General features: G+C 38.1%; 2 protein-coding genes across 4 annotated transcripts in view; both read left to right on the forward strand.

The window, feature by feature from the left end:
- LOC139687950 (leucine-rich repeat neuronal protein 1-like) overlaps positions 1-925 on the forward strand; it is a 778,766-nt gene extending 777,841 nt beyond the window's left edge. For both annotated transcript variants that reach the window (XM_071585318.1, XM_071585319.1), the window contains one exon: positions 1-925. This exon is cut by the window's left edge and continues 2,819 nt beyond it. The gene's annotated coding sequence lies outside the window, so the exon portion shown is untranslated.
- Positions 926-22,503: 21,578 nt separating this feature from the next.
- LOC139688376 (insulin-like growth factor-binding protein complex acid labile subunit) lies at positions 22,504-95,386 on the forward strand. 2 transcript variants are annotated; one of them, XM_071585915.1, is made up of 4 exons: positions 22,504-23,642; positions 85,782-86,408; positions 91,258-91,647; positions 92,475-95,386. In XM_071585915.1, exons 2-4 carry the CDS (start codon positions 85,949-85,951, stop codon positions 94,313-94,315), a joined length of 2,691 nt encoding a protein of 896 aa, XP_071442016.1. In that variant the 5' UTR covers positions 22,504-23,642; positions 85,782-85,948; the 3' UTR covers positions 94,316-95,386. The 2 variants fall into 2 exon arrangements, with proteins under 2 accessions (XP_071442016.1, XP_071442017.1); XM_071585916.1 differs by lacking the exon at positions 22,504-23,642 and adding an exon at positions 23,707-24,068.
- Positions 95,387-144,179: the final 48,793 nt, after the last annotated feature.

Consider the following 144,179-nt stretch of genomic DNA (forward strand, 5'->3'; position numbering starts at 1 on the left):
GCATTGGTAAGACTGCTTCCGGAATTTTAAAAACGATCCTTGTTTAAAGGCTGTCGTTAGTAATAAGATGCTAATACAAAATTAAGTACAGTTTTGAGCCAAAAATCAAGAAGATGTCTGATTTTTGTAGACGTGCTCAGCGGGCGAAACCGCTTATTGTGCCTAACAGTGTTATATGTAGAATCTCCTTTTGGCACTGAGAAGGAAGTGTGTGATCTGTGAAAAAACGTGTAACAAATTGAAAAACTAAGCTGAAGCTTGACGACAACATTTCTCAAGCGGGATATAAAAAAGAATCAGTTTTCCTTAACTTGTCAACGTTGATGGAAATATTTAAACCTCAGGCTTGTATCTACATGGGCATTCATGTGCGATAATATTTAATCAGTTTCAGCAAGGCACCTCGTAAAACGTCCATATACTTTATTGAATTATTATAGAGTATTACTCGAGTTAGATGTTTTTACTCCAAAAAAAGGTTTGGATGAAAAATGATATGATTTTTTAAATGATCATGCCCATTCATGTTCTACCCAATGGACAAAGGTTTTTTGTAAACAACCTCATAGCAAGAACTGTGGTCAAAAATTAAAAAAAGTGATTACATGCCATGATAAAAGTTCATGAACTTCCTCTCACGTGTGAGAAGATGAAATTTTGTAAATACAAAGTAATTTTGAAGGTAATTGGGAGACTGATTTAAAACATTTTTGCTAATATGCTATGGGAATGAATGTATGCAATCTTACAAAGTGTGAATTGAACTGCAATACTATGATAAAGACTAAAATTAGCTACCTATATTGGACTGTAAATATTAAACCGGTGAAAGGGTGTAGAGTATTTGTATTGTAAATTAATGAACAAATTATTTGGTTCGCGTCTTCCGTTTTCACATGTGCAATCGCCAAGAAGTGAGGCAATATCGATGACCAATTCCTTTGATTAAAGTAAATAAAGACTTTATTTGCTAAAGTGTACTTTTATAATTATTTATGTTCCTTTGTCTCCATAATTAGTAAAACATTTTAAAATGCTACTTTGAGTGGATACACCTCGTACCGCCATTAATAGTGAAAAAAATTGTAAAAGCCAACCAAATTAAAAAGGATACAATTTTGGTGCTTTATCAAACCGTACTTCAATTTAATGTACAACGGAAACTTCACAAACTTCATAGTTGTAGATGCCACCATGAATAAAGGTAAATGCCGCTTTATTACTTTGCTCCGCAATTAACTGGTTCCATCAAAATATTTCTCGTAAGTGCAGTTAAAAAAATAAAGTGTTATGTGTGTATGTATACTGTATAATAATAATTATTATCATTGGTTTGTATTGGATTTCGATGGACAAAAGCAACACAATGGTTAACGATAACTACCTCTCCCACAAAACACGCCCAGATATCTTGCAGTGCATTAAATCCCTCATCATACTTTCTACGTCTATACATTATTTCAAATATTCCTATTCTTCTATATATATATATATATATATATATATATATATATATATATATATATATATATATATTGTATTAAATAAAGAGGTAGGAAGAAGCGTAGTCAAGATAGAGCAGGTAACGGATAGAATACTACTAGTAGAGAAAAAAGCAGAACCGACGAGCTTGGTTATTATTCAGGTATACATGCCACCGAGTAACCATAAGGAAGAAGAGGTAGATACGATATACGATCAGTTAGAGGACACTTAATGCGTGTGTTCCTGCAGGGAAACATTTGATAGTGATGGGGGACTGGAATGCGACGGTAGGCGAAGGAAGAGATGGTGACGAGGTCGGGGACTACGGTTTAGGCACGAGGAACGACCGCGGGGAGAAAGCAGTTGAGTTCTGCAGGAGACAGGGGCTAGTCATCACCAACACTTGGTTTAGACACCACAAAAGACGCAGGTATACATGAAAAATGCCAGGTGACTCAGAAAGGTATCAGCTAGATTATATCCTGATTAGACACAGGTTTAGGAACAGTATGATAAATTCGCACAGCTTCCCGGGAGCGGATGCGGACTCTGACCACAATTTAGTTGTTATGAAATGAAGCGTCCGTTTCAAAAAGATAAGGCAGGGGAGGCGAGTTAGAAAATGGAATGTTGAAGCATTAAATGGTTTGAAAAGGAAGGAATACAAACAGGCGGTAGAGGAAATCATGGAGGATATAAAGAGATAAGTACCAACGAACAATGGGAAAGGATCAAGAAAGGCTTGTCTAAAGCCGCAAAAGACTCTATTGGAACCGTTAACGCTAAAAGGACTAGGAAACCATGGATCACGGATGAGATGATTACAAAGATGGATGAGCGGCGAAAATGGAAGAATGTATGTACAGAATTAGGCAAAAGGAAGTACAAAGAATTAAACAATTAATTGAGGCGGGCCACAAATAAAGCAAAAGAAGCATGGTGGAAGACGCAGTTCGAGGATATGGAATGTCTACAGAGGAAGGGTGAAATCGGTGCGCTGTACAGCAAAGTTAAATCGTTATCGGGAAGTAAGAAAGGAGGATCTATGCTAACAGTTAGAGATAAGGCGGGTAAGGTAATAGTTGACGCAGGAAATATCCAAGAGAGATGGAAGGAATATATAGAAGAACTGTATAGTAAAGAGCTTAGACCGACAAAGTTAGACATAGAAAAGGAACATGGCATAGAGGAAGATAGCTTAGGTCCAGGCATACTAGACAATGAGATAGAAAGGGCATTAAGGGAAATGAAGCTAAATAAGGCCATGGGGGTGGATAACATTCCCGTGGAACTTTTAAAATGCTTGGGAAAATGTGGGAGGAAGAGGCTATATGGGCTGATCCGTAGTATTTATGAGGAAGGAATCTGGCCGGAAGACTGTGTGAGATCAGTTTTAGTTCCTATTCCGAAAAAGGTAAAGGCTACATCATGTTAGGACAATAGGACAATTAGTTTGATATCCCACGCAGCTAAAGTAGTTCTTAGGATCATAAACAAAAGGATAGAGAGTAGGGCAAATGATTAATTAGGAGATGATCAGTTTGGGTTTAGGAAGGGGAGAGGTACGCGTGATGCCATTGCAGTAATGAGATTACTAATCGAGAGGAATAGAGAACACAACCAGGAGGTATTTGCCTGTTTCGTAGATTTTGAAAAAGCGTTTGATAGAGTGAATTGGGGAAAACTAATGAGTTTTCTGCAGAAAATAGAAATAGATTGGAGGGAAAGGAGGCTAATCCGCAACCAGTACATGTCTCAGACTGCTCAGGTACGAGTGGGGAACGGGGAGTCCGGTTGGGCAGTGCTAGGAAGAGGTGTAAGGCAGGGTTGCCCATTATCACCGTTGCTGTTCAACCTTTATGCAGAGGACATGATTAAAGAGGCATGGGAAGAACTGGAGGTAGGAATGAAAGTGGGCGGGGATTCCATAAAATCAGTTAGGTTTGCTGATGACCAAGCTTTAGTTTGTCAGTCAGCCAAGGGGCTGCAAGCATTGCTGATTGAATTGGAAATTCAGTGCGACAGGTATGGGATGAGAATCAATATTAATAAAACAAAGGTTATGCGATTTTCTAGAAAGAAAAAGGCTAAGCTTAACATTATAATAGGAGGGCAAAAACTAGAGCAGGTAGAACAGTGTACGTATATTGGTAGTGTTTTGGACCAACACGGTCAAAGTAGTAGGGACGTAAGGAGAAGAATTGCGCTAGGCAAAGAGGCTTTCACAAGGAGGAGGGAGTTGATGACAGGGACTTTTAGTAAGGATGTTAAGAAAAGACTCGTAAAAACTTTGACATGGAGCGTAGCTATGTACGGCGCGGAAACGTGGTCATTGAAGCAGGAGGATAGACGTAAACTGGAGTTTTTTGAAACGTGGGTGTGGAGAAGAATGGAGAAGGTGAAATGGACAGAGATGAAAACAAACGAGGAAGTACTTGGTATGGTGGGTGAAGAGAGGGGTTTGTTGGGAGCAATACTATGGAGGCAGGAAAAGTGGCTGAAGGTGTTATTGACCGGCAGCGGGATGTTGAAGACTGTAATTGAGGGGAGAATGTTAGGCAAACGAGGAAAGGGAAGGAACAGGATAGGGATGTTGGACGGGATGAAGGGAGGAAGAAAGTACTCAGAGCTGAAGAGGGACCTGATGTAAAGTAGGATGATGTGTTATGCTAGGGGTCACAAATTATTTAATTAGTAATTATGTCCATCCAAATACCTATCTAAACCGGTAGATTACCTAATTATATATATATATATATATATATATATATATATATATATGTATATAATATATATATATGTATGTATATTTTGTATGTATATATATATGTGTATGTAATTTTATATATATATATATATATATATATATATATATATATATATATATATATATATATATATATATATATATTATATACATACATATATATATATATTATATACATATATATATATATATATGTACATATATATATATATATATATATGTACATATATATATATATGTATATAATATATATATATGTATGTATATTTTGTATGTATATATATATGTGTATGTAATTATATATATATATATATATATATATATATATATATATATATATATATATATATATATATATATATATATATATATATATATATATATATATATATATATATATATTATATACATACATATATATGTATATTTTGTATGTATATATATATGTGTATGTAATTATATATATATATATATATATATATATATATATATATATATATATTATATACATATATTATATACATACATATATATATATATTATATACATATATATATATATATATATATATGTACATATATATATATGTAAATATATATACATTCATACATATTCTATACCTCTTTCTCGTTTGACGAATACTCTCTCCTTTATCATTCTTTAACATCCCAATTACAGTCATAACGCTCTGAATCCATCCTCCTGGCTCCTGTGGATCTGACAAAAATTCTCTATCCTCCCCTCAGAACCCGAAAGCAGTATAGAGGTGAAAACATGCCCTAAGAAACTCATATCAGACCTTTCAAAGGTCCATCTACGAGGTGCTCAAGGGCTTGGACCATTCTCACCCATATTAAGACGATTATTTACGTGGGTCGTTCAAGAAACCCCTCTATAAAATATTTCTCTTCTCTCATTTTAACAGTCATTTGCTGTCCAAAATGAATTGAATAAGTGACAAATATTTTTTTCCTTTATATATATTCAAGAGGATGCGGAAGTATAGGAGTAAAGCGTTGGGCAGCTGATGGAGACCTCTGATCCCACTCTCGATCATAACTCTTTGGTTACCCTTCCTAAAATTGGTTGAGGACAAGAAAATGTTCAAGTTTAATTTTTTCGTTTTGAATAGTCTTTTCAAAAGTAATTAAGTTCCAGGCTTTTAATATAACTATAAGCATATGTAACAAAAGAAAGATATGTATAGACGCACCATGATTTTAAGGTTAGAATTAACGAAAAATACTTGGATTAGACGAAAGAGTCAAAGGAATTCACATTCAAAATTAGCAGCTATATCAATGTTTATTAATCGTAGAATCCCAAATATTCATTGCCATTGCTGCTAAATTATTTCCGTAATTACCTTTCCTAGGGTTGTCACTTCCCTTTTGTACAATGTCGTCTTCTCTTCACTAAGAGCATTCCTAATTTCACAGTTTTTAACAATCATTATGATATTTGTTCAACTTTCTGCCAGGACGTTTTCAATTGTAAACACTAGAAATATATATCATTTCATTATTTCCGTCGGTATGATACCATGAGTTGGCGCCTCAGAGCGATACAGTTTTTGTATTTCTTTAAAGTCTTGGCTATCTTTATCTCCACCGTAAACAACACCGGGCTTTTCACACCATATGTTGTTACCTTGATGAAGTTTTCTGGGGTCTTCCACCGGGTCAGGGATTCCATGTTGGCCGACGTTTCGATGCTTGACTCCAGCATCGGAACGAGGCAGGGCATATGAGTCATCTGCCCTGAGGGCAATACACGAGGCGAGCATCGAAACGTCGTTCAATATGGAACCCCTGACCCGGTGGAAGAACTGAGAAAAATTCATCAAGCAAATGCACCGGGAAAGCACCAGATTTTACTTCACATGTTTCCTATTGCACTGTAGCCTAGCTTTCTCGCATTTATCCTTTCTTTTTAACAATACTATGCCTGTATTTATCATATAAACAAACATTCATCAGTTCTACCCCTTTACATGCATGATCCGATTCCATTTAAGAGGGCACACCTTCAAGCACTTCATTTTCTGTCATTACCACGATCTAGTGGCAGTGACGGAGTTGAGTCAATAGGGCTTGGGTTGAGGATGTGGTGCAGTCCTCACTATGGGCTCGTATTTTCTTCTCCGTAATAAGGGTAAACGTATGACCATTATCTGGGTGAACAACAAAGCTTTATTGGAACATATTAACAAACCGAACGGTATTAGGGTTAACCATGTGAAATTTATCCATGATGGAAAGGAAACAAACTATGCAAATTTCACTTGAATAGAGATTTATTCACGACCCGGGTTTCAAACACTTAATGTCATCTTCAGGTGATTCTTCAAGATCTTCAGGAACATATTAATTCATCGTATACGTTTCTTACCGTTTGCCGCAAAACATAAAAATAAATCGAGCCGTAGGGGACCTGTGTCTATGCAATAAGGGAACTCACAAGTGTGGGTAACCCTATGGCTCTATACCCGCAACAGCAACCTTTCAGGTCTCTACGGTGGCAAGAAGGAAGAAATAAGTTGAAAAACTGGTCCCCTGGGTATTCCAACGTCCGTCGTCGCCCCCCTGTAGAGGTTCCAGCATGCCCAAGTCCGCCAGCATCCTCAAGATATGCGGACGCGGGATTTAGAGGAAGGCGTCCGCCAGGTCGAGCAACTCTACGGAACTATATCCTGCTTGCTTCCCCTCGCACGGTTCATGGTGGCTTGGAGTACACAGGTGTACTCCCTGCAGCCCTCCATCGTCGGAACGATACACTTCTGGAATGTAAAGGACATCCCCTGGTCATGGTGAACCCAATACCGCACAAGTATTTATTTCATTGAAGCTATGTTCCCCTGAAAAAATGAAAATTTTATGCTTGGTAACATTTTGTCCCTCGAACAAGAGAATTATACTTTGTTAATTCGTGAGTCTGAGCAATTTTTACTCAAGCCTCGCCTACTAAAGACTTATTCCAATGAATGGCTTAGAGAAATAGCAGTAAAAGTAGCATTTCCAGGAATGGGTTCAACAAAGAGATACATGCCTTCGTATGGTTTCTTCTTCAGTCACTCGCTTGTTTCACTTACTCCTCAAAAGAACAGGTTTCCATTTTTGAACGATCATCGGCTTTGATCTCTTTCGGTGTTAATCCTTTTAAATGAAAGTGTTTATCACAACAAAAAACTAATTTCTTACCATTATTCTAAACAAAAAGGGTATGTTGCTTCAATCGACTATCATAATGAAACCACGAGATGGATATAAATTAAACTTTAACAGCAATCTAGTGAGGGATGAGACTTACTAAAGCAAACCTTTTCTATACTACAAGCGCCATCTATTGGATTTTTTATGGACTCGCGTATTGAAGGAACCAGGTTTAAGACGTCTTAATTAAATTAAGACGAAAAAATGTAACTCTTAATTTCTAAATGGCATCAATTTTCCGCATTCATCCACCTATATGCACAAATAATGCAATATCGAATCTCTCAAAACTAAGGCCATATTTACACTAATTACACTTATGCGAAGTCTACTACTTATGTAAGTGTGAATGCCAAGGTAACTTAGACATGAAATGCGTAAGATTAAATAATACGAAACGACGTTTAAAAGAAAGGAAGAAAAAGTTTTCATCCTCTTATATCGGCTATGGGATTAATTAAAATCTACACTTGATGGGAATAAACATGATATGTGAGCCTATGCAATCCATATGAATAGTTACAGCTATCTAAAAAAATCCATTTGTGAATATAAAGTTGTATGCCTTTAATCATAATTATATATATGTTTAACTTGACATATAGGTATGCCCGTTCACACTACGTATCCGGATACGCATACACCGTAGATAACACTCTTCGGGTAAGATATTAGTACCAAAAGGTGAAAAAATGGACTGCCATTAGGGAAAGGAGAGAATTTCCCTTATCATATGCCAAACAGACCGTCTCCCTCACTCTACGGACGTCCCTTAGGCCAATGGCAGAGCAGTCAATCGTCAACGTCGGCTGCTGAATACCTGCTTTTTCGGTTCCATTCCAGAAGATTTAAGTCTCGTGGAAACTGTTAACTCTTATAGGAAAACCTACGTATATATATTTACAAACATCCGTCACTAATGGTTTCTTGAGGAACTTCCCTGAGCGTTACGAATATAGAATTCAGAATGCAGATGGAACACTGGACGAAGCTAGTCAACAAAATATATTTTAGTTGAACTCCCTTGATGTAATTATATAGCAGATTTAACGCAGATACAGACCAAAACAGTAGCCAAGGATGTCTTTTATTAGCACAAACATTTTACCCGGCTAGGGTTGGTTTTAGGTAACCCAGTCACTACACACTACTGCATTTCTAAACCCGGACTAATACGACACATAATATCTCCAGACTACATAATGCAAAAACACATTCATTAGATTCGCTAATTTTTTAACTCCCTTAATATTGACTCAAAGTCGCATTCTTTTCCCCACTCAACCTTGCTTTCGCATCATTTTCTTCTTTATTACCAAAGCACATCAGTATCCCGTTGCCACTCGGCATCCTCTTACATCTGCATGTTCTACCTTTTTCGAATTATCCCAAAATCTTCTTCTTCCTCTTTACAATGCGTTTATCTTTTTCGTCGGTTTTCGATTTCGTTCATTTTAATTTTTCCATCCTGATCTACTCTCACATTTCAAAAGACTGCAATACACGCTTCTTATCTTGTATCAAATGCCTAGATTTCAGTCACATGAGATTACTCAGCATATTAAATGTTCCGTATTTTTTCTTAACGTCCATGCTTAAAGTTTTCATCATTATCTTTCGTCTCTTTGCGCAGTCTTCGGTACCTAAGGTAAACCTTTTTTTATTATCTTGTCACATTTCGCCTTCTTCCGAAATACTTAGTATTTAGTTTAATTGTTCTCTCTGCACTGGTTAAATTCCCCACTGTAATATTTATCTCAGACTTTTAATTTCTTGAGAGCTGTATTACCTTTTTACTTATGATTAATTCTTATCCCATGCTTAACACTATGACTTAGTTAAGTTCTAAGCGATGATTCCAGCACTTTGATTGACTTGATAACTATAGTTTGATCACCCTTACATCTGATTGGATGAGTTGCTCTTTCCTACCTGCCTGCTGCCTCCCCTGCCTCCAGCCCTTCCCATGCCTCAAATACTTATTAATATTTCTTTCGGCTACAAAAAGTAAGGAATGATGGGCATCACCCTCTCCCCCTCCCATTTAACAATAGCCATCCTGACTCTTTATCCAATACCCGCATCTGCGAAGTCTGACTCATGTGCAAATTCCGTTAAGTCGTCTAGCACTCTAGGCAACTCGTACTTTCTGCAAAATATTAATTCAATGCTCCCGGTCAAGTCTTTCTTGCGCCTTCTCAAAAACATGCATAAGCACACAAGTACATCCAGGTTATACTTAATTCTCCTTTCTCCTAGTGAGCTCATAATTGCTATGGCATCACGTGTAACCATTCTCTGCCTAAATCCTAACTGTTCATCCCCAAAGTAATTTTCCAATCTTTGATTTGATCTCTCTCCTCCATCTTTTACTTGGTGACACTTACGGCTACCCTTGTTGCGTTCGAGCTAGAACTTATGATCCTATAGCCCCTACCTGCATCGTACTGATGGTGTCAATATTTAGCCAACAAAGTTATCCCACCATAATTATCCCACCCCTTAAAACTCTACGAATGAGGAAGCATGAGCATTGTTTAAAACTCACTTGAGCATCTAATCCTTTGTCCCTAAACAAATCAGGTATATTATGAAGTGTTGAATATATTCTCACTGATATAGGATATGACCTTTGGCTTGAATTCAATGAACGTATTTTCCCCATCATTACACACTGAATTTTTTCACCGAAACTAATAATAATGGAATATAATTGCTACAGCAAAATAAATAATGTTTTTGCATAAATATTCTTCAAATTTTGGAGATTCCATAGTATCCTGATTACTCTTACCTAATTTTCTACGATTTATCACGATAGAAAAATGTTATACTTACAAAAGGTGCCTCAAAATGTTGATTTACTGCGTCGTATAACTGACACAATCCAATACGGATATTGCTTTTGGTGCATATAATTCTATTTCCACCCCTGTACATGCTTCCATTTGAGGAGAAGATCTAAACCACTGGACAAATGAGCGTAAAATAGCCGAGAAAAAATATTAGGGATTCACAGTGGTTTTTTACACCTCTGTCTTTCAAGAAACCTCGCCTATATAAACCTTAACGATTATCAAGTTTCTTGCATATCAGAATCATATAAAATAGATCCCGTGATGATTTGGAGATAGTATTCGATATTTGCTGAATGAAATATATTTTCGTGCCTTCGTGGGACGTTTTCAAATTTTGTATCCCTCAATGTGATTTTACTTCAACGTATGTTCAGCAAACCATGGGCAACGATATGTAACTGAGGGGTATAGCGGTAATATAAACGGGAATCGGGAAAACGATTGTTTACTTATTTGCATAAGTATTTTATTCGTGAAATAGCATTGCTGCTTTATTGACCATGTCGGAAACAGATTAAACATGGAATTTCCAATGACCGCTTATGGTAATTAGCAGACAAGGCGAAATACTGAAAATGTGTCGCAAAGGAATTTTCCCAGTTTATTTAATTGAACAGCATCAATAAAATTACATGGAAAGAACTGAATATTTTGGGGAATGATATGCTGCACATCGTTTTTCGCTAAACAAATTGGGAAACTCCGCAGGTTTTTTAGGAGTTCCGCTTGAATCAATATTCCTGTAGACATTGTGTAAATGCCGTGTGTGTTCAAAGGCTATTTTCATCCTAAATTTTTCATACCAATTAAATTTTAGTTCCGACGAGCAGAAAATGTTCAGTAAAGAGGTGAGGAGTCAATAGTTGAAGTTGAAAATATGATCTTGAAGTAAAACCAGAGAAACAAACTCTATAACATATGAAAGAGTTTTACTATTCCGGCGGAAATATCATTAGCGATGGAAAAAACAAAAGGAACACAATAACAAGAATTGGGAGCGAATAAGGCTATCAATACACATATTCTCCCTGTACATTTAAACACTTATTTTATCTCTTTACAAGTCCTCAATAGTCGGTAATGAAGAATTACTTTGTTTGCTGTCGCAGCCAACGTAACCAGGAAAATTAAAACGGCATCATCATTCTCAAAAGGTCGGCCATCGAAATGGTGTTTCAGGGGCCCCAAAAGATGAAAATCATTGGGGGTAAATACGAGGCTGTAGGGTGGATATTCCAAGTGTTCCCAATGAAATGTTCGTAACAGCTCCTGCGTTTGTCTTGCTGACGTTTACGACTTATTTATTGATTTACTCTCGTATGTTTAGTTTCCTTTTCCGCGGATAGGAGAGGTGAACCGCAGAAGCTGCACAAAAGAAAAGGTTTGAGGAAATGGGAAGATGGTCTCACAAAAAGATGATGAAAATAAAATGGAAAGACAGAATGAAAAATGTAAAAATACTTAGAAGAGCGGTTGCAAATAAGAACTGATGACGGAAATTCGCAAGAATTCGCCAGGGATGGACAAATCCTAAGGCACGACAGCTATCTAAATACCGTAATAGATGAATAAAGTGGGAGTGAATTAAGGAGAAAGGTCAAAGGCGAAATAATAGAAGCAAGTAACGTATGTCTGTGCAAGGAAATTTGAGGGAATGAAGAGATTAGCGGGGAAAAAGATAGTTTGGAGACCTACTTCAAACCAATTCTTAGATTAATTAACCGTGAAGATGAACAATGTTTTATATACGTCTTTGATTTCATCTAGAAATTTCACATATATTTGAGCTTAGACATTATCATTTACTGAGCTACCTAAATCAACGCCAATTGTATACATCTAGTAGCTCGTAACGCTCATTGTTCGTAATGTCAAAGTAATGGAATGACCAATGTGACCCTATCTCCGTGCGACAATTCCGAAAGAATTCCCAGCGGCTGAACTTGAGAGTAAGGTTGGGGTCACCCTGACGACCAAGTGAATGTGATCAGGTAGCCAATATCCTTCGCTTCGCCCCCGTGCATACACTCGCCGACTGCGCAAAGGGAGAGAGTAATGGGGGTCGAAGGCGGAAGGTGGGATAAGGGACAGGGCGTCTCCGTGGAAACAGGATGGTGTATTATCCTTTCTTGTGCTTGTGTGGTCCGCTTGCACACACGCACACTCCGGCGCTCCCGCGGCGGTTTGACTCGGTGATAGTCGCTTGGTATGCACTAGGCGTTGCCGTTCGCGGGGGATTGGGGCTCGGTCACCCCGATGGGCAAGTCGTGGAAGATTGAGCGAGGGATGACGGTTGAAGCAGAGCTCACGCAGTGACGCGACTCGGAGAGAATGTCGCAAGGGCAGACAGAAGGCAGAGATGGAATTCTTTCGGAGAGGCGACAATCCGCGTTGAGGAACCGATGGCGCAATGTGGGAGGGAACAATGGGAGACATATCGGCGTGCTCCCACTACCCGCAGCCTGAATAAGAGACGACTTTTGGGAACGCAGGCGCTATCGAGGATATTCAGAGTACGATTGACGAGTATTGACTCATCATCGGCGGCAGCGACTGCTCGCAATTGCCTTGCAGCATGGAATCAGCCCCCGAATTACGAGTATCAAAGCCAGGGATCTCTATACATACGCTTTCTCACATAGTGAACTAATCTTAATTTGCTCTCCGTTTATATTTGAGATAAATAACCTCTAAATCTCAAATTCCAAAACTAATGTAGAGTATAGGTTGCTAAATACTAAGAAACTAGTTAAACTCTATCGTAGCATACATTAGCAAGCTGCACTGGCAGATATTGATACCATTTGAGAACTGTTGTTTCAAAATAGTTTAGTTCAATCAAATATACTATTTAAGAGTAGGGTCATTATTGTCATATCAAAAGGAATTCAGAATCAGTAAAATGAAACCACTTTCCATAACCTTTGGCGGTTAGATAAGATTAAAGTTGAAGCACGTATACCTTTTGAACGCGATTAAGAGGGAAAGATAGTACTTGTTGAAGAAGCAAGTGCGAAAATAACGTGTTTAGTATTGAGAAGTTTTAAAAGCTAAAAAAGACATTTAAAAACGCTTACACCTTATTTTACAATGTGCATTAACGCCTAAATTAACGCGGTGAACTGCTAATAAAAAATTTCTATCCGACTGCCCTTTCACAAATGTATTTTACGACCGACAGAACTTTTAGCGCTTTATATTTCATCAGTTTGAAGTCTTTAAGTCTCTAATACTATTAAAAAATCAATTGGGCACGAGGTTTATTACTATTATCATAAAGTAAAAACATATTCTTTCTAGGCTGTATAACGATCAATATACACATAACTTTGGAATCTTCTCCACGACTTGGTGTGAAAATCAGCCTTTAAGAAAACATTCTGCACACAATGAACGATGTACATTTATAAGTTCAACAGATTCAGGCTTGAGGTCGTGGAAGTTCATCATAATGAAATAAGGACAATTTGCACTTTTCCACAGTTTATTTAACGTACGACGCGTTTCAACTCACAGAGTCATCAGGTCTTGTACCTGATGATGACTCTGTGAGTTGAAACGCGTCGTACGTTAAATAAACTGTGGAAAAGTGCAAATTGTCCTTATTTCATTATGTACATTTATGTTCATGAATCAAATATGCACTTCGAAACAACTGAGGTCATCGATCATTATGATTTAATTTTTCAGACTGTGCAGCCCATGAAAGCCTGAGAGCAGCACGCAGAGCGTTTTTGGAAAGGTTCCACGGCGTGGTTTTAATTTTCAAGCTGCTGGCACAAAACAAATAGCCCGATCGATATCTAAAAACTATATCCAGTCCACCAGGATTGTTAGCACTCAGGGTTAAAACTGTTATCTGTTAATGCAGAAAACGTTTTGGTAGATACGTATGTTTTTCCGATAACTGTGTACTTTACAATAGGCAACAAACACACGTTCCAAAGACGATTCCAGCTGAGGAGGCGAAACCATTCGTCGCAATCTTTCAATTTTGCCACCTAACGAAAAACAAATATTTTTGCCACTCAATTTATCATTGTGTCACGAAAAACCGTCGGAAGATCAAAACTTTTAGAAAATAGACGTCACAGACGGGAACGTCAGTAACATTAAGCATTCATTCTGCGATTGTCTGTAACTTTAGATGGTGTTTCAATGGATTATTCATAAATTAGCATATAGAGTGGAGGTGCAATAGGAAGGCAAGGAAACTTCATAAGTGTGTTGTATCTCTAAGTTAAATTTTTCAGAAATGTTTAATTTTTGATGAGGAACAAAAAATACTCAACTATCAGCACACATTATTTTGACAGGTAAGGGAGGTTAGAGCTCACCTAATACTAAGCCCAACGGCATGAAAAATCCACACAGCAGGGTAGGGTAGTTTTTTACACATCAAGGTACGGAAATTCGATACGATGGATATTGATGAGAATAAAACAAAGGTTTTGAGGTTTTCAAGAAAGAGAAAGGCTAAGTTAAACTTTAAAATAGGAGAGTAAAAATCAAAGTATTTGGGTCAGTTAACGTATCTCGGAAGTATTTCGGACCAAAATGGTCGAAGTAGTATTAGGAGAAGAATGGCGTTAGGCCAAGAATCTTTCACAAGGAAGAAATTGATGACATGGACATCAAGTAAAGATGTAAAGAAAGGCTTGTTTAAACTTTGATCTGGAGCGTAATTATGTACGGCGCGGAAACATGGTCACTAAAGACGGATGATAGACGCAGAGTGGCGGCTCTTGAAATGTGGGTGTGGATAATGATAGAGAAGGTGAAGTGGACAGAAATGAGAATTAATGAGGAAGTGCTAGGAATGGTGGGCGAAGAGAGGGGATATTTGGGAGAACTTATGGGGAGACAGAAAAAATGGACGCAAGACATATTCATTGGAATTGAAAAGTTGAAAATTTCATTAGCATGGCAATAATTGGCATAAATTTGTTGGTTTTGCAAGTGTTTATCCTCTTTTACGGGTGGTGACCTAACACCCTCCGCCACAGGCCCCTGCAGCAGCTAACGAGGCATTATATTGATGCAGATGAAAACTGTGATAGAGGGGAGAATGTTAGGCAAGCGAGGAAGGGGCAGGAGTAGGTTGGACAGAATGAAGGGAGGAAGTATACCGAGTTAAAGTGAGGCTTATTGTAGAGTATGGCGTTGGGTTATATTTTGTTTGGAGGGGCAAGAGAATTATTTGGTAGCTTGTGCCCATTGAAGACGTACCTTAACCGGTATATTATCAATAATAATATGCGTTGCCATACACAATAAAATTCCAGCATGTATCATTTGATGATGATAATCGAATATAATTCCAGAGCAGAATGAGTAACGCCGATTGGTAGATACTGTATTCCTATTTTTGTTGTTTTCGCTGCTTTAAGCCACAAACATACACAGCTTATGTACCACTAACAAGTGCCAGATAAATTATTTTATGGTCTTAGTAATTCAATTAAATAGCAGAAATAGAGAAGGTTAGCCTATGTGTGCACAAGCAATGTCTAATGGAATCCAAAGCAGACTCTTTGCGATGAGATTTTAAATTAATTGTAGCCATACAAATTTTATGATAATTCAATAGAAAATTACTTTAAAAATTATACTTGAAGAGGAAAATACATGGTGAAGAAAATTAAGGCCGTCATTGATGGGCCAAGTTTCAATACGACTCACATTAAAAGAAGTGCGCGAGGAATTGTACAAAATAATTATTAGAATCGTGAGAATTGTGTGAAATCGTTTTTTGTTAAAATTATACGTAACTACAAATCAGAAGCGAGTAGTAACGCGCGACGCCAAATGATAAATGAGCACCGCTGAGAGAAATTGCAGTGAAGTGGCAATGGAAGGCATACTACAAAAATGGGACCTCAAATTAAGATATCACGGAAGTTCAGATCCTCAAGTAGAAGGGATGCTGTCTTGTCACCAAAAAGATAAGAATAGACACAAAAAGCCTTCCAAATCGTCGTATACAATTCCCTCCGAATTTTATAATTTGAAACGACGCCAGAAAATAAAGGCAGAGGAGATAGCTTGGGAGATTTCTCGAACGAAATGTTGTACAAAAACTTGGCTCGTACAACGAGGCCTTAAAGGAGACCAATCCAAAGGTTTGTATTAAGGAAAGCTGTTAGCAGGGTCTACCGGTTTCTAGTAAACTGATGATGGACCCTGGTATTGCAAACTATTGTATTTCTAGCACCTGAATAAAACATCCTTACACTCCATGCTATATTCTACAACGACTCATTTTTTGTTAACTCTGAAAAACAAAAAGTTTTGATGCCCTCTGAATTACATTCAAATTGCTCATCCTTTTCTTCATTCTCTTTTTCAGCATCCTCTCATCTATAAATGGCTTCAGCATCCGACTTTCCCTATGTGTCTCCCACATCTACTTGGCCTATCTTCTTTTAATTTGTCCCCACAGTCGTCTCTATCCTTCTACCATGTCAACAGCTTCAATATTTGTTTTTCTTTCTGTCAATTTTATTTTTCCTATCCTCCTACGTACATACGCACCATCATCTCCAATGCCTCCAATCCTTGCTTATCCTTTTGCCTCAGCAACCAAGTTTCCGATCCGAAAAAAACTACGCTCAATATTAAAGTTTTCACTAGTCTTTTCTTTACGTCTTCGGTTATTCTTCCCGCCATCAGATTATGCCTCTTTGTGAATTCTTATTTAACGTAATTCTTCTCCTGATTTCCCCGCAAGTCAGATCTTCCTACTTGAAAATATTCCTTAAAAATTGAACTGTTCTGCTCTAGTTTATGATCCCTATGGACAAACTTCAATGTTTATCTTAGATTTCCTATTTCTTGAGGACGATTGATCCCTTAATATTAATGCTCATTTCAGAGCTATCACCTCGACTCCGTAATGCACGGAGGAATGATTGCAGCACTCTGCCTAACTGGATTACTAACTCTTGATCATCCGCAAATCTGATTTTATGAGTTCCCCATCTACTTTCCTACCATCAGCCATTCTCATGCCTCTGTTACAATCTCCTCCTGCGATAAGTTGACAAGTACGGGTGATAAAGATTACCCCTGTCTTACTCTCCTGCCCAGCACTATCCTCCCCGACTCTCTAATAACAATCCGTACTTCTTTAGTCCGACACATACATCGCTTTGGAAGGATTCGTCCATTCTTCCAGTTTACTCCTAACGTATGCAAAACGTTCATTAATTGTACCCAGTTTACTCCTTCTAACACCTTCTCAAAAACCATTAAGGCTAAAAATATAAACAGCTAGTAATTTTTGTTTCATTCAAATAGTATCCTCATTATTTCTATTGCATCACGATAACTTTCTATACCCAAACTGATCTTCTCAGAGTATCCATTTTCCGAATTCAACTGTCAATAATCCTTAGTGCCTTCACGCTTGTGAAATCCAACTTATTGTCATATAGTACTCACAAACTGATTTTTTCTCCTTTGTGGGATGGTATCAAACAATCAGTGGAGGATATTTGCGTACAAATAACCAAATCAGTGATGTTCAATCTGAGATGATTTTCAACACTTGAGAAAACACCTGAAAGACTAGAGAAAGAAATTAAAAGCGGAGAATACTATATGCATCGAAGGTAGTTACATCATCCATTTAAAGAATATGATATGCTTATAATATTGTTTACGTCAGACTATTTATTGGTACCAACAAAAAAATAAAATGGTAATGACTCATGAAATACCAACACAGCTCCAAAGAGAATGTCAGGCACATATTTTTTTCTGATATTGAAAAATCTTTACATAATGTTGGCTCAAAAAAGTATTCCCTTTCTTGGGGAGTCTGATAATGATGGCCGACCCACTAATCGTAGCTAAAAGACAGGGTAACACTAAAAACTCGAACCCGTTGAAGTTATCATTAATTAATGAGAATTATATGCATGGGAAACACCTCAAGATTCAATAACATGAATGCTCTTTCTTTATCTTTAATGTTGGCATCAAAAACATTCTATTTAAATCTTAGGATTGGAATTTTAGGATTTACATCAACGAAAACTATTAGCATGTTATGCTTTGCCGACAAAAATGATTTATTGCAAAGGGAGAAAATTCATATAAACACTTTTTTGTTAATAGGATATAGGAAAATTAGCAACCAGAGATAATGAATTGAGAATTATAGCAGAAAACAAAAATATTTAATTGGAGAAAAACAAGGAAACAGAAAATTTTGTATTGGAAAAAGAATCAATGAAGAAGAAGTTATATGGAGGAAATAATTCGAAAAATAGCCTAGAAAAAGATATCATTTAACCACAGGAAAACTCTACAGAAGCAGACAAGGAAAATACTGAAGAGCAGTAATGTCTTTGGGGACATTTTGAATCTTGGTGGCCCCATTAAGAATGTCGGAGATGGTAAAGAGAATAGATATAACTATTCTTGAGTCGAATTGGGTGAACAGATGCATCTAACAAGTCTAAATAATATGAAAGACCAGTGAAGAGGATTATGCTTTCCTGAGAGGCATTTTACTGTTTTTCACGACAGAATGTTGGAAATCTCTGGTCTACTCAATAGCTCCACGAGCCATCGTGGGCCGCATACCTACTAGTATCCTCAAATGCTCCACTCACATTTATTATACCATGGTGTTTTATCCTTCAAAAGTTTTATTTATACGGCTTGTTTATCTTATTCGAACGAGCACTTGAGATTAGTGTCCTTACATTTATACTGTACATTAATATTTTCTGATAGCATTTTGTTTTGCGAGGGAAGAGTGATCTGGTGATGTCTTCTATAGTTGGCATGTACGCTCAATTACATTTAACGGTCACTACTTATTACTGAGTAATTTGTAATCCGGCCACCTAACCTCAAATTCTAAATGATTTCTCTTCGAAAGAGTAACAAGACACCTAAAGGAAATTCATGACCGAAAACATGCATTACAATTGGTACAAGGAAAAAGGTGTGCCATAAAACTGTTTCAAAGTTTCTGCTGGATTTAGTAGCACTTAAAGCTATTGATAATACCAAAGCTTCATTGCCAATGATTGCGAACTGAAAATATAGATTTTTGGAGGCAACTATTACCATAACGGAATGCAGCTCGGCATGACGCCAATAGGACCAAATAGCGGGAGATATTTCGATGCGTTCAAAAATTTTATTGATTTCTGGGTAGTCATATTTTTTACCAATATATTTGCGGATAATCCAAAATTACGTACAAATACGCATATTAAGAAAGAGTGCCAACATTCATTAAAAGGTTCCAATGACTTTTCAGGCCAATATTGAGGGTGGACGCTCGATCAGTAATTTCAAATTTACGACAACTCACGGTATTTTTAGACCAGAAATACCCGTTTTCGAATTTTCTTTTAGAGTTAACTGCCGATCCAATTGAAATATTCGCTGCCTAACATGATGTTCGGTATTTTATTTGTGATATCAAAGAATGAAAGTGCATAAGACATTTTCCCACCATTTTGCAGACATTCCGCCAAGTTACGCCAGATACCATTAATTTTATTGCAGGCCAACTTAACTGAGATTCCATATTTAGGTCAACCCTAAGACTAGCTGAAGCCTACAGATTCGTAAACCATTCAAACCTGCCCAATGAAACTTTGATCATCATGCTAAGCAGATCATCTGCAACGTTTTACAGACGATACATGAATGTTTCGTAGATGAAGGAAAACTTCCACTTCCGCTGCAGGAAATTTTTAACGGGCACATTAAAATTCTAATTCCACTAATATCGCTATTATTTGCTTGCTAGGAAATTCAATTTGCGCAATTTTCCAAGTTGAGGGTACTGGTTCCAAACGAGGAGCAGGAGCGGAAATGTTCAACGCATCGAAGAAGTGTGGGCTCGGGGAGCTTGGAGCGAAGCTATGGCGCATGAAGGCGCCCCGCGGCGACACTGGTGTCCGCAAGCACCAATGTCATGCAAGGTCGCCTGTCTCGGGAATCGTCCGCAACTGAGACGGGAAAGAAGGAGTCACCCCCACCTCCTCCTCTACCCGCACTCTCCTTCCTTATCTCATTCACCGAGCGTAAAATTTTTAAACACACATCTGAAAAGGAATTCAGTTTCTCTGTTTACTTTTTCACTCAGCTCACAAATCTTATCTCAATCATTTAACTCAAGCATGCATTAAAGAGTTCCCTAACAAGCAACGTACCATTCCCCGCATGCGTTCTGGAAACGTTACTATGGAAAGTTTATAGTTAAGGAGAGAATAGCCGCACCATTTTCGTGGTATAAAATACCCTAAATCATATCGAATATCTTCGTTCTTTAGTAACACTTTACTTAGATTTTTCTAAAAGATTCAAGATCGCCCAAAATCTCAAAATAAAGAAGAGCTTCATAGAAGGACAAAAAAATGAATGAATGAAACATTTGCTTAATAAAGCGGGATTTAATGTGAAAGACAATGACTTGTTTCATAAAAAAGGAGGAAAATAACAAAATCATACAACAACATAATTTAGCTTGGCATTGATCCGGCCACTGATCGGAGAAAATGGCCTTTGAAGGATCGTTTCGCGAAACGATGGATTAAGAATTTTGGTATTAAGGAAAATATGGAAAAATATGTTGGAACATGTAGGACGAGAGACATCTGGTAGATGAAAAGGTGGAGCCTATATCCTCCTGGGATAATAACTTAGGTTTTGATGAGCAGGATTATTCCTCGTAGGTCCTACATTAGAGCTCCTTTTCCATATTAGAATGTGATAACAAGAGCAACTTGAAAGGGGATTGGGATATTGTGTGCTGGCCACCCACCCCAAGAGTCCAGTTTGAATCCTGGAGTAAGTGGGAGTTTTCTGCGTTATCTTACTTAGCCCTACTTAGTGCCTCCACCTGCATTAGGGTCCCAAAAGGGGTATTATTATTTGATGATGAAATTATTCCGACTCTTCATCGCCTGGAAAGCGCTCAGTAGCACTTAAGTAGAATAATGACGACGCATCAGAAAGTACTCCCTCAAAGAAGATATTTTTCCTGGGTCGTTCTTACATGGCATACCGATAATTGGCTGATCCATCATATAGAACGGAGGAAGAATCGTCCACATCTCTTTTCCAACAATTTTAGGAAGTTCCTAGTTTTACATCCTACATAAGGTGATATTCTAGCTATCATCTTGAGTCAATAAATCCTAAACAATATTAAAATTAGTAAAAAATTAAACACCTCTACAGGCTTCATTCCCGAATGATTTTCATTATTCATCGCGAGTTTTCTACGGTTTAAAAAGATCTGTAGAAACCATAGGTGCTGCCATCGATAATGAATGACATATTTTCATAAAAAGTGACCAAAAATTAATTAAAAAGTTGGGTGAACGAAAATGATGCTGTTGCGGACACAACATTTTTTTCCTGGAAAATCGATGAATACTTTTCTTAAGTTTACCAACGGAGAAATATATTCTGACTTACTATTTAATATTCTCCTTTCTTATACCCTATCAAAAAAGTTTTTGCAGGGCAAAAACATTCATTCTTACAGTTCAATTCCCCTGATCAAAGACAATTCTAGTTAAAAATTGGAGGAAATGAACCGTTTTGCGGTTGTTTCAAAGCAATTCTCAAAAAATTCGAATCCATAGTAGAACAAAAGATTTAAGTAGCTTAAGTTTCACTGATCGAAAATTCAAGTTCCCAATATACAAAAAACGCCCAACGATTAAAACCATTTTCGTAAATTTCGAATGGCGCTTATTTCGGCATCGACCTCAATTAATATCGGACGGTAGGCAATAACATAACCCTGCGATAGACCCTGATGTAAATGAGACCTACCGAAAATGAACCCTCCCCCCTTTCAGGCAACGCAGCACGACACTAACACGCATCCTTCAAACCAAAACAAAGCTCTTGATTCCAGTCGCCTTGCCCGGACGCCGGTCGGCTGGGCCGGCCATCCGGTGGGTGAGATCCGCGCCGTTGAACGCGAGCTTTTGATCGCCCCACTCACGGAACGGCGAGCGGCCAGGCGTGAGAGAGCAGGGAAAAAAGTGTGCAAAGAGGAGGAGAGCTCTGCTGTTCACGTGCTCGACGAGTGCACGGTTTCCGAGAGGAAGGAGGGGGGAGGGAGAGGAGGGTTTGGGGGGTGGAGGGGGAGAGAAGGTAGTCCGTTTGCCGTCGCGGAAAGAGGAGGAATAAGAGAGAACACAACGGGAGGCGCCTTGTGACGGTGCGGAGAAGAGAGTACCTTCTCCTTCTCAACCCCAAGATAAACGGGAGCATATACCAAAGCACGAGCAGAAGAAAGCCCGCCCTCCGGACCTCCCCTCTCTTCTTGTTTTAAGGACTGACGCGTGGGAATGAGCGCTGGCTCGTGTACAGAAATCGTTTTAAAAATACCACCTCCGCCGCCACCGCCCGTGCTTGTGTTTTTGTGAGTGGAGGGCGAGAAGAGGAAGAAGGCGAGGCGGAGGAGAGAACATCAGTCTACCGACAGTTGAGGACGGGGTGACGGCTCTGCGAAATAACTCCCTCCTCTTCCTATTCTCAAAGACGCGGGGGAACTTCAAGGTGTGTCCCAAGGAAGCGGGGCGGCTTATAGCCGTGTTTGTGCCCCGGATCTGGGTTTAACACCCCTTGTCGACGCCCATGCGAGACGACGAGAACGTTGTGCTTATAATCCCTCGTCTCTATCTATACAATAGGAAACACTAAGGAAGTGCTCCACAAAGCACGCGCGTTCGCGTGAGTTGTGCCTGGAGTGATACCGAATCGGGTGATAAAGCGTCACTCTTTTGGAAATCGTTGACCTCCCCCTCTGGACAACACCGCCCGCCCGATCGTGTTTACCTTTCTCCCGTTGAGTTCATCGCTGTCTCAGAAGGCTACCTCATATCACTTTCGGCTACTCTGCTCCGACGGTCGAGAAACTAGCGTTGCCTCTTATCTCAATTCTTCTGACCGCCTCCGCACCAACTTGGGTCCGTCGACGACCTCTCCAAGTGCCATAAATACGCACGCGCCCATGTAGTAGTCATTGGGGGGGAATGCTTTTCTTAGAACTCGACCGCTGCCGCCGTTCCAAATCGGTGGAAGAGAGTGCAAACATCGAAGGAGTTCCTCGGGGAGTGTGTTGAGCGGGAGCCGGAGTTCTGCGGTGAGTCCACTCGGCCGTACGTCGCGGAGGATACGAGCGGATATTAAGGGAAAACAACGAAGATCCCCGCGCTGCTGACCACGGAAGGCGAAGTCATCGTCCGACGCCGGAGGAATCGGAGGGCAGCCGTGTTCGAAGACGGTGGAGACGCGCCCGACGACGAAAGAAAACAAACGCAACAGGTGAGGTGGAGGGGGAGGGTCAGGGAGAGGGAAAAAGGAGGAGGCGGAGAGTGAAGGAGTGGGGACGAGCGGAAAGGCGACAGAGAGAGGAGACGCGCGAGGATTCGAGGAAAAGTCGCTAGCGGCCCACCGTTCACGTGCCAGCACCGTGTTACCGTGATTCTGTGAGACCAAAGAGAGGAAATAACAAATAAGTGGGAAGGAAGGGACTGGATTTCCCCGTCCATCTTGATATTTCCGTGTTAGGAATAATCTTAGAGTGTAACTATATGTACGAGTACTTGAGACAGGACGGTAGGTATTTGGGCATCGGTGAAGGTTAAGATACTATGTGTAAGGACCGGACAGACACTGGGTAAATCATAAATTTGGATTGGAACACCTGTTAGCAGAAGGATAAGGGGATCATCTCACACTGAGAATTCGGTAAGTTGGCATCCTTCGGGGCCGTTTTGCGTTCATTTTTATGTCCTTGTGTCATATCGGGTTTGCTCAGGGTCGACTATTTTGGCACCACCAGAAACGGCGGACGCGCGTTTCTAGCGATGGATTTCGCGAACGTTCACTTAAAAAAACCACAGTTTAGTATCTGCGTAAAAAATATCACAAGATTGAACCGATAGTTTATTTAACGAGAATTTGGTGTCATAGAGTGAACAATAGTATAAGGTTCAACTTTGAAAAAGCGAAGAAGTTGACACAATCTCATGGTTCCTGATGCAGAATTTCCATGGAAAATGGCCAGTAACAGCCCTTCGTGCATTTCAAAGCTTCTGACTCGCAAAATATTTTTCGCTTGCGTTCTATTTTCAATTGATTGGCACAAAGAAGAATTTTTGTGAAGCTTCGTATTTTCCGGGTTCCACTCACTCTTTTTCATGTGCATCGTGTATAGGACGTGAATCAAAATAGAATGTGAAAGATATTATCATCCATGTCAATAGATGTCTCATTCACCCGATTTTAACTGCCCGAGGATATATTTTTTAAAGTAAAAAATCATTTTACAGCCCTTTGTAGATTACACTGCTCTCGAAGAGTGGACAATTTGGTATAAAATTTAACTAATAAACCATGCGGTTAAGCAAACGATATAAAATTTTCTACTGTTCATGAAAACCTGTTTATTTTTTATAAGGCGTGTCTCTTACATTGGAAGAGCCAATAGTCGTAATATGATATGGTTTTTCAATGGCTTGAATTAAAGATCTTGTTTTATGCAATGCAAATTAGTTTTATATCAATTGTCGAAATTGCATGCAATTCCGATATTAATGATGACATGGCTCTGAGTTTTCTAGCTTGCTTTTTACTACCAAAAGAGCGTTCAAAAATCCTAGCAGAAAATTCCATCTGGGGGTCTTTAAGATGTTACGAGACGATATCCCTGTAGGTTTGACACACTAAGGGGGCCATGAATTGGAGCAATACCAAATGTCTCGCATGGCACTCATTCTATCCTACACAAAGAAAAAACTCATTATGACGACATTTTACAGATAATATTCGTATCAAAAATATAATTGCACTTAAGGAGGAATAATAATAGGTTGATATAATTAGCCTTATAATTACCTGTTATCTTAATAATTACGTTTCCCTTATGTTTTGCGAGAAAAAAATTGCAATGTCGCTGGGCTAAATAATTATTAATAAAAATCTTTTAGACAGACAACACTCGTAGACGATTGATTTCAACGGCAAAATAAGAAAACGACAATTATATAAATGGTCTTACGAAGGACAACCGAAATTGAAATAATTACGAGTATTTAACCCAAAAACTGAAATTATATATAGCATATGATAAGGCTAGATGACGTAAGCTTTTTTGACCCAAGAATGGAATTAATTTGGTAATACCGTCTCTCAAGAAATTCATAGCTAATTATGAACGCTATTGGTTGTTACATTAAGATGTAGCTGATTTATTTCCGTGAAAAACTTTACAATGGCGGTAAAAGTAATACTACGTTGATCTTAACAAAACATAAAACTGCGATATCATTTAAGTAATAGAATGTGTAATAGTAATGTGTACTAAGATCGTTCCATTGGATTTTTAAATATATTTCACCCTCGTAATTATGGAATCAATTGGCATTAATTGATCTCCATAATGCAATTTTGGTGATGCTAATATACGCAGCACCTCAAAACTGAATTCTGTATAAAGTGATTTGAATTATTTTTCGCTTTGTGTTGCCGTTCGTAGAATGGCGCGTAAGCTCTAAAAACGAAGCCAGAGAATGTTTCCAAACATAAAAATAATCACTTAGTCTATTTTCTATTTCCAAATCGAGTTATGTATTTGAATCCTGAAGTTATTCAGCTAACGTAAGTGATTCAACTAGCCCTGCAGAGTAGAGACAAGTCATTATAATTAAAGCGAAATCGTGGTCAACATCCCTAAATGTTAGAAACGGGAAATGAATTAAAATCGAGGTGAAATCCAAGAATTGATTCTAAAGAAAAAAAATGGTGACAAATTTCATCAAAGAGAGAAAAATTGTGAGAATGAGTGAAACTAAATTATTTCGTTTCTAGTACGTGATGCCACGCTACATGAGCGAATGTGGTAGAATGAAATACGGGAATGTGGTGGAATGCAATACGGCAGCTTTTTACCGGAGAACGAATCGACGATAACGAGCGAGGAGACGATAGATAGGAGAAAGGAGAAGTGAGATAGGAAAATTGGAGGAACGGGAGCATGAGGACGCGAGCGGGTGCTAAGTCGGAATCCGTCTTTCTGACCCTTAACAAATGGTATGGGACCACTAGACCTGCACGTAAACCCCACCTATATTAGAGGGCTAATGCGCCTCATGCTCCATCTCCTCGCTCTTTTCCCTCCCACTCCCTTTGGTATCCACCGCTTAATTACCGTTTGCTATTTCACCGCACATGGATAATCCAAAACGAACATCGGTCCTGATGAGCTGCACACTCCGCAGCAAGCCTCCCACTTACGGTCCTCCCCTCGAATTCCCGCATCAAGTCAAATCACCGATCCCCACACCATGTAACAAAAGTACAAATTAAACGCTCTTCCCGGTGTGGCAATAAAACCATTTTAGTGGTCGTTTCAAGGGCTGCGGTTTGCTATCCGCGTTGTGCGTCACCGTTCATGGAGGGGGCTGAAATAACCATCCTCCGACCATTCTTTCTAGTTATGGGCTCACAACCAACTTCACCTTTATGGAAAAACTTGATTAAATTAATTTGATTCAAATGAACACAATAGTTTGGAGTAATTGTTACGCAACACCCAAAATGCAGCAGACTTTGAAACAATTGACAACTATTTTTTCGTCCAATACTTATTTCATAATTAATAAATAATAGTAAATCGAGTTCGAATCAACTAAATATTTCTCCATCTAAATCATTTCACCACATTTATTCGAAATTTCTAGTAGGTTACGTAGTCCCTACGTAAATAGACTCACCTTCTTTACAAAATACTTTTCAAAATCTATTGATTACAAAGTTATACCAGATTCTTAGAAGTGGATAGAAATGTCTACTTTGTGATGCAATTTTGAGGCTGAAACGTCATTTAATTGCATATTACTTGACCCCTTGACTATGGGCAGTAATTCGTTGCTGCTGCCTTTCCCACCATCTAACTCTCACTCCTGTTGATGGTCACCTAGTTAACCGCAATATTGGTATAGAGCTTCACAAAAAATCTATATTGGCTATAGGTTTGGCAACTTATTAAATGACATTTTCTTTTTAAAGCTGAAAAAAAGAGAACATGAAATCACTTAGGCATTGGTTTAAAAAATATGACGAAAAAGAATTTATCGTTATACTGTACTCCCGTTTTAGAGCATTTTGAAATGTTTTCAGGATTATGACATGATTTTTCTGATATGCTTTATTCAAATTTTTCTCTTTTTAAGTTTTTATAAGTATATTCAAGGTTTTTTTGATGTAATTTAAAAATTATGTTGATGGCTTTTTCATTATCGGGAGACTTCTAATCGAAATATGAAGAAAATCTAGAACTGTTCTTAGAAACAGCTGGCATTTCAAAGCATGATGCAATCATTAAAAGTTCTCACTGTAATACTTTGGGTCGGTAAAAGAAACGAGGGACTTTTCTAACCTAAGTTTTTGCAGTGAATGCGAGCGCGCCATAAATCATCCCAGCAGCAGCTAAGGAGAGCGCGTAAAGTGGGCAGGCCGGTGAGGACAGGTGGGACGAACGGAATTCCCGCGGACGTGAATATTTGAAAAATCTCCTCTTTTAATTAACCCTCTTGCGTCCCTTGCCGAAGTGAAAAGAACCCTAAACCCCTCTCCCCTTCCCTCCCTCAAAGTCCCGAAGAATGCATAATGCAGCGCCCGGAAGGTCATTAAGCGCCGTAACTCTCCCAGAGGGAGTCGGAGACAGGTCATGGAAAGAGCTCCCTACCTCCTCCCCTATAAACCGCTCACAGTTTTGCACAATACCGCATCGACATGAGTCACGGTAGTATCCCCTCCGGCCAGATTCTTGCTTCCCACCCCTTCTATACATCCGTATTCGTTTATACAGTATGTTTAACCTTGAATGAAGTGCCTAAGAATTATTGCACGTTCATCATTTTATAAAAATCCCGTCCTTAGCTCCTTTCCCCGCAAGAGATGCCACTGGGCTTTCATTACTTCGAATAAAAAAAGGTTGGGGTGCACTGGGGTGGGTGGGCAAACCTCGGGACTTCGTCCTCCCGCCGCCGGTGCTCCTCTCCTCCGGGAATGAAACTGAGACGGAGAAGTTGTGCCTGGTAACCAACTGGCTTTTCGTGCAGTCATCACGCTTCATTAAAATTTGCCTCCGCTTTAAGGGCGGTTTTAATTTAAAAATATTTGAGTCACAACTTTTACCTGAAAGGAAACGCCTTCCTCCAACCTCGGCCTTGTTGTCTGCTGTGAAAAATAATCTTTACTCTCGATTAAAAAAAACACATTTTTTGGCTTAATTGGGATACTACATTTTTAATATGGGAATGAAAAGAGCTATTAGTTCAAATATTTAACCTTCTTATTAAATTATTAATAGTGAAATTGAAATTTAAAAACTATAGGAGTAAAAATATTTAGATAGTTATGCAAATAACAATAGAATTTCAACAATACAGCTGAAAACTGTGTGCCGCTGTGGTTAAGGTTTTCAAACTGCTCATAAAATACTTTCTCAAATTTAGTTAGATCGAAAAATCCACTATCAATATGTATCAGGCTGTTACATTGTAGTAATTGAACATGAAGCTCATTTGCATAACAGTTAATGAAGTGTAAGAAGAAGGGGCATGTTGGGTAAATGGGTAAAACGGGGCATGCTACGCACCGTTTACCCATTTAATTTAGCCAATAATTAACTTTGCCACCCATATTCCCTCATTGAAATGTATTTCCTTATTTCCTGCTTCTGTCACCAACTCTCACACCATCATCAGTGCCCCTTGAAGTCGCATACCCTGTTGGCATAAATCATTCGATTTTGACGTCGACACAGAACTACGCAGGGCACAGAATAGTTATTTTAGCAATACATTATGTTGGTTGTAAAATGTACAGTGAGAAGTCTGAGGAAAATTACTGCTGAAACGATTTATATTAGGAATGTTTTTGCCGGTCGACAATTTGAACTTACAGAAGTAGGAAATATAACTTACGACGTTATGACATTCAGAAATTTCCTGCCAAACGCTGTCGTGGCGGCTTGAAATGCAACGTGTAGATTCTGCTTTGAGAGTTTTGTAAAATAGTTTCATTTTATCCTTGCCTTAGAAAAACAAAAAAAAACTCAACTCGATAATCTAAGGAAAATTTAAACACAAAAGGGAAGAAATACATATGTACATAGGTGTTAAGCTTAAAGTTATGGAGGGAGAAAAAATTTGGAAAAGGATAAAGAAGCAGATGTGAATGGAAATGAATTGGCGAAGAAAGAGTAAATAAATTGAAAGCTAAAAATCAGAGGTCAGAGCAGTATCAGAAATAAGATCTCTCGAGGAGAATAGAGCGGCCATACACAATGTTCATTGACAAATAGGGAGGAAGAAAAAAGAGAAGAGCAAAAGAGTTTGAGTTCTGCTGAGAAACATACTCGTTGCAACAATTAATGGTAGCAGATGTTTTGCGGTATATTACTGAAAATCTCCTTTCCTCTTTTCCCTAATCCCTTACCGAACAACTTGACGAAGGGTAAATTTACACAATTACCATATCGCCAAATACATTTCCAACCGGTATGGCTGAAAACCATTGATAAGTGTTATTATGTATTATAAAAATTGATCTGCTATTCCTGTAAGTGAATTAGAGGGATAGTAGATCATGAAGCAAAATAAAATATAAGGTAAGAACCGGCTGTAAAAATGGACAAACCTACCTTGGCTCTCCTTCCTAGACAAATGGAAGAGGTTTAAGCAATTAACAATTACGGCTATGGAACCTTTCACAATTTTAAAAGTGATCCATTGAAATTTATTTTTTTAGCCATCAGAGCCATTGAGTCTATTAAAACTACAATTTTATTGAGAATCTAAAAATAAGTTATAACGAAGGAGAATTTTCTTACTGATCAGGTGGCTGCCAAATGCCTCATTGCCTCTCTTACCTTCATTAGATCCCCACAATACTCATTAAGCAGGAAACGCTTAGGAAAGCGAACAGCATCGCGTGCAGTAAGGTCAAATGGTGAATCCACACAGAGGTAATCATTCTTATAATACGTCGTGTTTTGCAATTCCACGTGTGCGATGAGTGAATGCACGGTGATCTCCTGTTCAACTCTTTGAAGGATGGCATTATCTAGCCGTGTGATTTGTATCTCGTCGCCAGCTATCATCGACATCAATATTACTGCAATGTCAATAAAGCTATAAATTGAACCTTATAGAATGAGCAAACATATTTATTTGCTTGCTTCAGTCACTGATATTGCATTGAAGGAACAAAAAGATAAAGCAAGTAGGAATCTCGGAGATTGAAATTTACGGGAAGATTATATTTATTTTATCACTGTGGTTTCACATGCACTACCATTATCATAAGAAAAAAATATGTGAATTTGTTTAAAAAAACCTTTTTTTACTTTCGATGATAAATGTATCTAAAATTGATATCAGGTTGTTGGTGTCTCTGCTCCTTCAATATGCCCATCTTATTCCAATTTGTATTATATTGAGGCGTAAAGTTTACCAGTTAGAAAAAAAAAAATTTTTAATCGTAGTTGATCTGAGGCAGGCTATATGAGTATTACCATAGGTTACCACAGGCAGGAAAAACCAATTTGAACTGAAAAAATTCACCCAGCATATTGCACATAAATCTATTACTCCAATGCAAGTTTTGAATATACGTATAAAATGCATCGATAGAGTCATTTAATGAGAACACAACCAATTAGCACCTTAAAGAACTCAATGTAGTCCTATTGACGATCTTAGTGAAATATATCCCTGTTAGCAGTACCTAGAGTATTGAATCTATTTTCTTTCAAAATATTTTTATTATACTCGAGAAATATATTTTTCAAGTCTCTAATTTAATAATTTTACGTAAGTATATAAATAAACTGAAAGAGATGATACTTCGGGATCGTAAAGTTTCACCATCCCTTTGGGAAGCAATAAAAATACCTATATATATATATATATATATATATATATATATATATATATATATATATATATATATATATATATGTGTGTGTGTGTGTGCGTGTATGCATTTCCGAAAGAACGTCGCCATCGAAAAATTCTTGAAGAAAACAAAACCTAAGCTTAAGTAATTCACACTAATCGCAATCGTTATTTTACATTTGTATTTGAATGCTATTGAATGAATTTTCATTTCTATGCTATCTAACAATAATGCATAAGAAATCGAGTATATGATCCAAGCTATGAATTAAGACGGACAGTAACTAAAAAAAATAATTAGAGACCGATAAAAAGATCGATTTCAGATTTTTTTCAACTTTTCAATGGAAAAATTCTGCAAAAATGAGAGAAACGCGGGCACATTACAGCATGTCTTCTTATCTAGAACCCCAAACCAAATCGTGACTTATGATTGGGAAAGCTCTTGCGGTAGCCTTCAGGGCGTCATATTATTCGGATGTGGAAGCAGAAGTCAATGCCTAGAGGCAGAACGTCTGAGGCTCGCTGACGGTAAGACCTTTGTCCATACCGTCTCGAAATTCATCAGAGGAGAAAGACGAAAGCGCCAAATCACCTGTTCCGTCATCATCAAACGGAATGTTTGGGGTGTGTTTCTGACGCTGCATTCGGCACGCCATAGACGACCCGGGCATGCGAAATCAAAAGCTTCCCTCACGGGAAATGTGGTGCATGGTGGTTGAAAGGACAGGTTGGGCGATTAGGTGAGGAGTCATTTATCCGCTAGAGAGTTCACTAGATCTTTGGTGAAGTGAGTGCACAACAGCTTCGTCGTCGACATAGGAGAAGACATGTCGTGCACGCTTAGAATACCATTCGTAAGAAAAGGTTTAAATTTGAAGACTTTTGGGTATCATTTCCCGTTGTAAAATGTAACTACTTTGGAATGGTTATCAATCTGGACAGAAATTAACGCATGTCAAATAAAAATATCACTGATTGAGTTAAGATATTGTTTATTTACCGGATAATGCCTGACTATATTTTCTCGTTCCTCTGGTTACTTAAAGTGTTATATCTGTAAAATAAATGCTAAATATTGAAAAAGAAACACTTGGTTTTTCCACATAAAATATTTATTCACGACCTAGGTTTCGACGCTCAGCGTCATCTTCAGGTGTCATCTCAGCGTCATCTTCAACCTAGGTCGTGAATAAATATTTTATGTGGAAAAACCAAGTGTTTCTTTTTCAATATGTATCGTTTCCACAAAGTGACGCCTGAAGTTATCTCCTTTAAAAAAAAAGGTTTCACAAAGGCATAGCAAGCCCTGTTTTAGTTATATAGGGCAATATCTGCACTCCGATACCTATAATGGGCGTTCGGCTGCCAGGAAGACGGTGGTGGTTGGAAGATAGGGGGAATTGAAAGGCAGTAGCAGTGGTGGCAGAGGCGGAGTGACGTAGGAGAAAGCGGAAATGAACGTGGGGCGTTGACGGAGGGCTTCGGGCGTGGAATCTAAAACGCAAGTTCAAATACTTTGCCATCGTAGCCAAATGGCGACTGTGAAAAAATGAAGCAAGCTCATCTAAGACATTTTTTATCAGAGAACGTGAGTTTGAAACGGCCGACCGAAATTATGGTTGTGTTAAACTATATACTGCTTCACATATTTTTTTGAAACATTGGCATATTTTACGAGGACAAATTAAATTTGAAATAACTGCCAACTTTATTTAACGGATACACAAACAACCTTGCTGAAGAAACTACGAGTAGGTATGTACATGTGAGACAAATTTTTCTCCTCTACCTGATAGGTATTCGAGGGCGGTTCAATATGTACCCGTGTTAGAAATGAAGAAACCATTTTTTTTATTTTTCAACACAGCCCCCTTTTAGAAAGATACTTGTCTCCCAACGCTCTGGCCATTTTTTAACCCCTCCAAAAAAAAAAGGATTTGTCGAACTCTCCAAAATACGCCTCTGTCTCGGCGATAACTTCCTCGTTTGAGCTAAATTTTTTCCCGCGAGCCATTTCTTCATGTAAGGGAATAAGAAAAAGTCGCAGGGAGCCAGATCTGATGAATACGGGGGGTTCGGCAGCAATTCATAACGTAGTTCATGCAGTTTCGCGGCGACAACTCCGGATGAATGTGCTGGTGTGTTATCACAATCGCGGCACCCATCGGGGCGACAATTTTTTCATCGCTAACTTATCATGTAAAACATTAATTGCCGTTCCGGTCAACACACCCACGGCCTCTGCTACTTCGCGCACTTTCTTTCATCGATCAGCGAGAATCATGGCGTGGACTTTGTGAATGATTTCCTCGGTAACCACGTCTGCCGGGCGTCCTGGTCCCTCCTCATCAAAAACAGATGTTCGCCCACGTTTAAATTCGTTAAACCAATATCTAACTGTAGTCACAGATGGTGAAGTGTACCCATAAACAACATCCAACTTTGCTTTTATCTCCTCGCATTTCTTCCCATCCAAAAACTAAAAGTTATTTACCGAACGATACTGCTCTTTTTCCATCTTAGCGAAAATCACGAAACACGTCTTACTCGAATGGCTGCCAAATCCAAACTAACCCTTAAATCAGTCTGAAATTTGTTTTTCCGACGTTTGATAGATGGTAGCACACGATGATAACATAAACTTCCCTCAGGAACGCCCTTTGTCGTCAAACACGGGTACTTATTGAACTGCCCCCGTACGTTGTGGTAGGGAGTGTTCGGAGAGTCATTGGCCGAATGGCAATAAAGCTATCTATCAATCGAGGATGAGTGACTATGACGAGTGTTGATCATACTTAAAATATCCTCCCTTGATTTTTCCGCTGTCAGCATGTGCTGCAACTGAATCCGTAGAACCCTCCCAAAGGGTTCAAAGTACGGTGTGTGAATGTTGGTATTTGGGTCGATTGAGATAGGATATTTTGCAACTTTTTAGCCAATAAGTTTTAGTCGATACTCTTAGCGCATACGTGTATTTACCAGATGCATCACAAAATATATACTAAAGGAATCCAAGGACAACAGAGGAAAATTAGAGGCAATATTTGATTAAGGGTACTGTCTGAGAAAAGATTCATGTAACATCTTCGGGCTTGAAGGAAAGCTCTAATTACGGCGGAAATAAAATTCTAAGTTATTATCGGACACTGGAGTGACAGATTTCTCTGAGAAAGCCTCACTACTTTTTTTAAAATAATATACATCCTACTATAGAATAATAGGAGCCGCGGCAATTCAGTAGATTGAACCCGGGGTCTGGGATAAATTTTCCTCTCACTTATTTCTTTTTATTTAAGTGTCCCAAACCAAGAATACTAAAGTTATAGGTTCCTCTAAGGCGCTCAAATAACACATTTGCACTACACAATTGCAGGAATTCCAACGTCTATGAATTTTGAAATCCTATGCTCCTAACAAAAGGCATTTTACTCCAGTTGACAGAGGGCTGAGCTATTGGGTAAAGGGTCCGAACTTGAATCCCGGGTGACGCCTCTAGACAACGGTTTCATCTTTACAAAAGCGGTGTCATTATTCGGGTTCGAAATCCGCCCGGAAAACTACAGGTGTCTCAGGGAAAGCAACCGTGAACGCCCTCTGACGAGCTAACTTCGCAGACCGATGGGCTTAGTACTAGGTGAGCTCTACTCTCACCTATCAAACCAACCTTCAGATTGATTAGTGTGGTTATCAGAGTAATGATAAAAAGTGATTATTTGATAGTTAATTTTGTCATATGTTTTGTTAAAGACGAGTTAACTTATATACGTTCACTATCTATTGCAATAATAGAAAGATGGCTCCCCTCACAACAATAGGTGGCGAGAACTTCTATACGGGTCGTTAGGTGAAACTTAATTGGAAACAATAATCAACTCAACCATTTTCAACGAATCAAAATTTTTTATGTAAGGCCAGGTTAATTTGACCTCTTCAGGTAAATAACGTAATTCATTAATGAGCATGCATTCATTTCTGTCATTTTTCCTGTACCTTGCACTTCAAATATTGGTAATCAGCCGACATGTGGAGTCATCGGACATTCATGGCTATATTTTACATTCCCTATCAATGCATAAACTAAGGTCGTTTTAATTACCAACAATAAGCTCCAAGAGAGTTTTATTATTTCTCCCCAATAATTTAATGCTACCGGAGAAACGTTATCATTTCCCAGATTTTTTCTGTCAGTATCCATCGAACTACTTTTAATCCATAAGTTTAACTAAGGGTAATGTAGTATTTCCAGTAAAATTATTTAAGCCTATTATTACGGCTACCTGTTCCTAAGGAGTTGTAAGGTAAACATTATATTAATATTTCATAGTTTTAGTCGTGTAACATTCCGTGGCCCCTTCCGCGAAATTTCTAATTGAAATAAATCAAATCCACATTCAGGAATGCATTCGTCCTGTTGAAGAGGAGCTAAAAAAGGTTAATACACTTATATCTCCGAGATATAGGATTCCACGCTCAAATTTAGAGGTGCGCTTCAACGAATTTACCGCTTCAACCTTCCCCTCTAGAATTCCCAGCGCTGTCATTGTCGGCGATATTATAAGACCGTGTCCAGGAAACTAATACTGCCCTCGACCTCGACAACCACAAACATTCCTGGAGGAACGTTCACCAACGTCCCTCTCTCCCCCGATCCCATTTATCCCGAACACTAGGCATTCGGCACACCACACGCATAACACTTTTCGCCAAAGAAGAGGGCCGGGGTCGTCGCTATCCCTTTCGTGGGAGAGAGGGAGGACGCAATGCCCTTATCATCGTCATTGCACGCGCCTATGCCCACCCGCGAACTCAAAAACACGCCGGCCAAGCCGTCCGTTTCCAACGCTCTTCTTCCCACCCCCCACCAAACCCTCTAGAGGCAGGCACCTCTACGTGGAATTTTCTGCCGTGTATCTCACCGCTCAGCACTCCGTACCCACTCCGACCTCCCCCCCCCCCCGGACGGCCATTAACACCCCCATCCCTCCCTCTAATGGCCTCGCAGAGGGGGTCGGGCGGTGCTGGAGGAGGAGGATGGGGAGGGGGTGGAGCGGAGGAGTGGGTGGAGGAGGGCAGCATCCCTGGTTGAGACCCATCGGGGCCGTCCCGGACAACCGCCCTGGAACACGCACTTTACCCTTTCGCGAGCCCAGACGATGAAGAGGAGTAGGACATTGAGCAGCGGGGCATCCGTAGAAGGGTCTCGGGTGGAGGGCTATTAAGTGTTGTGTGCGGCGGGGAGGGGGTTGGCAGAGAGGGAAAGGGCGAGGGGAAGGGTAGGGGAACAAAGGAGCGATGAGTACCTACTGGCGAAAAAGAAATATGAGGATCATGTCCCAGAGGGCGGATGGATGTGAGAAAATGGAAAGGAAGGGAAAAGAAATGTGCGAGGAGATTGTCTTTCCTCAGAGAATCTTTATCTTCCTAGGAAACTGCAAGGGGGTTAACGGAGATAAATGGAGGAAACAGAGAAAATTTTTAATATGCGACCTAAAAATTCTAACGCAGGACTAAAACTGATGGACAGAGCTATCATTCTTTAGAAACTTTTGAAATAGCGATCTTTTTGGTTTGTTTAACATATTAAACCCACCGCTAACCCATTTATCCATTTCCGAAAATAAGTTGCTGAAACTGGATTTAAAAGACATGAACATAAAATTGAATGAAAACCTTTTAGGGATCAAAAGTATTTTGCAAACTATGAGTGCATTATCTTTTTCAGAAGATCATTTTTCTTCCAGGAGTACGTTCCATTATAGCAAAAATAAGTTTTGCCATTTAGTGTAACGGAATGGTTGATTTATCATAATAAATCAACGTAGAAATATTCACGATTTTAACCGCAATTTTTTTATTCTACTTTTCTATCCAAGAATAGTGCACAAATTTTCGTTAGATGTAACTTCAAGGGATTTTGGATGAAATTGATTGGCCTAATAATTTTTAGTGCTCATATGTTGTAAACGGCTGGTTTATTTCTGTCGGCTGAAGTTATCTCAGTATCTACATATGTCTACAAGATCTATCGAATTTATAATGTAAGGATATCAAGGTATTGAGATATACCATAACATGTCATAAAAAAGTCACCTTTATTGCTTTTCTCAATTCAATATTTGCCAAAGAATGAATGCTAACTATATATGTCATGCTTGATGGTATCAGACTTTACTAAGTGGAAATTTATCTTGAGTGAAAGAAGAATTCTAGACATTTTCTATAAAAATGTATGCGTCTAGTTTAAATCCATAGGCGTCATCCTGAGATACAAGGTAAACCTATACTTGAGGATAGCGCCTATGCGTTGAAACTAGTTTTGCCGAATAAAAAGTGTGCTTAATATGCCTAGTATTTTTCTTTCATTCATTTATTCCTAAAAAGAATCCTTTTTCCGAGTAGAATTATTTGTAGTGATGTTACAGTGGAAGAAGATCAAAAACGTTATAACTAAACAAACTATACTTCACAAGGATAAACCCTGTTAGTTGAATATGAAAAAAATAGGTGCCAAGACTTAATCGAATATAAAAATGAACTTTAGACCTAAAGAGTAGTTTTGGTGAAATATAACATATGATGATTTCAAGTCAAAAAATTAGAGCACATTTTGATAATGATTTAGTAAGAGCGCATTAGTATTCCTAACGGGCTCCATTACGCTGCCTAGTTGCGACTTTAAGGATAACGAGTACCCGTTCCATCACCTCATTAAAATTTGCAAGGGAATTCATGATGCAAGGAGGAGAATGTTGAATTTCCTAGTTGTCGAGTCGTGACTTAAAGCAACATCGAAGTGCATAGCTGTTGAAATAAAGACCTTGAACTTTTTAACCCAATTCCACCATTCAATTTATAACCATTAACCCAAGAATGGTAGAGTAATTAACACATTAGGTTTAATCTGAGTGAAGGCCTCATGGTTTCTTTCTCTCGATCCAGCATCCATCATCGCTTTACATGGGTGCAAAAAGACGTTTATCCCACGCTTTCGAAATAAATGGTAGCAGAAATGATAATAGGGTAACACCTGGAGTAACAATGGATATGTAGTAATCAATTGTGTTTTCATTTCTCATATTAATTCACAGCGACAGCAGAATGTTGTCTTGAAGCTGACGGCTGAGATATTTAAAAACATAAAATTGCATAATGTAGAATAGATTGATCCCTTTTTAGATATTACTTGCGATGGGCACTGGGTTTTATAGTGATACTATATATATAAACCAAAGCAAATAAAAACGGTCGGTTTTCACGGTCTGGCATTAATATCTGGGAAAAGGTACACAAACTGAGGAGATAGCGCTTAGAAGTTCAGCATTGAAGGGATAAGAGTCAGAAGAGGGTCTTTGGCATATCTTCCTTAACACCTGGAATAACACGATAGAGATAACGATGTTACTATTTTCATTGAGTGAGATGGACAGGCCATTGTAAATGGTGTTTCGGCGTTCCAAAATTCACGTTTTTTATGATTACAGTACATGAAAAATTATAATTTTGCGCAAAATAAAAAATGCGGCAAATAAGAAAAGTAATCGTTATCTGAGAAATAAAAACGTAGTAGATTGCGAAAAACGGTGAGAGTTTCCCCAGGTGTGCCCCTTTTAGGATAATCGCGCGGGAGAACATTCATTCAGAAATAGATTCATAGCCTTCATTATCGGAGCTGAAAGTAAATAGAACACTATTTAGGACCGACTATGTGGCAATGAAGTCCGATAATAAGGTGCGAACAGTTCGTATGCTGATTGCCAAAAAATGCCATTCATGAATAATTTGTTGCCAATTAAATGATTTGACCAGATTATACCCGATGATTCAAAATGTTTGAAAAGATCTATTTACTGGAATGTCTAGGCGTTGCAAGGGTATGCACACACTTCGTTGACTCTAAGTATACTAAGTATTGCTCTTGACAAAATTATTTCCAGAAAGTATATTTCATTTGCACATCCACATTTATTTGTACTTCATTGTAAATTTTTCCAGTTAGCAACAATCGTCCGCAATGGTCAATGATTAAATTTGTTTTACATTAATGTCATTTAAATTTCCATTTTTTAAATATATCCTTGGAAAATATTTATTACTATTTCAAACATATTGTTCATAAATTTGATCGGGAAAAACAAATTTGCTATTTTCGGAATTGAAAGCAGAAAGAATCGTGTGAGAACCCAGAAGACCAGAAAAAGAGAGCGCGGACGATGAGTGAAAAGAGATATGAGACTCAGCAGAGTGGCCAAAGAGCCAGTGGCAGAGGAGAAGGAAAGAAATTAACGAACCCCGCAATTAACACCGGGGCCAAGGGCGAGTTCCTCATTTGTGTTTTGTGTGGTCGGTGGCGACTGTGGCCACAGGAAAGTAGGATTAGTTGTTCTTATTCCCTTTCTGCCCCCAGCTTCTTCTCCCCTCATCACAAAATCTACCCCTTCCCTATGCCTGCTCTACTTGTCTCAAACCCACATCCCCCTTTCCCGAAATGGGAGTGGTGAGCAAGCCTCGCTGCAGCGTCCGCGGATGGAGTTTAAGGGGAAGGCCATTTCTCAACCCTCTTGCAGCGCAGCCCGACCAAATGTTCAGGGATCACGCGATCGGGACTCCCCCGCCGTGGGAGGGCCTTCGCGCAGCGCAGGGGCAACTTCTCTTTCTGGGGTTTTTTCCTTGACGGACGTCGGAGTGTTTTTCAGTGGAGGGAGATCTCTGGCGGCCTCCCTCCAGACAGTTGGGAATTCTAATGCCACCGATGGGTGGGTTTCCCTTCCCCCCGAGTCTCACAACCTCCCTTCCACATTCATTCACTCGGTTTTTCTCCACGGAGTCCAAAAAAAGGTGTCCGCTCGCGATTCCAGTGAAAAACATGCGACGACGCTAATTAAATCCGCGTCCTTTCTCGGCGATTCCCGCCCACGCAACAACTCTGAACCTCTGCGCTCCCATTTTTCAACGCGAGGACAACTCTCGAGACAGGTGTCTGAATCATCAAGGGCCTCAAATCACCGTCGTCCGTGCATCCTTTTATGTTTTTTTTATTAAATCGTTAACTCTTACATGAAAACTGGTTACGACAACCTAAAATGTGGCTACTGCCCATTTCTTAGCTAACTAACTAAAGACTATATAAACAAACAGATAAAAAAATGTTTTCAAAGCATATCATTTCAAAGCATATCATTTCAAAGAATTACACGAACAATTGTACATGATAAGGAGAAATAGTGACATGCCCCAGTATGAACAATAGAAACATTATAGAGGGATGAACATACCTGTAGTTAATCCTGTTCTTACTTTATTTCCTCATTCTATATTCGATTAAGAAATAAGTAAAAGAACCACATTAATTAGAATTTTACTATTTTGATCAATGGACTGATATAACCAATGATATAAATATAGTCTTTACAGCATTTACATCATTGTTTCACTCATATGCCCGATTCTAACGGATGTAAAAAGGAATTGTCGCATCATATGAATCAGACGGCGAATAACAGGTATCTGGTGAGACGATTTCTTCTAAGGAATTTTTACATAGTTTTTGTTTTGTTTTCAGATTCAAGTGATGGAAAAAGTGTACGCATTAGTCAGACTTTGAATGAATTACGTCCAGCTACCATAGTTCTTTGTGCAAATTCCTTATCCTTGCGAGTTAGCCACATTTTAGGTATCTCAAACCTTAGGGCAAAATCAGTTTCAAAATCAACTTTTCTAAGATAGTTTTTATTTTTCTCTTTATCCAAAGATATTTCTCTACGTAACGTTTTGGTTCAGATACCTTAGGATTTTTTTTTAAACTTGAGATAAAATTTCGGTTATTTTTTTCTGGTGCGATACAACACGCTTTATATAGTATTTTGCAACTGAATCGCTGTCCCTTCGTGCATCAAAGCTAAATTTTTCTTAAATTATTTAATTTATAATAACAGTGGTGTCATTTAAGCAATTCTATCAAATAGTTTTTTAACTTCAATCAATATTTGTTCCAAGAATGTTTCTTTATTCATATCGAATTAAATATGCATGGGTATTCAACTTTCTACCAAAACGGAACGAAGGAATCTTAAAACTTCAAAATATCCTTTTATATAAATAACAAAAATACACAACTTTCTATTAGTTGGCTGCTCATAATAAAAGAGAAAATTCATATTTTTAAATTGGATAAAGCATTTTGAGAAATAATATTGAAAAGGAAGAAGACCAGAAAATAGAAAAAACAATTAAATTATCGACCTAATTTGGACTGCTTGTTTTTCCTATGAGGTTTTAATTCTACTTCCTAAGTACACCGTTTATACTTCAGTTCAGTTTTTTATCAAGTAGTTATTGTAATTCAAGGACAATTCAATTCAATTTCTATCTCATTTTTTGAAAACCATTTTAACGGGCATTTAATCTTGCAGTTGAAGACATAGCGTTTGAGCTCATTGAAATTGGAAATCTGTTTTTAACGAGCAGTTACTACAGATACTTCAGAAATATATGCATGATTTTGTCTTCAAATTCAAACCAGACGTCATGCTCATTAGATTTAAATAATGATACCCCGAAAAAAGTGATTTTAGAGAGGAATCCGTCCTGATGACCATCCTTGAGTAATAATTTGTTTCATCCTGTTCTCGCCTATTCATTTAGCGCCTCTAATTATAAATACACCCTAAAACAACCTTTCGTAAGAAGGTAATGAAATTCAGGTTGAGGAATTTCAATTATTTCCTGAGCATTCAGAAGGAAAGCGAGGCCAGGCGGTTTTGGAATCGCCAATTTAATTTCCCAAATAACAGTTGAAAGTGATTAATTTGAGAAAAGACAGGGCCCCTACTTTTGTTGCAGCTACGTCGCAAGAAAACACCCTCCACTAACTGCCTCCGTTTCTTCAGCCAATCGCCTCCAATTAGAACCCTGTCTTCGTTCCAATGGCTCTCTTCCACTCGCTATTTGCTACGCTTCCTTTATCCTCACACAATATCATACAAACGATAAAGAAAATGTGGCCTTCCTTTCAAAATTCCTCTCTCCAAATGGTTGTCTACAAGAAGGAAAGTCTAGTTTTGCTGATTTTAGGCTCTTTTCAACGTCATATTATCAAAGGTGAAATGAATGATTATGATTTTACAGAGAGAGATTTTATGTTTAAGTACTGAAAACCCAGCAGTAATACTAATAAAATGTGGTACAAGTGAAATAATAGACGTTTACTACAGAAAATACTGCTACATGAAACTGTTAAGATAAATTTTAAATTGCTTCCATGAAATATTCCCAAAAATATAATTAATTTACCCTGACGCTACCTAAAATTCAATGAAACCAATTCATTGGTTTCATTGAATGCATATCATGTAATGCATTTCACGAAGAATAATTACTGCAAATTTACCGAATAACTACATATCGTTTCTGAATGGCTGCATCCTTCTTTTTATTAATAGTAGATGGACTTCTGACAATATGAACTCAAAACAACTTTCTAGCTCACATTCTAGCAAAAATTCCTATCCATCTTTCATTCCGACCGCGGATCATATGAACTAAGATTATTCAAGTTACAATCTAGATATGAAAATAACTCTTAGTAGATTTATGTTTCTAGATTATATGGAGTTTTTATGCATTAAATCACAACTTTCACTTCATGAAATTCGAAATAAAACTTCTTAATTTCCACTTCACTTAAACTACCGGTTTCTTCCAGCGGTCGACATCATTATCAGGTGATGATGAAATCGGCTGAGGACGTCGACTTCGACATAACCGGTCGTTTTAATGAAATTCAGTGGAACTTACAAATTTTTATTTTCCAATTCCATCATAAAGTCCCATGAAGTGAGCCAAGTGCCATAGAACTTCTCTTTCTTCATGACCATTTGTTGATGCTTCCGTATTATGTTTCATTCCATTTCGTATCATATAGACCCCCAGTCACTGCTTAGTGCAAACAATAATTTTCCATTTTCCTCTCCAGCAAGCAATGTTCACCGCTGGTAGTGGTAGTACCTATCACAGAAAAATCGAAACAAAACATAAGCTTGATTAACTCTAAAAAATACAGTACCCTGAGAGACTAAACCTCCTTTACGGTAATTGTAACATACATCATGAATTTTCAACGCATCGGTAACTGAAATCGTATGACGGTGCCGTCATGAAGTTTCGGTGAAAAATTAAGCAAGGTTATGTAACCCTTGACCGGTGGCCAAGTTTACGTTACACATTGAAGGCAGCGTTGCCCTTGGGATTTACGAGATGGGAAAGAGATAGACATAACCTTTCAAAAGTTCCTGCCGGACACCAATTTTGAGAGAACTTAGATTTAGATACGTATTCAGTGAACGAAAACAAGTGACCAAAAATGCTTAAATATTTTGGCAAAAGTTTTCAGATGCACATGCATTTAACGAGCTAGATATCATGCATCTAAAAAACAATGCTCTATTATTCCTAAAAAAATTAATTTTTTCCCTGAGCCTAATTTTTCCAAAATAAATAAATAGATGTTTGGCATAACAAAGCATTCTATTCAACTTATTTTCATTTTATTCTTGATAGAAAAAATCTGGAGATAAATATTGCGAAGCATTTCATTCATTGAGAATGAAATCCAATTGCAACTCGTAAACCTCCAAATTTTTATTTTAATGCTCCCATTAGAAACTTGGATTATAATACTAAAACAATGAAGTCTAGGTGAGTGGCTGTTTGACATTTTGATATTTTGTCCCTTTACTCAATGTTCGACCACAACTAAAAATACATGTGCATAGACACTCGGTAAAATTGGAGTTTTCATATTGATACAAGCTAAGACTTTCTTATCTCCTTATATGTTGCAGCACGTGTCTAATACTCAACCGTTCCAAGGGCACCGACCCACTTCCGGCCATTCATCAAGAGCCAGTGACTTACCTCATCGCATCTATGTTCTTACAACTCATCGAAACAATTTTCTCAGTCCTGGCAGCATTCCACGCAATAGCGAACTACTTGGAATTACATGCATGGAAGGTCAACACTTTAACAAGCGTTTATTACTTATAGTGCAATATTAACGTAGCGTCAGCGCTTCTTCCCTCCTAAGTCTTATTTTCGGAAATGCAAATTCATGCAGAAGACGGACGGACGTTGGTCAGGAGCCGTCCACTCCGAACCGGCAGGAATGAAATGTGAATTTAAAAACTACTGAGGCCGTCAGTAACAGAACAACTCAAACGGCAAGATTTTATCTACCTTAAAGTGAAAGTAATAACTGATGAATTAAACCAAAACTGAATGGAATGACAGCACAACTAACCTCCAACCAAAATTATTGGTTTCACAATTCTCTTATTTAATCCATAAGAATCCAATGAACCTAACAAATAACTAGGCCATCATAGATACAGCTAAAACCTAAAGCATCTTTGAAGATAAAATTAAGGTTTACTCAGACATATCAAGGCTTTATTTATATTCCCACTAGTTTCGCAATACATCTACTTCTACATCTACTTAATACCCCGCAAGCCGCAGCAAGGGCGTGTGGCGGGGGGTGTTAGGACACCACCCGTAATTTAGAAAGAAAAGATGAAAAGCCGCATGCAAAAGGCACAAATTCATACATCCACAAAAAAATATGGCACACATTCATGCAAGAACACTTACACCCCACACACATGCAAACACTCAAACTACCAACTAACATACACTTGTACCTGCAAGTATACCTAACATCTTTGCAATGCTTAATTTTGTTCCGACTTGTAAATTCAATGTTTTTAATATTTCTGATGTGGTTTCGTACGAAAATGATTTCTCATTTTTGGGGGAAAGAATAAGTATTTGTACCTATCTGTCCTGAAATCTATCTCCCTTATTTTATCTTTGTGGTCTGATCTACCTAAGTGGCGTGGGACAATAAAATCCATATAACATAGTAGAAAAGATTGAAATAGGAATTAAAGTCATAGACGTACATTTTACACTGACCAGTCTTATTCTCAATGGAAATTTAAAGTTTATACCAACTAGATTACATATGAGGGTAAAAAGAAACTCCACTTGATTACATAAGAAGGTAAAAAGAAAATCCAACTGTCATTGCGAAACCCGTTTGCTCTTAACCTATCTAAAAGTCTTGCTTGTTCTCTTCCCATCTTAAGCGGCTCCCTATCTAATTCCTCTGTAAGGTCAGTCATACTCGTCTTTTTATCGTAACACTTTTTGAAGAATCTGGCGGTTTTTTTGTACTTTATTTAATTCTATTAGAAACACTTCCTCCCCTGGATCCCAAATACGTACGGTGCATTCTAAATGTGGTCTAACTAAGCGAAGTATTGATTCTCGTTAACTTTCTCATTACATTTTCCGAGCACTCATTCAATGAACCCGAGTTTCTTCAAAGCGGATCCGCATTTCGTCCTAATATGTTCTCCCTATGAAAGGTGTGGTGTTATAACTACCCCCAAAGTTTGAACTTAATTTAATCTAGCTAGCACTTAACCTTCTATTTCATAATATATATATTCATCCCATCATTTCCTTTGCTCTAAAATTTCAAAATTGCGCATTTCCTTACGTTAAGTCCTAATCCTCATGCATTGCACTAATGCGATATTGTGCCTAAGGCCAAAGAGTAGTCCGAAATTTGATGGGGCCCTTATATCCCTGTATACCACATTGTCGTCTGCGAAAAATCTGAGACTACTACTAACATATGGGTCAAAGTCATTAATATATATTAAGGAGAATAGTGGCCTTTTACACTTCCCTGGTGTACGCCCGGAGCTTCATCTACCTCCGTTGTGCTCAACCCATCAATGACTACTGTTTGGTTCCGATTTAATAAGAAGTTTCTAAGTAAATTTATTATGTTCTCATTGATACCATAGCGTTTAAGTTTTTGTGACAATTTATTGTGCGGGACTTAATCAAAGGCTCTCTTGAAATTCAGAATTACTGCATCAACTTTGGTGTTGTTTTCTTCCTATCTAAGTTTATCGTGAAAAATAAAGCCCAATTGGGTTCCGCAAGATCTGCTTTAAATCCGTATTGGCTGTGGCTTAATATCTTCCTACTACAGAGAAATACCATAACGTTACTGACAATAATTTGCTCTAATATTTTACATGAGTTCGATGGTAAAGATATGGGTCGGTTGTTTTTCGGTTGGTCTCTGCCGATCCCTTAATAGATGGAGTTATATGGACTAGCCTCCAGTCGCGAAGTACTGAGCCTTCTTGTAACGATTCAAGAAAAACAATTCTAAAAATGGGGCGACATCTTATGTTAACTCCTTCAATATTCTAGCAGGTATATCTGACTAGCTTGTGTTCTATTTCTTTCTTGGCTATTGTTATATCGTTCAACATGGTAAAATCACGGATACCAAAAACAAATTAGGAGGAAATGATCTTGGTCGTCTAACTTTGAACTACAGGACGTGTATGCTGGTAAATATAATTGTATATAGCTAGCAATACCGTATAAATAACGAGGGAAAATATTTCTGCTGTATTTTAGAATGAAAGTGGCGACCTCTTTTTGGAATCTCATAAGGGATTGCTTCCATCGTAACCTGTTGTCAGCCCAGCTCCGCTGCGGTGATATCAGAAGATTAACCAAGAAGAGGGCAAGAAACCAGAAAGGAGTAGAGTGGAGAAAATAATAGCTTAAGGAAGCTGAAGTTGCAGATAATCGGTTCCGGGACGCACGATAACTGAATGGTTTATTAGTCCGCTCGCTTGGTCATACGGTCACCCACCTGTTTTCCACATAAATGGGTCCCCGGCATTGGGTATCAGAATGGAACGAGTTCCCCTAAAACAAATCTCACCAGACCGAGAGGTTTTACCCATTCAAAACTCTAAACTTAACTGAAAACTTGTGAGAGAGGGTACTAGGTCTGGAGGCGAGAAGTCAGAAGCTTAATACCTATCAGTATGCTTGTTGTTTGGAAGTTGTACATATGAAATACAAATGAAAAAATTTTATTTCGGGAAAAGTACGACACATTTAGAAACACTCAATTTTTAATAATTTTTTTCTTCTGAGAGCTCTAAAATTTGACAATTTATGATTCTGGTGAACATACAACGGCATCTTTTTGTGTAACATACAATCAATTAAAAAACGGGCAGTATTATGTACATATTATGTGTAATTTACCTTATCTCCCTTTACACGCAAACAAATTGCACCACTTTAGAAACTGATTGGGCGCAACACTTTTGGTGCGTATACATTCTCAAGCTCCGCCGAGGACTGGGTTTATCACCAGTATGACCAAAGGTTCTCCGTATATCTATCATCTACCTCATTTCTTCCCGTCCAGGCATATTACAGAAATGGAACGCTCTACCCAAAACACCCGTAGGACCGAAACGTCCGTATAACCTATTTTGACCGAAAGATTCGAATACCCATAGGCCCGAGTAATAGGATGAAATGGTCCATTTAATGGATAACGAGAACCCCTATGCCAGTCACTAGTAAATAATCATTATGACAATGATGACAATAAAAATACCTATGTAGTCGCGGAATCCACTGAACGGTAATTTCTAAATATACTTTACCTACAGGTCTTGTGTAGTAACCTAGCAGGTGAATTTTAACGTCCAAAAGCCCCCGCGAATGATCAACACGTTGGCTTTGGTCACCAGGAGCGAGGGAGAACACTAGTAGGAAGGAAATAACGCAATGAAGAAAACAAACAAAAGAGATGGGCTATGTGAGTAATCGCTAGAATTGCCTACCGCGCAACGTAGGAGGTTGCAACGCCGAGGACGGCGAATCCAACGGCAGCCAGCCGGCCGACCATTTCTCTTGGATGATTGCCCGAAAACTATGCGACGCTTCCTATACCCAGCGTGTAACAGCCGCTTCGTTTGAAGTCGAAGCAATATAGAATTTACGGGGAAATTTCTGTTTCACTGAAGCGAAAATGTGTTTTCCAGAGGATTGCTTTCCGTCTCTGTGCAAAGCAAGCGCGAATATCTGATGAAAATAAAGAATCCGTTTTTCATAGACGAATGTGGTATAAAAAATACGATTCAATCTAAAAAAATAAATTCAATCTGAAAAATACATTGTGAAACCAATTTAAAATTTCAATAAAAACACATTTATGCTGCATCGCCGCATTCAACAAATTGGTAAAATGATTACATGGATATAATGTCGTTTATTTAAAGTATTTATGATTTCGTTTATTATTTAATAATGAAAAAAAATCAACGCCTGATCCATCGACACCCGGATACGAAATTCACGCGAACTAGTAAGAAGAGAGGTCTATCCGACAGAAAAGAAGCGGTGGCCGGGAGTATTCCGACCCTAAATGCACTAAGCTTTATTAATATTGATAATATTTGATTTATGTCAAAAAAATCATTTTTAATCCCTTTTTATGAATCTTTTGAAGGTCATTCCGAAGCACAAATTTTCAGTTCCGCAAATAACCTTCTTACTAATACACCTATCGGAAACTCATCACCCTAGCGAAGATGCCAAAATACGTTTCTTTCAAATATTTCCATTCAGAAAGTAGACATGGGCCACTTTCTTCCAGGGAACGAAAAGCTTGTATTTGTTTATTTTCTATTTTATTTCCACGAGGAAAAAATATAGCTTTCGACAACCTCTCGAAAAACTTGCCTCTTGGAAATTCTGCCGCAAACGCATAGACGTACATGTATGTATTAATTTATTTAATATTTTTTTCATGAAATGTATCTCCATTCAAAGATTATAACAAACTAATTTACTCATAGCAGGTTAGGCCATTAAATAATATTCTGAAATGCTAATCTTTAGGTTTACTTTTCAGACGGGATTTCTCCAAATATAAACAAAAATATTTTGTGCGCATCAATTTATCAGGTGTAGTTTACGGTAACTACGGGGTCAATTGTTACCATATAGTTTGAGATCATTTTCTTCAAACTAATTCGTTCTATGCCGCATTCGGACTCGAGTGTGCGTTGTGTTAATATCTTCCCGTCTGTACATGTTTGTATATTTACGCCTATTGTCATATTTTTACTTCATTCTTTGTTACCATGAACAATTTTTCAACACAAATTTTTAATATCCATAGAAAATTTTCAATCATGAAATTACTCTCTAACGTTCCAAAAAAAGTTATCCCTTAAGTTTCATTCTCTATTAAGCGGAAAGATACACCTAGCCGATTGATGCAAATGGAGCAGACCGTAATAGACCATCATTCTTCGCCGTCTTTCTTACGTCACTTACGCAATGGTGACAGAAGGCCATCTCAATAAAGGTCATTAAAAGAAATGAGAACGATATGGAAATGGAGGCCACGAAGAAACCATATGCCTCGCTGCATTGGTTGAATAGTGTTCCAAATACTTTGCTCAGTTTTTCTCCATTTCCTAGACACGACAACATTTACGTATGAAAAATGATTTTACACTATTAAGGGACCACAAAAATTATTTCGTAACCAGCGAACCTAAATGAAAGCTTAGTTAATTTGCCATTCCTTCGCAAAAGGAAGTCAAAAGAGCAGACAAGCATCAAGCGGCAAGAAGGACACGCGAGATAAGAGGGCATGCCATATATGACACGTGCAGCGGATGTGAATAACAACCGCAAGGTTGCCTAAGACGTACATGAAGGAAAGGCCCTAAAATCCCCTGACAGTGACAATGGCAGGAAAGGAAAAAACCGCGGAGTTTACGCCATCTTTTGCGCTGTTGTACAAGACGATTTGTAGGTACAGAATAGTAGTTATTGCGCAAGCGTTTGTAGAGTGATAAGATAGCAGAGACCTAGGATTAATTTCCCTTGTGCGCGAAACGAGACAATTCTTTCGTATCAAGTCAACGATCGTAGATGAAAGCAGCCCTTTAAATTTTTATAGGTAAGCTAAGCTTGGCCGTGGACTCGACAACACTGAATTAGGGGAAACAGTGATGTAATGGAAAAATAGCATATAATATATAATGTTGCAGGACACTGCACGTTTTTCACTTAAACTTGTATACAATATTTCATACATTCTTAATTAGAAATATTAATAGACAAGTATAAATGCATCTAATAATGTTCCTATTACCTGGAATTAGGATTCGAGGTCCTATAGACGACTTAAGAGTTAAATAACCTTCAGATTTAGAATGATAAATTAACTCTGGGTATATTAATTTGGGATGGAGCATGAGATAAAAATCTGCTGTTTCAATATTTGAAATGGAGTTTGGGGTATTAACTATCACATTAGTTAGGGCTTTGAAACGTATCAGAGGGTAGAGCCAAGGTCCATCGAAAATGTACCCTAACTTGGTGGGCTAATTTGAATAATAACTCCCTTGGAGAATCTCAAAGCCTTCGATTAAGCCCCGCATTATAATTACTGCACAAACTGAAACGCTATGGTATCAACGAGGGAATAATAATAATGGGGATTAGAGAGTTAAACAAATCAATCAATAGCAAATATGCATAGAATAATATATCAAATGCAATAATTCCTATGTATAATACTTAAATGGATTTTAATTCTCCAATAGAAAAGTAGAGCTTAGGAAATAAATTGGCCGGATAAGGCTTCAGAGCAACAACTGAAAGATCATACTTTGAGCTCTACTTCATGCAATTGAATTATATTCGTAAATCTCCAGTAAGTAAGTTTATATTGTATATTGTCTATTAAAACTTTAACCTTAATTAAGATATCCCATATTGTAGCCATACATTTCTCTACAATACTTACATAGATTATGGGCTACTCAAAGAAAGTGCTTATATTGCGAAGCCCATAGGACGAGTTGAGCTATCTCAGTAAAATGTAGCTCGCCGCATGGAACAATAAATGTAATCGTGGCAAATCTCTATGCAAACTGTATTTAAGCGAAAGCAGAAGGCTCCCTAAGAGTTTTTGAAGCTATGTTATCAACCAAACTCACATGAAAAATAAATTACCCTGGTATTGAGTCAAGAAAATGCATTCAAGAACTTATACAACATTACATTTGGTTCAATGGATATTCGAAAAATTCTAATTTTTCATTATTATTTCCACCCATTCACTGACGGTAACCAACACGAAGGCTGGACTTAAATATTTAGATTCAGAATTATATTGGTCGAGATTGAGACAGCATGCTCGAGCCATTTTGACGGAGAAATAATAGCGCAAAAAAAGAATTATTTTATTTTAATAAACCAAAATTAGCTTTTGAGTCGATAAATTAGATGCGATATGATCGTATCAACTCTTCCACTACACAAACTGCGCTAAGCTTATGGAGAAAATGGTTTCTATTCAACAAAGAGGTTCTATTAAACACCACAACAATATGTGTTCTATCAGTTAAACATTCAGAAGTAGAAAGGATACTGAGCTACGCCCTGCCCTTAAGAAAATTATGTGTGTCTACCCAAATTATACAGTAACAATACTGTGGGAAAAAATTAATTTGTAATATTCTTTTCTCCATCGTCTGAAAGTATGAAATACTGTTCCTGTCCCTGTGGTTTCGGCTTTAAACTGCCTTCGTGAAAGATAATTTAGCAGTAAATACTGATATTTCTTAAGCGATAATTTTATAATGATGTGAAAGGAATATGCTCGACAGGGGTGACGCCATGCTACTTAAGAGGATTGCGCAGACTTGTTTACGAACATATGTATTACCGATAATGAATAACGCCCCATAAACTTTATAAACAAATAAAAGTCACAAACTGTAAGCTTTTCAAGCTTCAAGAGAAATGAAGTAATCCAGAATAATGACACTCGCATGCAACACGCACTTTACAATGACTATCCTTCCACACCGCAGACACTGTCGACAGAGTTCCAATGTCAACGAATCTCAACGACAAGAAAAATAAAGGACGAATGAACAAAACAACTACTCGTTCGTGACCGCTCTTTTAGACAACGCCACGCGCAATTAGACAATGGATTCCGAGGCGCAGCCACGTATTATCGACATCGCCGCGGGCTGCGAAGCAATTCAACGACCCCACAAGAGCCCCTCGTTCCCAATCTCCCTCTCTCCCTCCCCGTGAGATCTTTCCGTCATCAACGCCATGACGAGGCGGGGCGGTCGACCTGCCTGCGACGTGTTCCCTCCCTCCCAACCAGAAAATCGAGGAATGTCTGTGGCTCCATCAGTGGGGACGTTTAGAAACCTGGCAAACGCGAGCAGCAGCGAGGGGCAGGTGCAGGGGTCATGGGCCTGCCATCTCTCATCACTTCCACTTGGAGGGAAGATCCGATTCAGGAGGTTTGCCCGAAGGTATACAATTCATACAATGTATAGAGACTGCGGTACGAAGGGGTAGGCTGGTGTGTTGATGAGTTGACGGATCGAGGAAGGATTTGTAGAGGCCGTAAAGGGTGTGGTACGTGATATACATCATATTTCTCCGATTTCTCTCGATTTGAACGTACTAGAGAGGTGTTTACTCAGTTATCCGTCTCGGTGTGGTATACTGTAATACCTAGCACTTTGTCCTTAATCTTACACCAATCACTTTTCTAATGGGCTAATGGCCACAATTTTTCTAACTCAACAGACAGCCTTTGCACATAATGCATTTAGCTAATTAATAATAATATGAAAATTAAAACTAACATTTTATGAGTTACTAATTTTGTTCACCTGTGAAATATTTTCTTACATTATTACAAGAATTAAACACCCCAGTGAAGTAATAACTACACCCGTGAGATAATAAACGGGCATTTTCATAATCCTCTGCCCAAAGAATAACTTATACATCAGCAATCTCTTTATCCACTTGCTCTCTTACTTTGGACTATTTTTCGTTTCAGCATCTTTATCCAGTTTTTTGTCACATTTTACACTGAAATAAGTTTAAGGTGTTAAAAAGTATTGCAATACACTAGGTCAGAGGTTAATCAAGGGACCTGTGACATCTCACACAAGAAGGTGACACTGAAAGAGGATATTTTGAAGCTCCATTTATAGTTCGATTGCCAGATTGTTTTCAGTAATGGTTCTAGAGTTATAAAATTGTTATCAATGCCGACGAGGCTTATGATGGATTAATTTTTTAAGTTCTTTCGATCAGCTCTTTTCACTATCTACTTTCAGAATATTTAAATAATATTTAATCCGTAATTATTGCAAATATATTTTTTCAATCAAAGGAGTGCCAGCGATTCGTTGTGACATTTATTTGAGCCTCGCTGTATGGCTTGGTAGTATCTGGTGTAACTTTATCATCAAAGATATTATACCAAAAGATAGAAAAAAGAGGCGCATAAAAATCACCAAAATTAGATGCCATTTCGGTGATTTTGGTGAGATGGGGTCTAAAAGGAATTCTTTCTGTTTAGTACAACGCTACATGAACGGGAATTATTGGACAGTAAGATCACAATATATATACACACACACATATATGTATATATACACACATACATATATGTATATATATATATATACATACATACATACATACGTACATATGTATACTCACACACTTACTCATATATAGAGAGTATTTATGTGTATGTATATATTAATATAGATGATTTCGTCGACGTAACACGGAAGTGCCGAATAATAAATTGGACAGCAACAAACAATATAGAAACATAAAAAGAACACTCACATGTTGTTTCTTGATCGTTTCGACGGAATTCTGCTCCGTCTTCATCGGAAGATAGAGAAGTAATGACTGCTGGAATAGTAGAGGTGAGGGGTGCGAGAGAAAGGGAAGGGTGCCAGGGGAAGGGGAGAACGCGAGAGGCTAGAAGGGAGCGGAGATAGGGAAGGAGGGAGAGGGAGGAGGTGGAATTGACACAAAATCAGAAAAGAAAACAATCTGCTCACCGCAACTATTGCAGAATCCGAGACCCAGGTTTCAACTTACTAAGTCGTGATCAAGATCCTGCAAGTCGAAGCAAAGGCCACGCACACCAAAACTCATGCGGAAAAACAAAGTTATATATATATATATATATATATATATATATATATATATATATATATATATATACACATATCGTGGGTCGTGGTAGTCCAGGGGGTAGAGCGTTGGACTGCTGACCGGAGGGGCCCGGATTCGATTCCCAGGAAAGGCATTCTGGTCACCTGCAGCTCCACCCGAGCTATGAGATTTTTCGGGTACCAGAATTTCCTGGGAAACTATAACCAGCACAGGGAAAGGATCTGCCCCCCCTACTCTAATGTGTGAATTTCACACGCCGTCGGGCTTAGTACTGGGTGAGCTCTAGCATCACGTACCAAACCGACCTTCGGGTTAACTACTGTGTTTATGGTTATATATATATATATATGTATGTACATACACACATATACTCATAAGCAACCACAGAAAATTCGAAATAAAGCCAATTGGATAAGGCATAAATAAATAGAAATAGCAGTGAAATAATATATATTGATTCAATAGTTATGAGATCCTTACGACTACTCCCATATAATTTTATTTTAGTAGTATCTGGCACCTCTGTGTCAATAATGGTATATTTTTGATGCAAAAATTTTAGAGTGCACAAATCATTCACCTTGGCCGGAATCCGAACCTCGATCCCTCAACGTCCGGTCGAGTGCTTTAGCCAGTTAAGCTATCCAGGCGTTTTCTTAAACTCTGAAATTTTTGGGGGCTTTAAAGGAACAAGATGTTGTGACGAAATACCGTACATACAATGTCATAGGCATTCGTAGTCGTGCGCGACGCGACGTTTACTTTGAAACACTTTGGCTAAAGCCCTCGACAGGACAATGAGGGATCTGGGTTCAAATTCCGGCCAAGGTGAACGATTTCCACACTCTGAAATTGTTGAATTGAAATGCATATTAGCGGATGACTCCGTTAAAAGTTACTGTTGCGGCATCTCTTGTAGTTTCATTGGAATGGTGTATTTTATTTGTACCCCAAAAAGTCTTTTCTTTTAATCGTTTAATAATCATTTCCATGAATATTAAAATATGAGAAGTAATTCATGTAACTTATGAAATATCATACAACACATAGATACAATGAGATTCACTTTGCGAACTAAAGATGACGGCTATTGTGGAAAGCAACTTAAATGTTCGAAACATTTTAAAACTATACTACATCTGCAGTAATGTACATCCGCGAATTTCACTTCACAGGAGTCTTGCCTGGAATTTCAATTCAAACTATGTTAACCTAACAAAACTAACATCACGAATTGTTTCCTATTCAAGTTCTATGATTACCCACTCCATTCTTCGAAGACACCGCTCGACTAATTTCTCTCCGAAATGTCATTCTAGCATTAGAGACTAAGCTAAGCAGGGAATGCGGTGGGCCACAATTGCACGCCAGTATTCACCCAATTTAACGTGAGTGAGAGCTCTTTTCATCCGGAAGGGGAGAGAGACAGTCTAAGGAAGATATCTGTCCTCTTTGAGACTCACTCCGGAGCAAGGACGTGGAGAAATTGCCGCAATCAACGAACCAATCAGCATACATGGGTAGGGAGAGGAGGTTGGAAGGGGGTGTGGGAGGGTTATATTGTTGCCTCAAGGATGCGCCGGATGGCGGGGGAAGAGCAACTGCATCTGCGGGTGGGTGAGAGAGTACACGAGGTCAGAGCTCGCTGACGAAGACAAAGTCGACCGACGGAGAATTAAAAGTATTCAATCGGGTGAAATTCAAACATTTATTTTCTTAATGAGTGCACTATACATCGCGACAACATTTCAGTCAATTATGGATGGTATTTTCACGAATTGAATTGTGAAAATAGTTCCCACCTCAAAAAGAGAATGATTTTATAAATCTGCAAAACATTCTAGGCATGGCATGTTCGTTTATTTACAAAATTAGATAACTTGGAAAAAAAGGTGAAGAAACTAATTATTGGCTCTAAGATGCGGAAGAAAGTTCCTTCGGTGAATCAATTTAACATAAAATATATCAAGCGCGTCATATAGCCTGGTTCGATCGAGCTAGAAAACCTATAATATATCTTATCACTATCCAAGCACCACATTATACCCTTATATGTTCTCAGAAAATCCACAATTACCAGAAAAACTTAGTAAATTTAACTGCATACGAAACCATGACTTTGATTGTGGTCGTGTAGCAAATATATCAGCACATTAGGTAACTTCACATCACTTTTCAAGAGTTATCTTTTTGGAAAGTAAACTTTTCAGGTGCTCCACCGTCAAAAGATAAAACTACAATTGAATTAATAAAGGATTACTTCTTCCCAGTAAACCATAGAATTATTTCTAAAAATCATGGCAAAGTTCAGTTCTATTTACCAACACTTTTAGCAAGAGGGCCTCTCCGCGATCTATTGAAATTCTCACTAATAAATAAACTCCGATAGAAGTAGCCGATGTCTTCCAAATCTCTTAGCGATCATAATAATATTTCATGTGTGAACAAAAAAATTCGCGCCGTGAAAAATTGAACATATTAATAGTGTCCACGGGGGCTTTTGAGGCCGGGGAATGCGAATGCAATTGCTTAGGGGCAGATGCACAAGCTTTGTTGGGTTCCGTTGCTCTTAACATTTTGGAGTTGGACGGACGGCACCGCTCAACTGTTTCCGCGATCCCATTTCCCTTACCATGCCAAAGTCGTGGCTTTTTTTTATTTTGAATGTCCCTCCCTTGCTCTATCCCTGCGCTCCCGTCCTCCACCTCCAAAGAGCACACAGGCTCTTGCGGCGCAGTTGAGACATTTGGGAACATGCGCAGTCATTAAAAGGTCTCCGGTAGACGGGATGGCTGCGTGAACACACAGGCCTGCGGACATGCGAGAATGTCACCAGCCAACAACTACAACCCTTCATCCCTTCAAATATTTAATGGACCCCCCCCCATTCACTCCCAGGCAAAACAATTCAAAGTTTTTCTTTCTATTTCTAATGCTGTCATAGAAAGACCGAGAACTTACAATGAATTCCAATTTTGGTGACGCAAACAGATCATATTCATTCAATTATCCGACATAGAATTAGTTTCCACCATGTCAAATCAAGTTCAAATATGTTTTTCTCAGTAAAATAATTAACGCCTGAGGAAATGCGGACAATGAATTTTATGAAATAGCCACTTGATGACGGCCTTTTTCCTCTCAATAGTCGGAGAAAATAAGTAAAATGACTAAACCAGCCATAAAAATGAAGACTGTAAATGTATACATATATATATATATATATATATATATATATATATATATATATATATATATATATATACATATGTTAATGGTTTTATATATATATATATATATATATATATATATATATATATGTATACATTTACAGTATACCATTAACGTATGTATATATATATATACATATGTTAATGGTTTTATATATATATATATATATATATATATATATTATTTATAGATGATTTCATCGAAGTAACACGGAAGTGTTGAATAAAAAACTTGGACTAGTTCACGGGACGTTAGTTCACTCACACGTTATTTCTTATATATATATATATATATATATATATATATATATATATATATATATATGTATAACTATAAACACAGTAATCAACCCGAAGGTCGGTTAGTTCTACCAGTGCTAAGACGGCGGGTGAAATTCACACATTAGAGTAGGGGGGCCAGTTGGATATAGATATAAGGAAAAGGGATAGAAACACGCATCAAAGGCAAAATTAAGAGAGGTGGGAGAGGTGGATTTGATCACATCACAAGTACAAAAAGAGTCCCTTGACCGCGACTTGAACCACGGATCTTTCAAATTGCCGGGCCGATGCTCTAACCACTTGAGCTATCGTAAGTGCGGATACGTAAGTTACACTAAATTTGATTTTCGGTATAAATTTCAGTGAGTACAAGATGAAACACTGCGTAGGCATCTGGTATACGTATTCGTATGTATATTTGTAGGTGTATATGTATGTTAGTTACTAATATACCCATTTTCATGTGAGTAAGTTAAAGGACTTTTGCATGAATGTATCAGTAGGTGGTGAAGTGCCTTTGATTTGCTAGTTTTCAATGTGGTTTTATTTCGTTTTATGGGTAGTGTCCTAACACCCCCCGCCACTAGCTCTTGTGATGGCTTGTGCGGAATTTGTAGATGAAAATAAATACTTCTAAATTCTCCAGACGGTAAAAATGAATTCACAATATCAAACGTCTCTATAGATTAGCGAGGGATATTTCGAAATCACTTATACAAGATAATACGGGCTATAATAGATACAAGATAATACGGGCTTTATTTCTAATTAGCCTGAACAAAAAATAAGCTGAAATAATCATATTAATAGAAACATCTAGTGAAATATGTGGAGTTAGATTGGATAGCATAGTGAAATTGCCTAAAATAAATATGCAAACTTGAAGTGCAATTTGCAAACTAGGGTAAATAACCTCTAAAAAAGCAGGCTAATGAAATATAAAAGGTTATATTGATCTTTCACGCGGAAATATATCATTTCAGGTCTCGTGCATTATGAACGAACATAGAGTGAACTTATTTTCCTTAACCGCGCTCATTGTCGGAAAAGGCGATTAACTATGGAAAAATAGCATACACAATAAAAAAAAGAAAGAGGTTTGAGTCGGTGTTTGCAAATCAGTACTTTCCTCTTGCCTGGCGTTTCTTCACTCACCAAAGCGGCTGGTGGGGTGTAGAAGGGGAAGACGATGGAATATGAGTCGTCTGGGTCTCATCAGAGAAGCAGCCTCGAGGGCTTACCCTCACGCTCATTTTCAATAGCCCGTCAACTTCCGCGTCTCACTGTAAACCTCCACAAAAAAAATTATCCCATTGGGTCCGATTGGCAGGCGACGAAAAGGATGGAGTCGGACTTATTCTCTTGTTTATACGCGAATTCTATTCTTTTTAACCTTCAATATAGCCTCGAGCTATAATTATAAACTGCACGAAATTCCTGATAACTAACCCGGGAGAGAAAATACGTTTAATCAGTCAAACTCATCTTGAAGACAGAATTAACCAACTAGAACACTCAGTTAACTACTCTCGTTAACGGAGTGTTCTGGCTGCGAAAAAATAAATAGCGGAGGCATCAAATGAAGGTAAATTGTCTATTTTAATCTGTATAGTTGTTCGAAATAATGCAGATTTTCAAAATTCACGACGCACAAAAAATATTGAATAAAAGAGTTTATTCAAGAATATATGTTTCAATTTAAAATTCAGGGCGTTTGATTTTTAATAAATTATAATAAACTTCTGTGAGTCTCTACGCAACAAACAAAATACCTTAGGTGGTTAATTAGAAAATATAAAATGTCATTTAGAAAATTGAAATTGATACTGTCAATTATTTGAATGGTAAGTTTTTCTTTGCAATCAAATTTTACCTTCAATAGTTCTGCTAAAGAAAGTAGTTCAAAATTACAATTCGGTTGTTTTCATTCATTATTGCCCTTGTTTCTTAGAAGTATGGCCAATTAGTATCGAAATATTTGGTTCTCTTATCAAGAATCAGCCTCTCTTTCTGGGATGTAGTAAATTACTTCTTTTTGCCTTTAATTAATCGGAACATTTTTGAAAGCTGAAATGCTCTTTCCTTTATACGTTTGAGACGCTGGTAATTTGTTCCCCAATAAAAATTCTGTTTTAAAAATATACAAAACGTATACCATCTCAGTCCTGGAAACAAAACCTCCAGAGTTATTTAGGCGCGCGATTTCACTGAAAGTTTGAGCCGACTGGTGTTTTACGATATTTCGAAGAAACAATTGGAAATATTTTGATAATACTCAATATGTCATCTCAAATTTGATATTTTTTTACCGCTGCATTATGTCAGCAAGCGGAAATTCTAACATGGAAAATGTATTCATTCAAGGATGTATTTATTTGTTTCTTAAGTACAACAAAGACGCGATTAATTATTTGCCATTGTCATTAGCTGTTGCTATTTTGAAAGAAACGGAATTTAGAAATTTGAATGAGAAATTTATGAATTTAAGTACTCGTCAGCGGATGACTACGTTAAAGTAACTGCTGCGGCATCTCCCACAATTCTCTGAATTTCAAAAAGAGTTAATTCTACTTCATTTACTCCTGAAAATCAACCCAACACGCCATAGTAGTGGTAATGCTGTAATAATTATATTTTAACTACGGAGAGTCCTCTTAAAACCACTTTTACCCCGTCTCAGGAGTTTATGTAGAATACTTCACGCCTACAGTTACGACACAAGAATGAACAAGGAAAGAAAAATGGAGTACATGAAAGAAGAAAGAATGTAATAGCAAATTTTCTTTCTTTTAAAATTAGAGCTAAACAATTTCTTATGGAAACTATTTAACGTCATGGCTTATTTTAGTTACAAGTAAATAGCCTAACGCCTCATATTAGAATTGAAATACGGTTACTTAAATAAAGTCAGTGATCTTTCCGCGCATTTTTTTAAATTTCTGCGAATGTCAGTATCTGTTCCATCAAAAAATTTACTTTTCCTCCCATGATCATTCATTCTTTCCAAAACCCTACCAACTTCCCATAAACATCACCCTCTCTCAGCCCCCGCCGGCGGCTTTGCACCCCTGCCGCCCCTCGATCCCCATTCCTCTTCCCGGCTGTCTGTCAGCCGACAGCACCCTCAGGCTCACTTGGCTGCACCCCCTTAACATGCCCTTCTCTGCTTCCTCCTCCCCTTCCCAACCACACCCTCTCTATTTCACCCCGGCGTCATTTTTTTAGGGAGAGAGGCGGGGTGGGAGCAGAGGAATGGAGGGAGGGAAGAGAGAGGGAATGACCGCTCATTACGTGCAAATGACGTCGCTGTGGAGGGCGAGCTGCCCCCGAACCACGCGAAAAAGAGACGTTGTATGCGTGCGTGCGTAATTCTGCTCGCACAAACACGGTGCGGCCCTTGCGATGACTGCATTCGGATCCACCCCTTAAGGGCACCGGAATTAAAAAAAATAAAAATCCCTTCACATTTCAAAACCCTCTCTCTCCATCCTTGCACTAATGCTACACTAGACCCTCTCCCTCCTCCGGTTGGTTGCGCGGATTTTTGAAAGACAATTTCTTTACCTCCGAAGACTTATCAAAGGCATTGACCATGCACTATTCCATGATACTTAATTCCTCCACATATGTCGTGGGGCTAAGTTGTAGGAGAAACGAGATGCAAACCTTTTCGTTATTCTTTGGATACTGCGAAAAATCTATTTCTGACCAATTCTCTAAAACAGATCTTAATAGTTCTTATTATAGACCTTGGTCGTGGCCGTCGTAAAATATGAATCAGAAACGAATATAATCTTGCATAAACGCAAAATATGCTTAAGGCTGGTTTTAAACCTAAAGAACTATCTAAATTGTTTTTCTACTTATTAAACCAAAATCAATGTTTGAACGTTATTTCGACTTTGACTCAATATTATGAAATTTTATGATCTGGAAAGGTAAAAATTAAGAAAGGAATGTTTATTACTGCTTGAATGATTGTGATATACATGATAACTATTATTTTATCCTGTGAAATAGCCGGTATAAAATTATGGTACAAAGCATAAGCATTAAAAGGTGTTACAGTAAAAAATATATATTAAATATTTTTTTGGAATATTTTGTTAAACTCGTCATAATTATAAATAATTCAATTTTTTTTACTTCTGAAATGATACATATGCAACTATAGGATTAAATTACCTCACCTTATTACATCAGTGACTGTTCAAATAATATATCGTCCGGTCGTAAAGTTCTCGTAGTTTCAAACTGATATTATCTGCGAAGCCATTTGATATGTTGATCTCCAACAGTAATTTAACCATCCATAATATTAGTGTTTGAAACTGCGGCTTCAATCGGTTACTCCTGTTCGCAAATGACAAAAACGTTCAACTGGTACTAAACAGACTTTAGAATAGGAGAACCCGCTGGTTATCAATGTTGCTATAGAAATCCTGGAACACGGGGCACAGGCAACGCTCATGTGCTAGGTGTGTCTAGAGGAATGGGCAAAAGCACATTACGTCCGTGTCTACCCAAAAAATTTACCACCGAGCAACAAACCACCAAATCACACTTTAACGAGTTAAAAATTAGACGGGATTGAACGACCTTCGTGTACAGGTGTTTGCGCCAAATAGGTAATGCACACATTAAGAGAGCAATAATGTCGATCAAGGAAAAGGTAAAATGGGGCGTTTTGGTACACAGAGAAGTATTGATTCCTGCGATTTTTGGAGACCGTACTATTATGCAAAGAAGAATGAAGATTTACCAGGATGCTAACCCTTGGGAAATGGAGAATAAAAAAGTATAACCTCAAGTAACAGGATAAGAGTAAGAAATGGTCCGACGCTTGGAAAACAATTTTCAAATAATGCCATAAAAAAGTCACATGAGCGAGGAAAATGTTGCCATTTACGAATGAGCATGGCCACCAGCAATGGAAGAAGCAGGCGGAAGTCAAACTGTGCAGGCTATAAGGCATTTTATCAAAATGAGTGGCGGCAAATAGTACTGGCTTAGGCATAAAAAGTATATCATTATAACTTATTTACGGTGGTGACTTTTCCACGGTCGAGAACTGAGCTGTGGCAGCCCCAGAGAAGAGAAATCATGGGCCATTTGTCGTTGTACTGCAACAAAATAAAATGAATGGAAAAGAGAAACAAATGAAGCATCTCGAAGATAGAATAAAGAAAAAATCTTCTGAATACCCCTCCAAAAATATGGAAATTAATCAGGCATCTTGATGTACCATAATTTACTGAAGACCATGAATGGAGGAAATATAGCGGGCAAGAATTAGAGAGAAAGGCATAGGAATTATGGCGAGTGTCATCGCTACTGTTAATAAAGAGATGAAGAGGCTGGCTACAGCTCATCTTTCAGATCTTCTGCAACCCAATCCTCAAATGAATAACCCATCACGATGTTGATTTTGCTAGTAGATTAATTGACTTATCTCTGTTTGCAACTAAACTTGTGCTTTAATTCGTAAATAAACTTAAAAAAATGCTTCTCCGCTTTTTCAAATCCTTCACTCTCTTTCATACGTTTGATCGACTTCGTAATGGGAGTTATATGTGCATGAGAACCTCTGTAATGCAAAAAAACCTCACGAATAGTTCTACTACAGTTTCTGAGCCTCATTAAAATAGCCTCTTTCATGAAATACGTGGTTTATCTGGGAGGAGTCCGTTATGAGGAACTGAGTCGCCTGGGGATATTCCCTGAGTCAGGTCAACGAGGCATGCGATTTACATAGTACCCTACCCTTAGGTTAAGCGGAACTTGGAAAAGATATATAGTATACTTGGACTCTGTATGATCCCTCGACCGAATTTCTTTCGGTCGAGGGATCATACAGAGTCCAATCTTTTTAGAAAAAGAATTAACATTAATTATTAAGTTCACCTTATAAACAGTTTAGAGAAGCTTCTATTTGACAAAATAAATTCAAATTTTGAATCACATAAATCGTGTAAATAATCAATGTAAGGATGACAAGATTATGGTAAACGGTAATACAAGGAAGTTTTAAATGCACCAAAATGAAAAATAGAGATCATTGAAAACAGGGAAGAAGTAATCATTTCGAATTGAATGTGAAAAACAGATTGAGCTCTTTGAGTTTGATAACATTGCATAAAGAACTTTGAATATCTGAATTTTTTTATTTCATTAGCCAGCAGAAATACCCAAAAATATACGAAAATTTTAAAGTTCGAGTAAAATGGCATTACAAAAAGAAAACTTAAAAAAAACCACAGTTATCAACCCTAACATTGGCTTGATACTTGAATATAGAGTTCACCCAATGCTAAGCCAAACGACGTAAGTAGGCCAACCAGGTCCTTTCCCAGTGTTTTCGCAGGAAGACCTGGTACCTCAAAAATCACGCTGCATGGGTAAATGTGAGAGTGCCTAGAAACGTTCCCTGGAATCAAACTAGAGCCCTACGGCACTTTAACCACTGGACTACCACCAATGCCCAAGAAAAAATACGCATCAGTAATGATTTCATTTTCACGCTGTTTAAAGTATTTAATGAGAACCTGATTTAAATCCAATATACATGAAAACAAAATCATAAAATGAGCAGAAGTGGTAGGAGAATATGTGCGGACGCTTCTTTTAATTTGGCAAGTACAGCGTGGTGAGATTTAATTACAAAGTGTTAAACGTACAATAAGGCTATTTTATATATAAATACAGACCAGAAAAGGTGATTCGTTAGTATCAGAATTGAGAAGAAAACATGGCCCATTGTCCAATTATTTGCCTAATGCAAATCTGTGCATGCGTAAACCTATCCGTCCGGAAAATGAAAACGGCCAGCAATATTACCCCATTCTCGTGTTTGTGCGTTCTGATAAAATGTGAAGCTAATTGATTGATGAAAAAAATTTAAACCGTATTTACAAAGTCACACGACCCGAGTTTCATTGCGTTAGCAAAATCTTCAGGTGAATTACAGGAATCACAGAATCTTTTCTGCTATCAAACAGGAGGGGAGAAAAATAGGGGGGTGAAGAGGGAAGGAAAGTAATGAGAGAGGGAGATGTAACTATGTAACTACTCCGAGAATTGGGGGAAAAGGCGGGATACAAGTACTACTGCTACTGATTACCCAAAATTTCGTGTACTGACCAAAGGACATTTGAGTGCTTTTGAAAATAAGTTTGAACATCATAGTAATTTTTCCACGCATCCTCTAAACTGTGAAAAAATCGTTATTTAAGAGTAAATATTTGTAATTTGACTTAAAATCGACGTGGCATTGATGCTCTGGGAAAAACAACTGGGAATTTTAAAAAGAAATGGTGACCCAGAAGTGACCATTTCAATTGAAAACTTGTGTCCCGCCTTTACACCCTCCTCACAGCGTTTCCTAGTTCATAGTAGGGCTCCTCCCTCTTCTTATTTCACTACCCTTCTACAAGCTTTCAGGGATAATCAGAGTGTGAGCGGGGGGTACACAGGGAAACGAGTGCGTTTGAACGGTGAGCGGAAGAGGACGTAGGGGTTGAACGGCAGTCAAGAGACTTCCCGAGACTGGAGGAAAGAAATAAGAGCCTCATGAGAAGAAAGAAAGGCTTCAACTAATCTTAAGGGCCCATGATTATACCTACCTGCCATGCCACCTCTGCTTGTGAATCTTAAATCATATCATTGTAAAAAATTGTTTCTTATTTCGCACAGAAAAATATTTCCAAAAGGAAATAAATATTATCTTAAGTAATCAAAGTTGCAGTTTACAGCATGAAATAATATGGGAGCAAGAAATAGAAGCAGCAAACCTTTAATGGTAAATCATATGTTTTCAATGGTAAGCCAATGTTTATGAAATTTATGAAACATTTCAAAAAGCAATTTTCGGTAGTTTACCTGAAAATAATTCTCATTTGTCATAGTCATATTTTATATAGTACCAATATCTTTTTGGATGAAAAATTGTTATTACCATTAACATGTTTAGTGTCTTCACTCTATAATCGCGAACCGTTGACAATCATCGTTAGCATGTTGACCTATATTGACAAGACGACATGGCAATACTCTTCGAGTTGCGGAAAACAGCAAAAATATTCCCTGGTCAAATTCCATCAATGAAAAGCTCTCACGCTGTAAGTTACATGAAAAATCCTCACCTAGCGTCAACTCCCCCAAGGATATTCTCACGTTGACTTCGTTAACTTTTATATCGATGCGTTTCATGACGTACATTTCCCATGGCAGATTGGGCATGCGGTGCTTTGACCATTCCATTATCATACCATTTCGAAAGAGCGATTCATGATTTTTTTTCAGTTTCTTTCTTGCGTACCTTATGACGAGAAATCTGTTCAACATTTAATAACCATTACTTTTTATTAATAGACTAACCAAAATATTATTTCTTGGCTCACTTTTACTCAGTAATACTTACCGATAGGTAAATCTGTCATGAAAATTGCAGAAAAATCAATCTTCTTTTTGGTTTCAGCGAAGGGGTTACCCGAGTTTTTTTACCTTTTAAATACAGTATGTTTACATCGTGAAAAATATTATAACATATGTACGTGTTTATATAATTAAATATAAAATAATTATAAATATACACGAAACCTTGCCAATTAGGCGAAAAGCCACGTTTTTCGTCACTATAACGCGCCACATATATCACAATAAACAATGAAAAAAGAAAAAGTACCGGAAAAAAACTGTTTGTGAAATGTTTCTTCTTTTACGTCATTTCTTCTGATATGCGTGTGTGTTCGTTTAATGTGCACGTGTAGACGCGCATTGGATTTAATAGTCACTGATTTCGACGAAAGAAATAATAATCGATAATTGATCAATGGCCATAGTTTAAAGTTTTAATATTTTTATTTTTAAATTACCAGCGATAAAAGGGTTTTTCTGTGTACTTTCTTTACTTTACCTACGTATATCTAGATTCATTAATGATATCTGTTCAATCTCTTTCAAATGTTTCAAAATTACTTACTTTTAGCCGTTAAGATGGTTTGACAATGAGGTTGTCAATATCTCTATTGTCAAACCATCTTAACGTCCAAAGTTTAGGTAACTTTAAGTTTAAGTTGAATAACTTTAATTATTCCCATTGCTGTTTCCATGGCAATCTGGCTTGAAGACATAATTACCTTTTTTAGCATGAAATATGTTGCAAAGAAGTAATCAATTATAAAATTTAAATGTTCATGGTTGCGCGAAATAACCTCAGAATGAGAGTGATAAATTTCATGCAAAAGGTGACGTCCAAAATAACGTCTTTATCCTCAATCTCATGGCGTCATACCTATGTAGTTTCATGCGCTTCCGAAGCTTTTCGGTTTCCATGGGAAGTTTTGCGTCCTTCGTTATCTCTCTCCCATGCATGCGGCATGCATTGAGGACTCATGTGAATAAACCGACCAGGATCAGAACGTGGTAACCTAGGAAATATCCCTTTTTCCATTTAACACCAACTCCCAAAAATCACCGCTCTACAACCCCTCGTCTTTTCGACAGCCGCTGTCCTCAGTGGAAACCTTTTGTGGAAGACAGTGAGTAATATTCAAGATATTCAAGATTCAAAATACTATTTTTTCTTTGCCATGTTCCTCCGTCTATGTCTTGTACACAGTCACGCACACACACTTTTTAAGCTCCCATTTCCGACTAGAACACCGTCATGTTTTCCAATTTTTCTCAAGAGTGTTTCAAATATGCTGCTTTTTTTATGAGGATGGTCCTCTATCGCTTAACGTTCCATTGAAAGCACTAAAGAGGGCATCCAATATTTTCGTTTTTTTTCCGGGACCTACTCCCGCGATGGCCAGAGAAAAATAAGATCCGATCTTGCAATTAAAGAAACACCGTTCCCATCTCGTATTCCCGACTAAAAATGATGCAGAAACGAAAGTACACGTTTAAAACATATGAAAAACTCTACTCTGGAAACAATCTATTTTTAGCGCGTAGTAACTGAACTGGGTCAAAACACTCATAGTCACGGTAATTTACAACGGGAGGAACAGGACTCTCGAAGTAAAAAGACCCGTGGGGAACCGATCGCTCTACCGAATGCAGCAACACACTACGTCCTTCAAAAACACGCGCGAGTTCGTCATTCTCGCTAGGAGTGCCCACAAAGGGAACAAACGGATCACCGCAGTGAAGTCCATGCAAAGCAGTTTACTATTCAAATCGACATCGTCGCGCCTTTCTACTTTTGGTTTCACCGACGACTGGAAACGCCCACGTTTAAATGCGAAAAAAAACAAACAAATAAAATAAGGCCAAAAGCACACTGTTATTTTCGTGCGCTGAGGTTCAATCCCAAATGCCCCGGAGACCTCCACGTGATATCACCTCAATAAACAGAATTTCGGGGTCTGATCCATGCCAACACAAAAAAAGAGGACGTGCATAATACGCGGGAGAAACTCGCAAGAGCGTTTCATGTTCCGCGTGGAAGCATTGAGCCTTCAGCCCCTTCAGCGGCCCTCTACTGCATTCCCGTCGTTGACCCGGGGCGCAATAGCATGTCGGGATAGGGAAAGGATAGAGGGGAAGGCAGGTGGGTGAGAGGGGCATGAGTAACCGGAGTAGAATTAAAGTCACTCGGAGAAATTCTCGCTCTTTTGCTCGGAAAGGGAGCGGGACGAAACTCGGGGCCGGTGGGGCCATCGGGAGCGGGGGATCGGCGTGGTGCTGCGGGTGCGCTGGAGGGGAAGTGGGGTGCGTAGGAGCTCACGGGCCCCGACTGCAGAGCGCGGAGGCGTTTTGCACGGGGCCACTCCTCTGGAGAAGGATTGGCTTAGGTGCGCCTTGCTATTCGTCTTGGCATCTAACTGCTACTCATTTGTTACTTTTCCGTTTCACTTTGCTCTTCCCGCCTGCTTGAAACCCCCTCCGCCGCCATTCACTCCCTTACTTCCTCCTCTTACCCCAACCGCCCCAGAGAGATGTGCACCCAGGAGACGGCCCCTCATGAATTTATATTCGCTCTTCTTGCCCAAACCGCTCACTCACTGCTCACGCTCCCCTAACCCCACCCCCGTAGCCCTCTCATCCCACTACTCTCTCCCCCCCCCCAAAATCCTTGAATCATTCCACCCTCCGCTCCTTTTCGTGCTAAAAGAAAATGCTTTAGCGTTTTAATTGGATGTAAACTAATGGCTAGGCGTGATGGCTTTAAAGTAACCCTCTATTAGTCTATTCGATAGAGGTGGATTTTCATTTTGAGTATAAATTAGGAAAATCAATGATATTACAATCCTTAAACGTTCCTGCTTATCCTATTACAGGAATAAATATTATTAAAGCTTAAGGTGATAACTTCAGATTTAGCTGTAATACCTTTCAAGCCTTTAGTAGTAAATAAATGCTATAATTTTGAATGCCCTGGCAATCAAACTCTCATTTATAAGGGGTGTTCAACACTTACTCTGGGAATTTACTAGTCTAATATATGTAGATGAATTTTACTGGCTATGTTAAGGGTGGTTAGTTAATTAATGTATTAAGATAGGTCTGATAGTAACTGTATCAAATAAATTAATATTCATAAAATAGGTTTCAATATCGGTTATAATTCATGATATGATTTTATTATCTTTTATTATATATTTTATTTTCTCAGTACTTAACTGAGTACGGTATGAAATTCCACAATTCATCCGCCAGAAATTATTAAATATAGATATGTAGTAGCTTTTCCCTCTCTATTTATACTGTGATCGTAGGTCGTAAAATGAACAGATACTGTGAAAATTCTAAGAATATTTTAGGGAAGCTACAGGAGGGGCCAAGAAGAACGAGCGTTCACAATTTTGATATATCAGAAGCCTCTGTGTTCTTCTCTCCCTTATCAGAAAAACCATACGTTTTATGAGTGCGTACTTCTTGGTTTTAAACTTCCATATAACCATTATTTTCCAACCGTAACAATCCCTCAACTGAGATGTGGATTTCGGTTAGTTAGTTATAAGATTTCACTGAGGAAATAATTGAAAAATATGTGTAGTTTAGCCAGAGCAGAAGCTGATTGCGGACTGGGTGGAAAAGATTCTCTCTTCAGACATTTTTACCATGGCCCAAAATTCCACATACCTCGACGTAAAAAAAAGCATAAACTTCAGCCAAAATATTTTTCAAATCTACGAAATATTTTTTTTTGCAGTAAAAAATGCTACAAAACTAAACAATTACCTCTTCAGGAATAAATACGCTGATAAAATTATTGATTTCTGGTTGTTACTTCCGATGCTTTAGCATCAGAATGAGATGCTTTAATAGAAAATCATGCATTTGTCTCCTTTATGATTTTGTTTTAGCATTCGTAAGCCGACAAAATTATTAGATGTTCTATGCAATAAAATTATCAAATAAATATTTTTTTCAAAATACGTACTCACCCAGGTGTAATTTTGTAAAATATATTCTTGATCCAGAATATTTTCTGAAAGAACAGTAAAATTATGCTTAAACATAAATACAATGGCTAGTTCCAATCAACTTAGATGGTCATTTTCTTGTGAATGGATGGTAAGCTAATCACCTCATTTACGCCATTAACTGAATGGATTCGAGCCCAGAATGCGTACTAAACTGTAGGCGGGAGCGAGTGTCCCAGCAGCGACGGACTGTCGCGTTGCGTTATTGATGGCTCCCGCGTGCACCGTGGATTTAAATTTCAACGAGGGATCTGATCCGTACCTGCTCGGTCGGTGGATGGACCCGATGGATTGGCTGTGGGGAAATAGGTCACTGGGAAGAATGGGCCTCTCGCTAGAGGGATGTGGACGTGGAATACCAACCCATCCTGAGATTTAAGCAAAATAGAAGAGAGTGGAAATCCGAGTAGTGATCGAATGGGAGACCGTTTGAAGTTTCGCTCATTACAAAAAACAAGCATTCCTGCGTACCAGCTGTAATACTCTGATTAGAAATATCGAACCGAGCCGTCACGAGGGAAGTATTGCTGTAGATGAAACACAAAAACAATTAGATCGAAATGGCCAAAAAAATTAATAGCATCTAGATGTGCAAACATGTTTATAAATCTGAAACTCAGCAATTATTGAGTATGTAGTTCTAAAAGGCATTATGAAAACCTACATTAAAAATTATTAATTAATTTAAATTAAAAACAGAATAAAATGGTATTTAATGGAAATATTATATCAGGAGTTCTTTCCCTCAGTGTTTTTAAGTTTTAAAGGAAAAGCATCATAGAGGTTAGCGAATTGAACGTATATAACGCTAAATTTTGTTTTGCAACACAAAATCAGGTATTCAGGTAAAATATAAATACTTATCCTAAAGTTTTCCATCTTAACTAAATTTATTTCATAGCCTTTAAAAGCAGTAGGAAGGATAACTACACGTAACAGGGCAGAAGGTAGGTAGTATCCACTGCATAACCGCAAATATGTAATCAGAATTAATTCAATGTCTTCTAAAGATGGCTTTGACTTGTCGATTTTCCATGATGCTCAGTCCATCCTAACCCAATGTGTGAAATAATTGTAAATTAACAAAGGATTTAATTCTAATGTTTGCATTTGACAATTTTTTAATGAAGGGAGAACAAGTAAAGTTACATAAGATTTTTTTGCTGGCCAAGTTTTAACAGGTCTAAAAAACAGCTACGGGTAATATCCTAAACAATACGGGTAAACCTCAGCATTAAATTTCCAGAAACTTGATCGTTAGAAGTAGAAGACGAGAACAAGAAGTAGAAAAAGTACAAGATAGAATAAAATTTTAGCAATAAGTTTTCCATACCCTGTTGGTGCTCTTAAAAGCTATCAGAGAAAACTACTACTTCGCAAGTGTGCTTCTAAAACCCGTGGTGGATGGTGAATTTCATCGAAGGAATAGATGAGCCAATTTCTCGGACCTCTCTCTTCTTCTTTTTATTTACGCCGGTCACATTCCATAGAGTATCTAAAAAAAAGTCGGGTTAGGAAGGAAAAAACATATTTAACTTATTAAAACCACACTACCAGTCATAGTTAATTCATGATCCTAGTTAACGTTACGGTGCTATTTCAGTTTTCTACCATACGAAATTGAAACCGAATCTAAATCCAATTGCTCTTTTTAAATTTGCTTTCAATTTCTCCAGTTTCTTGCTACGACCGATAAGACAATTTTACTTTTTTGAGCAAGGATACGGATAAGGAAGTTCCAAGACATTCTCAGATGGAGCAGTTCGAGTTGTCACTTTTTCGCCATTGACTATAATCTGCGTTATCCCAAGAACCAGCACTCAAAAAGCAATTGTTTACAATTCCTAAATTTTATTCTAACCACATGCATTACTGATGCCCAAAGACATTCCCGCCTCACTTCATCTCTCCCCTCCGCCCAAAGAGCCTTAAAATCTTTCAGCCCAGTTCGGCTGACATTGTATCACACACTCTTCGGCCGATTCGGTAAAAGGAGCTGCAGAACCTTGAACTTCGATTCCACTTTTAAATTTCGTTTCTCCCTACATCTTTCTCGTCACTTCGCAGCATACTGCATCGGGAGAGAAGTTAGCAGCTCCATAGGGTACCTAAGCCCCAAGCGTTTCGTCACTGCATGATAATATTGCATTTTGGCCGGCGGCGATAGGAAAACTGTGCGCATTAAGTGCGAAAATTTGAATTCACTTTTACCATATCACTTTATATTCTACGTCTTCTACCATGAAATGTTTTTCGTGGAGTAACAAAGGAGTGCTGCAGATAAGCAACTCTATTGAACGAGCTGCCACAAACTACAAACTAAAAATGATGGGGCGACGAGACGTCATTCCATCATAAGGAAAGGGATTTCTGAATGGAAGGATAAGGTAATTATGATAAATTTGGGAATTTTCGAAAATGAGATAGGGGAATATGAAAATTGATCCTTTTTAATGGATGCAAATACCTCATTATAAAATCTCCACTGGTAACAAGATGATCACTTACTTTTCTCTTACATAATTTAAAGATTAACGAGCAATAATCAATTTATAGCCACATGAATACTTAGAATTCGTTGTTAATCTGTCACCAATCCAGGGTAAAATAGTACTCGTACATCCTCTTCGTTACAATGCAAGGCTACGTTTCAGGTGATAGAAAATCTTCTGTTCTGAAAATACATGACCTGTTATGTTGCGGGCTACAAATGAGATTAGGAGAGAGAAATTTAGCGCAGGGAGGGTTTTGATCGAATGATATGGAAAAGTGAAACATGAACTCTTCGGGATGTGGCCCGGACTTTGGTCACGTCGGTGGCCACGCGACGGGCAGATATATAACCCCGATTTCCATCAACCTAAATGCTCAACGATTAGCATCAAGAGACGCCCTTCCCCCCCAACACGCCCACACAAAAGATCTTCCGTTTCTTCCCAGCGGGAGTTTGCGCGCCCGGTTCCCTCGCCCTCCCACCAGCTCTCCCTTCACCATCTCCAACCTTTTACCTCCCGAATTGCCTCCAGGCCATAAATTATCCCTCTCACCTCAATGGTCTTTCCCTAATTCCCCCTCCGTATCCCTGTTCCCCTTATACGGGCCCAAACCGCTAACGCTCCTGTTCGAACTGAACCTTGATTTTCTAAGGGCCTGGCAGCTCTTTAAACTACCCCCCTCAAGTCTAACTCGGAGAGCTAACCAAGATCTTCCTCATCCACATCGTAACTCCACACGCCCACTCTCCCAATGGTTAGGGAGTTCCCATGCTATATATAGATTGAGAGAATGAGAGCGCTCCTGATATTTCCCCCATGAATTCTGCGATTTCCCGCACAAATGAATTAATCAACAGCAAAGAGTTTTCAATTCCCAATCGCAGTTTCAATCTGTTTCGCCGATTCCACTCTTTCATTCTCTTTTAATCCTCGGGTATCTCGTTTATCTTCCCCTACCGAGCTCACATCTCTAGATAGCCCTGGAAATATATGAAATTAGAAAATAAATTCATGCTTTCATTTGCCAATAAAATTAAGATTCCTTGGATACATATTTCAAACTTCATTAATAATGGACTGATAAGGTCATTTTTATGCCGCCCTAAAGTTTTTCACGTGAAAATTTTCTATTTCGACTCCAGGAAAAATTAAGTCAAAGGTTTCCATTCCAGTACTCATGTTCCATTCATAAACACAATTCCAGGTGCCTTTAGATGATATCCGTGATATTGTTACGAAATGTTCAGCAAATTCCTAGTATGGCACGTTATTATCTCATTTTATGTTAAAAAATGTGGTGCCACTTTCAAACACAGAACATGACATTAACCTTTTATTTTTGAGAATATCTGTAAAGCGAAAAGAGTATTGTTTTAGTTTGGACTGATTCAAAAGTGAGTTGTGCTCCAAGATCAGTACTATTCCTTCCCAATATACGCCTCGTATGCCACCCATATATCCAAACAAACACGTGGGTATGCATCATCCACACAACCCTTCTCTCTTAGTGTCCACTCGTAAGTTTTCAAGGCACGAGTAAACATTAAGGGCCACACAGGCATGGCGTATGATCATATGATCATACGCTGTACCTGTGTGGACGTTAATAATTAATTTTGGTCAAATGATTACAAATACAAAGTTACACAGGTTACGGGTATGCTGAAGGAATTAGGTCGGGAATCCCTTGCCTCTCAAAAAGAGCTGTCAAGGCTTAGACTTTCAGAAAGTTACAGGGCTTCTGAGTTTTTTTGCAACATAGAAGGTATTATCATGACGCCAAATTATATATTTGTATATTCGACCGCAGAGATAAAATAAGGGAGATAGAAACCGTCCCCGAGAGAGATTCAAGTACTCGTTATTCCCTCGCACGGTACAATATCTAGCCCAGGTGTCTGAATATGTTAACTTAAAAAGTAAACTAATGATTTGGTCAAACACACTAACCTTTGCATGATGCATGTAGGCATGTAAATGCTCGAAAATATTGTACAATTAATTCGAATGTCTACCTGAAATAATAATTCTGCATCCATGTTTGCTGCCATAACCACCTCCGCCACGCGCTTTTGCGGCGGTTTTCAGGGTGTTCCGTAGATATACACGCGGATACGCTCGTTTCATGCGTATTCGTGAAGTTTTGAATAGGCGCAATCTAATCTTACACTAAGGTGGAATAACCACATAGGCACACTCCAATGGGAACAATAATATTTATTAAAATTTAATGATGAAAAATAAAACAAACTATTAGAAAAAATGTCATTTAAGATCATGAGAAAGTTCATTTCCATGAATACGTATAGTAGACCCTATATTAAAGGTAAATATTTTTATAAATAATTTAAATATAATTTTTTCAAAAAAATATTCTTTAAGATAGAGTTCCTGTCAACAATTAGGTCAAAGAACTCGGAACTTGAATACTTTTATGTGGAAATAGAAATATAAATATCATATTAGTACTAGAAGCTCGTCTCGCATTCGTGAATAAGTATTTTACACTTAAAAACCAAAGAATATGTAGCTTGTAACCCTATATCCATCATTTAAAACATTTCAATATACATTGGTAATTAACAACCTATTGTAACCAGTAACTTAGTTCCTTACTCGATGTTAACATTTAAGAAAAACTTAACTTTGATGTTGTATGTCAAGTGTAGAATGTCCCTCTGCCGCACATAACAACTGGGGCTCGCTGGTGACACGCAAAGTAGAAATATGTTCAAATAATATGCTCTAAAATAACTATATATTATATAGTTACACATGAATAGTATTTAAATACCTCTAAATTTGCTATCATCCAATTTAAAAGTTCCCGAGGTAAGAAATAGAAATATAACTTATTGTACTTGTACAATAATAAAATTAAAGAATTTGACGTATATACCTTTCTAAAAATACCATAATATCACGACAGCTTCATGTGTTTGATAAATTCTTTTGTTAAAAAGTAGAACTAACATCACCTTCGTACAAATTCTATTAAATTCAATGAATTATTCGATAAAAAATTGTATTGAATATAATGCCCAAAGTAAGTAAAAGATATTATATCCATCTTGTTATCGTTCAGTCTTTGCAGAAAATTAAAATACTTCCTTAAGTTAGAAGATCAGGAACAGCTAGCTTAATCACATAACTAATTCGCGGCTGTTGGTCGCTCATGACGAGCATTTTGTATTACGTCGAAAACCGAAATAGAGCTGATCAGTTCGGTGGTTGATACCAAATATGGTGCCTAATGTTCTTGCGTGATATGAATGAAATTAAGTAATAATATTTTTTCACTATAATAAGCTGGGGCATAATGGGCTATTTGAGGGTACAGTTACGATTCTAGGTTTGACGCCTATGGGTACCCAAAAGCTGAATGCAAGCTAAATCGGTTTCGGCTATCAGATCACACATGCCGTATCAGATTTAGCACGGGATGAGTCTATCTCACTTACAAAATCAACCTTCAAGTGGGTTGCTGTGGCAAGTTGATATATTAGCTATTTTAGTAAGTAATAATAAAAATTAATCGATTAGAAATAGAAAAATTTAATAACATCTTTAGTGTTACCAAACTTTATATGGAAGAATTCCAATTCCTTCTGTACGGATACAACTCTTAGACAAAATACCTATTGTAAAACATATTATCCACGAGTTAGTAATGAACAAGTAATTTCAAGTCATTTTAGTCCTTACTTCTAGTTCATACTTGTCGCCTATTTTGAAAAAAAATCAATTGAACCTACCTTCCTTGTATAATCGCTTAGAAAAATTGTATTTCATACAACTCAAATCATGGATGGATTTTTATCACTGGGAAAAAATTTTAGCATGCTGTGCTCGTCTAAATATTCTGATTGTAATCTATCAAAACATTTTTATTTGATCATAAATATATGATAATCTACAGGTATCATAGGCTTGGTAGATTTTTCGTCTCTCACTCAGAGACGAGAGATCTCTGACAATCTTATTCCTTCGTTTGATGGAATAGGTATGCAGGGAAAAGAGACTAGTACGCCACATCTAAAGCCTCATCTCCATACCTCTCTTTCTTTCGAGGGGAACATCTGAGTAGGAGAGACAAAGGGTGTCAACTCGGCTGGCAGCTCATTCCTTTTTCCCTTTCTTTACTCCGCTTCTACCATTTCACACTTCTATTCCAATCGCCCCATCTCTCGATTCTCGTCCCCGTACACTCTTCCCTCTCACATCAGATCACCTCCCACCCCCTTCACCCTCATCCAACCCCCATGCAATACCAGCTCGTATTTCAACCTTATCTACATCCCTTCCGCTCTGCCTTGATTCCTCCCCTCGTTGCCTCCTCACGGGCCCCTCAGGCGTCCGACTCAGCAGATTAGGAGGGTGAGATTCCCTGCTCCTTTCCCATTAAAGTAAATATTTACCTATTTTTAGCAATCCTGTAAATCCGCATACCTATAGCAATAAAACTATTTATTTTATCCACTTGTGCTGATTGAAATTGGCTGTGAATTTCCCACTGGATTGTTTCATCTACCAAATTCTTATATTCCACCGTATCCCTCCATCTAATTAGCTGCCAAGAAAACAATCATTCCATAGACTTTTTAAAGTCATTTAAAAAATACATAGAAGTGTGTCAAAATAAGACTATCAAAAGAAACATTCCCCTGATTAAAATCAAGGCAATTCTATTTTTGTACATTATTCCTACATTTAAATTTGGAAACAAATGGCTAAACATACTAGCATGTTCAATACGAGATAAAAAGTCAATTTGTGTTTCCAAAAAGATATTATAACGTTTGTGTTTTTCCAACTAAATTTTATGCCATCAATAAGCTTTTTTCTGATTAAAGTGTCCTTCATAGAACTGAACTTGGAAACTATTCGTGAAAAATTCACATGAGCCCAAAACATCCATTTCACATAAAATCTAAAGAACCAAACTTGTGTCTTCAACATAGAAATATTTAGAACGAAATTCCATCAATATGACAAAACACACCTCATGAAGCTTCACAATACATATTTACTTCGTCATTACGACGACATTCGAAAATGGGCCATTATGCTACCCCAAGGCATTTATTGAAAGCATGAGAAAGAGCAGAAATAGGAATACGTAAGTAATGTGTAAAAATGAAGGTGACTGCCAGGAAATCAAACTTCATATGCATAATCAACTGGAGTGTGGGCATAATGTTTCCATACTCAATTTGGAAATGTAGAATGAATCAGTCATCATAGAAATAGTAACAACATTCAATTTACAAGTCAGGACAAGATTAATCGCTGCGTAGACATAATGTATATTTTTAGGTATTTTGCATGGGTATGTAAGCTTATGATACATGCATTTACATGCGTGTTAGTGAAAACGGTTTTGCATGAATATTTACACCTCTTTTTGTGTATATTGGTGTAATGTTATTGGTGTTGCATTCGGTTTTATTCTTTTTTACGGGTGGTCACCTGACGCCCCCCGCCACACACCCCCGCGGCGGGTTGTGTAATTGTAGATGAAATTATTGATGATTCTGGTACACTGAAATAGAAAAAATTGAAATAAATAAATGCGTACACGCATTAACGGAAGAGGGAAAGCTGCATGGATGGCAATGACCAATTAATAAAAATTACACTGAGGGCCAAAATGAAGTATTGAAAATAGTGCTAAATATTTTTACTTATTTGACGTGCGGACAAAAACATTTAATCGCCAATGACTAGGAAAAATATTAACTTGCTGAAAAAGCAATGATATTCTTTAACTTCTGAGGAAGCAAGCGGCGTCAGCCAAGGCGCGAATGGCAAATATTGTGTCAACTATACCACAGAAAAGATATGGCTGCCTCATCTAAGGAGACAGCGACGACTATGAAATGCGTAAAACCACTCCCATTCTCTTGGTTTTTCTCGTCCCCATCGATCGCATCTTTTCACATCCACTCACCATCCGTCATTTCCTCAATTCCCTTTCCTTCTAAAATTCCACCCAACATCTGACTTCCTGCCTTTCTTCCCTCCCCATCCCTTCCTCGTCATGGCAATCCCAATCGTCTCTCCGCTCCAGGACGACTTTTACCCCATACCACCATCTCCCATCGGCCTCGCCCTCATCACCCCTTTCATCACACGCCCACACCACCACAATCCCACTTCCCCTCTAACTCCTGCTCCTCCCCCCCTTCCTCCTCCCCTCGCTCGTCTTCTTTCTCATCTTCACACTCCTGTCTCTACCCACTACGCCTCCAAAATCCCTCTCAACACCCTCGGAATTCAATACAACTCCATTGGCCTTTCAACCGACTTCTATTTTCCTCAAACTCTCTTCCTGCCTTCTTAGCTCCTCCTCTCACTACTCCTACTTTACCGCCATGAAACCTTCTCCCCCGTTCTTCTATCCCCCGGCATGGCTGGGTGTATTCTAATTTAGCTGATTCTTTCTCGCCAGTTTTGTTTTCCAAAAGTGAAAGTCATGCGTATCAATTTCATTTCCAAATTTCCGTGTCAGGTACTACGAGTTTAATTCTAGTTTAATCGCAAAACGAAAGGAAATGTACTATCTACATAACAACAACATAAATTAGCATTAATATAATGCTAATTTGAGTATCGTGATTACTATCCCTATTTTTTTGGCTGGAGGATGTTATGCGTTGTAGGAAAACGTAGAAGGATTTTGATTATTAAGTAATTATTAACGAACAAAAACAATAGGTGCTCACTATTCTTCTAAGACGCTTACGTTTTAAAAATCTGTATTTATTTAAAGCCACTCAGCCATTGTTCATTTTTAACACCTAAGAACGCTGTATGGTGTGTATTTTGCTTAATTACAATTCTGCACAAATTAAATGGCTTATCATTTTATAAATATTAATTAAGCACAATAACACTCTATGAATCATATTTCATTTTAATGGTACGTAGTGCCTTTTTATTTTATCCCAATCTCAACACCTTAAGTAGATCCAAACATTAATACGTACTATTAAATGCTTGCATATTTTTATTTTTCCTTTAGAGTTCATGAAAAATTGAACATATGTTTTTTCCATCAAAAATATGTTCACACAGACTGACCGGGAAGCGATTCCTCTAATACTCCCCGACCATCCAAACTTTCATTCCATCGATATACGAGGGTGGTCTGAAAAGTTTCCGACCTAGCAAATCTCGTTCCGTTGAGATTATATATGAAGTCAGCATTAAAAATATACCATAAACAGTTAGATCAGCGTTATAACATATTATATAACTATAATTAGGCTATTCATCAAGATAAATAGCTCTTGCAATACTCTTACCACTAAACAGATTATGGGAGTAGGAGACTACCAAATACGAAGTATGTTATAAATTCCCGAAAGCACATAAACACGCAAAACGATTTTTGGTAGTAACTTGGTGAAGGAATTAGTTTACTGCTTCTTTTTTTATATTATTGGATAATATTGTTTTCAAGTACTTTATTCTTAACCTAATATACGTTAGCAAACACAGTAAAACGAAGACCACTTTCAAAAGTGTAAACTTTCCAATTTGCTGTTAGAAAAATCTGTAACGATAACAGGAGGCAGAATCAATAAATTATTTTATGAAATTCACACATTACACCCGATTTTTTTCTCTCACAGCACAATCAATGCTCGTTCCCGTCATGCATTGATTAGAGAATTTCACAGGGTATATTAGAACATTCACTATCTGTCTGAATATAATGTTTTAAATTTTTCTTTCATAACACTTTAAGAGTGAGTACGCTATGAAAGAGGATGGTACTTCTCTTCGTACTTTCGTGATTGAGCTTAAAACCAGATTGACAAACACATAAATCAACATTTTATGATATAGCTAAATTAAATCAATAATTTTAATCGCTTAATTGAGTGGTGACCTATCCAGAAGTTGGGACACTTCGATTTTAATTCCAAGCAAAGTGATTGATGTTGATATCGAAAATCTTCCATGGCTAGCGTCTGTATTTTTATAGCTCTCCCTCGTTAAATACAAAGGTGATATCAATTTCTCCGGAAATAAATCGTTTCTCAATCCTCCACATCGTTTCATTTCGTGGCCTTCTTTACTCCTCCTCTCCCCCCTCTCCTCCGCAGATCCTACACACCCCTCCAACTCTACCTTCCATCTAATCTCTTCGCCGTAATAGCAGCAGATAGCGGCATTCCCAATCCAAACCCTTCCCTCGCGCCTCTCGTATCACATCTCCACTAACCCCAACCCCTATCTCCTCCCCCGGGCACGCGTATGCAATATCACTCCCCCGTCCCCTTCTCAGAGTCTCTCCTCCCACCCACCCTTCTTGTCTACCCCATCACTTCCAGTTCCGCCCTGATCACTCAAAGAGAGAGAGAGGGAGAGATCCACTCATCCCCGCCTCATTCTCTTTACTCTCTCTCTCTTCCATCCTTTTCTTCTCATCCTTCTTCTTCCTGCCCCTTCCTCTCACCTTCGTTGCGTCCCTCAAAAGCTTCCATTCTCTCTCCTAAACTTTCAGGGTGGGTGGGTGGGGAAGGAGAAAAATTCCAACGAAGTCATTCTTCATCCCCCGCCTGTCTCCTCCCCCTCCTTTTCTTACCCCTCTTCCAGCGACCCCGGGCAAATTTTCGCCGTCCTCCTCAAGATAAGTAATGACGTACACAGTCAACCTTTCGCGCGTCTTCTTACTTTCTTTCTTCAATTACTTCCTTTTCGGTGCCATTAGATGGCGGCGACGGGTTAAAATGGTGGTGAATTTGAGATTTTTAGCTCCATAAGGGTGCCTGAAAGCTCTGCGGCGAATTATGATTTTTTTCTCGTGTTCTCTGAAGGAAATAGCAAACTAACTGCACTTCCATAAGGAAATGTTCAAAGCTTGCATTTCATAATCACTTTAGGTAAAATATATACGATTTTACCAATATTATGATTACATTCTTGAATATTCCAGGGTAATAAGAATTATAAACTCTAGGCGACCTCTGTAATATGTCATTTTCATACGTTACATTTACAAATAAAACAAACTCCATAAATTACTCAATAAAATCGCACATCTTTTGTGGAGCCTTGGTAATGCTATCCAGCGGTGCATTTATATCGTAAGATTAAAGAGAATGCATACCTTCTCAATAGAAAAGACATCAGAAATTCGTGGGATAAATATATTTTGCAAAAACTTTTCAAAAACCGAGAAAACATTCAAAATGATGAATAATTTATGCAAAATTAAGTATAATTCAATTATTATTCAATTAAAATAATTAAATTCAAATATAATTAAGGGTTCGATTAAAATATTAATATTGAGTTGATATTCTAAATAATATAATTGATAAATAATTCAAAACAAAAGTCCAAAAAATTAATAGAACATACACGTATAAAAACATTTTTCCATGGGAAGAATCTCTCTTTGTTCGAATTGTTTTTGGTCAATTGCTGACCGTTCTATTTGGTTTAAGGTATTAATTATATGCAATATAAATGACTTCTGAAATATCACTCAATGTCATAAAATGTAAAATTGCGACTTAATTGGCAATTATTGCTCGTTAGAGGGTCCTAGGTTGACTTTGCATGAGCCACGATATCCCCCTTGCTGTATTGAGATGTCAAATTTATCAGAATTTCCAAGGTAGTTATGACTATCCCAACGGAGAAAAACAATTCTGGGCTGTTTAAGCGTCAGATTGATAAATTATGACCGAAAACAATTGTTAATTTGTGAAAACATTGGATTCATACAAAGAGTGTATGTATTACTTTTATAATTTTTTTGAAATAATAAGTTTACCTTTAATTTTACATCAGAAAAAAAGAATGATCATCTAATTTCAGTGAAATCGTAGTTTTACGACGGCGGATTAGAGATTACAGTGTCCATGAATAAGTTAGCCGATAATGGAATTGGTAATATATATTTATAATGCTTTACGAGTCCATTTCTAATCAATTAACTTCGAAATAATTATCTCAAAAACGTCTTGATCCGGCATCGATACCATTTGGAAATGGTTAAGGCTTCAGATATTCCGTCACATCTCTTTAAATATCCTCTTCGTCCACCCTTACCCCCCTGTCTCTCTGTGAAGAGATTAGGCGAACGAAACGTAAAAATCAATTCCCACGCCCAAAATGCTGCCCTACTTTAAAACGCTGAGCACAAACTCCCAATTAGCACACCTGTTCGCCCACGCCACCGCTCTGCACCCTTCCTTTCCCATTCAACAAAGCCTCTCCCCCGCAGTGAACGACAAAGCACGTTCACTGGGCAATAAATCAATCAATCAATCCATCTTTTTTGCGTCTCACTGGTGACCTACTATCTCCCATCCATTGCCCCACTCACCCTTTCGCACCCTTGAAAAGGTAAATTTCTTGCCCACAATCTTCCTAACTAAAAATTATCCTCTTGTGGCAAATTAATCCCAAAGCCTAATCAACCAAAAAAATCACTCCACCTGAACATTTCACTGCAATAGACTTGAATGAGTTGACGTTCCTGGTAAACAGCTTTCTTTTTAATTCACGAGAAGGAGATAATATTTAAATGTACAAAAAACAAAGCAGTACATTTAAGGCGGTTGGAAATGATTTGTTTATATTTTACTTCGAACAATATGTCACATATCCAGGAGTTATTTGTGACACGGGGTGGTGATAAAGTGAAATATTGTTTTCCTTTAAATATGTATAATTAAGAACGATTACTATAGTAGATATTTTGTTTTTTGAATGCAACCCAATTCGGAAATGACTGCAGAATAATTATGGTTATGAAGGTTAGTAGAGAACCTACGCGATGTGAAGTATAGAGAAAAAACTGGCGGGCTGTCGGCTATTTTTAGAAGAAGCACCTGGAGACATTCCATTTTAACTCATTATTCTACATTTCAACACTCAAACAAGTTTGGAATACCAGCAAAATTTTTCCCAAAGCTGAGATCAAAGCTACGATCCGGGTATTCCATTCTCTATTGCAGTATTAATAGTATTTATAGGAGGCGACCGACAGCTAAGGTCATTTGTGCCATTAGGGATGGACAGGAAAGGGAAAAGGATGGAGAGAAAACCGGCGTCGGCATTAGCCTACTCTTAACGAAAGGCGCTGAGGGGTCCGCAGCTTAACATCACATCTTGCGGACGGCGTACTCACCCAAAGTGCCCTCCACAACGCACCTCAAGTAGGGATCGAGATACCACTGAAAAATATTTGACGCCACCTTGATTTGAACCATAGCCCTTTGGATGGGAAGCCAGGATACTGCATATATTATTTTACGATTCTCGTATTCTATGTTTAATTCATGCAATGAACGTAGGCTTTCAGTAGCATATCGATGCAAAATGGAATAAACAGAATTAATACATTTTGGAGAAATGCAATTTACCTTTTACACATTGTACTATGTTTTTAAATGTATTGTCTAATTAAATGACATTTTTCTACGTTCATAACATGCAAAATTAATTTTTCTACTTGAATTTAAACAAAGAACTTAAATTGATTACCCTAAAAATCCTTCTTGAATAATTTTTCAAAATGGCTGAGCCAGTATTTCAATATGGATAGTGAATTTTGTAGTATCCATTTTATATTTTGTTCATAATTATATTTTGTGAGTTCCACCAACCACAAAATAATTGTTGCTCCCTAAAGTGACGACAGTCCAATATCGGATGTAGTTTGGAAGATTGCCAATGATTTACTTCCATACAATAGAAAATATTTCACACCTAATCACATCATATCCCAGTAAACGTACCTGGGCCTTCAAGAAGAATGATCACGAAAGAAAGCTAATAAATGTTTTATTTTGAGGATACCAAGATTCCGCCCGCGGTAATATATCCTGTCCATTCGTATATAGAATATGTAATACTCATACAAGGCCTACATGGAATGAGTCCGATGTGATTTTTTACATTTCTCTGGTCGTATTACGACAAAATTACGGCTATGCCATTCTAGAATCTACACAAAACATTATAAATAGTATTTTTTCCATTCAATAATATTATGAATAATTTAAAAAATATATATAAAGGATATACACCATAGGAGTTGAAGTCAAGACAGATTACTTTTATCGGGCTTAAGAGAGGTATCAATGTGATTAAAGCCATAGACGCATAAATATTGGGTGGGTGGCAAATATTTCCAATTTTCTGTTCAAGGGAGAATATCACGGCCCTTGGATTAGAGAAAATGAAGCAGTTTTGATTTCAATAACGTGGCCAATCAATTAAACCTACTATAATTTTATAAATCTGGTACTTCATCTTCAGAGACATTAAACTGGAGTTCCAGCGAAAGTGTTGTCTGCCAAAGGCGGAGAGCGTGATGAGCAATGGAAAGAAACAGTGATTAAGGAAATAGCTTTGAGTAAGGGTAAAGAGCACCCTCCGGGCAGAATAGCGTTTTAACACGATAATAATGTTCAAAAGTATAAGAAATGGTTCATTTGTCTTAGAGAAACTCATTACACAGGGATTGGCCGAAAAATAAAATGGCATTTTCAGTATATTGAGTTAACTTAAACTTTAAGTAAATGTTTCCCATTTATTGGTTACGGTAAATATTTTTTCCATACTGCACCAGTCAATCAATTGATTTCTTATGCCTACAAAATCATAAAAAAACCGATTAACGAAGACGAACATAATTGAAAACGGATAAATATTTAAGAAACCTAAAAAAGTGATTTTCCATGAGTTGAAAGTTAAAAGTTTAATTCTTACCTCTAAATACAGGTAAAAAAGGTACGTATGAAGTGCATATTTCATAACGAATTTCCGGATAAAATTTGATGTCATTTGAGTTGAGCCTAACGTTTTATTAGAATTCTACATTTTAACAAATGCACCAATATTCAATAGAAATTTCATTACTCTGGAGGATTGAAGAAACTTGTTAATGATTTACGAAATAATACAATTATTATATAAATTATAATTATAAAATAACTAATAAATTGAATCTCATTCAAACCGAGAGTTTCAAACAGACTATTTAACAAGCTGTATAAAATATGTCCAATAAACCTCAATTCAAACGTGTAGCCTAAGTCGAATTTTCCAGTAATTAAAGTATTCCTTTTATTTTCAGATTGGACTTCTGTAAGAAACCTGATGAAATTTTTATCGGATCAACTAAAAGGAAGAAATCTTTTGTAGTCGTGGAAGTAGATCATCGGTTTATTCTCCTCAACTATCTCTGAGATTTTTGAAGCCCGAAAGAGTTTGAAACATTCTCTTTTCAAATTTCGAGGAAAAATGAGGAAAGATAAACTTCTAAGGGGCATCCCTACCTTCATAGGGTTGCTGCTATTGATCGCCCTACTGTCGTCCCCTATATCTGCCGAGTATCCCCCTTTGGAGTGCCCGAAAGAATGTTCCTGCCATTATTTTCGCATCAACTGGGTAGTTGACTGCTCAATGAGGAGCCTGTCTTCGATTCCAAGTGGCCTGAGTGAGTCAACTTACATACTAGACCTGTCAAGAAATAAAATCAACGGGAAGAGTGACAGCCTGAATTTTCCTCCGGGTTCCAAGTTTCGAAGGATTCACTTGGCGGAGAACAAGTTGACTGAGGTCACGGGGGAGACGTTTGCTGGACTGACGCATTTGCTGGAAGTTGACCTTTCCGGCAATGCTATTGAGAAATTCAGCCGAAACGCTTTCCTGAACTCTCCGGGGCTTATTTCATTGGAGCTTCGACGGAATCCTCTAACAGGTAAGAGCGTCCGGTATTGGCCCAAAGTCTTAAGCCTATTAATTGAAGCGTCTTCAACTATGATAAGGGTAGTTATGATTACAAACCTGGTGCATTCCTGGCAAGTGTAGTATTAAAGGTAAATTTTCTTGTTGTTAATAGATTGTCTATCTACAATTCTTAGATACAAAAATCTAAATAGTCATGTTATTGCGAAAAAAATTAAAAATTGAGAAACAATACCCCGAAAAAAGAATAAGCGATATTCGCATTAATGAGTTTAGTGAGACAATTACTCAGATTCTTCCTTAGACCGCAAACTCATTACCTCTCTCATAAATAAATGAGCTGTGAACGCATATATTATAATATACAAGAATAAAAACTAAATTTAATTTTAAATTAAGTTTTTCCGCGAACCACTATAGTTGCTATACAGTCAACTCAAAGCATATTCTGAGATCTCTCCGCACCAAAAGTGACTCTGGACTCCAAGATATAAAAATCTTCAATGATAGCAGCTGTTGCAATTTAAGTCTGCATACAATGTGTGAACGAAAACAGATAGCCCTAAGACCTATGCATAGCTATTATCAAGAAATAAAAGGACTACACCAAGACATAATGAAAATGAAGATTTGAAGGCAACATTTGTTAAAAAGCCTATTAGAAATCTTTGATCTACGAGGGTCATCCGGAAAGTAGTACCCGTTCGTGAAATAAAGACACAAAAGTAAATATTAACAAACATAAAAATTTTTATTTGAAAGAGGATACTTTAAACTACTTCTCAACATAATCTCCAAGCAAATTAAGGCATTTGTCATAACGTGTGACAAGTTTCTGTATTCCTGCTGCATAGTCCTTCGCCGCCAGCTCATTGAGATACGCGAGGGACCCATCTTGCACAAATTTTTGCATAATGCAGATGGTGTTTAACAATTTCATGAACAATTGTTCGAGAAACATTGGGAAAATGCTCACAGATGTCATCAATTGTGACGCGCCGATCGTTCCTCACGAATTCGTCAACTGAGCTCACCAGTTGGTCTGTAATGACAGACGGTCTCCCCGAACGCTCATCGTCGTGTGTGTTCCCCCTCCCCATGTTGAAGTTGCGACACCACCGCCGAACAGACGACTCGTCCATTACATTGTCTCCATACACCTCCTTTAATTGGCGATGAATATCACATGGGCGAACGTTTCTTGCATTGAGGAATTTAATCACTGCCCTCACTTCACAACTGGCGGCGTTCTCAATTTTTTTAAACATTGTAAACAATCACAGAAACAACACAGGCAATGCTAGCGTCACGCAACTTGGCTCAGAGAAGGCAGACAAGCCACTGAAGCTATCTGACCTCGTCCAGCGGCTACTCGCGTCGTCAGCACTTCATGCGGCACGAACGGGTACTACTTTCCGGATGACCCTCGTATGTACATGAACAAAAATCCAGGTATGTAATTTGGAAGCTCTACTATAAGTCTCTCCCAATGGACCACAACCTTGACATGATGCATGGTCTTGGGGATTTTGACGACCGCTAGAACTGTGATATCAGGTGCAATGATAATTACTCATATTAGGGTCACCCATGCCTCCGGATGAACTTAGATCTAAGTCCAGGAATACGACGAAAGGTATTCCGCGCTGAGTCTGTTCCTCAGTGAGGCGGTTTGAAGGGCTTGTGACTCTATGACGCGGTCATTTATGTGGTGGCGTCGCGTTAATAACACTACTAACGGGGAACCACCTAAATTAATCATTCCGTGAAGCAATGATGGACATAGCTTTGAGTATGAGTTCTGGAATCTTAGGGGCTCTTCTGCAAATTAACCTTTGATATTTCTCAGACAATTGTTCATTTTGTCCCCATTATTTTTGTCTTTTTTAATATGCCTGCGGTAGTTTATAAGCACTCAAAAGTTGCCTCGTATATTTAAATGGCACCGAACAAAACTAAAGGGTACGGAAAAAAATATTTTTTAAATTTACTACAGATAGCTGTAGTAATAATAGAATTATATTACTGCTAATTTTGAAAATGAAACTCATGTCATTCGAATTTACGAATTATTTCATATCAGAATAGTAATTTGGTGGCAGGTGGTGATTCATAGCAACTACTTTCTCCAACAACTCAGGCGGTGTTAGTTCTTTGCGTGAAATGGAAGAACGCAGATTGCTGACCAGCGTTCCACTGTATGTCAGCAAATACCCTATCTCAAATATAAACTACAGCTTACGTAAAAGTATAACTTGAATGTTTTTCAATATATTTCCCTTGCAAACTTATCCAAAATCTTTTAAATATATCTATTTACCAATTAACTGGACCCCTGTTATTATAAATCTCCAAGGAACTATTGCGGTGCATTCAATTAAAGATATTCCTTTTTCGTAGCTTTCGCATGGAAACTCTTGACCTGAAAGGCAGTTATTACATTAATAAAAGAGATTTGTTTGAAAGCTATGTGAATAATCGGAATCGTTAAACTCTCTTCTAAAAACTCGTTTCGAGTCAATTTTAAATGTAAAAGTTGGTCTGCGACTAACTTATTCTGTAACTAATAATAAAAAATTGCTGTCATTATTATAGACATTTTCACTAGAAAATAAATAAAGGCATGGTGTTTAAATTCAATCTATGTTATTTTTTAATTTTTATTAATATTTTCTTACAATTGAAAGAACGTAAATTTGTGGGAACAAAAAAGGTCCGTACAATAAGTATCGGGCCTGTTTCCAAAAATCAAATTTTATGGCGGTTTTCATTACAATTACTTAATAATTTGCAAATTGCATTCCTCCTGCATGGACACAATTAGTTCAGCGCGTCAGCCACTCGTCAAAAGCCCGCTGGAATTCGGTTTCCGGAATACTGTTGAGAGCCTTTGTCGTCGCCGCTTGAACCGCCTCGATGGAGTCGAACCGATATCCTTTGAGCTCCCTTTTTATTCGTGGAAACAAGAAAGAGCCAGGTGAAGCCAGTTTGGGGCTGTAGGGGGGTTGAGGCGACGTAGCCATGCCGAATTCCGTCAGCAGCTGCCGCACAGCAATCGCACCATGGCACGGCGCATTTTCATGGTGAAGTTTCCAATTCTTCACAATGGCTGGTCGCACGCGCGTTTTGCAACTTCGCAGGTGTGTCTGTACTTTTACGTAAAATGTGGCATTTACGGTCGTTCCAGTAGGCACAAACTCCATGTGAACAATGCCACGTCGGTTGAAAAAAACAATCAGCATAGTTTTGATTTTGGATTTTGACATCCGAGCTTTTTTCGGACGCGGGGACCCCTGCGTGTGCCATTCTGAACTTGGAGGTTTTGTTTCCGGTCGTACTGGAACACCCATGTTTCATCGCCAGTAATAACGTTGTCAAGAAAATTTTCATCTTCCTGAACGCTGTCCGAAATTTCTCGCGAATTTTCCATCTGCGACAGTTTTTGCTCCTCGCTCAAGACTTTCGGCACCAACTTCGCGCACACTTTCCTCATCGCAAGATCCCCTATGACAATGGTGTGGACGGTTCCAACTGAAAGGCCGGTCTCCTTACTGATAGGGGCGATGGTTAAATGCCTGTCAGAGTCCAAAACTTTTATTCTTTTTGGCTACCTGAGCATTGATTCGAGTGGTCGTCGGGCGTCCGACGCGGTTCCGAGCCTTCGACGAGCTTCCTGCCTTCCTTAAACATGTTGGGCCGCTCAAAAACTCTTGTGCGGCGTAAGGCATCATCCCCATAAGCCGGTTTAATGAGTTCAAGAGTCTCCGACGTGGATTTCCCGAGTTTAACGCAAAACTTTACAGCGCAGCGTTGCTCGACGGTGCGCCTCATGTTAGCGCGACTACGCCACAAACAATCATATGTCACAAAACCCACCTCCTGTCTCAAATCATTCCCGGAGTCGATTGAACTAAAGTGCGCCTGAGTGGTGGAAGACCTCTCTACCGAGGAACCTGTCGGACCCCATCCACCGCTCCTTTGAGGCTACAGCGAATTAGTCCCAATACTTATTGTACGGATCCTGTATACTGACGTCAAAACTTGATTAAATGCTGTTTTTGTATTTAAAGCAAAAACTAAGAAAACGGTTCTAACCACAAATCAAAATTGAATATGCATTCATCTTCAATTATCTCAGATTAATTATTTTGTTACCGATTTGAAAAAATATCCTGATGTTTTATAAAATCTAATGATACGTCAGTCCTATCCAAGTGTTTTCGATATTTCTCAGATTGGCAGTACCCTGATACATTTAATTTTAAATTGAGTGACAATTACGTTTTTTCGAATTGAAAATTGTAACTTCTGATTCCAGTTGTAAATTCTCAGTGCCTTTTATTAGATTGATTGATAATTTAATGGAGCTTTTAAATATAATGAATATAATTTATGAATCTCCTGACTTGTTATTAGATCTATGGATATTTAGCATATAATGGTATTTCGTTTATATAATAAAAAGAGGTGAAGCAAAGAACTATAGATGGCAGAATCTAAGACCTATTTATTAAACTACATGTTCTAAGAGTCCTTACAATTATACTGATTTAAGTACATAATTCTAGAATCCCGTTAGTGATGGGTTCTAATAAGAGTTGTTTAAATCAACTAGTGGTCTGTGTGCTGATGAAAAACTCAATAATTATTGTCATAAATGTCATTAAAGAAGTGTTTCCAGTTTTATATAATTTCTTTTGATGAGATAATACTTTATCGTCATAAATTTTTCACCATATAGCAAGAGAAGAGCATATTTGTCAGGTTTCCCTCACCTATTCCATTATAAAAATAATTGGTAATGTACATTCAGCTAAGAGTGTTTCGACGTATACGTAATAATAAATTGTATTTATTTATAGGGCCAGAGAGAGGAAAATCATTCATCACTTCCCGTTCACTCAAGAACATTGACCTAAGCGATTGCCGCTTACGTCGCCTGTCAGTTGGATTTTTCGATGAAGCAACTGCTGTCTCCGAGGTGGATCTTTCAGGGAACCCACTTGAGTCGATAGATGCTGAAGCGTTTAAGCCTTTAACGGGCCTCGAGAAACTGCTAATAAATCGATGCTTGCTTACGTCCATATCACCAGATTTACTTAAAGGATCTCAACACTTAAAGCTGTTTGAGGCGGCATGGAATCCCAAGTTATTTGCCAGCGAAAAGGAACCAAAACTAGCCGAATTACTCACCGGTCTTAATCGCCTAGATCATCTTGATCTCCGTGGGACTGGTCTAAGAAATATTCCAAGTAAGTAATACTTATATGCATACAGATATATTATAATTACATATATATGTGTATACATATTTTTTGTAAAAATAGAATACATTACTTATCACAGTTATATGAAAGAAATAAAGCGTATTTTTATATTATTTAATTATTTTAAGTGGAAAACTCTTCAGGGCGAGGTATAAATAAAGTTAATGATATAGCTAGGAAAAATATATTTTTTTTATATAATACTGTTTCGAGAATAGCCAGTTAACGGCCTTTTGCATCGGACTAAGAATATGAAATATTAACAACGGGAATCAAAAACATCTACCCATAGATCCACCAACTTAGAAGTCGAACCCGCGGCCTCTGGGTTTTGAACGAGGACGTTACCCCGCTGTCACTGAGACCGGCAATGAAATACCAATCTTATTCATTAAAATCTTAAAAGTTAATATAATGAAGGAATATTGTTAATAAAAAATGCAAGTCTTCACATTTCTGTATGCTCTGATAAAACCTTGGGATATATTTTTAAAGAAATATTGTCGATATATACGGTTATAATGCCCTATTGATGTTTTTGCATCTTAAGAAATTAAGAGTTCAATTAAATTAAGAGTTCAATTAAATTAAGAGTTCAAAACATCTACATAATTCCTACAAACGAGAAAGGATAAAAAAATAGTGTAATTAATGCAATTATGAAATCATAACGGAATTTAATACATCTTTATGCCAGAGGCTGATATATATATCAATAATTATTTTATAAATATAACATATAATTGAGTTTTTATTTTATTATAATGGAAAACCTTTTTATTTTATTTTCATGCTATTTTTTTCCTAAACAGGTGACTCCTTCAAAGACACCGCCATGTTGGGTTCTCTGATGCTAGCCGACAATGATATCTCTGCTTCATCTTCATCTTTGCCCGACACTTTATCCACCCTTGCTAACATTCATCTGCTTGATCTATCGGGCTGCCATCTCCAGCTTTCCTCATTATCTTTTTTATCCAAAATGAGCAATATCAGAGTTCTCAAATTGGGAAGGAACGATCTTTCCAAAACTCAAACGACGCCTGCGGTAGCCGATTCCAGTGAAATGGACATGGACTGGTCCATCTCACATTTGAATAAACTTAAAAGGCTTGCATTAGATCACTGCGAAATACAGCGACTGCCGAGTTCAAAAAGCTTCTCTGCACTTGAAAACGTGTTAGCAGAACTAGATGTATCAGATAATCCACTACTGAGACGACCAGTCAGCCATGATATGGGGAGCGGAGAGCTTTCAGAATCGATTTCCAATGAGGAAGACGAAAAGCGTCTCTCTGAGTCTATTCGGGCGTTAAGAGCATTACAAAACCTTGACATGTCACGATGTAATATTTCTCATCTTCCGAACGATACTTTTGCAAAGTCATCGCAAATAAGAAGGCTTTCGCTATCGGGTAATATGCTTACTGTAATGAAGGAAAATGTGATAATTCCAGGTCTGGAAAATAAACTCCTGGCTTCGATGTATAAACTTGAGGTACTGGAGCTATCAGACTGCGGTTTTCCTGAGCTTCCGTCCCCAGACACAATGCCGCAGGCCACAAGAGATGAGGACTACACCGCAGAGATTGATAAAAAGAAAAAACGAATCGATGACGACGAGGACGCAATATTGGATACGGCTGATGATGAACCGGGGCCATATCTCAGAGAGTTAAATTTCGCCGGGAACCCTATAAAAATTAGCGGTCCATTCCCTCCTTATATTTCATCCCTTACGAAAATGGATCTTTCTAGGTGTGGGCTCGCACATGTACCGGGAGGAACTTTTTGGATGGGGCATAATCTTACTGATTTATCTCTTGCTGGAAATCCACTGGGATCGAGTGGTCGAACGATAGAAAAATTTTCAAAACCCAGAAGTAAAGATGTTCTCGGCCATAAGGAAAATTCTGTACATTCTGAAGGCCCTGGGGATAGACTGTCAAACAATTCATCATTAGTGGAAATAATTCATGTAGACGATAAACCTACGCCTCTCGATTTATCATTTCTTTCTGATCTTCCAAGTATTCGTTCCTTAGATTTGCGCAGATGCAATCTAACTTCCTTATCTATTGCCTTCATTTCAAAAGTAAACTTGAAATCTTTACGTCTAGCTGGTAATCCTTGGGTTTGCGATTGCCAACTGGTGAACCTCTGGGACTGGGCATCTAGTAGCGATAGTGACATTCTTCTCCATCGATCCCCGCCTGTTCCAACTGGATCCACTGTGGTGGCCGCTGCCTCGATAGAAGAGGAAAATGGCCTTCGTTGCACGGCAAGGGACGGAACGAGGATTCCATGGTCTCGCTACGTCCTCTCGTCCCACCAGCACCATGAATGTGGCCCCCTTCCTGCCAAGTTGGTGGCACTTGCTTCTCGGTTACACCAAGAGCCTGCAGATGTCGCCATGGCACCATTGACTCCCGACGGAGAAGCCAAGACATCTGGGGCTTGGTCCACAACTGCCTTGGCTTGTTCTTTGGGTGCCTTGATCTTACTTGCAGTGATAGCAGGAGTATGGTTTGTGCGCAGTAGGATGTCGTCAGCGCCCCGAGGTAATGCCCTTCTGCTAGATGAGGAGGAATTAGGCAATGTAGGTACAGTTAGATGGGCATCCAAGCCGTACAGGGAAACGACACAGCGTTAAGAAGGCCTCCTGAAATGAACCAGTAGCAGCACCTTTTTTCCTGTGAGCCGCCTTTGTGCTGAACGCATTTGTGTTCATTCTGATACCTTTTTGAGACTGGATTGATACACCAAAGTAAAGTGCGAGTATTGAAAGAAGTTGACCGTTGAGTATGTGTCATAGGCAAGGCAATGGATAAAAGTTTTATTATGAATTAATAACCAATTGTGATGTACAGCATTTTTCATAGAACATTAGGGAATTTAGAAAAACAGTGCTTCTGAACTTGTGATGAACATATGAAGTTCAAATAGATGACGTCGTCGTGATTTTTTGAACATTTAAAGTGATAACAATGATCATGGATATGAACGTATTAATAATATGAATTATGGTGTGTTGTTTATTAAGATAAATATTTATTACCATTTTATTCTCTCTAGATTTAGATTACTGTGAATAAACACTTTGGTATAGTAAAGGTTCGTTGCACTCAATGCACTCAACCTTTAAATATAGAAAATCATGAGTAACCCAATCTACTCATTGTTAAAATGAGGATTTACTAAACGTATCCTGAAATGAAACCAGTTCCACCACTTCTTTTAAGTCACCTTACCTGCCACATGGTAAATTTACAAATATTCTATGGAAATGTGTTATTTCCAGTTTTGAATTCAAACCTGAAGCTTACATAAGGACCATTTGGCAATAAAATTGCTAGCAAGCAAAAGATGGATAAGGTATTCCACGTTGATTGTAACTATAAAACTTTTCCTTTTTCGTTACTATAATTAATAGAATGAAATAGATTAACTACATAAAAATTATAATAATTTTTCAATTCATATAAGAAGATCAATGCAACAATTTCAGAGTGTAAAAATCATTCGCCTTGACTGGGATGGAGAATGCGAATGATTTTTACACTCTGGAATTGTTGCATTGAAATGCACATTAGCGGATGACTCCGTTAAAAGTTACTGTTGCGGCCTCTCCCGCAGTTTCTTTGGAATTTGTCATATAAGGAGATTTATATATAATAATATACACCAAATGTATTGAATGTAATTAAAAAGTTGTCTTGGTAGATTTACCTTCCAATAAGTTCTAAGTCTATGTCCCATAATTGTGTACCCTCTATCCCTTACTTAGTCAAATGCTCTAAAGGTCAGAGAGGTAAGTTAACCCAATGAGAGAATAATTTTAAAACCCAACCAAAGGACGTCCTATCAAAAATATGCCACTAATCAATGACGCTATTGAAGAGCTTTCAAATTTTTTTCATCCTTTTTATCTGTTATTCAGTTGCTGCGACTTAAGATTGGTTAATTGGAGACAAAACTGAACCACCTCGTTTTTAAAATATAAAAGGCATTTTTCGTCTCACTCTCCCTTACATTTAAACATAAAAACGTCTTTTTTTCTGAAATAAATTAAATTTTACGCGCGTCGGGGAATTTAAGACAAAAGGACAGGTTACAATAACTGAAATAGTTGTTATATTGGGACTGGTACATTGCTAAATATTTCAAGTTCACCTGTTTCACGAGATCGCTTGATTTAAGTGAAGATTTGTGTACACAAAGTAACTTTAAAGAAATAGTGAAAGCGTGAGTATTAAGCTAGAGCAGAAATACTATCGATCCAGTTTTAGGGAGAAAAACATTTTTTTAAATTTAAGATATGGCCTAATTACATTTTTCCCGCCATGTTTTTCGATAATTTTTTTTCTAATTTCTTCTAATTTTTTGCATCCTATTCGAGAAGGTACCGCGTTGCAGCCATGTACTAATGTTAAATAGAAAAAAATATGAGCAAATCAGTTTATTTCTGATTACTGTAACATGATGCAATGAATAATGGGATATCTCCATTGCTTCCATAGGAAATTTGGAAATTCTCTACGGAAAAGAGGCTACCAATGACATCAATGATTGCAAAGATAACACTCAGAAAACCTATTAAAATTTAGCCCAATCTTCCGCAATTGATTTTACATCCATAAAAGATTCGCTTTAGGCTTTTCTATGATAATATGAGTAAGATAGTAACATACAATCTGAGATCATCACGAGGTTGGTCTGAAAAGTTTTCGACCTCAGAAAATTAAAAAAAAATGTCTTGTATCTTTGTTTGGCCGGAAACTTTTGAGACCACCTTCGTATATTATTTTCATATGAGTGACCCAAAATTATTAAATTGTGGAATACCCAATTGTTATAGCATAGCGAATGAGGGTTTTCATCTGCACTGTAATATATAGTTTGTTTTCATTGCCCTGAACATCCATATTCTATTTACCCAAGTAGTATTTTTATTGGTTTATGAATAGCAAACACAAACGACAACAACTAGCATCAATTGGTAGAGTAACGAGCACGATCTTGCATGATCGTCTCTTTCCCGAGAGTCTCATGATATTGCTCTTATACTGTTACCCGAAAGGGGCAAGTTTGAGTATCTGCTTGAGCTTTCATGAGAAGAACTATATTTTTTATTTTGAGGTTAATGTCAACTTTCAGAACACCTAAAGAAAAGATATTGTTCAAACTAATATCTAGACTCGACAATTCTACTTAGAGCAAAAATTACGACAAAGTGCTACTACGAACATATTTCACCAGAAGAGAAATCTGGACGTCGAAGGATTCCGCAGAATCCTCCCCAGCCTACAAAACTTTCTCACACACTCCATCTTCATCTCCATCCCCGACGTCTCCGCGCTCATATCTCTATGTCAGAGCCCTTTCTCCGAGGTACCCTGACACAACTTCCCTCCTGCACACTTGAGTTTCTTCGCTTCCAATCTACCCCCAACATGCCTACCTTCTACGACCCCAACCGCTTAAAAAACTGAATCTGACGAAAAACCAAAACCCAGGGTCTCGTCTTTGCTCTCCTACCCCCGCCACCACACCTCGACGGCACCGAGTGCCTACCATGCGTCCCGCCCATTTCCCCTTCACCACCAAACCTCCCCTTCCACCCATTAGCGAGGGTTCTACCCATCCTACCGACTCCAAAAAGGAAGTCCCACATCACCTCTATGCGAACACCGAGTATCAAACCATTCTCAAGTCAAGGAGACCGTCATCCTGCCATGCTCCCGCAAATGCACCTGGTTACCACCCGCCAACCCCAAATGCAGCTCTGAAATATCGCTGTCCTTAAAAGAACTTCACTACAGCGACCTTCTAAAAGCGGTCACTTATATCCTAGGATGGTGGTAGAGTTACTTTTCATCAATGTTCAACCTGTAGCGGAAAGTGACACGGACCAGAACTTTCTTTCTAAGGTGAACCGAATGCCAAGATTCCAGCGTAAACTACAGTGCCAAATATTCACTATAGCATATGCTGATAAATTTTCGTGAAAAAAAGTCCGTCACGGTAGTGTAGTAACTGATTATTCTTCCACCATTTTTTTAATGCAGATGCAGATATAGATAGTCTAAAAATCTATATATTCGCCGTTCCATAAATGTTTAGAATACCGTAGTGTCGCCTCTATGATTATTTTCTAATATCATGGTTCCTAATAATAAAGAAGGCACAGATTCTTTGGTTATTACCAGCCTCCTGGCAAATCACCTTAATTTGTTCATGGGTACGCTACAGTTTATACTTTTGCCTATCAAATCGGTATGCCCCGGCAAAAGAAATTTTTAATGCAATAATTTCAGAGCATAAAAATCATTCGCCTTGACTGGGACACGAACCCAGATCCCTCAATATCCGGTCGAGTGCTTTAGCCACTTAAGCTACCGAGGCGTCCTCTTAAACTCTGAAATTTTGGGGCTTTTAAAGGAACTAGATGTTATGACGAAATCCCAGTCAAGGCGAATGATTTTTATGCTCTGAAATTATTGCATTGAAATGCACATTAGCGGTTGACTCCGTTAAAAGTTACTGTTGCGGCATCTCCCGCAGTTTCTTTGGAAAAAGAAATTTTTATCAATAATATATTTTATCGCTCACAATTTTCATTAGTTATAACATATAGCTTAATTCCATAGCATTATTTTACTGCAGTTACTTGAGAATATAATTAAAGCAATTTCTGCAGAATCTGAGTGAAGGTTACAACGCGTTATGCGGGGGGATAAAAGTTAATTACTTTATGTATTTTAGAGTTCACTGGAAGGAAAAAAATTTTATTAATCCGCAATCAATGTTTTGAATAAAATACTATCTAATTTATTTGAAATGTAATGAACGTTAATCTAAATGAATCTATGAAATAACTGGTGCCTCAAGAGTGGAAAATGCCATTAAGAAGATGTGTAGATGAAAACTAATGCTACGTGCACTTCGGAGGTCGCAACAATACAATACGATATTTATGCTCATTAACATCCTTTTTTGATGAAAAAACTAATTCGTAACAACGGGATGCTCGTATTTCAGCTCATTTATATTATATCCTTTATTGACAAAAGAACTAGTTGGAGTATGATGCAGGGCTACCATTTGTGAATACATGTACTCTCGCATAAATATTACCTCTGCTTTGCATATTATTAATGACAGAGAGCGGATATTAGCTTTAAATTAGATCCCTCAATTATTAAAATAATGTCTATTACAATAAACAGGTTACGTCTCATCATTTTATTGATTTATTCACCCAAATAACACACAATAATATCACATTGCATACAGTTCATTGAAAATAAATGCAAAGAAATGACTTATGAAGAACTATTTAAGGTAATAAGTTATAATTATTTTCATGCATATGATATAAAATGGTATTGTTTAATATTTTTACTTATAAACGAGTTTCATGTCTATATGCATTGAAATGTCAAGGAAATAACCTTACAAATAGTACGACGGTAGCTGATCCGGTATGACTTAGCTTTACCGTTAAATGTTATTCAATCGGTATTTTTCCCCCTCCAACATGTTTTTCCAATCAGTAGAGTAATTAGAGATGAAAATGTGTCCAAAATGGAACTACTTCCTACACGCCAAACTTTAAATAAATTCTCAATCTATACAAGCTATATTTTATAATATTAGGACAAATCTGTTTATGGTTTCAAGCATTTTCAATTTTAACGACAGAATATAGGTTACAGGAAAATTAAATTCTCTGTTATTTATGTTTCTTTGTCATGTTCTTGGTTATTTCTGAGTAACATGTTGAGGCAGGGGATACCTATTGAGGCATATACAATGTTTTGTCCACTTTTACAATAGCTTTTTACTAGGCAAAAGACAGGAATAATATGAAAAAATTATTATAAGGAGCTGCTTAGGTATATATTCTCCTAGTGGTGCATAATGAACTTAGCTTTCGACGTATGTTAAATATAACTACAACAACGAATTATTTTACTTAATTGATATGCTTTTAATTCCGTGTAAAAAACAAGGATAAAATGCACTGAAAAACACTCAACAAGAACAAAATGACCACACTTATTCAATTTGGATGTAAGGGTTTGATATGCTATTGAACACAACCCTGTGATTTGTTAGAAATAGTTGAGAAAAACTAGATCTTGATAATTTATGAAAGAGAATTTAAAGAAATTAAGAATTATCGTAGATACAGTATCTACGAAGAAAAATTGGTCGAGCAAAATTAAAATTAATTCAAAATTTTAAAATACTCTTCGTTAATAACTCCATAGTGTTTGTAATATTTTCGTATGCAATATATATACATATATATATATACACACAAACATATGTATCCATATACAAAAATATATTTTTATACATATATACACACACACATGCATCATTCCGCTCGTTCTCAGACAGAAATTAAGCACGAGTAAGGAGCACGGTTTCCCATTGGAACCTAACTTAAGGAAAACTTAAGTCTCATCAACACTTCTTGTCATATGGTCACATCTTGATGCATCATAAATTTAAACGGTTCCCTTTTCCCTAATGTTCTAACTTCATGTGCTTACTTCACAGTAAACCTTTATATGAAGGTTCTGTGATGCGACGACTCTCCGTGTCAATCATTTCAATACTGGAGGACATCATGCTGAAACCCGGAAAATGTTTCCCCGCACCAACCCCCTGTGATAAATTAATATTGAGCAGGCGAAGTCGAGGGAGAGAACGGGGACCAGTGGGAGGAGGGAGGGTAGAAGGGCTAGGGCATGAAGATGATGCCACGGGGCTGGGAGTTTGACGAGAGAAGCGGGGAGGTGAAGAAGTTGAGAAGCCAAAGGGGGCGGGGGAGGGCTGGAGGTTTCTTGCCACCTAGAGAGGACCAACGGGGGGGCACCATTCGAAGGTAAGGAAGAGAGGGAACGCCTTTCTTACTCCCTTGAGGGAATTTCCAAGGAAACCACATCGCAGGCTCACTGCCACCCTGCCACACCCCCATCCCCTCGTGCGCCCTCCTGTATCTCGCTCCCCCGCGACCCTCCGGGGGTAAGGATAACCCCCTTTAATCCTCAACTTACCCCGCACTCCCCACTCTCCTGGCAGTGGTGGGAGGGATGGAGCCCGGAGAGTGAAATTGAAACCACGTCATTGCAGGACACGGGTAGGAATAATTTATTTTTTTTTAACTTATGCCTTTACGCTTGAGTCAGGGTCTAAGTTTCAGAATACTGAGCCTTCAGAACTCACCCCGATGATGGAATTCTAGAATTAATGCTACAATATTGCAGGATATTATTTTAAATGATTATAGATTAGATTAATAATCCTGCATGTAAATCGTAAAAAGTATTTTTTTAAATACGCCATAAGTCATTATTCCATTCCTAAAATGGCCATAACAGTTGAATTATTGCAGTTCAATCCCACAAATATTAATAATAATGAGACAATGTAATTACTGGTGAGTAAACAACAAATTTAGTATATTATTTAACATGTTTTTTTGAATTACACAATTATTTTTAAATTACTCACCAAAAGGTTTTTGTGTTCATTTAATCGCATGGAACGATATTTATGCATACTGTGACGAAGTAATAGCATGACCTTAGAATTTTAAGAGATCCAATTTCTTTTACACATAGCGCAATAAGAAAATTTTCCCCTAGAAAATGATCCGTAAATTCATGTCAGCATTTATTTTTCACATTCAGTAACTTAAAATTGGTGGGGTAATAACGGATTATTAACCCTTAAGATACTATTTATGTTAAATGAACAAAATAGATTGTATTGAAATTTCAATTAGATTAGAATTTGATAGATCGTTCACTAACAATTAGTCTTATCTAGGAGAGCATGAACATAGATTTATCTAGTTTCCACCGACCCTGGGGAAGTATCCCTAGATAAAACTATGCTTATGTTAACTAAATGTCCTTGGAGAGTTAGAGAAAATACCAAGGGACATGAATACATAAAAAAACACGGTGAACTTCAGACAGAATAGAAATCTCTCATAGAGCATTCCACCCCGGTCACCCCACTCATTCCGGCTCATCCTCCTCGCCTTGCTTGATCTCCTTAATTCCTTCCCTCTGCTACCGGCAGCCAGGTTTGTAGACTTTCTCTTTGAGGAGCTCACAAATAGAATGAAAGGAATGAGTTATTTTTTTCTATGAACGACCTCTGCATTCTCAAACAGGAAAAGGACACGGAAACGAGAGTTGCGTTTTCATTTTCCCCGCCTTCGCAACAACCCCTGCGTCTGCCCCACTCCCCTTTCCCATACGTCCTCCAAAACTACCTCTTCCCATAAAAACGTCTTAGAAAAGAAAACCCACCACCATTAGACTTCAAACCCTCCCCACCCTCCTCGAGAGATTACGGGGTGAAGGCTGAGAGGGGCAAGCAGAGGCCAGGAACATGCACAATCAGGGCTGAGGCATTCCTCTTTGTGTATGGGGGAGGAAATGGAAAGGGGATATGAAAGAACTTGAAATTTTGTTGGGGGTGGGTGAGGATTGGATTGGTGGGTGGAAATGGTCCAGTGGCAATGAACGAGGGAGGGCGGGCGCTAAAAGGCCGCCGTCTCCTATTCGGGCTTTGAAGCGAGAGGAAAGGGATGGTTGGAAGGTGGGGGTAGGGGGGAGGAAGGATTGGCCACCACTCCCCGAAATGTTTTAGGTTTTTTTGAATCGACCTTCACGAGGTATGCCACGAGGAAAAATTCCAGGAAATCGCATTAAGTATCAAATAAATAAAAATACGTCACTAAAAAGGGGCAAATGGCAGGAAATGCTAAAGGAAGACGAAACACAAGATTCAGATTAATTTATAAATGAGATAACAAAATTTTTGTGTTTCTAAACCTGCACCTACAGTATTGAGAACAAAATTATTTCTCAAACATAGACGATATTCTTCAGGAATACCACGAGATCCGGGCCACAGGGAAAACAAAGAGAGAGGCGATAGGGGTGAAAAATACTAGGTATGGTAGTATGCCGTTAAAAGGAGCTCAAATGTCAAAGTAAGCAAGCACACGATCGTAAAATACTGTGAAAATGTAAGCAAGGACGTGTTTGTGTCACTCTTTGATTTAGAAAGACAATACAAAAGTAAGGGCTTACGAAAACCTCAAAAAAAGCATCAAAACTATGCATCATAATTACATATCATAATTTAGTGATCTATGATAATGATTTGATAATGAAGTATACCGTCAGATTCATAAGTGCAACGTAAGCTTTAAACAGGAAATATATGAGAAAACCGAGAGTATTAGAATTAACAGGGACAAAAAGAATGAAGTGACAGAAGCCGATGGAAATATTTATGAGTGAGGACAGCATAGGTACAGCAGGCACAATGTGGAAACATATCTAATAAAGGATATCTGTCCGAAAGATGACCTCAGATCAATGTTAGCTCCCATCCTAAAAAGAGAGAAGCATGTACGCAGGGACATAATGTGGACTATGGCATAGTAAGTTCATGCCGCATATACGTAGGTAAGGTGGTATTTAATATCACTAAGGAAAATATGGAGTGGATGGTAAATGATTGCTTAGAAGAATATCAGCGTGGTTTCAGGAAGGAGTGAGGTAAGTGTGATGCCTTAGCAACAATGAAGTCACCAATGGAAAGAAATATAAAAAACAACCAGAATGTATTTGTTTACTTGGTGGATTTTGAGAAGGCGTATGGTAGACTAAATTGGCATAAAATTCAACATGCATTGAATTATAAAGGATTAAACTGTGTGGAACAGGCATCTTATTTATCGGCATCCGCTCCTGACTGCTGTGATTTGTGTGGCGGATAGAGAACTGTTTTGGGTAAGGACAAAATATGGGGTGACCATTATTACCATTGAGATACGATTAGAGATCATAAGAGATACGTGTGATCATAAGCGCAAAGAGAATAATTAGTGTTGGTATTGTGCATGCATGTATTTTGTCGATATCATGTATGCATCTTAAGACCTGATTTTATACCATTTTTTCCGCATGATTTGAATATTTTCCTGTTACCAAATATATTTCCGTGTACTTTCCTTCTTTTGTGGTGACTAACTTTGTTCGATTGTATGGTCAAAATAATTTCTATGCAGAGATTCTTTGATTTTGCATGCATGGCTATTGATCTAACACCTCTCGCTACACGCTCTTGCGGCGGCTTACGGGGTAGTATTTAGATGTAGATATACCTCTCATGTTCTTCCTCCTATCATACGAAGTATCTACATCTAGAGTAATCATACTTGAAATATAAGAGCCGTTTGTTTATAAGAAGGTATATTTGTTAAAATGTATTTTATGTTGGTTTTTATATAGGTGAGCCCCAGCTAACGTAAAATGTCAGAAGTTTTTTTAATGCCAGCATTTTAAAAACGCAGGTATGGAGATATCCATCGAGTTTGGTAATTTGTTTAGACTGATTAATTTAAGTTTTTTTTACGATTCCAAGGCAAAAGATTACAATTTTATACATAGGTGATTATTAAAAAAACTATGAAAATTGTGGTTGAGTGTGGTAGCTTTTTACAAACTGGTAGTGAATTTTTCTCCGCTACTATTTAGGGATAGCACTGATGACTTATTTGTCTGAACCTCACCGTACCTATTTCATTTGATTTACCAGGTAACTCAGTTTCCAACTGACATCTTTCTCTACTTGCATTCGTATATTGTAATATTTTATCCAAGAAGAGAGCAGATATGTAGTTAAATGAGTAACTACACATGAACGAATAAAAGAAAAGCGCAAAATACGCACAATTTCTGCATTTTTATTAGGCACAATACATTCTTCACCAATTTTCCAATCAAACTAAAAGTCTTTTCTTAGCAGAAATATAGCCATGAAAATCCGAGAAATCATTAAGGTGGAAAGTTTGCCTTACATGAAGTAATGATGCGTCATCCCAAGAATCCATGAAATTCGCCAAGTAATCAAAACGCGTCCACTTTAAGAAGGCCCGGGTTTTCACTGATTCTAACCGAGGTTCGCCTCCACATATTATTCAACTTGCTGTGGCAAAGAATGAGCATTGTTTCGTCGAAGTTTTAAAAAAAAAAGAAAGAAAAAACTTTGGCTGACAAAAGCGATCCCTTCTGCGGCCCACCCTCCCAAGAGTTGGGAGAGGAAAAGGAGCCATTGCCTAACTCACCCACCAATCAAACTGTGAGGACGATGAAACCATGGAACGGGTTAAAACTTAATTTCTATAGCTCAACTTGTTAAACCCCCACTTGCTTCTCACGGCGCCGTCCTCTTTCCTGGTGCTACCCCTCTCCACTTTCCCTTCGGTTGCCTCCACCTTTCCAGGCCCACCCTGAAGACTAGGGACATAAAGACACCGTGGAACCCGACCCTACCCGCCCCTGACTCGCGCCTTTGTATTACCGCGACCTCTCAACCTGCCTTCCCTCGCCCCCACAACGCGGCCCTGCTAACTCTAAGGAGAGGAACCCTTCCCTAATTCCCTGGACCCATCCCTCTCCCCCGGTAATCCGAAGGAGTGAAGTAGGAATCTCCTCCCTCTCTGCGGAGCTGCCTTCTGCTGGGCCGGAGTAGGAATATAAGGGGTGTGGCGAGAGCAAAAGGAAAGGGAGTAACGGTTGTTTGGGATGGCGGAGGGTTGTGAGGGGAATGGGGTTGAAGGAGAGACTGAAACCTCCCTCTCGCACCATCTCTCGCTTACAGCTAGTAGAAATGCGACATTTAGAGAGTCCGGCCACGTGCAAGATCCTGCTCCTTGTGGCCTTGGGGAGATGAGGGAGAGGGGATGAGAGGGACTCGGGGAGCAGGTGAGGGCGAGAGGAATAAATAGAGTGAGGGCCCCTTTAATTGCAGTCCTTATTCTTCTCCTTCCCTCCTCGAAAATCCCGTCTCTTTAAAATCCTCCTCGGGCCAAAAAAGAACTTTTTTAATCATTTGCAGTTTCCCCGGCATCCCTCTCCCAAGCAATTTCTTTCAGGCTCCGTTTCGTTTCATGGGTATACAATCCCTTGCGCTTCTTTCCCTCTCCTCTCGTCCTTCCCGCACTCAGAATGGAAAACTTTTTAAATGTCCCCCGGTTCATTTAACGATAGGACTACTCCGTGTTTTCTTAACTTTTTTAAAATTATTGCTTATAATTAAGGTGCATTGCTTTAATAGTAGTTCGCCTGACTTTTTATTCGTACTAAAGGCATATTATAACGCTAATGGTCCTTACCTCTTTTTTCACAAGCTCGTCGAAAATTAATTACTTCCTATTGAAATTATTGAATGAGGTTTTTCTTGATGAGATTACAAATCAATTTTTAACCTTTGGGTAATTTTTTGTAATTTTTTAACTAATTGAGATGTCCTCCCAATGTAAGAAAATGGATCACTAGTTGGAGTCTAAAGTGGCATGGAAATGAAGGTGTACAGCTATAAAAGTAGATTTAAGTAATTATTCTGGAAAATTGAGGTTTGGGAAATCCTCCACTTAGTATAAAAATAGCAGACCAGAAAATTTAAAATACTCAAATATATTCAAATATAAAAGATTATCATTCTAGGAAAAATCTGCCTTGATTAGAAAATTGTATCGTTAACAATAGTCTCTCGGAAGTTTGTTTGAGAGATGAGATCAGAGCTTAACTCTTAATACCTCACCTCTGCAATGCGTGTAATTTAAACAGTGAAGGGAATGACGTTCCTTTCCGAGTCGTCTGTGTCTGAATATTTACTCCCCAGAAAATCAAACAGATTAAGTTTAGCTGGGGTGGGGGGCTCATAGGAATTACCCGGAACTAGACCTGTGTCGTGCGTCCTAATTACTAGAGCTCCAGGCACTGTTATGAAATTATAAGCAAAATAAACAACAGTTATTTTAACAATGCTGAATCTACTAGTTTGAATGGCAAAGTTAAATAAATTTGTTTCTAAAAGAGTAAAACAGGCAAACATCGTTAATGTGTTGGCGGGAACAACACATAAAATAAATAGAGCACCGATGCACTCTAATGATGACGGATGATAATTACGAATTCTACCAATTGAAAATAAAGTATAACACTTTAAAATAAGCAGAAAAATTAAATGTTATCAGCTACAGTTCTTCTTCCTCTAGAATTAATAAATATTCAATGGTGATTTAAATGGATGCGGGAAAAATGGTAGAAGGGATTATACTTTCGGACAAAAGTTTGGTATTTTGGTAAATTCATTGAAATATTGCCTAGGATTAGAACGTATCTAGGGAGATGCTTTTGAACCAATTCCATGTTACTTAACGTTAGACTGTTTGTCAATGAAACTGTAATCTGCAGAGAAATAGCAAACCACAGGTCAACTTACATTGGGAAATTACGCATGCATTATATGCAGAGGGGTTCTGTAGTAGTCGGCGTCAAACGTATAGTCGGAAATTGTAAAGATGAATATGTGAAGAGACGTAATACTTTTTTTAGTGAGACCCAGGAAAGGGCATACCATGAGCACATGGGTTTCATCTCCAAAAACACTAATTACAGAATTGAACAAGTTACAAAGAAGGGCCAGGCAATTTTCACAAAATTAGAGTGATAGACTACCAAATGGAAAGTTTCAAGTATTCTTTTTTTCACTCCCACTACTCGTGACTACGACGCAAGGGGGTAACACTAAGATAGAAATGGATAGGCAGCGGCAAAATTGTTTAATAAAAGTGGTTTATGTGGAAAGGCGAAGTATTTTAAATTTAATTTCAATATTAAGAATTTCCACCAAGTGACGCCAGAAACTGTTTCATTTAGGAATTAAATATCATTAAAGCTACATTCCTCCTCCCCATATTTTATGGCTAGCAACCTAAGACCCCACGCCGCGAGCCTTTGGTCCGGGTGGTGGGATGTCACGCAAATAAAGTTTTGAATCTATGCATTTGTGGATTTTCCATCATGGATGAGTTGAAAGCTAAGCGAAATCAGTGAGTCTGCCATTTTATAAGAGCTTCCTTTATTGTCTGCTTAGTTTTCACTGGAGTAGTTACTAAAAGCATAACAATTGTTATGTGTATCACGAATATTACAAGAATGTTATGTATTGTTTCCCCTTCCATTAGGTGGATCACAGAGTGTGTTTGTGGAAATATTGGATTACATGCAGTATGGCCACACGTATTTACGTCTACTTGCAGGGTATTGTAAATATGTTGATAAAATCTACTGATCTGAGAGGCAAGCACTAGGATAAAGGAATGTAGACTTTTTGAAACACAGCTTTTATTCCGACTACCCTTAGTCAATAACTTTCCATTCCTTCCAACCGACACTTGAACATTCTTTTTCCATTTCTATTCGGAGAACTTGTGCAACTTCTCCAAAAGTAGGCCACATTTACTCATGTTATTTCTAGTCTTCTAGTTCTATTACGTAAAAAATATTTTTTCTTGAAAGAAGTACCAGTATTACGGAAAAAATGTAAAAAAGCGAATCCTGCACTGACCTCCGCCCTCTATCTCTTTATTTCCATATGTGTGCACAGAGATACGATACCCTCGTAAATAGGGAGAGAGAGAGAGGTAGAAGAAACCTATGCCATGAACCGGCTGATAAAAATAATTCAAAGTCAAAAGTTACTAAAACTCATTATTTTGGTGAATTTTCAAAACTAAGATACATTAAAACCTTATTTAGTGCAAACTTAATTTTTATTTGAAACGAACAAAGGGTCTGAAAAATGATAAAAAAGTGCGGAGTCTCAATCAAATACTATCTTTGTAACTACTTGAGGCTATCTTGACATTCTTCGGTCACGAAGTGCCTGTGTACCATGGATTTGCAGAAGCTACGAAACGTGGTTTTCCCACGTTTCAGGTATAGAATTCACCGGTATTGACGATGCAATGGACGGTACGAATAACATGAGTAATAAAATATTTGTAGGCATTCGTTTGCGGCAATTTTACATTCTCAAGACAAATTATTTAAGGCGGAATTGGATAATTCAATTTTCGCTTACTAATGCACGAACATCTAAACAAACAATTGTTATGTAATAAATTAAATGCCGTATGCTATTTCCAAGCTAGTGAAATAAATAAATACCTATGTACCATGAGAAAAAGCAATAGGTTTGGAAATGAGTTAATGTTTCATGATTTTACTAATAAATTCTAGGCACAGTAATCGTAAGCATTATTGCTTCATACTAAGCTGCAGATTTACATTTCTTAACTCAACACCAACCGCCACAGGATATATTATCTATAAAATGATTAACCGCAATATCAAAATTCATAGCGGGATTAGCCCTAATTGAAAAAAATGTTTCCATTGAAATATCACTCCTTACGCGAAGAAACCATCCCGCCGGGATGGAGGGTGGGGGGTGGAGCCGCGGGTAATAATAAAATTGAAGGAAGTCCGGAGGGGAGACTTGGCGTTTTCACTCGGAAGGCTAAGCGGTTTGTCTATTCATCACTTGATTCTTCCGGCCACCCCAACACTGCGCCCCAACAAAAAAAAGAACGTCGCTCCGCCTCAGGCTCCTCTTCTCGACGGGCAAGTCGCTAGATTGAAATCGCGTTTTTGCTCCTCCCCACCTCGAGGGAGTGAGTTGGAGCCCAGGGGTTGGTGGCGTCTGAGACGGGGGGAGGGAGAAGAGGAGAGAGAGCGAGGACGGATGAGATTTGGGGGCGGTGAGGCCTGGGGAGGAGACGCGGGTGAAGGTTCGGGTGGTCGTCGGACTGATGAGGCATTCGGTGGGAATGGAGAGGAAGCAACGAAGGGAAACGTTGCTCACACGAGATGATGACGAGGTTTCGCACACTCCCGCGGTTTTTGCTGAGCTTCCAGCTCTCTTCCTGCCGCTCGGGACATCTCAATCCATCCCCGCCCATCCGTGATGCACGACCCCGCAGCTCCTTCTCCTCTTCCTTTGTCCTTACGCAAAACCATTTCACCTCACACACCTCGCTTGCCTCGGCCCCTCTCAATCAATTCACCCACTCTCATTTTTGTTATATTTTTTATATTTTTCACCTCCAATAATTTTTCTTTGACGTTCACCCTTGAAGTTCAATGAAGACTCCGAAAAGCCTTTTACGACACAGAGCGTATGTGCATTGAACATGCAAGAGGCCAAAGACAATGCCGACTGTATTTAGCAATGGTCCAATGGGTTCGGGTGCGACGGTGTTGGGCGTTGGTATTAAAAACTACTGAAATCCTAAGTACTCACGTATATGGAACAAAATACAATGACATGATGCAGGCATTTCCTCAAATTTACTTTTCAAAGGAAACCTGGTATATTTCGCCAATCGCCTTTGTTGTTTCCATACTTTGTTTAACACGATAAGGAGTAGTATTTCACGAATAGACATTATATTCAATAGTAATCTACTTTTAAAAAAGCAAGTTAGGTATGATTTGATAAAGATGTTTATTTCTTATATAGAAATATTTGAATTGGAATCATTTGCTTGTGTCATCGTGTGTTATACTTATTACAAGTGCTGAATGAGATACTGTAAGATTCTATCTTTTCATATGTTATCATATCATATGTTATGAGTCATATGTTAACAAATATCAAGAAAATAAGGTTATTACCATTACTTAAAGGTAAATAGTTATTAATTAAAATCTCAATTTACGTCGTCATGGGAAATAAAATACAAAATTAATTTCCTCAACTAATATGGAACACTATCATTCTTCGGCTAGAAGTAGTAAATAAATAATTAAGGACATGACTATCCCACTTTTTTTAGTCCTTATCATAATTATGATCAGATACAGTGCAGACAATCGTTAGAGAGTGCCTTTCGTCATCCTCATTGGAAATCGATTCTGAAGGCTCTCCATTGCCCACATCATAGCTGGCTGGTCGTTTCAGTTGTGGTTATCTGATACATTCTACTCAGCTAACAGGTATGAGTTAAATGGAAGAAGGGACCACTTAGTCTCAATTTCGCCCAAATAAAGACTTTATCTATCGAACACGTTTTCAAACTCAGAGACGTGCAGTGCACTCGGCATGAACTGTATTTCATAGTGATTCAAATAAAAATGTTCTGAGTTTATTAAGCGTGATTTGGACAGTCCATGTCTATTTCGCCGGAATATCCAAACGGAGACGTCGTTTGGGGCTCGTAAAAATCGTCATCGTAAAAAGTGTATAAATGATGACAACGGTGGTGATATCATTGTCGGCTAGCACCGGGCAACCCACAATGGCGATACTTTTGAAGAAGTCATGTTTTAAGTAATAATTTAACCATATTTATCGTTAGAAAATTGTAAACTATTGAATGCTGGATCAGTAAAAACCTTTGATGTAAGTCAGAATCTGGTTTCCATACATAGTAAATTTCTGTGGTAATTTTGGTATTTAATGAATTACAATATTTTTCGTACCCGGATTGTTATTCATATTCACAGCATTTATTGACACACTTATACAATATTTCTTTAAAAATATATTCAAAAATTCTAGTTCGACATAAAGAAAGACGCAAATTAGCAGTTATTTTAAAATAAGAGGTGATTGCAATCTGAAAGATTAAAAAACCGAGATTTTAATGTTTCTCATTTGATACGGCATTATATACAGCAGAAAATAGGCGATAGGTAACTTTTGCGCAACCTATGCACGTCTCAGACTGCTTAGGTGTAAGTGGTGGATGGAGAGTCAGGTTGGGAATTTTTAAAAGAGAGGGTCCATTGCCACCGATGTTTTCCAAAATACATTTCAAGAAGTGTATCCTTAGGTACTAGTATCATGGAACAACTAGGTTGGAAATTAATGCCGGTGGGGAATTTTTACGATCAGTTAGTTTTACGCTGGGTCAAGCGTTAATTAACCAGTCATCCAAGGGGTTACAAGCACAGTTGAACGCATGAAAATAAGTGTCAAAGCTATAAGATAGAACCATTGTTAGCAAAAGAAAATGAAATGAAATTTTCGAGAAGAAGGAAGGCTTTTATATACTATCATAGGAGGGCAAAAACTAGAGCAAGTGGGGCAGTTCACTCATCATGGCATCATTTCTGACCAAGATGGTGAAAGAAGTAAGAATTACGTTCGGAAAAGAAGCTTTCACAAGAAGGAGGGGAATAATGAAAGATATGTCGAGTAAGAATGTTAAGAAAATACTCGTTACTACTTTTACATGAAGTGTGCTTTTGTACGGTTTGAAAATACGGTCGCTGAAGCAAAATGATGGGTGTAAATTGGTGGGTTTTTACTAATTTACGCGGGAATATCCATGGAAAAGGGGAATTAAATAGAAATGAAAACAAACGGGGAAGTGGTAGGCATGATTGGGGAGGGGTGGATTGCCGGGAGAAAACCAAAGGAGGCATTAGATATGGCTTCATAGCATTTTGATTGGCAATAGAATGTTATGGGCTGAAATGAATGGGAGTGCGTTAAACTAGCGTAGGGAAAGGGTAGGTATGTTGGTAAAGAAGGAGGAAAGAAGTTTGCGGAGTTCAATAAGGTTTTATTTTGTGTCATAGGTCAAGTTTTGCTTTGATAGCAGGATCTAACTAATCTTTCGTTGCTCATTCTACGCAAAGCACTATACCTAATAACGGGAGAACACTGCTACTAATAGTAATCCAACACACAGACATCGTGAAACTCGACCCTCCATGTTGTATTATAGGGTATTTGCAGCATATTAGATCAACCATGAAGGCAGCTAAAATCTGAATGTGAGCAGAAGAAAAACCGAACGAAATGCAGTGTTACGAGTAGAGGTATTGGAAAAAAATCTTCTTCTGCCGGCATCGAAAATAGCAAAATTTTGGATGAAGGAGATTAATACGCGATTAAGTATATTATTTCACATATTACGCGAAGTTTGTGATAAAAGGGGAATTATCACAATTGATAAGGTTTTCATTATATAACTTTACAATTATAAAAGAATGGTATAACTTTCGCGTGGTGCCTAGCTTCTATGGGTCATTGGCATATACCATTGGAAAACTCTAAGGAGCGTGAATGTGGACTAATAGATAATCAGGTTCGTGTTCTTTTGCGGTCTGCTTCTTTTTCTTGGACTGAATACTGAAATTGGTACGGTGGATAAAAAAAACGATCAAGAATTAGAAGAACACATGGAAATTGTCATGTGGATTACTATGCAGTCATGAAGAACTTTCTTTTTTACGGTTGGTGACCTAACACCCCCCGCTACACGCCATTACGGCAGCTTGCGGGGTATTATGTAAATGTAGATGAAGAGCCAGATAGATTGGGTACACCTTCAGGCGCTAGGGATTTGTAAGAAGCATGATACAAGAAAAGGTCCATGAGTAAGAAAAAGGGCGATATATCTAAACATGTACTTCTATGGAAAACGTATAGAGAGAGGCCAGGGAGAAATAACATCACGGCTTTTTATATGAGGTGAGAAGGCCGAGATACATGCACTCGTGTCTTCGGATGGCTTTCCATTTGTCATCTTTTCATTCGAAGTCTGCTAACACCTGGGAGTTGGAGCGATCGTGCTGCTCTGTATTGTTCCAACTTCACTAGAGCTGCAATTGTACTCTCGCGCGCAAATAATCTCTCTCGCGCGTTTCATCAAACGCTAACCCGTCCAAAAAATAAATCCACACTAACGATAAAAAAGTCAACTTGATTAAAATGGGTGCCTAATATTAGTACCATGTTTCAACCATTTCAGCACATCCTGAATCTCAATATGGTGTTCTCCCAGTTAAGATCGGAAATATTATAAATCCATTTTTCTATCTGAGGATCGTCTTTATCAAATTCAGGGCACTATAATGTGTTACTAACTAACCTCGGAAAATTAAAGGTATATTCTTTTTCCATGAGAAAATCCCTGAGCGTTGATTAAGAGGAGAATAGGTCTCTAGATGATGTGCTACCTGAATTTTTTAAAGATTTATTTAAAGCATTACATCAAACCTAAACAGTAAAACTATTTGCTTCTGCAAAAAGTATCGAAATGGATGGAAATTTAAACTCACATAAGATCAAATCCTTCAATTATATTTCTTTACCAGGATATTTATCATTTCCTTATCACTGAATAGTGCAGTTTTTACTCAAGGTAAGGCATTATGGTAAAAAGTGGTAAAACATATTTATATTTTCTACATATTAAACGAAGGCAGGAGTTCCATTTTAAAAATGACCTCAGTATTGAAAGTAAATTATTAAAGTGCTTATAAAATATGCCCAAGTTCCATAGGAATCGCTTTTCAACCACCCCCAAAACACATACAAAAGTAAATTATGCCGATCAAGAATTTTCATAATACTATTTATGGAGATACTCAGTGAAAAATCAGCAGGCCGGAAAAAATATACATAAAAATCTAAATTATTCGCGCTATACTTCCGACGTTAGGAATCATTGGTGGTCCATTGAAAATTTTATTTATCGTTGTAAGTATCTCAATCATTTAAATCCCACCGTTATCAGTTATAATGGGCCCCATAAGACATCATTCCACGTCGAAATTGGCACAATGGCGCATTAAAACCAAACCGTGAGGTTGCATTCGGGAACGACTCTTCTAACTCTCAGCTAAAAGAATCCAGTTTTTTTTCCATTTTAAGAATATTTTTTTGAAGTTAACAGATTACTTTTAATTGAAATTCCCTCCGGAAAACGCTAGTTTAATATAAATTTTCAAGAAAGATTTCCGGAGAACTTAGGGCTACAATGACGCATACACAGGAAGTTTCCCGCTTAACTAAATTTTATTTGCAATGAAATTTATTTGTAATTGTACTGACGCAGAAAAAATAACAACGGATTTTATATGGTCAAAAGAACACTAAATTAAGTATAACGAAAATGAAAATATCAAAACTAAAAATATAAATCCTTCACCCGCAGCTAAAATTTGTAATTCTTTGCGAGAGGAGAAACATTCACATTTCTTTCCAATACAACATGAGATTATATAACATAGTTTCCCATTAATATTTTAATGTTTCTTGAGCAATTCAAAATGAAAAAAGAAACAAATGTCATTTTAATTCATTAATTATTGTAAGAAATCCCACCTATGAAGAACTATAATGTAACTAACTGATTTTATATATAGAGGAAGAGGTTCACTCCGCTACTTTCACGGCCAGTACACGCATATCGATGAGTACAGATCGCGCATCTAAAACTTCCTAGAACTTAATACTCGCGCCAACTCGTAGGATACCCTCAGATGTAAACTCACCACAAAATCAACGGAAATCAACCAACCAAAACTCTATGCCCTTCAAGAAACAAAATGGGTCCTTCAGTCTCGCTTCCACGTCTCCTCTCCAATGGCAGTCTCCGAGAAATGAAATTAACTCCCGCTCTCTCCTAACCTTAACTAATCCAATTTCTCTCCATTACCATTCAAAGAAGGAACTCAAACCCTCCCCTCCGCCTCTACTATCATCTCATATGCATAAATACTCCCTACGCCATGGTCTAGATAATATGGTGTTTCCTTCTGTCGCATTCCCATGCCCTTGCACAGTCGCTCGCCCGATTTCACTGAAGACGATCCAAGTGTTAAGGAGGAGAACATGAGAAGCAAGCTGAGTGAAGCGCATATAATTCAGCTACCACTCAAGATATTGTTCAAATATAGAATCCTGGCAACAATGGTTTCGTTTCTCTTCACTGCGTAATACGACCAACAGACGCTCATGAATAAAAATTAACAAGCTAGGTTTTCAACCTTAAATTCGGAAATAATTCCAAAATAATGACAAACATATCTTGAAAATAGTTTATAATACCTAGGTCATTTCTTTGCTACATAATAATGGGTTGAAAATTAGTGATTTTTTCAAAGATTAGATTTTTTTAATGAAGATAAATGAAATTTAGTCAAGAATATTCATAGTTTATGCGATAAAACAATTCAACCATAAAACTTGATGTTTCAACGATATGAAAAGAAACATGAAGAATTACATCCTTATACCTGTATATTCTCATAACTTCCCCTTCCGCAACATTCCCACGACGTTCATGCGTATGCACATTATTCTTCCTGCAATTTTATTTACACGTGCTGATGCTGTATGGCAGTGAAACCTGGGACATTAAAAAAAATTGTGAATGTGAAATTGTTCTTTAGTTGTCATCTGTTCCTAGGGATTGAAAATTCTACCTAATGAAGCCGAAAGTTGTGGTATTAGAATGTTGTGAAAGAAATAATAAATAATACCATGCCGAGTTACATGAACAAAAATATAGCTTTAATGATGAAAAACTGTCATCTTCATAAGACCGTGAAATCATAATGTGATCCAGGACAAATTGCAAAATCGTTATCGTTTAAGTGTACCGGGAGAGGCTACAAAATGAATATCACTAAGGGTATAACAAAAAAATGCAACACCTATGGAAGTTTGTCAAACTCTTGTTTATAACTGAAATTTTGAAAAAATTCATTACCACCTTATTTTAAAATTTTTGTAAGCTACATGATTCTAGGTTTTATATTTTATTCCTTACACACAGAAATTATAAATGAATATTAGCTCCATTATGTAAAGAAAAACATGCACGTCATTCATTCGAGTAGAGTGATGAAACCTCGTTATGGTGTAATGTGAAAAAAATTTCCCTTCAGTTTGAGAGGGATGTGGCTGATACTTCCAAACAAGAAATGCATGCGATCCAACGCAAAAACGCAGAGATGGGGAGCGAGAATGATCAAAGATCGTGGGGGTTCTGAGCAGGGTGAAAAATACCATGGGTTTCCACAACTCCCTGGTGATCCCCAGAACTTCTACAACGAAATAAGAAAAAACACGAGAAAATGGACGATCATTTATAATGAATGGGCAGCAATTTTTCTTTATTCATTTCGAGCCAGAGGAAGAAGATTCAGGGGAAAGGAAAATGTATACTATATGTAGGTGTAGCGCAGATCCCAGTCGCTTGGGAGGGAGGAACTCGGACCGCCGCTGTTCACCGCAACTCATGAATTGCCCGCGGTCCTAAGGAATCGCTCATGGCCTCGATTTTTCCGACCCCTCCAATCCTCCCTTCAGCTCACGCCAGCCCCATCCCAAAGTATGCCACCCTAAGGAGGAGAGCTCGGACAAATCCACTCCAGCCTATAACCACGCGCCCCTGTTCTTCCATCCACCCCAAGTCTCCCCGACCAAAATAAATGTTCACCTTCACTTCTGCATGGACTCTTTCTACTGCTATACATCAATCTATCTCCCCCGCCATTCGTCTAAGTAAGCAAACTCTCCTCCACCTCTCACAACAGCAGGATGTCGTCTATGAGTTCCCTACAGGCGCGCTAGGTAAATTCATGTGTACATGAAGTTTCCTCAGCACAGAGATATTTTTCTCAGGGGAGATAAATGATAGGTCGGGAGTTCAAAAAGAATTCCTGGCTGCGATTTCCATGGCACTATATTCAAGAGGGCCATGTCCCACTCCAAACCTAGGGGAATAATTATGGTTTTAACAGAATTAAAAAATATACTATATATATATATATATATAAAGATATATATGTATATATGTATATATATATATATATATGTATATATGTTTATATATATGTATATATATATATATATATATATATATATATATATATATATATATATATATATATATATTGCATACATACGAAACGGGGGGACAATGTGAGAATAAAAGTGACGCGGACTGACTGTTATTAATAATTGGGAATAGTTCACGGATTAAATGTTTAATGCTGTGGGTTGCATTTGCAAATATATTTTGTCGTTAAATTATAAAGCATTTTTGTTGAGGTCGATTTGGCTCAGTTCGACGAGGAAATCAGTGGATGGGGTGTGTGGTGTGGGTCGTAGGGAGAGGTAATATTTCAGGGCTTCTAAGCCTTCTTTGTGGGGAATGAATGATCTTGTATGTCAATGCTTCTAGCTTTGTGAGCAGTTTATTATAGGGTACTTTGTCGAAGGCATTCTTAAAATCTAAAAAAATCGCGTCCACTGGAATATTCCTCTCTCCCAAACTAAAGACATAATGGACAAAAATCGCAAGTTGTATCCCGCAGGATCTACTTTTTGGAAACTTGCTGATTTTTCATCTATATCTCCTGACTATCGAGGTGTCTCACGCTCGAACAAGCGACTATATATTCCATAATCTTGCATGAAATGGATGTGAGGAAAATAGGTCTTAAATTGCTCGTTTCTGCCTTGTCTCCGTTTTTTAACATTTGTTTTACGTTAGCCATTTCCCAACCTCTGAAAACCTTGTGATCTAATGGGGACTTCTTAAATATGATTTCTAGATACGGTGCGATTTCCGACGCTAGTTCCTTAAATGTACGAGAGGGTATTCCATCGGGCTCAAAGGATTTTTTAGGCCTTATATTTTCAGCAAACGTTCTATTTCATTATATGAGATTTCAACTTTGGGTATTGGTTGACCGGCACGATTTGGTAAGCTATCGGAGACATTCGGTGAGACATTGGCGAAGATGCTTTGAAAAAAGGAATTTAATAAGTTAGCCTTTTCCAAACTGCTGGTAACTTATTCGCCTTTATCATTTTTGAATGAATTAACTGTTGACTTATTTCCCTGAACTTCTCTGACACATGGCAAAACTGCTTTCGGATGCTCTTTCAAATTTTCCGCTTAACTTTTCCTTTTGAATTTAATTAACGCTTTCCAAAATTCATTCTTGGCATTCATCCTGGATATCTAATAAGTGATGTCACTCTTTTGGTCGCTAGAGAATTAATCCCTGATATTTTTCATCTTGGCGTAACATAGCCTTTGACGCCGTAACGCATTCCTTACATCCGTGTTGTTCCATTTAGGTTCCGTGTTATCTTTTATAAATTTACTGGGAATGAACTTGTTGACTGCTGAGCGCGTGATCTCAAGGAAGTGATTACTAATATACTCAGTAATTCGGTGATTGCTATCTTATTTAAAACTAGCAAATTGATTCCGTAGCACGCACTTTGGGCCATTGCAGTCCCCTTATTTAAACAAGTAAATTTTCCTTTAAGGTTTCTTATTTTGGACCCCATGTAGCGAACACTGAGCATTTACTGCTGTGTGTTCACTAATTCCTTTTATAGTTTCTATATTTAAGACTTTTTTGGGAATATTTGTAGCTAACAAATCAAGAATATTGTCGCCCCTATTTGTTGAAGTGACAAGTTTATTCAATTAGTCCAGCCTTAAAAAAGTTCGACAGGGATTCGCAGATATCTTTGTCTTTACACCCCGTTTTAAAAATATATGTGATCCAGTTAATAGATGAGGCATTGAAATTTTCACAGGTTATAAAATGGTGATCATTGTGCTGGGATTAGAAACCTTTCATTTGCTGATCTATCTAATTCTTGGATTGGGATATCTCTGTACCCCGGCGGTCTGTAAAACGCGCATACGTACATTAATTCTGTTTGGTTGAGGACTTTTAATTGAGCACCAAACGCTTTCCAAACGATTACCCGGAATTACTTCAGCTGTGCTGACGGAAGAATTTTTAACTGTAATAACCCCCCCCCCCCACAGATTCTATTTGTAATTTCATTTCTGTAAACGAAAAAGGATTTTAGGAATATTTTACCGTCGGCAATATCAGTGGTTAATCAGCTTTCTGTCCCGATATATTTGTGCCTGCGCTTTGAGTAAGGTGCTGATATTCTGCGATTTTGCTTTTTAAACTTTGGCAATTAACCCTCAAGTCAGATGATTTTTCCTTGACATTACGGTTTTTTTTTAATTTTTAATGAAGATCGCTCTCTTATTAATATTAGAACTCTTGTAAAATTTTCTCTACAATGCCATCTGGTTCGTGTTAAATGAACTATTGCTAGCACTGATCCTCACTTTATTCAAAGCTACATATTTTGGCAAAGGAGACTTTAGAGACCCAATAATTGACCTACACGCCGATCTATACCTAAATATAAACGAGCGTTGCGGTACTCGAATATTCTACCCGCCACGTACCTGGCGGCCTCAGACGTGTAGTGAACACCAGAACGGTTCAGGGGGTTCCTACACGATTGGATCGCCGACTCAAGGTCGTCGAAGGATGCCCCGATATCCCTGCAGAAAGCAGGCAACTTCTGATTGATACCGTCAGCTCGGCTCCAAACAAGATCAATCCTCGGGACAAGGCTGCAGTTCGAGATCGTCACATCAACCCCCTCGATACCACCCACTCGCTTTACTTCCGAGTTCAACTCCCTGAAAGAATTTAGCACGACGACGGATGACCCTTCGTCCCCCGTCGTGATTATTATAAGTTTGTTTGACGTTAAACGTCTGAGAGCTTGTTTCTTGGAGGGGGAAAGGTTTTCTGGTGGCTTTAAGGATTCTAAAATTTTTTATCGGTAATCTTCGTCTGAGGGAGATTGATAAAGATTTCTACTGGATGGTTGGATAGGAGTAGTTTAGGTTCATTTTCTGAGGCCGGAAAGAATCTGGTAATAGTGGAAGAGTTGGAAGGACAAGGCTGCGATATTTAATGAGCATGCCAGCATAGATTCTGGCGGAAGAGTCGGTGACGACGCTAACGTGGTTGGTTCTAGAGCGGGGGAGAAGGAGAGGCCTTAACGTAGTACGTAATGAAAGCTCGCTATTGCCGGAAGGGACCGGCGAAAGGTTCACTGCTTTGTTTTCGGCCTGGGATGTGGGGTGTTGGGTCGCTTACTCTTTTGGTTGGTGTATGGGGAAAACAGGTGTTTTGCACGGAGGATAGGGCACTGTGTTTAAAACCTCAAATTTTTCTCCCGCTCCGTTCTAACTTATATTCTCCATTCAAACGTGAGATCTAAATGTGAAATCTTGCCCTATATTTTAGATCCCGCATTTATAAAACCACTAAGCAACAGGTTCATGTCTTTTGTGTCAATAATAAATATAATTTGTATATTAAATGCTACATTATTTGTTATAAATGCTATGCACACTTGCAAAATGTATCGAAAGACCCTAGGTGTAATTGATCCACGTAACAAACGTTAAATATTTCGGTGGCGCTGCTACCTTTTTCACGAAGTAAGATTTTCACAAGGATCTTATTTTCAAAACCACTCTTTTCACAATATCGATTAAGTTAAACTGTTATCACAAAGTAAGATAATAAAGATAGAAAGAAAATTATGATAAAAAAATCGGACAATCACAGATGCGTCAATTTGTCAATGAGATGTCCATTTCTACTTGCACAGTGGCAATTAAACCAAGTTCCTACTTAGATCCAGCTCTATAATGTAGCACACATGTCTCTCAGGTATCACGGATAATTCCACTGCTTGACAGGTTTAAAATTTCCAAATTAACAGGTATCCTGCGAATAAAAAGAGACGTTTCAGGCGTAATTAATTAGGTATCCTGGGATAAACAAATTATTACAGGATGTTCTCTCGAAAGGCATGAGGGTTCTATTGTCAGGTATGGGTTTCCCTTTGAATTAAGATTAAATTAACCCATTACAGCATCACAGAATTTGCTTCAAACTTACGAAGAATTGCTACTGCACGGGAAAGCAGAAGGATATTCACAAGACAACTATGAAAAATGATTTCAATCGTTTTAAGAAGAATTTGCCAGGTTTTTTTATTCCTCAGCATGGGTATTCCTAAATTTGGTCAATTTTTCTAAATTAATTTTTAAAATATTTAAAGATTTTTCTGATTTAATTGTTACTAACAATGTATTCATAGTCTTTAAAACTGCAATATTAGCTCATACGGCCATTAACACTGCAATTGGGCTAAATTTAGTTCAGAAATAAAAAAACTGCGTCAATGTACACATTTTTCAGAACTCACTTTAAATGAATTGCATTCAAAGCGGGATTCAGCTATGTGCGTACACGAATCCCAAGAGAATGAACATGTGGGTTAAAATCGAACTACGCCCAACCATTTCGCAATACAAATTACCACGAAGAAAATCAATGAGCTACTAGGGTGAATCTATTGGCAATTATAGTAATTTCATTTGACAAGGGGTGGGTGAAGTTTGAAGGAGTTATTGTGTTCACTGTGGGGATATGTGGGAAGGCGTTCGTCATCGGAAAAGGGCTCAACTGGGGAGCTCCTTCCGGAGGCAAACTTCGGTGGTACAGGATCTTTCGAGTAAATATGTAAATGTGGACTGCTTGATTGCGTGTAGCAGTGAGAGCAAAGTTATGCACCGGAGAAATAAGGGATAATCGGGTTAGATGAAATCTTCATAGGGAATTCACTTAGCGTTTCATGCCCGAAAGCCGTTATCAGAAGAAATGTTCCAAATCAGAGAGATTGACATTGAATTTCAAGGTTTAAGTCGGCTATAAAATCTATCTTAAGTCGGCTAGCAAAACAATGTATGCACATATTGATTACGCTTCAGGGAGAAAATTGGAATAAATAAAATGTATTTAAATGAACCCAAAATTGGACAATAATTTATATCTCAACCATTACACTCCAGGGTCACGTTTGTAAGAAAATGAGATTAAATGCATTACAAATTGAATTGACAAACGCTGTTCATGTAACTTCTGATGATACCCTATGAAATGTTCTTATAGCCATATTAAGGTAAATAATAAGTTCTGCCGAAAAAATAGCTACCTTAAGAACAAAGGAATAATTGATGGTATTCTTTTTCAGTCGATAATGATATAACTGCTACTGATCTAACTATATTTGATGTAGCTACGAATGGCACACCATAAAATAAGAATGTGAACCCATTTAAGAGTTAAACAGTTATTACCGTAGGACAAATTTGAAAAGCTCAATTATTCATACACGGTTAAGCACAGGCGTGGGGATGGAATAAAACGCTTAGAAATGACAAAAACAACTATTATGTATTTTGAATATTTTGATGGCACAACTGCCTTTTCGACGGCAGAAAGAAAACTGAGAGCCTTGAGATAGAAAGTTAAGACAAGTACAGAAGAAAGGGTGGGGAGAGGAAGTGGGGGCGAGAGAGAATGGGGAGAGAGAGATAGAGTTTTGGCTGGTGATCGGCAAGAGTGGGGGGGGGGACGGGAAGGAGGAGGGCACAACCTCTACAGAGCAAACCACGGAGCTGGGTCCAAGATTGTTCCCATGATCCAAATTCAGGTGCCTTGAGGATTGGATTATATGGATGTTGAGTGGTGTGGTGTACTGCGCAGTGTAGAAGGAAGGGCAGAGCTTGCAATTTAGTTGGCAAATTACATTGCGAGAGGTATGTAAATAAGTGCTGAGGGATGGAAGTGAATTGTACAGTTGAGAAGGGAGCGAAGGAATTGTGAAAGTGGAACATGTTTTAAATTTGAGTTGATTGCAAGTTGTAGGTGTGGATGTGGATTTGTAGGTAGCGTAGAAAGAGGATAAAGGCTAAGTGCATTTCAATGGTTCGGATAAATTTTTGGGTTGCTTATGTGACAAAATTACATTTGGGTAATATTATAGCAGTTGTTTTGTGGTTGGTTATAACGGGAAATGTTTTCTGGAGATATGTTCGAGGGACTGGATTCCTAGGAATTAAGTTGTAAAGATGCAGAAAGAGAATGTGCAACTTGTTGTTTTGAAAATGTTTGAGATCGAGAAACTTGGAGTGGATTTTTTCTTCTAAAAGGGACTAAGGGTATCTGCAGTTGAAGAGTTAGTTGGGTTGATTGATGGGAAATCGTTTAAGAAAGTTTTGATAATTGCCAATTCTGTGACCTCAGATGGAGAGTGACAGGGAAGAGCGTTTAGCTCGAGATTGGTGAAACCTTGTGTTGGAGGTACTGATGTTTATCAGTAGGTTTTATGTGGACAGAGGTGTGGAATGTTTCATTGTTAAGAGATAATGCCGCGCCGAGGAAAGTGATTTCCGAGGAAGAGTTAGCGGAGGTAAAGGAGAGAGAGGAGAGAGCATTGGTGAGGAAATAAATGTTTTCGTGGAATCAATGATTCGTGGTCAGAGAAGGAATATATCATCTACGATTCTTATCCAGAATAGAGGTTGCAGGAGATAACAGTAAAGTGAACCTTCATCTAGGAGCCCAAGGTGGAGGCTTACTTTTGATGGGCTGAATCCTTTTCCCATCATAGTATACTCTTTGATACATAGACAATGTTTATTATGGATGGAGAAATAATTATGGGTTTGAATGAGGTGGACGATATTCAGACGAAACTCAGTACTGGGAATATGTGGAGTGAGGCGTTAGAATGGATAGAGACGAGAGATCTTCAGTGATGGATTGAGATGTAAAAGAATGTGATGTTTTTGTGGACTTAATAATTTAGAAGTCCTTAATAGGAGAGATTGCGTGAGAACATTGAGGAAATGGTATGTTTATTCAACATGGTACAGTAGAGAGTGAACCACCGGTTGGAGGTAGTGGTCGATACAATCGCGGAGAGAACCTCAGGAAAAATACGAAATATATCCTTGGAATTCATCTATTTTTGGGCCACCACATTTATTAAAGGTAGGGTGGAGCATTTTGCAATTCTCCTATTTAACAGAATGAAACCCTTTTAAGACCTCTGCACTTAATCATTGTCACTTCATAAATGCTTCATATTCAATTTCATCATTTACACTCAATATACACAACCTTAAAAAAATGATCGGGGAAAAAGAAATTTTGTGTCATTAAAAGTACATGGCTTTCGATATGAAACTGGTCTTGAGCAAATTTTTCCGTGAACATCAGGAAAAAAAGAATAATGGCGCAACGACTGCAGAGGAATAATGTACTCATAGGACTAAAAATGCATGTTCAATTATGATTTAAAACCCTGGATCACCAATGATTACCACATTCACAAATATGACCTTGTGTGCCTCTTAATTGATGATTTTCACAATATCAGGACGAAATGAGGTTGCAAGTTCCATTTTACAAAGCCATATGTATAATATGGCTTTGTAAAATGGAACTAATAATAAACTGATTAAGTTGCCATGCAGAAAAACACTAGTAGTAGTAGTTTTTAGGGGAGGCGACCGACAGCTACGGTCATTTGCGCCATAGGGGATGGACAGGAAAGGATGAAGGGTGGAGAGAAACCCGGCGTCGGCATTAGCCTACTCTTCACGAAAGGCGCCAAGGGGTCCGCAGCTTAACGTCCCATCCGACGGACGCCGTACTCACTCAAATTGCCCTCCACAAAGCACCTCAAGTAGGGATCGGGATACCTCTGAAAAATATTCAACACCGCCGGGATTTGAACCCGCGCCCTCAGGGTGGGAAGCCAGTACGTTAGCCCCCGCACCATCTCGATCCCCCAGAAAAACACTTATGAATATGTTGAGCAATGTTTTTGATAGATGAAGGGGGAGTAGAAAGGGAAACACTGAGCCTATTCATAAATAAAGATAACAGTGTGAAACGTCTTACTTCACATTAGACGGACTTCACAGAATCGACTGCAATTTCACACCGTATCGGTTACAAGCTGGCATTGAAATACTCGTGGCGCGTTAAATTTTCACGACCAAGAAATCAGATCTCTAGGCTATGTATAATATTGCTTGCAAAAGCTGTAGGCACAGCAAGCCAACCCCCGAAAAAATGGGATTCTCTTACAATAATGAATAAAAACAGTTCATCAGCTGAACTTACGTTAACAGTAAACATTCAACAAGAGTAGAGCAATACTACCATACAAAAATGCCATTTTGAAAATATTTATAGTTTTAGACGTGCTATTTGTGTTGGAGATCGAGGCCTCTTGCATGAGTTGTTTTGGTTCATTTTTTTTCCTCTTTCCGCATTAAAAAATTCTCATTTTTTGGGTGAATTGACGCTTGTTATGAATTGGATCTTTCTCCGGCATGTATGCAGTGTTTCACGTTATTTGATATTTTTTAACGAATAGTTTTCCCTTCCCCTCGCATATCCTCCCTTGTCCCGCACCCTTCCCAACTGGTGCTCGCACCCCCTGCCACACATACCTTTTTGGTGTATCACGGGGTATTTATATCGATTTAACTTCACAAGAGAAATTAGGAAGAATATAGTCTCCAAATATTTGATTTTACTGAAGCATTCATTTTTGATACCGTCGAAAACACCTATCCAAATCCTCCCCCTTGCTTTTCCTACCTAATGTTCACAAATAATATATTCTTAACATATTTACTTACAATCCCGTCATTTGCTACCTCCTGCGTGCGATAGGTGAATTAAACCTTGTAATAAAATATTTGTTTTATTATATTGATTCTAATCCCACAGTTATCGCACCAGTTTGACATTGTGGTCAGCAATGAATTTTATATTTTGGCTGACAGGATGACTAATCATATTTTCTGCACATTTCATTTCATAAATGTCATCACTTACACGTATTTAAATCCTACCTTTAGCCCCTTTAGTCTCTTCACAGATTCCTTCTGAGAGCCCTCGAACTCTTCGGTTGTTCTCAGATATTAATTTCCGTCAAAGCATTCGTTGTACGAATTATCAACGTAGATGTACTTTCCTTAAATATTTATTACTTTTTTTCTCATGTTTGAAAATAACCACGAAGTTCCTAAGGAGCCGGAAATAATACTCATATATAACTGTTTTGCCTTATTGCTCCATAATCCGCATGTATTATGGAGCATGCAAGTAAAGCGCCTGGAAGCATTCCTTCTCTATCGCGTGCTGATAATTTATGGTAACTCCCAAAGCCGTTCGTTTGAGATGAAAACGAGAAGGCAGTCACAGATAGCATGAAGGGAAACTCCATGGGAAGAGAACTATTCCAGGAAATTTTTTCGAATTGGCATGAGTCAGGGAGTTATATCTTCATAAGGATCACGATGCAAGTTTCTTGGAACGTGATTTTCTGTGATGGTTTCATCCAAGGAATTATGGAATGATTGATGTGTAAAAAATCTCTCCTCCAACATAAAATTATGGTTATTTCCATTTATTTAATAGCACTATGGGTTATATGGAAGGAGAGACTGCCAGTGCCTAAATTTCATCCGAAGAAAGCCGAATTACTATTATAATTACTAGGGTTCCACATATTCCGATTTCAAAGCAAAATACAAGAATTTTAAGAAAATATCTTGATACCGCTTTAAATGATGTAGGAAACGGTAAGTACACTGAGAAAAATTTAAGTTGCTCCAAAATAAGATTTTTTTTAAATTTTGCAGTAAAAATAATATATTTTTGAAAAGTATGAATAATGTAAATATTTTAAAATGGATGTTGATAGGCAATTGATAAATTATTTGAATTGTTAAATAGAATGCATGAATTTACGTTTCAAATAAACTGCAGTATAGCATGTGATTAGGATTAGGGAAAATATGTAACGGGAAACACTTATTTCGATAGCTCATCGATCAAGATAACCAATGTGTCCTTTTAAATGATTAAGTCACATGACCATAGATTCTTCCCAAAATCACGTACCGTACAACAGCTGGAAATAGGGGAGGAAGTACGCAGAACCAAAGTGAAATCCCGCGAGAAACATCTGTATACGCTCTACCCCCTCCTCCCCACTCCCTCGCATAGATCTTCTCGCCGCTTTAGAGCCCCTTGTCGCTTTCCGCTCCGAATCGCGGCTTGCATCGTTATCCGCTACGGAAACAACTTACTATCCCAGTTTGGCTCTTTGGCGCACTCACTAATAATTAGACAACGTTAAGCAAAGAAATATCCATGATATTCGATGGTTTCTGGCTCAAATTTATGGAAGTTCACGTTCATTAAATGAAGAACACAATGTATTTTTCCACTGTTCTAGAATAGTGGAAAAATAGATTGTGTTCTTCATTTATCCATGGGCTCGCAGTTACCTGTACCATTCCTTCTTTAACCCAGCACTGGCAGTACGCGTTCTTTACCTATTTCGCTCCTGTTCATGTTCGGTGACTTATCCAATGTCTTGAGGAATAAGAATAATAAATTACCAATTCACCAACAAGAAATTTATGCAACATTGTAATTTTTCGATTGTTTAATAATTATTGAAGTAAATATTTTTAATTTCTATGAGCAAATGAAACTGAAATTCTGGGGAATTAAAACAAACAATGGAAAGTATTTTAGAAGTAACATCTGGCCCAAAAGATTCCTAAAAATTCAAATCCATGAATATACTAAAATTTAGCCCTTATGATAATAACATTATTGAACAATGTCAAGTACTTAATATCGCGAGGAAAAAATATTGTTTCAAGTTCCAAAACACAATTATCATTTATTTTCTTTGGCGCTAGTGATGTACAACCAGCAGTTATACTCATGCCTCTAAAATAAAAATGCAAATGTTTACTTCCATTCAAAAAAATAAATTTACCACTGTGTTCCACTGTATCATGATGCAAATCTTAACTTTGAAGAAGAGAATTCAATTTAACTTCCAAGCACAAAAAAATGAATTCATCACTACGTCTGTACAATGACCGTATGTCTCTTGTCTATCAAACGTTTGGATGAAATTTTTATCAATCTTCTGCGCGAATCCAGTAGTGAAATTCAGGAGAAAAGAATACCTCGGCATTAGCTCCAGCGGCGATTGCGAGGAAAAATACAGTTGAAACCTTCGCCATTCATCAAGTAGACGCATCAAGGAAGGCGCTCACACGAATCTGGGGTCGGATGAAACCTCATAAAGTAGCCCTTGGGGATGGGAGGGTAGATAGACTTTGCCCGAACGCGCGTCGTGTGTGTTCGTGAGAGCGATGCGGAGAGGCGGGGCGTTTGACGGCTGATAGGGAGGGAGAGGGACTGGAAAGGGAGAGCGGGGACCGCGAGGAGGTGCGGGAGAGGAACAAATGGCATCTGGGGGTGAAAAAAATGCCGGCCCTTAAGGTGGAATTAAGGCCGTCGAGGAGAGATATTGAGGTGGGTGGCAGTTCGGGAAAGGGGGGAAGAACGAAAGGGGTGGGAAGGGAGCAAATCCCGAGATAAGGGCGGTTTTGTATCGACAGGGGAGGGAGACCGGTCGGGTTGATGCGAGGAGGAGACGGATGAGGCGGTTGGAGATTAGGAAGGCGGCGTAAGAGAATGATCGGAAAGAAGGGCTCTGAGAGGGGAGCGGAGCCTTATTACGAGGACCCCGTGGTACTTCCAAACCTCCGACCCACTCCTTCTCTCTCATCCCCCAGCCTGGGAAGCAAGGCGAGGAATGTGGCGAATTGAAGCGAAGCCAGATTCACCCCTCGGCCAATGCGGATGCTTCCCTGTGGCGTGATTTGTCAAAGCGCCCCCAATCCCCTATCTTGAGGACTTCGAATTAGGGAAAACTGTGATTCAACTCGGCGGTAACTCAAAAATTATTTATTATCGTTTATTAATACGCATATGATCACACACACACACATATATATATACACATTTACATATACATGTATATATATATATATATATATATATATATATATATATATATATATATATGTATATATATATATATATGTGTATATATATATATATATATATATATATATATATATATATATATATATATGTTCAAGGGGGGGCTGGAAGCCACTGGCCGTTAGCCATCAACCTTTTCAGAGTGCGGATAATTCATTTGCGAAACCTCTAAAAAGTGGCCTCACTACGCTCCGTCATGAACCGGTTATCGGAACAGCGCTACGCCGTCAAATTTTGCTTGAAACTGGGCAAAACTGGAAAAGAGACTCATGACATGCTCATGGAAGATTATGATGATAACGCCGTGGGTTTATCTGATGTTTTTGAGCTGTAAAATTTGTTTCGGAAGAGTATATGTACAAGATGTTGAACACGCCGAACGTTCAGGACTCCCTTCGACGAAAATCTTGCAAAGGTGAAGGCTTTTTTAGAGAGTGATCGCAGTTTAATTTTTCGGATGGTTTCTGATACACGTGGTATCCCTGAAATAGATGTACATTGACTTGTGACCTAAAGCAAGGGAATGAGAAGGGTTTGTGCGATGTTGATGCCGCGGGTGCTCACGGATGAAAAGAATGAACTCGCACGCGGATATGTAACGGCAGCAAGGGCTTCTCGACCATGTGAGAGAGGATCCAAATTTTTTAGTCAATACTCTACCAGACTCTTTCCTCTTCCCCGCTTCGAATGCGTGTTGAAAGGACGTCAACAGGGCTCAGTGGAATCGTTACAGGGTGCTTGGAAGCGTTACTGGGGAAGCCGTGACGAGAGGGTTTGGCAGAATTTTGGGCGCCGCCTTCTAGAAGGCGTACCAGGTGTTGCAACCCGCTGGCAGCGGCGCGTGGACGCACAAGGGTGCTACATCAAAGGGCCCAACATTGCCGAAAAAGGAATAGGATTAACGAATAGGGACATACATTACCTTTTTTTGAAGGATAACCCTTTAGAGTCACACGTTTGCCTTTCATGACGTTCCCCTATTCCAGTTTTCTTTCCAAAAATGTTTAAATTGAATTAATTAAAAAATGTTTCAAATTACATTATGTTTGAATTATATAATAAAAGTTTTTGAGTTGAATAATAATGAATTAAAATTTTGGCATTAAAATAAAATACTTTACCCTAAAAAGACTAGTAACTTGTGTAAATTTTATAGTCAATTCCACATCACTTCGGACTTGAGATGATTCTTAATTTATGGATTCTACGGTATTTGGATGAAAATCGCAGAGCTCATTGGTCTTTTTGAAAAGCGTCTAATTGGAGAGCAAGAAATCATTCGAAAAAACTCCGAATAACGGACGTTTTTCTAAATGGTGACATTAAAAAACACCGAATTTTCACGACCTTGTATCTCAGGCTAGAATCAGCTAAAAGAGTTAAACTTTTATTTTGCTCATTTCAAAAAATATTACATCTATTTTATGTAGAGTGCATGGTATTTGATTCTTGGAAGAGATTTTCTTTCATTTAAAAAGTGAAAATTTCTAACTATTTCGGAAGCAATTTTTATTATTGCTGGCTTACTTATTAACGTATATACCTGTATCCTAGGTCAAAATCCAGGTAAACAGATAATTGGTGGTTATTTCTTCAATCTAAACTCAATGCCAAATTATATAGAGCCTATAGTTATTAAAAATAGTTAACTTTAAGTGTTTTTATGTTTAAACTTTGAAAGTACCGTATCTTTAATTTCGCTTATGATATTGTGTAATGTAAAGTGGACAGAACAGTTTTATGGACAGGAACTTAGCAGTCTGATCCCGTTAAACGAGCCCCCTAGGTGCTTGAAATAGTATCATTCTCTTTTTCGCTCGTTTCAAACATTCATTACCCTCTAATGTGGCAGCGAAAGATTCGCTTTTATTAAATTGGACAGAATTCATGAAGAATATTGAGAAGGGGATATGAAAATTCTCGCAGAAGGCAAAGGATAAGTACATAAGCCGAGCTTTTAACGTTGAGCAGTATGTACTGCAAGCGTAACAGGATAATTATGAAATATCAGAGCATGCTCATAATATTGGATCCACTAGCAGCACCAAATCAGAAAAATTCCGTACTATTTTTTTAGTCAATCAATATCCGTAGATACTTCAACGACTCCTGCGTTAGAGCCCGCAGCTTTCTCTATCTTCGAGATAAAATAAATCTTCTTTAAAATAAATCCAGCCGTAGCATTAGTAAAGATAATTATCTAATTGCATTGGAATTAATACTCTAAATCATTTATGTACGTGTTGACATATGGTAATCAATGGAAAAAACCATCCTTTGAATCAGCTTTAGCTTCTTACAAGTACACCATCAGTGATTATTCTTTACTGCTTTAATAACTGAATAGGTAATTTTAATAGGTACCCAGGAATACCTAATTAATCATTGAGGAAGGTATTCGGCAAAGACGTGCCAATCTGTGATATCGTCAGCCGGTAATTCGCTCTACTTGTGAGAGACACTAAAATCCAGCAAAGAAGAGGGCGGTAAGAAGATTTCACTCGGTGAGCACGTACGGCCTCAGGAGATAAGGCCTCATTCAGCCCCACAGAGAGGGAAAAGGGGGAGAGGGGACGCCGAGCGCAGAATGGCTGGAACCCCAAATTATTGCTCTGGATCAACGTCTCCCTCGCCCCTCGCTCTTCCCGTCAACCCCCGAGCGCCTCACACAGCGACCACCCACCCCCTCTCCTCTTGTCCTCAGACATGCACGCTGATAAGCCTCCTAAGGGCAGAATCGAAAACGATTAAACAGTATCGTCTGTTCCGCTTCAATTTAGGTTAGCAAGGTTGGTGCGATGGGGAGCCGGAGAGTGATGCGGGTGATTAGGAACTGGTGAGGGGGGAAATTCCAGACGCTGTATAGAGGATAGCAGACAGGGGCCAAGAGGTTTTACGTTTTCCCAACAAGTCTTCTTGGAGGAACTAGAAGGAAAGGAGAGCAAAACATTGGCTTAAAGATGTTCAGAAAGAATGAGAGCCTGCTTCAGGTAGATACGTAGAGCAACACATCTATAAATCCATTGCTAGTGTAGGCATTTCTTCCAGTTTATTATTCCTGATGTATCAACAGTGATAATTACAAATAAGATCAGCGTGCTGTTGTACTACATGTTGTTATTCTTGCGTGTGTCGTAACTGGTGTGTACATTTCCTTTCGGTTGAACTACAGAGTATTTTAACTTTTTCAATCTCCTCTGGAGTGATTTTTGGGAAGACATTCCCTGACAATCACTCTTCAGGTCGATCCCATGGCTTTGTCCTATCTAGGTATACTCCCCAATGGCATCTAGTCGGAACTATTTCTAGTGATTTGCCCTTCTGTGTTCTTTTCTTCTGAATTTCACTGCTCTGCCACCTTGGACGATGATGGTATTCCGTTTCCGCATAAGAGAGAAACTCCGTATACGACATAGGATTGTGATTTCTATGCATGGTGGATCAAAGTGCCAATAAAGAACACCTTCTGAGATGGATAGTACACTGAAGATACAGGCAGCAGTATGCTGGCATGGCTCGTTTTACGAATACAATTACTTGTCTTTCAACAACTAAGATTTTCGCACTCAAGACATTAAAGAATGGTACCTGTCCATTTACTTTACAATCCATCGTGAATTCGTCAGAGGGATGCAGATTATTGATGCATCCTACGAAGATTTTAAGATCATAATTTTTTTAATCGATAGGCTTTATTGTCAAGCATCAGAAAATCATTCATTGTTTCCATTATCTTTATTGTACCTAATTTGAAATAAAAAATGCGTATAATCCCTTGAGGGCAAAGTGTATGTGTAGTCAATGAAGTACGACGGAATTTTAAAAAACCAAATCTTTGCAATTACATCTTGTCTTAGCAGATCAAAAGCAGTAATGAAGACAAATATGGCAATGGAATACATATCGGAAAATAAATTAAAATACTTTGTTCTTCCACATACACTCCCAAAAAATGTGGAAGGACAAATTATTTTCTTCTCCGATATAAATGTTTCCACAAAGTGACGCCTCAAACCATTCTATTCAATGGAATACAATTTGAATGTAACTTTTAAAGCTTGCAACGAGGTGAGAATATTTTTGGCATCCGGCGTAACTTTTTGGAGTTTAACATGTTGAAATAAAATTACAAAGTCATTAATATAATTTCATTCCAATATAAGGTGAAAATAGTTTTTGCGCTACGATTCTGTCGTAATTAGATACAAAAATATCGGATTAAGTGCTGAGTATTAACTAAGTACGGCATAAAATGAAGAGGTTGTGAGAAAGGCACTGCTACGATTGGCAAGGAATATAATTGTTAATATTTTAAAAACATAAAGCAGCGAAGCATTTTTAACTCGTAGAAGGTGGTAGAAGCATAAAACCTGACCCCATTGGTAGAAGTGGATTAGTTGTTAAATAATCACTTTCACGAACGATGGAAAGAACAAATAGGTCAAAGTAGAATAGCGCGTCTCAAAAATATTTTAAATCAAGAAATACACCCTCACATCACAAAAAATAAGCCTCGAAATTAGATATTAGCCATTGACGTAGTCTAACTCTGTATTGATGGATGGGAGTGGCAAAGAAAAAGTGATTGGAATTTTAATATCACGGTAAAGCACGAGTATAGAAATTTATCCAACGAATACCTGCAATTCTTAGTTGCACTGCAAATAAAAAATAGTTATTTCTAGAATAACCGCAATGCACTGCTAATAGGGAGGCTGCTTGCGATTTCTCCCACGAGATACGACTTGAGTGCTAGTTTCTAGGCCTTATTTGATTAAAAAAGCCTTCACTAAAAATCAGCTGCGAAGGGGTCACTTAGTGAGAAGATGAGGGCAGCTGCTATAGTCAAGACACGCGACAGCCATGAACACCAATATTGAATAACAGAATATATGTTTCAATTAATTTTTTTTTATTTCAGGGGAAAACGGCATTTATTTTGCGTATTTATGTGATTTATTCAGCTTGGTGAAGGAGAAAAATTTACAATTTTAAGATTCCGTACACATATTTTTTACAGATTTAATAAAATTTAAATAGTTTAATGGCTTTTAAATGTATGATTAAGAAAACTCTGCGTTTCTGCTTTAGAAGTATATTCATCCAATATTTGAGGAAATATTGATATAGATCTAGTTTATATCATACTTTTAAAACAACAGTAATAGAAGAATAAATCAGCTACAAATTTGAAGTGTCGACACGAGATTAAGTGCAAGGAATTTTTTGAGAGAGAAATTAATTTAATGAGCCATATGCATTGTCAATGGCAATGGAAACCACCACGTTATTATCCCTTAAAATTAATACCGCATATTGATCAAAATGTTATGACGATATTTCGACGGCTTAAAGTATCTCCCAAGGACGTCATTTTGTAAGATATCCAACATTATTTTATGTTATATTTTGTGTTAAGGTGTGCCTTTTGTTGTTAATACTTCGCTTACAATGTCATTTTTATGGCCAATCTTATAACTTAAAAGGAGTACTTTTTAAATTTGATCATTTACATTTACGAATAAATACGACCGTCGTAGTTAAAAGTATATGCATTCCTATCAGTGTGTCTTATAGAAAGATTGTATAAGTCAAAGAAATTAAATGTGAGAAAGTAGAGATTCAGGTCATTTGGCACACGCAAGTGTAGGATGTATACAGAGATACCGACATGACCGATCTGGAACCCTAAGGAATGATGAGGAAGAAAATCCAAGTTATTATAGAGATACAGTGAAAACATACAAATTGTTATGGATAAATAATGCTGTTCTAACTACCAAATTTTATTAAGAAAAACGATTTCTGATCTAATAGAACAACCTAATATATATATATATATATATATATATATATATATATATATATATATATATATATATATATATATATATATATATATATATACACACTCGTATATATACAGAAACAGATATAAGGAAAAGGGATAGGAACACATATAAAGGACGAACACAATAAAGGTGGGGAAGGCGGAATCGAACGGATCACAAGAGTAAAAATATTTCCTTGACCGGGACTCGAACCTCGGATCTTTCCACTTGCGGGGCGGATGCTCTTAACCACTTCAGCTATGATATAAATTATTTTATTCGGCTCAGAATATTACAGAGTTTGTTAGCATTATGCATAATATCAGGTCACAGATTATGGGTACATCATGTTTTTCTTTAGTATAAGTGTATACATGGATAAATACATGATACATATACCCCACATACATATCCACTTGTACATACATACGCACACATGCACATCCACACGCACATACATAAGCATATGCATACAGACGCATACTCGTACATTTGACCATTAACATTTAGAAAGAAAATAGAAAGGAAGACAAGGTCCACAGATATTAGGAGGGAGATTTTAGCTAGCAATGGAAAATTATGTATTGTAAGAAATTATCAATGGCAGGGTTGAAATTATCGATTCAATCAGTAATTAAGAAAAAAGAAAAAACTCTTCAACGATGGACGAAATGTGTCCGGCACCGGGTGGCTACCGGACATCACTTCCCAGAGTTCTGATCGTGGCTAGCGTCGCTCCGGTCGCGACTCGACCCCGGGCGACGAGTGCTTCGCCGTTTCCCGGGACGCCTCGTCCAACGGGTCGACGAGCGAGGACGCGGCATTTCGCAATATCCCTCCCCCCCGGCCTCGTCCGAAGAGGAAGAGTCAGCCGTGGTCCCCACGAAGACCGGGTAACTCGGCAGCGTTCCACAGGGGGCCTTCTTCGAAGGAGCACCGCTGGGGGCCGCCAAGGGGCAGGAGGTACCCTCGGGGAGGGTCGGAGTGGCGGGCTGGGGCTCATCTGCGGAAGGGTTGTGGTCGGGAAAAATCAGGGGCGATAGTTGCCGAGGAAACGTGATTTACCCTAATATCCGTGGGTCTAATATGTCGCCAAGTGCCCCGATTCTTTAGCCAAGAGATGGCGTCAGGGGACTCCTAACGCCATCTCTTGGCTAAAGAGTACTTTCTTCCTCCCTTCATCCCGTCCAACATCCCTATCCTGTTCCTTCCCTTTCCTCTTTTGCCCAACATTCTACCCTCTATCACAGTCTTCAACATCCCACTGCCGGTCAACACCCCCTTCATCCACTTTTCCTGCCTCCATAGGATTGCTCCCAACAAACCCCTCTCTTCGCCCACCATACCAAGTACTTCCTCATTTGTTTTCTTCTCTGTCCATTTCACCTTCTCCATTCTTCTCCACAACCACATTTCAAAAGCCTCCAGTCTACGTCTATCCTCCTGCTTCAATGACCACGTTTCCGCACCGTACATAGCTAAACTCCATATCAAAGTTTTTACGAGTATTTTCTTAACATACTTACTCAAAGTCCCTGTCATCAACTCCCTCCTCCTTGTGAAAGCCTCTTTGCCTAGCGCAATTCTTCTCCTTACGTTCCTACTACTTTGACAGTGTTGGTCCAAAACACTACCGAGATACGTAAACTGTTCTACCTGCTCTAGTTTTTGCACTCCTAATTTAATGTTAAGCTTGACCTTTTTCTTTCTAGAAAATCGCATAACCTTTGTTTTAATAATATTGATCCTCATCCCATACCTGTTGCACTGAATTTCCAATTCACTCAGCAATGCTTGCAGCCCCTTGGCTGACTGACAAACTAAAGCTTGGTCATCAGCAAACCTAACTGATTTTACGAATTCCCCGCCCACTTTCATTCCTACCTCGAGTTCTTCCCATGCCTCTTTGATAATTTCCTCTGCATACAGGTTGAACAGCAACGGTGATAATGGGCCTGAGCAGTCTGAGACATGTACAGGTTGAGGATTAGCCTCCTTTCCCTCCAATCTATTCCTATTTTCTGCAGTAAACTCATTAGTTTTTCCCAATTAACTCTATCAGACGCTTTTTCGAAATCTACGAAACAGGCAAATACATCCTGGTTGTGTTCTATATTCCTCTCGATTAATAATCTCATTACTGCAATGGCATCACGCGTACCTCCCCCCTTCCTAAACCCAAACTGATCATCCCCTAAGTAATCATTTGCCCTACTCTCTATCCTTTTGTTTATAATCCTGAGAACAACTTTAGCTGCGTGGGATATCAAACTAATTGTCCTGTAGTCCTCACATGACGTGGTCTTTACCTTTTTCGGAATAAGAACTAAAACTGATCTCACAAAATCTTCCGGCCAGATTCCCTCCTCATAAATACTACGGATCAGCCCATATAGCCTCTTCCTTCCACATTTTCCTAAGCATTTTAAAAGTTCCACGGGAATGTTATCTACCCCCACGGCCTTATTTAGTTTCATCTCCCTTAATGCCCTTTCTATCTCATTGTCAAGTATGCCTGGACCTAAGCTGTCTTTCTCTGCGTAATTTTCTTTTTCAATGTCTTTGTTGGTCTGAGTTCTTTACTATACAGTTCTTCTATAAACTCCTTCCATCTCTCTTGGATCTTTCCTGCGTCAACTATTACCTCACTCGCCTTATCTCTAACTGTTAGCATAGCTCTTCCTTTCTTACTTCCCGATAAAGATTTAACTTTGCTGTACAGCGCACCGATTTCACCCTTCCTCTGTAGACTTTCCATATCCTCGCACTGCGTCTTCCACCATGCTTCCTTTGCTTTATTTGTTGCCCGCCTCAATTTATTATTCAATTCTTTGTACTTCATTTTGCCTAGTTCTGTAAATACATTCTTCCATTTTCGCCACTCATCCATCTTTGTGATCATCTCATCCGTGATCCATGGTTTCCTTGTCCTTTTAGCGTTAACGGTTCCAATAATGTCCTTTGCGGCTTTAGACAACCCTTTCTTGATCATTTCCCATTTTTCTTCGATAGAACTAAGCCCTTTACCATCCTCCATGATTTTCTCTACCACCTGTTTGTATTCCTTCCTTTTCTACCCATTTAATGCTTCTACATTCCATTTTCTAACTCGCCGCCCCTGCTTTATCTTTTTGAAACGTACGATACATATTATAACAACTAAATTGTGGTCTGAGTCCGCATCCGCTCCCGGGAAGCTGTGCGAATTTATCATACTGTTCCTAAACCTGTGTCTAATCAGGATATAATCTAGCTGATACCTTTCTGAGTCACCTGGCATTTTTCATGTATACCTGCGTCTTTTGTGGTGTCTAAACCAAGTGTTGGTGATGACTAACCCCTGTCTCCTGCAGAACTCAACTGCCTTCTCCCCGCGGTCCTTCCTCGTCCCTAAACCGTAGTCCCCGACCTCGTCACCATCTCTTCCTTCGCCTACCGTCGCATTCCAATCCCCCATCACTATCAAATGTTTCCCTGCAGGAACACACGCGATCATGTCCTCTAACTGATCGTATATCCTATCGACCACTTCTTCCTTATGGTTGCTCGGTGGCATGTATACCTGGATAATAACTAAGTTCGTCGGTTCTGCTTTTATCTCCACTAGTAGTATTCTATCCGTTACCTGCTCTATGTTGACTACGCTTCTTCCTACCTCTTCATTTAATACTATGGCAACCCCTCGTTGGCTCTCGTCCCCACCGCTGTATATTATTCTATACTTATCACTCCAGTAATCCCCGCTATCTTTCCATCTCACCTCGCATAGACCTAAAATATCTATATTTCCCCTTTCCATCTCTCGCTTAAAATTCTCCAATTTCCCTATCCTCATCATTGTCCTAACATTCCACGTTCCTATTCTAACTAATTTGGTCTTCTTCTCCTGCCTCTTCTGTCCTGCTGGTGCTGGTTTTCCCTTGCAAGGGTTTCATGGGATGACGACCGCGGAAGCCTTGCCTCCCCCGCTGCCGGGCACGACACACGGCCGATTGGGCCGAGCCCCGTGGTTGCCAGGACTCAAAATATCTCTATTGTCCATCATATTTCTCTTGGGAATGATAATTGAGGTGGTTTCCCGTTGCCTTCCTCAATAGTGTTTTTAACGTGACACCATCACTTACTGGCCGCCCCACAGGGGTCAGACGCCATTGCAGCCGCCTCACTGAGGAAAAGACGCTGCGTGGACTACCTTTCGTCTGGCTCCTAACCTTCGACCTATCTGTCATGGGTGACCCTACCAGGAGCAATTTTTATTACTCCCGCCAGCACAGCTCTAGGGGTCATCGGAACGCACAAGCCCTTCCACCACGTCAAGGTTGTAGTCCGGGGAGGGGATATATATATATATGTTTATATATATACATACATATATATATATACATATACATATATATATATATATATATATATATATATATATATATATATATATATATATATATATATACATATATACATATATATATACATATATATATATATATATATATATATATATATATATATATATATATATATATATATATTGATGAAAGTGAATCTTATCACAATCGTTTTCAGAAATTCTAGGAAAATATCGGAACAGAAATATCCTGGATTTGGGCACTTAATGCCAAAGGAGAATGGTCGATTTTTTCAAAGTAAAAGTAAAATAAGTAAATACTTTGAAATGATATACATTTAAAAACTACTGACGGTGAAAACGTAAAAGGTGAAAAATTGCCGAAATGCCTATTTTATTCCCAAGACGTGCGCAGCGAGGCAAAGTAAACTAATAGCAATAGATTAATTAACTCTGGATTAAATTAGCTGCAACTCACTATGGGAATTACTCGAAACTAAATAAATACTTTTTGCCATAGGCAATGAGTATTCTTAAATGGCTAGCCTCCATCGGCTAAAAACATCGACAAAACCAATTCATTTTGACGTTCAACAACCACCGGAGAATCCACCGAGGAAACAGTAAAGCAGGAATATTAGAACGTCGTACCTATGGTTTCAAGGGTATTTCTACTATTGAGGCTTAAGTTTTAGGTTACCTCTCATACGAGTGTTAGCACTATTGCGAACGATTTCACTATCGCCTGCTGATGTGACAGTTGATACCTGGTTCATATACATGATCATCGTCAATATTGCCTTCTCATAAGTGTACTGTCTATTAGCAGTGATAAAAATCAATATTCCAAGGATATACAAACTACTACGTTACTATTACGTTGTAGAGTAAATCGAGGAGACCGAGAGCATTATTGATAAACGCACACGGGATATTCGCAGGAGTTTAAACTAATTCATTCGCCACTTCGTATTTGACCAAGCATTTATTAGGGAATAACCGCATTAAATACCTTTTTATCTGAAGTATTGATTGGAATTCATTGCACTGCAACAAAAAAAAACGAGGCGAATGTGAAAATAGTAAGTACTAGGAGTAAAAATCATTGCGGAATATATTCAAGAAATAAGTACCGTATTGGTCAACGATTCACTAGCTAGTAACCTCGTGTAATGAAAATAGTAAACTCAAATCTCCCAGACTCAGAGTGGGAAATAATCTACTAAAATTATTCGTAAAATCATCTTTCATTTTTATCTCTGTATGGCACCATCGCTGACTTGAATACTAATAACAATTACATATGAAATGTATACACAATATATTTAATAAATACAAGCTCTCAAAATATGTGCAATGCGACTTGGTGGGTTGAAGTTCTTGAGTTTTTCTGTGATTATCCCGATGGATAAGGCCATTCTGATGGCTAAACCCTGTAATCTCTAAAAATATTCTCAATAGGATAACAGAACATCCATATTAAGGACGCGATACCAAAGTCTTTATGTTTGAACTCTAATTAATTTACTGAGCTGGAAAGTCATTTTGCACTCAACCATCGAACTGGCCTGCGTAATAAGTCCTACGAAAAAGACAAGAGTTGAAGAATATGACGAGCAGCTCCATATGGCCTCCACATTTGACAACCCACGGGTTGGACAAGTGAGAATGAAACCATATAGATTGAACAATGAGATACTTAAAAATTCCTTTCATAAATTGTCCAAACAAAGCTTCAGCTTGCCAACATCCCTGAGCCATTTAACTTGTTTATATTTTACCATTAAGAAATGAGCTAGCATGAAAATATGCACGTAGCATGAAGCTCGTTCTCCAAGACTTACGGCTGTACCGATGCTATTAATATTTACTTAAGTTACAATAAAAAGGTTTCCCTATCAGTTGATGGTAGGTTGAAGATATTAATGCAAGAGCATAACGGGTTATTTGAAACATATTTCACCGCGGAGCGAGTTATCTACGTTTTACAGGACCAACCGTCAAGAACTACTATATGAGGCTTTCATTTTTAAATCTTCAGCCACTTTCTAAAGCTTGTATAACATCGTGAAAAATAAGCATCGAGTATTTAAGGTAGAAAGACTGGGAGCATTCATCCAAAAGCCAGTTTGTGAAAGCGGAAAAAGAAGGGGTGGCAGAAAGAGAAGACGTGGGGGAATGGAGGGAAGGATAAAAGAGGGTTGGAGAAGGGTCGTGGTGAAAAGTTTCCCCTGGAAAGCAGAAAGATGTGAAACGCCTCCATGTTCTTCTCACTTTTCGCGTGGTCCATTTTTCGCTTGTTAGGCATTAAGTAATCATAAAGAGATGAAGGGGAATACCCAACGAGGTATGGAAATGCGAGGGCTGAGGCCTTCGGTGATGAGATGGACTCAAAAGCGCGCTGAATACCTTCCCAAGAGATACCTTACGCAAGAAGCGAAGGTCTGAAGGGCTGTAGATAATACAGTGTTTAGAAAAGATGAACAGATAAGGAACGCTATCCTGTAAAATATTTATTTGCCGATGAAGAGTGATTTATTTTGAGGTGACTCTTCTGATGAGCGAAGAGAGGTGCCAACACGTCTCGTGCGAAAAACCACAAGACAAACTAAATTGCTCCAAAATTTATCTCAGAGCCAGTTACATATCTTAGACGTTTTTTTTTATTTTGGTAAACTTTACTCTGGCCAATTGGAGCTTTCCCCAACAATATAACTCTAACCCTTAAGATACCCAGTGAAGATGAACACGCAAATGTCTTTCCTCGAAAGCATTCGATAAGCTTAAATTTTTAAGCATTGCTAAAAAACTGTGCCCTCAGCACGTGTTTGAAATGAAATAATTACTCACAGGTGAACGTCAAGAAATAAAGCCCAGCAAACTACGTCACTCTTTTTACTTCTTCTATTTGCACAGAGCAAGAGAAATTACCACTAAAAAATTCTGCCAATAGTTTACGGTCGGGCTGTAATTCAGTGAAATATAGATCCTGCGTAGCTACGATGGCTACTTGTACGTTACATATATTAAGAAAGGATATTACTCAAATATCCAATTTTTTTATTTAAAAAATATTTAATTGGGTGGCTTAAGATGAAATTGTATTAAAGAAATAAGCTACAGCAAAAATAAATACACCTTCTGGATAAAAAAATAATTCTGTTAAAATTCCAGAGTTCACGTTTTTCTATTAAAGACATTCTACCAATCGGGTAATTTAAACAAGCATTTGCCGATCTTGAGGCCCCAGGTGGTATTTTTTTTAAATTTACCCTTCCCAATTCATCAGTTAGTTAGGCATGAATGGTTGCTAGATATTAATATCAATAATTGAAGTAAATATTTGAAGTAAAAAAAACCTTTCATAATATTCTGAAGGAATATGAAATCGCTTTCTCCCTCTTCCATTTTTACGGATTGCAAATAATTATTACATGTTTGGCCATCCATCATTATCAAACATGAGAAAATTTCATTCCAACAGTAATTCAACAAATAAACTTGGCATTGCCTCATTAGTAATGTAAAGAGGGTTCCAAATTACAATAATTGATCCAAACGTAACGAAAAAATAGTGGAATAAAATCATTTTAAATTATTTACCGACGCATTGGTAAAAATTTTATAAATTCATTCGTAGCCAAAAATTCTAAGAAACAGATCGGATACGTAATTGGAAACTGAGCTTTGCATAATTCATATAACGAACAGGAAATCGTTAAAGTCCACGTTGTAACTTATTATTTTCACCACCACACTCTAAAATGATGACAGAAAATTTATTTCCAACAAATTCAGTATTACTATTCACCTGAAAACCCACCTTTATATTATTTAAGAAAAGAAAAGTAGACAATTGATGAAGTTAAAGCTGCCAAAAAATAACGTTTGCATTTAAACATAATAGAAAAATTATCTTAAAACTTCATTCACATTTTTAAGAATTAATTTCGGCCATGAGCCCTGATTGTAAACATATAAATCTGGAAAGCTCGATTAAAAACATCAGCAATGATTTAAAAACTAGTATAAGAGAATTAATAAATACGAGAATGTATTATTCTCTAGCAGAAAAAAACTTGTAAAATATGCCTTAATAGATCATGAATCGTTTTGATCCCGCACTTCTTATTTCAAGCTCAAAAAAAAAGCAGTTAAGTGAGGAAAGTACGATTCGATGCGTGCAAATAGGTTTCTCGCACGCAGGCCGAGCGCAATAATCTTGGCGCACAATGGAGCAGCGGGGTGCGTGTAAATGAATATGATGGACGGCACACGGCACAGGGAACCCGAAGGAAGAATGGGCGGGCGAAGAGAGTTGTTTGGAACCCCAAAGGACACCACTAACGCCATCTTATCGTCACGAACTGAAAGAAAATGATTATGGGGGAAAGAAAGGAGACAAAACGTGAAATATCTTAATGAAGGAGCAACGAAAGAATAACAAGAATAAGCCTGCGAACGCTTAACGCTTAGTCGAGGAAACTGACTCGTAATCGAGTGCCCTTAGACATGGTAACGGGTGATTTAGAGGTCCAATTACAAGTAAAGAAAAGAAAAAAACAGTGTAAAAATATAGGTGAAAGATAGAGAGAGGGAAATGTGCTCAGAATATACGCAATGGATTATGATTGAAGTAATTTCGTTGAAAATACCTACTCTTTGCAAGGCAGTTTGTTCAACCGGTTGTCATCAGATCTCTGTCTCAGTTTTGAGGTTTGCATATGCGCTCAGTATTTTTGCGCATTCCCAAACAACTAGCATTTTATGTAAGTATTCCTTCAAAAAAATCTTTTTCTGCAAAAGAGGTAATTTTATTATTTCACTGGAATAAATATTTCCCAGAAGAAAATACGTAGGCCCAAAACTAATACACACGTGCTTCTAGACCACAAACAAAATGACACCCAGAAGTATTTCTAGTGAAATATGGATTCCACCTCAACATGCATGCGCAGATTTGAGGTCATTTCATTCATCCGGTGTATTGCGAGAAGCGGAAGAATGGAGACGTGTTCTAGTGCTATG

The sequence above is a fragment of the Hetaerina americana genome, unplaced genomic scaffold (genome assembly GCF_022747635.1).
Source record: "Hetaerina americana unplaced genomic scaffold, ioHetAmer1.1.p SCAF_2, whole genome shotgun sequence".
Lineage (NCBI taxonomy): Eukaryota > Metazoa > Arthropoda > Insecta > Odonata > Calopterygidae > Hetaerina > Hetaerina americana.

Excerpts from the sequence above, each read along its gene's own strand:
- LOC139688376 (XM_071585915.1), top strand. The coding sequence starts at position 85,949 with ATGAGGAAAGATAAACTTCTAAGGGGCATCCCTACCTTCATAGGGTTG. Across the intron at positions 86,409-91,257 it reads TCGACGGAATCCTCTAACAG|GGCCAGAGAGAGGAAAATCA; the intron begins GTAAGAGCGTCC and ends ATTTATTTATAG. Across the intron at positions 91,648-92,474 it reads TGGTCTAAGAAATATTCCAA|GTGACTCCTTCAAAGACACC; the intron begins GTAAGTAATACT and ends TTTCCTAAACAG.